Genomic DNA, 144,179 nt, shown 5'->3' on the forward strand with positions numbered 1-144,179 from the left:
ACTCACAAAGTGTTTGTGAAAAAGTGTTTCCTCATAGAAACATAGAAATTAGGTGCAGAAGTAGGTCATTCGGCCCTTCGAGCCTGCACCGCCATTCAATATGATCATGGCTGATCATCCAACTCAGTATCCCGTACCTGCCTTCTCTCCATACCCCCTGATCCCCTTAGCCACAAGAGCCACATCTAACTCCCTCTTAAATATAGCCAATGAACTGGCCTCGACTACCCTCTGTGGCAGAGAGTTCCAGAGATTCACCACTCTCTGTGTGAAAAAAGTTCTTCTCATCTTGGTTTTAAAGGATTTCCCCCTTATCCTTAAGCTGTGACCCCTTGTCCTGGACTTCCACAACATCGGGAGCAATCTTCCTGCATCTAGCCTGTCCAACCCCTTAAAAATCTTGTAAGTTTCTATAAGATCCCCTCTCAATCTCCTAAATTCTAGAGAGTATAAACCAAGTCTATCCAGTCTTTCTTCACAAGACAGTCCTGACATCCCAGGAACCAGTCTGGTGAACCTTCTCTGCACTCCCTCTATGGCAATAATGTCCTTCCTCAGATTTCGCGACCAAAACTGTACGCAATACTCCAGGTGTGGTCTCACCAAGACCCCTGCAGTACAGTACAACTGCAGTAGAACCTCCCTGCTCCTATACTCAAATCCTTTTGCTATGAAAGCTAACATACCATTCGCTTTCTTCACTGCCTGCTGCACCTGCATGCCTACTTTCAATTACTGTTGTACCATGACACCCAGGTCTCGCTGCATCTCCCCTTTTCCTAGTCGGCCACCATTGAGATAATAGTCTGCTTTCCTGTTTTTGCCACCAAAATGGATAACCTCACATTTATCCACATTATACTGCATCTGCCATACATTTGCCCACTCACCCAGCCTATCCAAGTCACCTTGCAGTCTCCTAGCACCCTCCTCACAACTAACACTGCCCCCCAGCTTAGTGTCATCCGCAAACTTGGAGATATTGCCTTCAATTCCCTCATCCAGATCATTAATATATATTGTAAATAGCTGGGGTCCCAGCACTGAGCCTTGCGGTACCCCACTAGTCACTGCCTGCCATTGTGAAAAGGACCCGTTTACTCTTACCCTTTGCTTCCTGTTTGCCAGCCAGTTCTCTATCGACATCAATACTGAACCCCCAATGCCGTGTGCTTTAAGTTTGTATACTAATCTCTTATGTGGGACCTTGTCGAAAGCCTTCTGGAAGTCCAGATACACCACATCCACTGGTTCTCCCCTATCCACGCTACTAGTTACATCCTCGAAAAATTCTATAAGATTCGTCAGACATGATTTACCTTTTGTAAATCCATGCTGACTTTGTCCAATGATTTCACCACTTTCCAAATGTGCTGCTATCCCATCTTTAATAACCGACTCTAGCAGTTTCCCCACTACCGATGTTAGACTAACTTGTCTGTAATACCCCGTTTTCTCTCTCCCTCCCTTCTTAAAAAGTGGGGTTACATTTGCTACCCGCCAATCCTCAGGAACAAAAGAGTTTTGAAAGATTATTACTAATGCATCCACTATTTCTGGAGCTACTTCCTTAAGTACTCTGGGATGCAGCCTATCTGGCCCTGGGGATTTATCGGCCTTTAATCCATTCAATTTACCCAACACCACTTCCTGGCTAACCTGGATTTCACTCAATTCCTCCAACTCCTTTGACCCGCGGTCCCCTGCTATTTCCGGCAGGTTATTTATGTCTTCCTTAGTGAAGACGGAACCAAAGTAGTTATTCAATTGGTCCGCCATATCCTTGTTCCCCATGATCAACTCACCTGTTTCTGACTGCAAGGGACCTACATTTGTTTTAACTAATCTCTTTCTTTTCACATTCGTTCTAAATGGCTTACCCCTTGTTCTGAAACTGTGGCCCTTGTTTCTGGCCTCTCTAAACATTGGGAACATGTTTCTTGCCTCTAGCATGTCCAAACCCTTTATAATTTTATATGTTTCAATAGGATCCCCTCTTATCCTAAATTCCAGAGTATACAAGCCCAGCCATTCCATTCTCAGAGCATATGACAGTCCCGTCATCCCGGGAATTAACCTTGTAAACCTACGCTGCACTCCCTCAATAGCAAGAATGTCCTTCCACAAATTAAGGGACCAAAACTGCACACAATACTCCAGGTGTGGTCTCATTAGAGCCCTGTACAATTGCAGAAAGAGTTTGCTCCGATACTCAACTCCTCTCGTTATGAAGGCCAACATGCCATTTGCTTTCTTGACTGCCTGTTGTACCTACATGCTTACTTCCATTGACTGATGAACAAGGACCCCCAGATCCTGTACTTCCCCTTTTCCCAACTTGACACCATTTAGATAATAATCTGCCTTCTTGTTTTTGCAACCAAAGTGGATAACCTCACATTTATTCACATTAAACTGCATCTGCCATGCATCTGCCCACTCACCCAACCTGTCCAAGTCACCCTGCATTTTCCTAGCATCCTCCTCACAGTTCACACTGCCACCCAGCTTTGTGTCATCTGCAAGTTTGTTAATGTTACTTTGAATCCCTTCATCTAAATCATTGATGTATATTGTGAATATCTGCAGTCCCAGCACCGAGCCTTGTGGTACCCCACTAGTCTCTGCCTGCCATTCTAAATGGGACTTGTTAATCCCTACTCTTTGTTTACTGTCTGCCAACCAATTTTCTATCCATGTGCCAATACCATGTGATCTAATTTTGCCTGCTAATCTCCTATGTGGGACCTTATCAAATGCTTTCTGAAAGTCCAGGTACATTACATCCACTGGCTCTCCCTTGTCCATTTTCCTAGTTACATCCTCAAAAAATTCCGGAAGATTAGTCAACCATGATTTCTCCTTCATAAATCCATGCTGACTCAGACCGATCCTGTTACTGCTATCCAAATGTGCCGCTATTTCATCTTTTATGATTGACTCCAGCATCCTCCCCACCACTGATGTCAGGCTAACTTGTCTATAATTCCCTGTTTTCTCTCTTCCGGCTTTCTTAAAAAGTGGGAAAACATCAGCTACCCTCCAATCCACAGGAATTGATCCTGAATCTATAGAACATTGGAAAATGATCACCAATGCATGCTCGATTTCTAGAGCCACTTCCTTAAGTACCCTGGGATGCAGACCACCAGGCCCTGGGGATTTATCAGCCTTCAGTCCCATCAGTCTACCCAACACCATTTCCTGCCGAATGTGGATTTCCTTCAGTTCCTCCATCACCCCAGATCCTCTGGCCATTAGTACATCAGGAAGATTGTTTGTGTCCTCCTTAATGAAGATGGATCCAAAGTAAGTAAGGTTATTGGCCAAGTATTCACATACAAGGAATTTGCCATGGTGCTCCGCCCACAAGTAACAACATGACATAGTGACAGTTACAAATGACTCAGAAAACACTAAACATTAATAACAATAAAACATTAATGTTGAAAAACACCATTGATCAAGCACATGAACCAACAAAATACCAGATCAAAGGGAGGCTACCTGTTCAACTCATCTGTCATTTCCTTGTTCCCCATTATAATTCACCCTTTTCAGTCTTCAAGGGTCCAACTTTGGTCTTAACTAATTATTCCTCTTCACATACATAAAGAAGCTTTCACTATCCTCCTTTATATTCTTGGCTAGCTTACCTTCGTACCTCATCTTTTCTCCCCGTATTTCCTTTTTAGTTATCTTCTGTTGCTCTTTAAACATTACTCAATCCTTTTACTTCCCTCTCATCTTTGCTACATTGTACTTCTCTTTTATTTTTATACTGCCCCTGACGTCCCTTGTCAGCCACGGTCGCCCCTTACTCCCCTTGGAATCTTTCTACCTCTTTGGAATGAACTGATCCTGCACCTGCTGTATTATTCCTGGAAATACCTGCCATTGTTGTTCCACTGTCATCCCTGCCAGGTTATCTTTCCAGTCAACTTTGGCCAGCTCCTCCCTCATGGCTCCATCGTACCCTTTGGTCAACTGTAACACTGACATTTCCGATTTACCCTTCTCCCTCAATTGTAGATTAAAACATACCATATTATGGTCACTACCTCCTAATGGCTCCTTAACCTCAAGTTCCCTTATCAAATCCGGTTCATTACACAACACTAAATCCAGAATTGCTTTCTCCCTATACAAGCTGCTCTAAGAATCCAACACGGAGGCACTCCACAAACTCCCTTTCTTGGGTTCCAGTACCAACCTGATTTTCCCAGTCTACCTGCATGTTGAAATCTCCCATAACCGTAGCATTACCTTTACAACATGCCAATTTTAACTCCTGATTCAACTTGCATCCTATATCCAGGCTACTGTTTGGATCAAATCATAAGTAGTATTAATATTTTTGTTTCAGGTAAAGTGGGAGCAAATTAGAAATGAAGGAGGAATATTTTGAAATGTTTTACTATTGCTCCCTCTTCTGACATTGCATCATTTAACATGTAATTCTCCTGGGTGCAATTTCCCATACATTTGAGGCCAAAGATATGTGCTTTCTGGCTATAAAGCAATGAAGCATGAGCAAACTCAGGTTGACGAATGTTATGAACACAAATGAGCTGCACTCAAATTTCTTTGCTGCCGCACATTTATATGTCATTTCTTGCAACAGAACACATTGTGGCTCATCATTATTACTCTGGTCCATCATTTATGTTCAAATGGGAACAAGTCCAAGACTTCCGTGCTTATGTATTCACTTGTGAAAATCCCAAACTTACTGGCAGGTTTAGAACGTTGAATTTCTATTACTGAACTCCTTGTGTAAAATCTGAGTTTGGCTCTTACACAGGAGTGTCAGGTCTCAGATCTTCCACCAGGTTAGACCAAGTGTAGGATTCTTGAACTCATCAATTTGAATAGAAATTATAGGGCTACTGATAATAAAGCAAGGGGAAGGTATATTCCTCTTTTGAATTGTTATAGTCATAAGGCACAGAACTAGATGCATCAGCCCATCAAGAATCCCTTCGCAATAATCTTATGTGCTCCCATTTTATTATCCCCACATTCTCATTAATTGCCTAGATTCTAGTCTTGGGGCAATTTATGATTGCCTATTAACAGACTAACCCACACATCTGGGATGTGGGAGGAAACCAGAACAGTTGAAGAAAACCCGTGTGGTCACAGGGAGAACATGTACACACCACAGAGACAATGCAGAGGTTAGTATTTAATCTGGGTCACTACTGCTGTGAGGCAGCAGCTGTACTGGCTGCATCCTTGTGTAATGTTCTTATTTATTTATGTGGTTTGGTTATTTACTTATTTTGTTGGAGCCATTCATAATCAGGCTAGTTACTGTTGGCATATTATATTATTGTGTCTAGATATTTCTAGTAGTATTATTTTGAACACTTGGGGGCGGGTATTTGATACACAGATGGGCGTTACATATATCAGAGTTGGACAGGGAGGAGCCAGATCAGACCAGGAACAGGAGTTGGAGAGAACACTGTTCTCACCAGATAGTAAGAACGGAAAGCTACAATTTGTATAAGAATAAAGAGGATCTGGAATGTTCATCTTTTTGTCTGTACAATTACTTCAATAAAGAAGCAATTGTTGGAAATAACGACTGGAAGATCCGTTCTTTTCATCTGTGTAAGATCACTCCCACTTACCCGTGTAGTAATGGCAACGGAAAGTTGGACATTGGAAAAGGTTGAAATATCCATTACATTTAAGTGAGAACTTGTCTCTGTGAGTGAAACCGGAGCTTGTGAAATGTGGGAAAAAAAGGATTGTTTCATTTCACAAGCCTGACGCAGTAATGCTCGATCAATTGGACAAGGTCGTCACCTGCGCTAAGCTGAATAATGAAGATTAGAAACTTCAAAGCCAACACAGGGAATCGTAAGTACTGTATTGGGCTTTATTGGAAAAGCTAAAAGTACAGTTGAACGTACTGCATTAAGCTGTATTGGAAAACGGCTGCTAAAATTGAGAATTAATAAGTGACCTTGAGAATCACAGCGTCTGAAGAAGGGTCTCGACCTGAAACGTCGCCTATTTCCTTCGCTCCATGGATGCTGACTCACCCGCTGAGTTTCTCCAGCATTTTTGTCTACCTTTGAGAATCACAGCGATAATTTTTGTTTTGAAATACCAATCAGTTGATTTGAATTCCAACCACAGGCATACGGCTTTACGTCTATACGTCTTAAAGGGATAGTGAGCCTGTATGTCTAACACCTACACTATGCCTTATACTTCAGTGGAGGAAAATGTTGATTTCCACATCAGACTATGTTGAAGATTGTACAGGTCTTATTGTACCCAATCAATGGTTTAATTTTCTAAACAGACGTGCATGGAATTGAACATTATACTATCATCCAATATCTCCACATCTGACCCCATAATGGAAGATCACTGGGCCTAGTATATTACTCAAATGAACTACTGTAGTGATAAATGACTCCTGACAAGGGTAGGTGGTTGGACACTCTCCTATTGGAAATGGTCATTGTATCTTTGTATGGTAGTTTGTATCACAGATGTTACTTGCTGTTTATCAGCTAATTCCTGAATGTTGCCTAACAAAATATGTAATATGTAGCAGTTTAATAAACTACACACTATATGGGGGATTTTAAAAGTTAAGTGTCATACATATAAGATTTTTATAAGTAAATCTAATAAGGTGGAAAAATCCTTGATGGAAATTAAATAATGATGCAGATTGATTTAGAGGGATTTAGATAAGTACACAAGGGGGAAAGGAGTCAAATGATGTACAGGTACACTGAAAGCCAGGACTCCCATGGAGAATATGACATTTACCTTTTGTCCAAAAAGCTTATTCATGCATGTTCTAAATAATCACTGATGAGACAAGCTGCTCCTCGCAATCGCTAATGCCCACATGCCACATTTGGTGGCTGTTTTTAATATTGCATTATCCGTAGTTACAAAACACGTGACCCGTCAGTTAAACACAAGCTTTAAGCCCTCCGGCTGAGAAACAGGCCTTTCAGAAGCACTTGATTTTTTTTAAAACAACAGTTTATTGAATAAAATCAATGCACAGTTGTTCTTTAAAACATTTTCCTTCCTCATTGCACTGTCCTAAGCACATCAAAGTCCAGAAAGAGGAATGACTTTTCTTTAAGCTTTCTTTAGCTATTTTGCTTTTAATGAAATATTTTCTTTCCTTTTCGTTTTGAAATGAATTCATGTGATCCTCCAGTTCTCACCCACTTGTTTGATCGCGCTCTTGTGTAGCATCTTGGAATGTTTTATCACCTTAAAGGCTCTAGTTATTGTCATTCAGACCATGTGCTATGCCATCTACATCAGTAGGCTGGAAAATAAGCTACCCGGCCATCAATTTTAGTGCAAAACCTGTAAGATTTATATTTTCAATACAATATGGAAATAAAGCTGCTAACACCCATGCACATGTTATTATTCACATATTTCACAAAATATGTTGTCTCCCATTCACTTCTATTCTGACTAGCTTTCTTCATTCTTCAGAAGATATTGGTGTCAACATAAGTTGACTATAAGATAAATTATTATAAATAATAATTGGCCACATAAACTGATGGGCTCAGAATCTCATGCACATGGAGCAAAGGTGGGCAATGGTATGGAAGTGTAGATCAAGTCAAGTTCAAGTGAACTTGATTAGTGGAATAGATTAAAGGGGCTGAATCACTCATTCCTCTTTCTGTGTTTTATTTTACCCAACTCCTGCCCTTACCAATACATCCAGCATCTTTACTTACTGCTTTTGACAAAAAAAAAGGAGCCATTCAGCCCATGCCAGCTCCCAGTGGATAAAATGCCAGTAGACCCATTCCCTATTGATTGCAATTTATTCTCTCTAGCAACTTCCCCTTATTATCATTGTGCCATTTACTAACACCAAGGAATAATATACAGTAGTCTATTGATCTACCACCATGTTTTTTGGACATGAGAGGAAATTAGAGTACCTGGAAGAAACCCACACTTGGAGAATGCAAACTCTGGAACCTACTGCACCACTGTGCATCCCAAATAACTCCCACCCATTACATGCTGGTGAGAAAAGGAAGAGTGGTCAACTTTGTTTGCTGTATACCATGTTCACAAGGCCAATTATAGCATATTCTAACAATGTGTTAAAATATCACAATGTCATATTCTCCCATTTGCCTTCAGCAAAGTCTCTAAATTCAGCGCCTTATTCTGATCTTCCAATCCACCAATAGATGCGAGTCGCAGAAAAAAAATGTCGAGGTTAGTAGATTTAATGTTAACATTGATAATCCACTTTAGCAGTCTAATCATTAAAACTAACCATGGAGAATTATTTGAACATTCTGATTAATATGAAAAAGGTAATAAGAAATAATTTTAAAACAGGTTACGCTTTTGTATGCTTTAGCACTTCCAAGCCTCTACTTTGTTTAACATTTATATTCTATAAGGTACTCAGGATAGATTTGGTGCTTCTCAAATATGACGAATATGGAAGGGTTGGAGACATTGTCAACACAACTATTATAGAAGTTGTTTTTTGTTCCATCTCTTAAGGGTGGTCGAAGATAAGATGAGCTTCCTCTCACAAACTCCCCCACCAAAACGCGAGCAACAAACATGGTCATGATGGTTTTCCCAGTTTGGCAGTAATTATGGGAATATGATGAATCCCTGGCAAAGTAACTCCCTAAAGAGAAAAAGAAAGACCTTGCATTTAATAAGCCAAATTACAGTGTAGCCAATAGTACATTTTAAATATGTTTAAGTTGGAGTTACAGCATGGAACCAGGCACTGTGTGCATCGAGTCCACGCCAACCATCAATCATCCATTCACACCAGTTATGTATCCCACTTTTTCATCAACTTGCTAAACATTCCAGAGGCTAATTAACCTATAAACCCGCACATCTTTGGGATGTGGGAGGACCCGGAGGAAACCCACGTGGTCACAGGGAGAACACTGACAGCATCCGAGGTCAGGATCATACCCGTGACATTTTTTACTAGTGTAGAAAATGGAGTAACCAATTTGGACACAGAATGGTCTTACATACATAATTGAGATAAACAGAAGATATGTTTTTGTGAAATGAACTGATGGATAAATATTGGTCAGGATATGAGCGAGTAACACTTCTCCCTTTTCATCTATTTCTTTCAAGGTTCTTGATGGGATTATTTATGTAGAACTCCTTCAGTAGTTACTCTGCTAAAGTGTCAGATTTTTGTTCTCATTCTCTTGAGTAGAAATTGAACTTCATAACCTACTACACCCGAGATGTGAATGCTATGTACTGAACTACAGGTACCTCGCTGTGATAGTTCATTCAAATCGGAATACCAAAAGGTGCAAAAATAGCTATTCAGGAAATATACTTATACCTTTTCCGTAAGAAGTTCCATGAGTTCCACAGATCCTCCAATCAAAGTTCTGTTGGCAGATTGCATCAATAATTGAGGGGTTTGTGCCGTGGAAAAGCTGTTTCTCAACCACATCTTTGCCATTATTGTTCTTTTTCATCTGATCCATCTGCCTGTTTCGGAAATACAAGCACAATGATTGTGGCTTTGCTGCATTGACAATGCATCCAGAAATGTACACAAATTCCAACTGTGCTTCACAGACCACTTATTTATAGGTACTGACCAGGGACTAACCCTACTGAACGGTTTTCCTTCCATTATTTATTATGTAAAAGAATATGTGTGTTATGATTGTGTTTTTAGTTTGTTTGGTTGTTTGGTTGTTTGTCTTTGGCACAAAAGTCCGCGAGCATTGCCACTTTCATTTCACTGCACATCTCGTATGTGTATGTGACAAATAAACTTGACTTGACTTGAAGCCCTTACACAAAAACAGAAAATGCTGGAAACACTGCAGGTCAGGCAGTACATGTGGAAACAAAACCAGATTAGATGTTTTAGGGCAAAGATATTTTGTCAGGACTGGGAAACAGAAAAGTAAAATGATGTTGGCTGGTTGATCAATTAATGGGAGTAGTCACAGAAAAGCTTTCTGCTTCAGGTAACTTGCTTTCACTTTTTTGTATCAAAATTGTCTAGTTCGGCTTTAGGTTATTTCTGTAATATTCAGTTTATGTCTCTACATGCCTGGCTTAATCTGCTCAGCATTTCCACAGCTCTGTACGCTCCCTTTGTCCTACCTATGCTTTCTCCTGCCCTTAATCCCTCTCCAACTTTCTATTCCAGATCTGACGAGTTGCCCTCAACTTGAAATGTTAACACTTTTTCCACATCTGCTGAGTTTTTGCAGCATTTTCTGTTTCTATTTTAGATTTCCAGCATCAGCATTTTATTGACTGGAGGACAATACAGATGTTCAGCAGCTGTGGAAGATTCTTCAGGAGGGTGAACCCTTGGAAAACATCTGGACCTGATGGTGTACCTGGTCTCATTCTCAACATCTGTGTAGAAAATTGGCTGGAGTTTTTTGTGGACATCGGCAACCTCTCAGTACTGAGGTTTGAGGTTCCCACCTACTTTAAAAGGACATCAATAATACCGGTGCTCAAAAAGAGTAAGGTGACATGTCTCAATGACAATTGACCAGTGGCACTATCGTCTATGATGATAAGTGCTTTAAGAAGTTGGTTATGGCTCATATGATGGAAACGTATGCGTGGAGTTAACAGAAAAGAAAGTGCAGGAAAGGTCACGGGTGTCTCCAGAAATAACAGGACAGAAAGTTTAAAAAGGGAGAAGAGAGTCAGGTCGGGTAAAATTGGGATGGTTGAGAGGGGAGGTCAACACCGAATTGAAGATATTATATTTGAATGCACGTAGCATTAGGAACAAAGTTGATGAGCTTGTAGCACAGTTGGAAATTGGCAGGTATGATGTAGGCATTGGGTAGATGTGGCTGCAAGAGATCAGAGCTGGGAGCCGAATATTCAGGGTTATACGTTCTATCGGAAAGACAGAAAGGTGGACAGCTCTGGTGTGGTTAGGAATGAATTTCAGTCTTTAGGAGAGGTGACATAGGATCAGAAGATGTAGAGTCATTGTGGATAGAGCTGAGAAATTATAAGGGTAAAAAGACACTAATGAGAGTTAGTTACAGGCCCCAAACAGCAGCCAGGATATATGGTACAAGTTACATCAGTAGATAAAATTGTCATGTAAAAAAGGCAATGTTACAGTGGTCATGGGAGATTTCAATATGCAGGTAGACTTGGAAAATCAGGTTGATACTGGACCCCAAGAAAGGGAATTTGTAGTTGGTGTGGGCGCTTCGAGACGGCTGCCCTGCCAGCAGCGTGTTAGTCATTTTCTACTTTTGTGGGTTTTTTAGTATGTCCAAATGTGTGTTTTAATGTCTCTCGGTGTGTCTTGTGTGGGGGGGTGGTGAGAGGGGGTACGGGGGAAACCGCTTTCGGTCACCTCCTCCACAGAAAGGTGACTTTTTCCATGTCGCCTCCCTCGCGGTCTAACACAAGGATCGGTGCGGCCTTTCCCAAAGACGGGCCCAGCGTGGACTTTTTCATCGCGGAGCGGGCGAGCTTCCAGCTGGCGCGGCATCCGGAGCCTGTGATCCCTCATTGGGGACCCCTGAGGAGAAGAGCTCCGACCGCCGGCCTACATCAGCTTGAAGCCACGGTCTGCGGTGCTTCTAACCACAGGCGCAGTGGGGACTTACCATCCAGAGCGAGATCCCTGGAGAAGAGCTCTGACCACCGGCCCACAGCCTACAACATCTTTTGACGCCGCAGTATGCGGTGCTACTAACCGCAGCGCGGACTTCGACCACCAGCCTACACCATCTTGAAGCCGCGGTCTCCAGTAGGGAAGCACCGATTCGGGACTTACCTTGCCTGCACATCTGGCCGCCCGCAGCGGTGACTGCGGAGGTTTGTGGTCCCGACCACGGGGGAAAATGGAGGAGGACTGACTAAACATTGTGCCTTCCACCAAAGTGATGAATGCTGTGGTGGATGTTTGTGTTAAATATTTATTGTGTATTGTGTGTTCTTTTTTATGGTACCGCTGTTGGCAAGTTTATTTCACTTCATTTTATTGTGTATGTGACGAATGAATCTGACTATTGACTATTGTAGAGTGGATTCTTAGAGTAGCTTGTACAGGTGCACAACCTTTTATCCGAAGTTCCAAATAACGAAAAGCTCTGAATACCGGACATTTTTTCGGTCCTTGAAAAAAGGTCCTTGAAAAAACGTTCACCGAGGGCGGCCCGCAGAGGTGACAGCGGAACCTCCGGTCGGTCCTCGAAGAAAGGGGAACTAAATCCCCATTCATAAAAGAGAAGGTGAGGGTATATTGCGCGGGAGGGTTAATAATTGACAATCTGCTGCTGCCTGCCCGTTGAGTTAAAAAAAGTTCCCACGGTAGACACGATACACAGTGTATCGTGAGTCTTGCGTGGGACCTTTTTAACTCAGCGGGCAGGTAGCAGCAAATTGTCGCTCCCTTCAGTTTCACCCCACCTACACCCCTCTGCTTCCCGGCCATGTGTGTGACCCCTTCCCTCCTCTCTCCAGCTCCCCGCCCATTGCACCGGCGCGGGGGCTTTGCACTGTCTTCACGTCGCAGCCAGTGCCAGTCACCGGAGACGTCAGGACCAACGGTACACCGGCCCCCAGGCCCACTGCAAGCACGGAGATCCCAGAGACCCACAGCCAGCAGCAGCCCAGCCCCGTTCCAACTATAGAGGAACACGCTCCCCGTAGGGACCGAAGCTGATGGTGTGAAAGGTGCGTCTTGGTCTTGAGGTTGTGGATGAGGGGGCGCAGCTCGGGCTGTGACGTCTCCGGCCACCCCCCTGTACAGGAGCTGAGACTGGGAACTGTGGGGTTGTTTGCAGTTGCAGAGGGAGGGGGTAAGGGCGGTACAGTTCCCAGTCTCAGCTCCATTCTAGGGGGTGACCGGAGACGTCAGGACCAACGGGACACCGACTGCAAGCACGGAGATCCAAGAGACTCACAGCCAGCAGCAACTCTAGCCCAGCCCCGCTCCAACTCCAGAGGAACCCGGGTTGCGGATGAGGGGGGCGCAGCTCGAGTTGTGGGCGAACTGCCACTTGTCGCTGTAGCGGCGCATCGGGGAGCGGGTTCTTGTTGGTCCTGACGTCTCCGGCCGTCCCCCTGGACAGGAGCTGAGAGACGTCAGGACCACCAGAAGCCGCTCCCCGATGGGCCGCTACGGTGACAAGTGGCAGTTCGCCCACAGCCCGAGCTGCGCCCCCTCATCGGGACACCGACCCCCAGGCCCACTGCAAGCACGGAGATCCCAGAGACTCACAGCCAGCAACAACTCTAGCCCAGCCCCGCTCCAACTCCAGAGGAACCCGGGTTGCGGATGAGGGGCCGCAGCTCGGGCTGTGGGCGAACTACCACTTGTCGCCGTAACGGCCCATCGGGGAGCGGGTTCCTCTGGAGTTGGAGGGGGAGAGGGGTATTGTGCTGTTTGATCGCCCCCTGCTATCCCAGGGACAGGGAGACACAGCGGCTTTTGAGAATGGTGGGCAATCACTTCCAAAGTTCTGCCCACACAGTCAGTACACCTCTCCCACACTTGTCTCCCGCACTAAGATCATCTCGCAGAGAATGATCCCAGCCTAACCCTCCCTATTCTCTCCTATTCTGCAAGAAAAAACTCCATTGAAGATTCAAACTCGCGATTGAGTAACTGCCGGGATCGAGGCGCAAACTCGCGACCTTGGATATACGGATATGAGCCGAGCACTCTACCACTACGTTAAAAATCTTCCATTCCGAAAGCCGAAAAATTCTGAATTACGAAAAGTGTCTGGTCCCAAGGCTTTCGGATAAAAGGTTGTGCACCTGTAGTGGAATCTACCTGGGAAAAAGGCAATTCTGGATTTATTTTTATGTAATGAACCGGATTTGATAAAGGAACTCAAGGTAAAGGAACCATTAGGAGGTAGCAACCACAACATAAGTATTAATCTGCAATTTGAGAGGTAGAAAGTCAAATTGGATGTGTCAGTATTGCCACTGAGCAAAGGGGACTACAGAGGGAGGAGCTGGCCAAAGTTGACTGGAAAGGGTCACTAGCAGGGGTGACGGTGGAAATGGCAGGAATTCCTGGCAATAATCCAGAAGATGCAGGATATTTTCATTCCAAAGAGGAAGAAAGATTCCAGGGGGAGAAAGAGGCAAGGGAAGTCAAGGACAGTATAAAATTAAAGAGATGGTGTATAACATAGCAAAGATTAGAGGGAAACCAGAGGATTGAGAAGCTTTCAAAGAACAACAGAAGGTAACTAAAAATGGAGAATGGGGTTAGGAGGGAGATAGGTCAGCCATGATTGAATGGTGGAGGAGACTTGATTGGCCGAATGGCCCAATTTTATTCTTATCACTTATGACCTTATATCAACTTCCACCTCGCAAAAACCTGGACCCACTACAATTTGTCTACCGCCACAATAGATTAACGGGAATGCGATCTAACTAGCTCCATAAAACTCATATATCAGGCTGTTGTTCCTAGACTACAGCTTGGCGTATAACACTATCATCCCTTCAAAAATTGTTACCAAGCTCAGGAACTGGATCTCTGCGCATCCCTTTGCAATTGGAGACTTAACTTCCTCATCAACAGAACACAATGAGTATGAATTGGCAACAACACTTTCTTCTCGATAAACATCAGCACTGGAGGACATCAAGGCTGTGTGCTCAACCCTCCTGCTCCACTCACTCTTTACCCATCACTTTGTAGCTGGACACAGTTGCAACTCCATCTTTAAATTCGTTGAGGACACCACTGTTGTTGGACGAATTACAAATAATGATGTGCGAGTATAAGAGGAAGATCATCATCTGATTGAATGGTACCAGAACAACAAACTTGCTCTCAATATCAGTAAAACCAAGGAACTGTTTGTTGACTTTTGTAGAGGAAGGCCGAGGATCCACAAACCTGTCTTCATCAACAGGTCAGTGGTGGAGAGAGTCAACAATTTCAAGGCCTTGGGTGTACATATCTCTAAAGATCTGTCCTGGACACAGAACATTGATGCAATCATAAAGAAACTCCATCAATGCCTCTACTTCCTCAGAAGAATGAGGAGATTCGGTATGTGAATGAATATTCTTTTGAACGTACAGGTAGAGAGCGCATTGAGTGGTTGCTTCACAGCCTGGTTTAACAACTCGAATGCCCAGGTATGAATGAGATTACGAAGGAACTCAGTTTAATCCCGAGCACTCTCCAGGGTCCTGGCGTTTTCTGGCAGGCAGGTGCTATCTGGCAGACAGGTCTTGCACAACCCCAGCCACAATCTCATTTCATTCCTGCCACTGCAAAAGTAGAGGAGTCTGAAAACTTCCAGGTTCAGCAACAGCATCTTCACAACAACCAACAGGTTATTGAGCACCACAAACTTCAATTAAACTCTGAACAACAAACTGCCTAGGGTTGCACTAGCATATCCGGCTTTGTTTTGTTTTTGCATTATATTGATTTTCTTAATTACTTTTGAACATTTTTTCTATTATCATTTGAACACTGTGATGACACATCCTCCCTAAATCCAATTCCGATCGCTGTTAATGGCAGACAGGCCAGGAGGAGCTGAAGACCTGCACCACGGATAGCGCCTCCCTGTCAGAAAACATCAGCACCTTGGACAACATTCCAGACTGAGCTGAAGCCACAGCCAGAGGAGCAACAGCTGCACCCAATTAGTCAGGATTGGCTTAACTCACCTGCACTTCATCAACCCTAGTCCTTAGAGTCATAGAATCATACAGTGTGGAAACAGGTCCTTCGGCCCAACTTGCCCATGCCGACCAATATGCCTACCCTACACTAGTCCCACCTGCCGACGTTTGGCCCATATCCTTCTAAACGCATCCTGTCCAAGTACCTGTCCAAATGTGTCTTAAACGTTGTGATAATACCTGCCTCAACTACCTTCTCTGGCAGCTGGTTCCATATACCTACTATACTTTATGTATAAAAGTTGCCCCTCAGGTTCCTAATAAATCTTCTCCCCTCACCTAAAACCTATGTCTTCTGGTTCGTGATTCCCCTACTCTGGGAAAAGACTGCATTTACCCCTTCTATTCCTCATGATGAATAGGAGAATGAGGAATTATAAGATCATCTCTCATCCTCCTGCGCTTCAAGGAATAAAGTCCTGGCCTGTTCAACCTCTCCCTATAGCTCAGGCCCTCGAGTCCTGGCAATACCCTCATAAATCTTCTCTGACCCTTTCCAGCTTAACAACATCTTTCCTATAACAGTGTGACCAAAACTGAACAAAATACTTCAAATGTAGCCTAAACAATGTCATGTACAACTGTCACATAACCCCCTAACATTTATACTTGATACCCTGACTAATGAAGGCCAATGTGCTGAAAGCCATCTTGACCATCCTATCTACCAGTGATGCCACTTTCACAGAACTATGTACCTGCATTCCTATATCACTCTGCTCTACAACACTACCCAGAGCGCTGCCATTTACTGTGTAGGTCCTGCCCTGGTTAAACTTCCCAACGTGCAACATCTCACACTTATCTGTATTAAGCTCCATGAATCATTCCTCAGCCCACCTGCCTAACCAATAAAAATCTTGTTGCAATTTTTGACAACCATCTTCGCTATCTACAATACCATCCATTTTAGTGTCATCTGCAACCTTGTTCCTTCTCATCCTTATCATTGATACTTTAAAACCAAGGCAGTTGCAGCCAGCAGGAAGAGAAAGTGGAGAGAGAAAGTGGGACACCACCCTACTAGCTGTGCTTCCCTTTGCAGATGTAAGGCAAGACTAAGCCAATGGGACCAGCCTGGGACTGCCAGCGCTTCCTCTTGGAGCAAGACTGAGGTGCCAAGACAAGCCCAAAACCAGCAGCATCTGCTTTTCAAGGACAAGACTGAGCCACTGAGAAAAACCCGAAGCCACCAGTGCCCCTCACGTGCCCATAGATTATGAGAGGCTGCATTGGTATTGGCGGCGCGACTATTGGCGGCGCGACTCACCCGTTGCAGCGGCCCCTACAGCCTGTCTGTGTTTTTTTAAATTTCTTGTCTAGTTAAATGTAGTGTTTGGTGTTTTTTAATAGTGTTTTTAAATGTGGATATGTGGGGGGCGGGGGGGGGGCAGGGGGAAACTATTTAAAATCTCTTCCCTGTCTGGGGCCTAGCACCGTGGAGCGGCCTCCAACCTGAATGACCTGGGGGCTCGGGAGACTGCGGAGCTGCGGACTACTCACCATCGTGGGGCTGGCCGGCCCCGGAGCGTGGGGAGCGGTGGTGACTCGCTGCTGCGACTCGACTCCTGGGGCTCGGAGGCTCCAGCAATGCAGCCGCGGGTCCGGTGGACTGGGACAGGGAGAGACCGCTTCCCGGAGCTCCCGCAACGCGACTTCTCCAGCCCGTGTCGCGGGGTTGGAACGACCCGGACCGGGACCGTACATCACCTGGCGCGGCTTCATGGCCGTGGGACTCACCATCGCCCGTGGGGGCTCCAACCTTGTACTTTCAGACTGGGAGCGAGGCCGTAAATCGCCCCGCACGGCCTAAAATGGCCGTGGGACTTATCATCGCCCGCTTGGGGCTTGGACATCGAAATTTCGTTTGAGTCTCACTGGGGCTTTCGTTTGAGTCTCACTGGGGCTCAAATGACAATAAATTTGTATTGTATTGTGTATTGTATTGTATGTCCTGCATGGAATGCAAGACAGCCGCTGGGAACAGCTAGAGACCACCAGTGCTTTCTCATCAAGGTGAGGATGCGTCGCCTGGACAAGCCCAAATTCGCCTGTGCCTTCTCTTTGAGACCAGGACAAGCTGGAGACCACCAGTGCCCCCTCAAGGCGAAAACTGAGCCACAGGGACATGCACAACACCGGCAGTGCCTACTCTTCGAGGCTAAGATTGAACCACCAGAACAAGCCCAAGAATGTCAGTGCTTCACCTGCCCACAGATGTCAAGGGACTGCTCCACCCACACATGCCCAGACCTTTCACATGAGTTTGCCCTGCCATCAGTGTGTCGGTGTAGCCTTTGCTGATGATTACATGCTGCTTGTCTCAAAGATTGCTTAAATAAGTAAAGCAGAAAGGGAAGGAATTGGATCATCACAGTAATAACAAGAATAATGGTCTGTTCTACCAAATGTCAAGGTGAGACATGCATCCAAGAAATCATAACTATCTACATTAGCAAGCAATCCGCAGAAAAGAAAAATCCCTTCTATATACCTGGGCATATAATTAAAACAGATAATTAAAAAATAAATGTTCATCTTGCATACCATTCATAGACTTCCCAAAGGGCTGGGTTTTGAATTCGTTCAATTTTCCGAATCACACTTTTCTTCATCGTCCGCTGAAATAGGGATTGCACTTGTTTATATTCATCTGAAGACTCAAGCACTTGAACCAGCTGTAAAATAAACAGTTATCAGTCAAAATCACAGAGCATCTGATAAATCTAACATCTTAATTCATCCAGATTCGTACAGTGCCAGGAACTAACTAGGTTCTTTCCATTACAACCTGGTCCGAGGTAAATATTTAGCCATTGATGGAATCGTGGTGTTGGCCTGCTCAGATGCTCATGCTGTAGAATTAAAGTAACTACACTGTACGCAAAATAAAGAACTTCCTTATTCAGCATAAAGTATATATCAGTACTCCTGTTTGTTCTGGAAGCCAGCTCTGGGAAATTTCCAAATTATCCAGAACTCCACCAGGGCTTTACTTCAAGATTTTTGCACTTTTGTAGCTCAGACATTGGAACACTTTTGCTAAACCTCTTAAACTCCTCCAAAACAAATCACTACAGACTTGTATGGATGAACTTCTCAGGATATTTTCAACAGAAAATGTGGAATATAAAAATTGAAAAATGTTGGCATTCAGAAGGACCTAGATGTCCTTGTATATGTATCAATGACTTTCTACATGTTCAACAAACATCTAGAAAGGAAAGTGTAATGTTATCCTTGATTTCAAGATGATTTGAGTACAACAAAAGAAGCATTTTACTGCCATTATATAGTGCCGAGACCTCATCTGAAAGATTGTGCATTGGTCCGGTATACTAAAGAACTACATACTTGTGATAAATGGAGTGCATTGAAAGTTCAGAAGGTTGATTCCTGAAATTGGGAGGTTTGCTCTATTACTTACTTACTTACTGCCTATTATGCCTCCTGGCATGTAGGGCAGCAACAAAGTTCTTCCACTCAGTAGTGTTGATTCCTTCAGTTGCTGTTTCCGTAGCATATTTGTTTTACGAGACAGGGTTGTTAGCCCTGTGCTCAACCTCCAACCTGGAGGACCAGTGGATCGCTCTTCATCTCGCCAATACCCTTCGACCTGTCCAGCATGGGAGACCCTAACAGGAGACGAATCTCCCGCTGGCTTTGTTCTAGCGGTCATTGAGGCACACAAGCTCCCCGACCACGACAAGGTTGCAATCCAACGGGGAGGGTTTGCTCTATTTTAGGGGGAGGGGGGGGGGGGATAAATTAAGTAGGTTGGGCACTTGCTGATTTTCTATCTTTTCCTCATGCTGATGAAAAGTCACTGAAACATTAATTCTCTGCACATTGTTTGAATGGGTGAGTATTTCCAGCATTATTATTGTGGCCCAACATGCTCTTGAGTTTAGAAGGAAAATAAGTGACTTCACCGAAACTTGTAAAATTCCAACAGGATAGGTATTCCCTGGATATTTCCCTGGCTGGGATTTAAAAAAACCCCAAAAAAACAGGGATCAGTCTAAAAATAAGAAGTTGGCAGCTCAGGAATGTTACGAGACAGAATACCTCCATTCAAAAGATTGTGAATTCTTGAAATTCTTTACCCAAGGAGCCTTAGTTGTTGAGTATATTCAAGGCTAAGATTGCTAGTTTTTTGAATATTAAGGAATAAAGTGATATGCGGTTAGTTGCAGATAGTGGCACCGAAATATAAGATCAGCCATTGTCTTATAGAATGGTGGAGCAAGCACAAGGGCCCCAATGACCTCCTGCTTTTATTTCTTAAGTTCCTAGTTATGATGATCATCAAACACTGGTAAACAGCTGCCATTTAGATTTTATTTACCAGAAGCCTCATTTGCTCCCTTGGGTGCTTTCAAAACTCCAATGCAGCATGTCATAGGACAAGAATTTCCTCTTTAGTCTGATGACTAAACATTGCTGTTACTTATAGAATGCTGTAAATTTCTGCTCGCAACAGTAGTCAAGAATAGTTAGTTGATTAAGATATCCCGAGTTATTTACTGACATCATAAAATTAACTGGTTTCATTGTTGGGAAATTGAGAATATGATATGTTCTTGTTATGTCTGGGAGTTTTGGCCTATCTTGACAGATACTGTAAATTGCGTGTCTCAGTATTTTCTGCACCAGGTAATCTTATAACTTACATTGATAAGTCTATTTCAGATATGCTGTCTTAATAAACAAAAGGACACAAATCCTGAAGTAACTCAGTGGGTCAGGAAGTATCTCTGGAGTACATGGATAGGTGACGTGTTGGGTCAGGACCCTTCTTCAGACTGATTGTAGGGGGGGGGGGGGGGGGGGGGGGGGGGGGGGAAGGAAGAATGCTGGAAGAGAGGAAGGGCAGAACCAATCCTGACTGATAATCAAAGTGATGGGAGATTTTGATGGGGAGATGGTTGGACATAGGCTAGAGCTGACAAAAACAGAAGGTGTGATGCAAAGGGATAGAAGAGTTGTGAATTGTAATTGGAAATATGTGCAAGTCGAGGTGGGGAACAGGGGCGATAGGGAGCCGAGGAAGGAGAACACGGCAAGTTTATAATGACCTAAAATCGGGGAATTCCGATTTCATTCCAATGGGTTGTAGGCTTGTCGTGAACTCTGAGGTGCTGTTCCTCCAAATTGCATGTGGCCTTCCCCAGGACAGAAAGGTCGGTATGGGAAGCGGATTCAAAATGGTTAGCAACCAAAAATGTTTAGATCCTTTTCAGTTTTTTATTTGTAAAAAAATTTGAAAACCATGTATCATTTTCCTTCCACTTCAAAATGATGCACCACTTTGTGTTGGTCTATCACATAAAATCCCAATAAAATACATTTACGTTTGTGGTTGTAACGTGACAAAATGTGGAAAAGTTTAAGGGGTATGAATACTTTTGCAAGCCACTGTATATCTCCATAGTTGCAGTGTAAAGTACCTGGGGAAGGTGTGGTTTGGGTGGAAGGGATAGATAAACCAAGGAATGGCAGAGGGAATGTCTCTGGAAGAAATGGGTGGGTATGGGAAGATGTGACTGGTGGTGGGATCATGTTGGAGGTGATGGAAATGTTTGAGGATGATATTGGATGTCAAGGCTGATGGGCTGAAAGGCAAGGACTAGGGGAACTCTATCCTTGTTCCGTCTGCTGGGAGGGAAAGCAAGAGCAGACTATAGAACACATAGTTGAGTGTTCCATCTATGACCCCCCCCCCGACCTGTATCCTGCGATTACCCTACCCGACACATAACCTATGTTCCCCAGAGGTGCTGCCTAAACTGCACTAGTTACTGAGCACTTTATGCATTTATTTGTAAACCAGCAGCTAGTTCCTTGAATCTACTACTTCATTAGGATGAGCAATGAAGAAGTATGAGAAGATACTGAGAAGTTTCATTGAAGAGCAGCCTATTCATTCCAACAACTTTCACAGATTTTTAAAAAGATCAAGAAAGGCTCTGCTGCTGATGTAATCATCTGAAATTATCAGCAACACTTTCAGAGGGAACAGCTCAGTTACGTTAAGCAGGTACTTCCATCAAAGTAGATCCTTGAAGAATTCGACATAAGTCGAGTTTCAGAATACAACTTTTTTTTTTTTTTTAATATTTTTATTAGAAGTAGTGTACAATAATATAAGACATGAATAACATATTACATTTTGTGTACAACTTCTTATTTTAAATTTAATAGTAAAACAAAAGAGTAAGAAAAGCAAGAAATAGAAAGAAAGAGAATGTTATATAAAGTAGTGATATTATTAATTCGAGAAGAAATAGAAAAGAAAGAGCCCATGGGGCTGTATAGCCTGAAGGAGAAAACAAAGAAGTGAAGTGAGATAAGGAAAAAAAAGAGAAAAAAGAGAAAAAAAACGAGAAATTGAAAGGGATATACCTACTTCGTATCTTTACCCACCCCTCAGCATACCTTTAGCTACACATAATTCTCTCAAGACATCACTGCTTGCTGAATGATTTTACCTTATAGCTCACTTCTGGCAGTGCTGATTTATCCCAGTGTGCTGGAAGAGATTTTCCTTGAGTGATGCCCAAACTTTCATGTCCTGCTTTTCCTTGGCTGTCAAAAGAGAGTCATTATGTATCTACATCACAGTCAGTAATAAAATGGCATATGGAGTGGCATTCAGTTCCTCCCATTGTTCCTTCACTACCAAATCCCCAACCAGTTTTCAAATTATATTTATTTTGTTGTTCAACTTTTTCTTCTACCCCAAATGATGCAAATGTCATCAATAGATGTGAGCAATCCAGACATAAATCTGGGCCAAATCACTCCATTGCGATAGTAAGTAAAAGCTGCAAGTTTGGAGATGTTAAACTAAGGCTTGAGTGTCCAAAGAGGAGCACAGAATGGCCACTGGGCAATATCTTGAGCAAGGGATTCTCCTTAGGTAATTGCCCAATATTTATTCTTCAATCCACTTTAATAGAAAACAGATTACCCAGCCTTCAGCACATTCCTGCTTGTGCTACTGTACATAATTTACAGTAACCAAGTGGTTATTATTGCTGGTATTACTGTGTCCATGATATGTTTGCTCAAAGAGACAGCACCACATGTTACTATGTCGCCATATGCCAGACAGGTGTTTGGCTTATGACAGATGCAGTGATGTCAAACATATGCTAACTTCTACAAGATTCATAAGAACAACAAGATGGGTGTTTTGAGTCCTAGTTCAGCATTAGAATTTCATGCTATCTGTGCCAGTGACAAAGGTTGGTACCTTATTTAACTTTGCATTATTAATTATCACCCCCCACACCCCATAAATGCCCCCAGATCATCTGCCCAACAACATCCACCCACCCCCCAGTCTCTATCATCTGCCCAACTATCCAAATCATCTGATGTATGTCCCTCCAGTCATTTTACAAACCTCACACTAAATCGGCAGTCAAGGGACCAGAGTTTTATTGTCATATGTCCTGAAACAGGTCAATTAAAATCTTACTTTCATAAGGTCTGCTGCTTTCTGACCATTTTATCATCCATCCAAAGCTCTCCATCTCCCAGTGCTTTCACTCTAACATCATAACCCCAACCCCCACCCCCCCCCTCGATATTCCCACATTAATTCTCCAATCACTCCAGAGATCCTCTTCCCCAACTCACTTTATATGTGATCTTCGATCTCAGTAATGATGGAGGAATGTGAAGGTAAGACCTACTCTATTGTACACAATACCATAGGACTCATTAACCATGACTCATTAGAAACCCAAGGTCAGTCCAAAATAAAAGTTGCTGCTGCACATGCTGAATACAAACCTGAATACAGAGGTTTGAGAGCAGTGGTGGGACCTCTGTTATTTGTGTGATGTGTATAGATGACTTGGACAAAAATGTAGATGGGTGACAAAATCAAAATTGGAATTGCAAGCAGTGAAGATGGCCGTCAAATGATACAGCAGGATATAGATCAATTACAGATATGGGCAAGAAATGGCAGATGGAGATTGCAAGCAAGTGCAAGGTGTTGTACTTCAAATATAAGGGAAGGACATATAGAGGCAGGACCCTTAACAGCATTGACATACAGGGGAATCTTGGAGTCCAAGTCCATAGAAACCTGAAAGTAGCAACATATGCTTGCGTTCATCAGTCAGGACAATCAGCATAAAAATCACAGTCATGCTGCAGCATTATAAAAGTCTGGTTAGGCCACATTTGGTGTATTGTCTGCGGTTCTGATCACCCCATTACTGGATGAATGTGGAGGCTTTGAAGAGAGTATAGAAGAAGTTTACCAAATTGCTGACTGAATTCGAGGGAGTCGTTGGAAAAACTTGAATTGTTTTCTCTGAAACATTAAAGGTTGAGGGGAGGCTTGATAGAAATGTATAAAATTATGAAAGGCACAGAATGGGTGGACAGTCAGAATCTTTTTCCCCATGGATGAAATGTCAAATACTAGAGGGCATAGTTTTAAGGAGAGAGGAGGATATTTATAGGAAACTAAACCAAGTGCAGACCCGTTGGGTCTGCTCCCCCAATGGTGTGATTCCCCCAACCCAATATTCCACCATGCACCCGTCTCCTCCAATGGAACTGAAGCCGTTGCCAAATATAAGTTTCCAGCACTCCCCTGCCTCCCTCAATTGCACCTCCCCTGCCTGCTGCAGCAGTGAAAAGTTCAGTTGCCTGGGACACGTTGCCTGGAGTGATGGTGGAAGCAGATACAATTGGCGTTTAAGAGGCTTTTAAATAAGTAGATGAATGTGCAGGGAATAGATCAGACAGAAGTGATTAGTTTAATTTGGCATCATGTTCAGCACAAACATCGTGAGCCGCAGTCTTATGCTTGTACAGTGCTGTTCTCGGTTCTATTTATGTTCTCTCCGTGACACACACTGGCTCATTCTTCTGTTCCTATTAACTAATCCCCTTTTCATGGCATTTCCTTATGCAACCATGGGGGATGCAATATTTTACCTTCTTGTTTCCCATCATCCAGGGACATTAAACAGTGATTTACTTGCACTCCTTCCAATTTTGTGTACTGCATTCAGTGCTCAGTATGGAGGAACCAAGCATAAACTGGTTAACAACTTGTAGAACATCTCTATTCACTCAGAGGGAGTCCTGAGCTTCCAGTCTTGGCACTCTTACTCTCTGCCTCAGTTCTATTCTTCAGCCTTCTACATTTCTGCAAAGGTGTCTAATCAAAGCTGAAGGAATAGTAGCTCATATTCCACCTAGGTATGTTGAAGCTCTCAGGAATTACCATATATACCTCCCCTTCTGTCTGTCTCTCTCGCTCTCTCTCACACACACACACTGTCTCCCTCTGTGGCTGTACCTGTTTTTTTTAATTAATTTTTTTTCTGTTGCCAACTCAAAAATATTACTCAAAAAATTACTTTTAAAAATGATTGTTATCTTGGCAACACAGGCCTGCACCCTATGACCATTATTTGCTCCGTTTACTTCAACTCTTCCTCACGCTGAAATTTATCATAGTTGCATTTTTTTTTTAATTTACCCAGTTGAGATGAAGGGTCCTTAACCCTAGACATGGATTCTGATCCACTCTCCATTGATACTACTTGACCTACTTCGGATACCTAGCATTTGTAGTTTTCTTCTCCAATCAGGGAGAATGATCCTGCTCCAAATCAAATTGTTATTGGATCTTTTCTATTCACAGTGGTGCCTCAGATAATGGTGTAAAAATGTGAAAGTCGGTATCAATCCCTGAACCCAGGGTGAAGACCTAGGCTATTCCAAGCAAATGAGGCCTTATGGGTTTAGATAAAGCGCCAATGCACTAATCAGTGCAGAAAATATATTATCAGAAGTTGTGTTTCAACAACTGTTTAAAATTAAGAACCTATTCCTCGACAAGTCCTACAGTACGATTGTTACACCTAAGGCACTGGAAGAGAGAAGGTGGGAAACAGTGAGAAAGGGAGGGAAGCATGGAATGACAACGTCCCCGGGTTGTGTACCTCTTGTGAACAGGTTCACCCGCTTAGAAGCTGTTGGGACAGAAGACGTGTTTACACTGAGCGGCAGACTGGCTTGCGATGCGAATAGGGCTGTTGAGCCAAAACCAAAAAGGCCTAAGGCAGTCAACGCCATTGTAGTGGGAGACTCCATTGTCAGAGGTACGGACAGGGGTTTCTGTGGCAACAGACGGGAAGCGAGGATGGTGTGCTGCCCTCCTGGTGCCAGGATCCAGGATGTCACGGACAGAGTACAGAAAATCCTCAAGGGCGAAGGTGAAAATCCAGAAGTGGTAGTGCATGTCGGCACAAACGATGTCGGAAAGAAGGGGATGAATATTCTGCAGCGTGACTTTAGAGAGCTCGGAAAAATGATGAAAAGCAGGACCTCCAGGGTTGTTATCTCCGGTTTCCTTCCAGTTCCTCCTGCTGGCGAGAGCAGGAACAGGGAGATACGGGACCTGAACGTGTGGCTGAGGAACTGGTGCACGGGCCAGGGATTTAGATTCTTAGATCAATGGGATCTGTTTTGGGGTAAGGGGGAACTGTACAAAAGGGATGGATTGCATCTTAACAGGTGTGGGACCAGCATTCTGGCAGGCAGGTTTGCCACTGCTACACGGGTGGTTTTAAACTGAATAAGGGGGGTGGGGTGTCGAATGGGATAGTGGAGGATGGAGTTAAAGGGAAAGGGTTTCTTAAATGTGTGAGCGTAGAGACAGAGGGGTGTAAAATGAGGGTAGAAGCAATAGGTAGCAAGGTGAAAAGTAAAAGTGGCAGGCAGACAAAACCAGGGCAAAAATCAAAAAGGGCCACTTTTCAACATAATAGTATAAGGGGTAAGAGTGTTGTAAAAACAAGCCTGAAGGCTTTGTGTCTCAATGCAAGGAGCATTCGTAATAAGGTGGATGAGTTGAATGTGCAGATAGCTATTAATGACTATGATATAGTTGGGATCACAGAGACATGGCTCCAGGGTGACCAAAGGCTGGGAGCTGAACATCCAGGGATATTCAATATTCAGGAGGGATAGAGAGAAAGGAAAAGGAGGTGGGGTAGCGTTGCTGATTAGAGAGGAGATTAACGCAATGGAAAGGAAGGACATTAGTTTGGAGGATGTGGAATCGGTATGGGTAGAGCTGCGAAACACTAAGGGGCAGAAAACGCTGGTGGGTGTTGTGTACAGGCCACCTAAGTAGTAGTGGAGATGGTATCAAACAGGAAATTAGAAATGCGTGCGACAAAGGCAAAACAGTTATAATGGGTGACTTCAATCTACATATAGATTGGGTGAATCAAATTGGCAGGGGTGCTGAGGAAGAGGATTTCTTGGAATGTATGCGGGATAGTTATCTAAATCAACATGTAGAGGAACCAACGAGAGAGCAGGCTATTTTAGACTGGGTATTGAGTAATGAGGAAGGGTTAGTTAGCAGTCTTGTTGTACGTGCCCCCTTGGGCAAGAGTGACCATAATATGGTTGAGTTCTTCATTAGGATGGAGAGTGACATTGTTAATTCAGAAACAATGGTTCTGAACTTAAAGAAAGGTAACTTTGAGGGTATGAGATGTGAATTGGCCAAGATTGACTGGCAATTAATTCTAAAAGGGTTGACGGTAGATATGCAATGGAAGACATTTAAAGACTGCATGGATGAACTACAAAAATTGTTCATCCCAGTTTGGCAAAAGAATAAATCAGGGAAGGTAGTACATCCATGGATAACAAGGGAAACAGGGATAGTATCAAAGCGAAGGATGATGCGTACAAATTAGCCAGAAAAAGCAGCGGAGGACTGGGAGAAATTCAGAGACCAGCAGAGGAGGACAAAGGGCTTAATTAGGAAAGAAAAAATAGATTATGAAAGAAAACTGGCAGGGAACATAAAAACTGACTGCAAAAGTTTTTATAGATATGTGAAAAGAAAGAGATTAGTTAAAACAAATGTAGGTCAGAAGTCAGAAACAGGTGAGTTGATCATGGGGAACAAGGATATGGCGGACCAATTGAATAACTACTTTGGTTCCGTCTTCACTAAGGAAGACATAAATAATTTGCCGGAAATAGCAGGGGACCACGGGTCAAAGGAGTTGGAGGAATTGAGTGAAATCCAGGTTAGCCGGGAAGTGGTGTTGGGTAAATTGAATGGATTAAAGGCCGATAAATCCCCAGGGCCAGATAGGCTGCATCCCAGAGTACTTAAGGAAGTCGCTCCAGAAATAATGGATGCATTAATAATCTTTCAAAACTCTTTAGATTCTGGAGTAGTTCCTGAGGATTGGCGGGTAGCAAACGTAACCCCACTTTTTAAGAAGGGAGGGAGGGAGAAAACGGGGAATTACAGACCAGTTAGTCTAACATCGGTAGTGGGGAAACTGCTAGAGTCAGTTATTAAAGATGGGATAGCAGCACATTTGGAAAGTGGTGAAATCATTGGACAAAGCATGGATTTACGAAAGGTAAATCATGTCTGACGAATCTTATAGAATTTTTCGAGGATGTAACTAGTAGCGTGGATAGGGGAGAACCAGTGGATGTGGTGTATCTGGACTTCCAGAAGGCTTTCGACAAGGTCCCACATAAGAGATTAGTATACAAACTTAAAGCACACGGCATTGAGGGTTCAGTATTGATGTGGATAGAGCACTGGCTGGCAAACAGGAAGCAAAGAGTAGGAGTAAACGGGTCCTTTTCACAATGGCAGGCAGTGACTAGTGGGGTATCGCAAGGCTCAGTGCTGGGACCCCAGCTATTTACAATATATATATATTAATGATCTGGATGAGGGAATTGAAGGCAATATCTCCAAGTTTGCGGATGACACTAAGCTGGGGGGCAGTGTTAGCTGCGAGGAGGATGCTAGGAGACTGCAAGGTGACTTGGATAGGCTGGGTGAGTGGGCAAATATTTGGCAGATGCAGTATAATGTGGATAAATGTGAGGTTATCCATTTTGGTGGCAAAAACAGGAAAGCAGACTATTATCTGAATGGTGGCCGACTGGGAAAAGGGGAGATGCAGCGAGACATGGGTGTCATGGTACACCAGTCATTGAAAGTAGGCATGCAGGTGCAGCAGGCAGTGAAGAAAGCGAATGGTATGTTAGCTTTCATAGCAAATGGATTTGAGTATAGGAGCAGGGAGGTTCTACTGCAGTTGTACAGGGTCTTGGTAAGACCACACCTGGAGTATTGCGTACAGTTTTAGTCTCCAAATCTGAGGAAGGACATTATTGCCATAGAGGGAGTGCAGAGAAGGTTCACCAGACTGGTTCCTGGGATGTCAGGACTGTCTTATGAAGAAAGACTGGATAGACTTGGTTTATACTCTCTAGAATTTAGGAGATTGAGAGGGGATCTTATAGAAACTTACAAAATTCTTAAGGGGTTGGACAGGCTAGATGCAGGAAGATTGCTCCCGAAGTTGGGGAAGTCCAGGACAAGGGGTCACAGCTTAAGGATAAGGGGGAAATCCTTTAAAACCGAGATGAGAAGAACTTTTTTCACACAGAGAGTGGTGAATCTCTGGAACTCTCTGCCACAGAGGGTAGTCGAGGCCAGTTCATTGGCTATATTTAAGAGGGAGTTAGATGTGGCCCTTGTGGCTAAGGGGATCAGAGGGTATGGAGAGAAGGCATGTACGGGATACTGAGTTGGTTGATCAGCCATGATCATATTGAATGGTGGTGCAGGCTCGAAGGGCCGAATGGCCTACTCCTGCACCTAATTTCTATGTATCTATCAGTTCCCACAAATCAACTATAGTGTCTGATCAATGTTTAGAATCAATTCATACCTGCCTCCATAGAACCAATCAGATACCATATGTGTTTTTAGATCTACACTCTACACCTCCATCCCCCACCAGGATGGCCTCAAAGTCCTCCGGTTCTATCTCGACCAGAGGAGCAACCTATACCCAGCCACTGACACTCTCCTCCGCCTAGCGGAATTGGTCCTCACCCTCAACAAATTTACATTTGACTCCTCCCATTTCCTCCAAACACAAGGCGTAGCTATGGGCACACGCATAGGCCCCAGCTACGCCTGCCTCTTTGTCGGGTATGTTGAACAATCCTTGTTCAATGCGTACCAGGGCCCCATCCCCGACCTCTACCTCCGTTACATTGACAACTGCTTTGGGGCCACCTCCTGCACCTACACACAACTGACTGACTTCATACACTTCACCACCAACTTCCATCCGGCACTCCAATACACCTGGACCATTTCCCACACTTCCCTACCATTCCTTGACCTCACCATCTCCATCGCAGGGGACAGACTTCTGACCGACATACACTACAAACCAACTGACTCACATGGCTATCTGGATTACACGTCTTCCCACCCTGCCCCCTGTAAAGACTCCATCCCCTACTCCCAATTCCTCCGTTTAATCCGCATCTGTTCCCAGGATGAGACATTCCATACCAGGGCATCGGAAATGTCCTCGTTCTTCAGGGAACGGGGATTCCCCTCCGCCACCATAAATGAGGCTCGCACCACGGTCTCATCCATACCCCGCAACACTGCTCTCTCTCCCCATCCCCGCACTCGCAACAAGGGCAGAGTCCCACTGGTCCTCACCTTTCACCCCACCAGCCAGCAAATACAACACATAAATTCCGCCATTTCCGCCACCTCCAACGTGACCCCACCACTCGCCACATCTTCCCATCTCCCTCCATGTCTGCCTTCCGCAAAGACCGCTCCCTCCGCAACTCCCTTGTCAATTCTTCTCTTCCCTCCCGTACCACCCCCTCCCCGGGCACTTTCCATTGCAACCGCAAGAAATGCAACACCTGTCCCTTCACCTCCCCCCTCGACTCCATTCAAGGTCCCAAGCAGTCGTTCCAGGTGCGACAAAGGTTCACCTGTATCTCCTCCAACCTCATCTACTGCATCCGCTGCTCTAGATATCAGCTGATTTACATCGGGGAGACTAAGCAGCGGTTGAGCGATCGTTTCGCCGAACACCTCCGCTCAGTCCGCAATAACCTACCTGAACTCCCGGTGGCTCAGCACTTCAACTCCCCCTCCCATTCCCAATTCGACCTCTGTCCAGGGTCTCCTCCATTGCCAGAGTGAGCAACACCGGAAATTGGAGGAACAGCACATCATATTCCGCCTGGGCAGCTTGCATCCTGATGGCATGAATGTTGAATTCTCCCAATTTTGCTAGCCCTTGCTGTCTCCTCCCCTTCCTTAACCCTCGAGCTGTCTCCTCCCATCCCCCCGCCCTCGGGCTCCTCCTCCTCCCCTTTTTCCTTCCTTCTCCCCTCCCACCCCCCATCAGTCTGAAGAAGGGTTTCGGCCCGAAACGTTGCCTATTTTCTTCGCTCCATAGATGCTGCTGCACCCGCTGAGTTTCTCCAGCAATTTTGTGTACCTTGTGTTTTTAGATTGATGCCCAACCGCCTTTCTCTGCATATATTCTATGTAATCTTTTACTAAAAAGGGCTCCTTCAGGAATATTATAGATGAGAATTACATACTTTTGTATCTGGCTCTTCGTGTCCTGTTCGGAGATGAACTTGGGCCTCCTCCGGACTTCTCTGTGAGAGCCAATGTGTGTATTTGTTTGTTGCATGGCTGAATGGAAGGAACAAGGGGGGGGGGGGGGGGGGAGAAAATGGATTCAGATCATGATCAATTTTTACTCGAAGAAATTCTCACTACAGTTTTCATATTTCATTAAGGAATGTTTTCCATTCAACAGATAATTGAAATCCATTATTTTATAGTGACGGCACCTTTAAAATTCAGCTGGTATTTGTGTTTTCCTGCAGTGAACTCCACCTTCCCATTGTCTGCCAAAAATGCCTTCTCCAGCTCTGTGGATGTTATGTTAGCAGCAGAGTGCCCCTCTTCCTGTTTTACAAAAACAAGCACAACGTATTAACCGAGTGGGTGCATCATTTCAAATGGCAGTTGGAGTGAACGACAGAGACAAGCAGATTGTATTAACTGAATGGGGGTGGGGGGGGGGGGGGGGGGGGGGGGGAGAAAGAGAGAGAGAGAGATGTATTTATTTATATTTCTGGATTGCTTCCAGCGCCTCGTGCTAGTGAGGTGCAGGCAGCAAGGATCTAGCTTCTGGGTCACCTGTACAATAGGGACAGGTTACACCTTAACTGGAAGAGGACCAACATTCTGGCAGGCAGGTTTGCTAGTGCTACACATGTGGCTTTAAACTAAATACTGGGGGGAGGGATTGATAAATTGGGAGTATAAAGATGGAGTTAAAGGGAAAGCGAGTACAGGAAAAGTTACAAAAGACTCCCGAAGTAATGGGAAGGAGAGTTCGAGAAGGGATAAGAGAGTACGGTCATGGCCAATACTGATCGATGCGAGAGGGGAGCTGAATACCGAGGTCAAAGTGTTGTATATGAATGCACGAAGTATAAGAAATAAAGTGGACGAGCTTGAGGCTCAGTTAGAAATTGGCAAGTATGATGTTGTGGGAATTACAAAGACATGGCTGCAAGAGGACCAGGGCTGGGAACTGAATATTCAAGGGTATACGTCCAATCGAAAGGACAGGCAGGTGGGAAGAGAGGGTGTGGTAGCGCTGTTGGTGAGGAATGAAATTCAGTCCCTTGAGAGGGGTGACAGAATCAGGAGATGCAGAGTAAGTATGGATAGAACTGAGGAATTGTAAGGGTAAAACAACCCGAATGGGACTTATTTACAGGCCCCCAAACAGCAGCCTGGATATAGGGTGCAAATTGAATTAAGAGTTAAAATTGACATGTCGTAAAGGTGATACTACGGTTGTCATGGGGGATTTCAACACGCAGGTAGACTGGGAAAATCAGGTTGGTACTGGACCCCAACAAAGGGAGTTTGTGGAGTGCCTCCGTGATGGATTCTTAGAGCAGCTTGTATTGGAGCCTACCAGGGAGAAGGCAACTCTAGATTTAGTGTTGTGTAATGAACTGGATTTGATAAGGGAACTTGAGGTTAAGGAGCCATTAGGAGGTAGTGACCATAATATGGTAAGTGTCAGTGTTACAGTTGAATAAAGGGTACGATGGAGCCATGAGGGAGGAGCTGGCCAAAGTTGACTGGAAATATACCCTAACCGGAATGACAGTGGAACAACAATGGCAGGTATTTCTGGGAATAATACTGAGGGTGCAGAATCAGTTTATTCCAAAGAGGAAGAAAGATTCCAAGGGGCGACCGTGGCTGATAAGGGAAGTCAGGGACAGTATAAAAATAAAAGAACAGTATAACATAGCAAAGATGAGCGTGAAACCAGAGGATTGGGTAACGTTTAAAGAGCAACAGAAGATAACTAAAGCAATACAGAGAGAAAAGATGAGGTACGAAGGCAAGCTAGCCAAGAATATAAAGGAGGATAGTAAAAGCTTTTTTAGGTATGTGAAGAGGAACAAATTATTTAAAACCAAAGTTGGACCCTTGAAGACTGAAAAGGGTGAATTTATTATGGGGAACAAGGAAATGGCAGATTTGAACAGGTACTTTGGATCGGTCTTCACTAAGGAAGTCACAAACAATCTTCCTGATGTACTAGTGGCCAGAAGATCTGGGGTGACTGAGGAACTGAAGGAAATCCACATTAGGCAGGAAATGGTGTTGGGTAGACTGATGGGACTGAAGGCTGATAAATCCCCAGGGCCTGATGATCTGCATCCCAGGGTACTTAAGGAAGTGGCTCTAGAGATCGTAGGCGCATTGGTGATCATTTTCCAATGTTCTATAGAATCAGAATCAGTTTCTGTGGATTGGAGGGTAGCTAATGTTATCCCACTTTTTAAGAAAGGTAGGAGAGAGAAAACGGGGAATGATAGACCAGTTAGCCTGACATCGGTGGTGGGGAAGATGCTGGAGTCAATCTTAAAAGATGAAATAGCGACACATTTGGATAGCAGTAACAGGATTGGCCCGAGTCAGCATGGATTTACGAAGGAGAAATCATGGTTGACTAATCTTCTGGAATTTTTTGAGGATGTAACTAGGAAAATGGACAAGGGAGAGCCAGTGGATGTAGGGTTCAGAAAGCATTTGATAAGGTCCCACATAAGAGATTAGTGGGCAAAATGAGGGCACATTGTCTTGGGGGTAGAGTGCTGACATGGACAGAAAATTGGTTGTCAGACAAGAAACAAAGAGTAGGGATTAATCGGTCCCTTTCAGAATAGCAGGCAGTGACTAGTAGGGTACCGCAAGGCTCGGTGCTGGGACCGCAACTATTTACAATATATATTAATGATTTAGATGAAGGGATTACAAGTAACATTAGCAAATTTGCAGATGACCCAAAGCTGGGTGCCTGTGTGAACTGTGAGGAGGATGTAGGGTGACTTGGACAGGTTGGGGTGAGTGGGCAGATGCAGTGTCATGTGGATACATGTGAGGTTATCCACGTTGGTTGCAAAAACAGGAAGGAAGATTATTATCTAAATGGTGTCAAATTGGGAAAAGGGGAAGTACAACGGGATCTGGGGTGTCTTTGTTCATCAGTCAATGAAAGTAAGCATGCAGGTACAGCAGGCAGTGAAGAAAACGAATGGCATGTTGGCCTTTATAACACGAGGAGTTGGGTATAGGAGCAAAGAGGTCCTTCTGCAGTTGTACAGGGCCCTAGTGAGACCACACCTGGTGTATTGTGTGCAGGTTTGGTCTCCAGATTTGAGGAAAGACATTCTTGCTATTGAGGGAGTGTAGCGTAGGTTAACAAGATTAATTCCCGGGATGGCGGGACTGTCATATGCTGAGAGAATGGAGCGGCTGGGCTTGTATACTCTGGAATTTAGAAGGATGAGAGGATATCTTATTGAAACATATGATTATTAAGGGTTTGGACACGCTAGAGGCAGGAAACATGTTCCTGATGTTAGGGGAGTCCAGAACCAGGTGTCCCAGTTTAACAATAAGGGGTAAGCCATTTAGAACGGAGATGAGGAAACACGTTTTCACACCGAGAATTGTGAGTGTGGAATTCTCTGCCTCAGAGGGCGGTGAAGGTAGTTCTCTGGATACTTTCAAGAGAGAGCTAGATAGGGCTCTTAAAGATCGCCTAGTCAGGAGATATGGGGAGTAGGCAGGAATGGGGTACTGATTGTGGATGATCAGCCATGATCACAATGAATGGCGATGCTGGCTCGAAGGGCCGCATGGCCTACTTCTGCATCTGTTGTCTATTGACCTGCCGACCCATCCACAGTTCCCATCGTCTTTCAAGCTGTGTAGAGCTGCGCATTTAAACCATACTCCTGACTTGCAAAGTACACTAGCGAGCCTTTCTTCGGTGACACGGCTATTGGTGATTATCATGTTGTAGCCTCAAGGACATTGCTTTCTTCAGGCAGTCGTCACCACAGGAAGAACGCGCTTGGTCACCATGGGGCTCCCTTCCCTCTCACTGCTGCTGTTTTTTGCTGTCGGCAGTGGCTTTGACTGTTCGACTGCCACCGGCCCGATTCCCCCCCCCTTTCTCTTCTCCACCTCTCGCCACCACCACCTCCTCCTCCTCTTCCCCCAAAGTCGCCAACCAACTCCACCTTGGAAGCAACAGCGGGTAAGGGGAGGGAGCCCCACGGTGACCGAGCATATCCTATCAGTGGTAGCTCCCGGTAGAAAGTGCATCCTGTTGCGGGCTATATGTGAGCCGCAACAACAGTCATGTGAAGTGGTGAAGACGTGCTCGCTGGTGCAGACCAGCGGCATCGGCTCCTAATTTTAAAATGAAACACAAACTGCTGGAGTAACTCAGTTGACAGTCATTATTCCAATCGCTGCTTCTGTCTCTGTCAGGGGAAGATACAAAAACTTGAAAGCACATACTATCAGATTCTGGAACAGCTTGTTACCCTTTGTTATCAGACAACTAAATGCTTCTCCCATAAGCCAAGGTGTACTTTCAATCTCCCAATCTATCTCATTGCAAACCTTGCACTTTTTTAAAATTTGCACTTTCGCTGTACCTTGAACGTTATAACTCTGTAATAACAAACTTGGCATTTTTCTCTGTGCACTACCTCTGGTACTTGTGTATGGCTTGATTCTACACAAGTATGGTATGATTCGACTGGATGGCATGCAAGTAAAGACATACAGGGTTGTAGGCTAATTGGTTCGGTAAAATTGTAAATTGGCCCTAGCGTGTGTAGATAGTGTTAATATGCAGGGATCGCTGGTCGGCGCGGACTCGGTGGGCTGAAAGGTTTGTTTCCACACTGTATCTCTAAACTAAACTAAAGGAGCCAGTGTAAGCTTGGATGTCAAAAGGCACAATTAATCTAGAGTATACTTCCTAATGGTCCTGATCTTCCAGAATACCTCAGCTCTCTTTGAGGTTATTATACTTATTCTAAACTCTGCTTCCAATCAAGATGTTTTCTCACTATCAGCTTTTTCAAACTCTTTGCATCTTAAATACCTTATTTTCATCACTTTCACCACTTAATTTTCTATACTCAAAGGAATAAAAGCCTCATCTATGCAAATTGTTGTGATTAATTTCGGCAGAGTATTATTCTGGTGAACCCGTGTCTCATTTCCTCCCCCTTGTGGTGCAGAAATGAACACAACACTCTTGGTGGAGCCTCAATAGAGTTTTACACAACTACGATGCATCTTCCAAACTATTGTGACCCACCTGATTGGAAGTTCTGTTTGAAAAAAGCACTAGGAAGAGACTCACCTGCATTCCATATTCAATCCACTTTCCAAACTCATCCTTCCAGAACCACAGCCATGTGGTGGTGAGGATGTAATGTGGGGGTTTTTTTACGGAGGAGGCTGTGGAAAGGCGCCGGACTGGACTCAAACCGCACATCATGGATTCAAAATTAACATTCAGAGATCTGTGATAAGAACATATCAAAATATGGGAATACATTTATATTGTGGCTGGAATATAAATGTTTTCATCATGGATAGTCAAGTCAAACAATACAGCCCGCCCAACAACCATCACCCTAGCCAATTATTACCACAATGCATATGTCGCAGTGGTTAATCACAAAAAATAGGGGAACAGCGAAAGCAGGAAAAGGAAGGAACCAGAGGCATAAGTGAGAGACCTAAATCGGAGCCAGTAGGTTGACTCCATTTTCCACCATGTGTTTCACAGATCAAGACTGCATGATGATAACTTCATTATTTTTATACATACCGGTTCTTGGAATGTTGCCTCAGCCTCATTACTTCAAGGTGGCAATGGTTGTGGGAATCTTCTCTGAACCCTCAGTCCCTGGTTGTGATGGCAATCCCCTGCAGAAACTAAATCACGGAGGAGTCCCAGTATATTTTACTTAATCTCCAGGGATTGGGGGAAATACTCTGGTTTTGTAGGTTCTGAGGTGGCACACGATGCCAGTCAGAAGGCCTGATAGAGCATGTGGGTGGTTAGTTTATAAGATGCTGCACTCTTGCAGTTTATGCAGGGCTTCTGTGTGCTCCAAATCTATGTTCTCGATATCCTGAATGTACCTTCTGCACTTTGAATGGTCGAGGGCCAGAGGCATTCAGGCCCTAGACCCGAGGAGGCAAATCATTCAGACCCAGATCATTCATGAGGTAAATTGTCACTGCAAAGGCCAAACTAACTCAACCAGAAGTTCTATTATAATATGCACCTAGCCTTACCCAACCGTTGCTGGATTCAGACCATGGACCACAGCACTATTCCACATCCATGGAATTCCTTGGCTAAGAAACATTCTAGTAGTTTATATATCTTGGGTATGCATCAAAAGTGTAGCAGGGCTTTTACTCAACAATTTAAAGTACTTTCCCAACATGAAACACCCCTGGGATAAAACTAGCTGTACCTGGTCTTGTTTGGATCGCAGTAGTCCTTTTCAATCTGCTCCATATTTGGGAGATCTCTCCATAGTTCGTCGCAAATCTGCCATTGATAAGGAAGCTTGCAGTGAACTCTCATACACTTATCTGTACGATGCAGAATCAACAAGAAGAGATTAGTTTAAATACATCACATTTGATGCTTTGGTCGAAATAACTTTTTCCTCTTCAGCGTGCTTCACATTCACCCAAACATTCAACATTTTTCAAAGAGAACTGTTTCTCAGAGGATAAAGACTAGCTTCAGTCAAAATTAAATCAGTATTCCAGTTTCCACTGTGCCTCAAGCGTTATATTTTTTCAAGACACAAGAGTGCAAGTTTTAAGAGACTGAAACAATAGAGGAGAAATGACCAGAATAAAGAGGTGAAGTAGGATGAGTAGGACAAGAGCTGGCAAGCTATAAGTGGATCCAGGTGAGGAGGGAATAGTTGGCAAATGGATAGTTGGCAAATAGTTGGCAGGTGGGAGGAAAGGGGGAAAATAACAGAGATTTTGTTTTCAGCTTTAAGAAAAAAAACAGAAAATTCTGGATTGCTCATAAAGGAACGACAACAAATACAGACCACGGAATTCTTGAACAATGTATTTGGGATGTTATATAAATTAAAGCACTCTCACCGGGGAATGGGGCAAAGTTACCCAGATGGACCTTGAGAAATCCAAAATGTTAGAAAACGACGGAAGAGAAGATAACCGAGGTTTATTTATTTGGCTGGGCAGACATGGTACAAGAAGGCTTGTTTAAACTTCAAGGACAAGAGAAAGTTCCGATTGCTAGAGAAGTTCACCTTTATGGAAGACAAGGATATTAGTTGTAACTCCTCAACACTTTGTTTGGACCATTATACAGACTCTCAATTTCAGGCTCTGTTAATCTTCAGAATTATTGGTATAGGTCATTTCTTTCGGATCACAGTGGCGCAGGAAGTAGAGCCGCTACCTCACAGTGCCAGGCTCAATCCCGACCTTGGATGCTACCTGGATGGAGTTTATATGTTATCCCTATGACTGCATGGGTTTCTCCTGGGAACTCTGGTTTCCTTCCATCTTCCAAAGACATGCGTGTTGGTAGGTTAATTGCCAGCTGTAAATTGCCCCCAGCATGTGGGCGAGGAATAGAGGGGAGTTGATGAGAATGTGGGTAGAATAAAAGTTTAGGATTGGTATAGATGGGTGGTGATAGTCGGCAGGGACTCAGTGAACCAACGGGCCTGTTTCCTTGCTGTATGACACTAAAGGCCCTGTCCCACTGTACAAGGTAATTCAAGAGCTTTCCAGAGTTTTTCAATAATCAAACTCGTGGTAAGTACATAGAATGTACGTAGTAGCTACGTCGGAGCTTGTTGATGTCTCGTAGCGGCTCGTAATGCTAACGGCAGATACTCGGGAAACGCGGTAACTTGTGAAGTTTTTTCAGCACTGTGAAAAATGTCCACGAGAGCCCCGAGTACCTACGAACGGCCATTACCGTAATTCTCCGAGTTCAAATCAGGGGAAACTCGGGAGAACTCTTGAATGACCTCGTACAGTGGGTCAGGCCCTTTACTCCAACACTAGTATTAAGACACGTTTGTGATTTGTTTTCCTTTTTGGTTTGACTTAAAGTACATAAACACCATGACTAAATTCTGCAAATTCAATACAAGATTTGAGATACAAGGGCTGGGTACATCGAAAATATGTGCAAAACAATTTTATAACATCTATTTAATATACCCAGGAATTGTTAAGGCAGCAGTAATAATTCTTCATGCAGGGAACCAAGATAACTGACTGACCAACGATGAAAGCATCAAGGCTCAGCTCATCAGAAGAGGAACAGTTGCCTTGGTCTTAAACAGATTAATAGCACAAGTAAAACAAATCAAAAGACAAAGTACAAGGTCACAGGAGGGTACATCAAGGGTCCACTTTTAAATGATTGCAAAAAAGTTGCTCCTTTCCACTGCTCAGTGTATCTCAGATGAACAGGAACACCAGATTGTGAAATATGCTGCATCTAAAACCAACAACTTTAACCAAAAGGTAAAGGGTACAGTAGTTTGCAGATTGCAACAGGCTGCCAGTTTCTGGATGTCCTTCAGAGTTACTAAACAATGTTCTGCCTCTGTAATAAAACACGATGCCAGTCGTCTGATACCTGATCTCAGAAATCAAGCTTTGCCTTGACCACTAATACTACATGCTTGGGGGAGCATCAGCTTCCCTCACACATTTAGTTCCTTTGTTGGACATGAACCTATGAAGTAAAGTGCCGGCTAATACTCTCACATGCTTTTAGTGTTAGCATTCAAAGACAAATTTCTCCCCTGCTCGACAGTTTAAAACTCATTCAATGCTAATAAATGCCGCTACGAGACACGCAAGTGCGACAGGGGCTTTACTCCAACAACATAACCAGCCTCTGACTTGCTTTGCTATTTATCAAACTACTCTTGATAACTTTCTAAACAAGAGTAAACCACAGAATATTGATGGTAGGTACCTGATCATGGTAATGACATTAACTTTCTTCATAATGCTAACTTGTAAGAGGCTTGCTTCTTACACTTCTTCCCACCCTGCCTCCTATGAGGACTCTATCCCCTACTACCAATTCCTCTGTCTACGCCGCATCTGCACCCAGGATGAGGTGTTCCAAACCAGGGCATCAAAGATGTTTCATTCTTTAGGGAACGGGGGTTCCCTCTTCGACTATAGATGAGGTTCTCACCAGGGTCTCCTCTATATCCTGTAGCTCCGCTCTCACTCCCCATCCCCACCCATTCATAACAAGTACAGAGTCCCCCTTGTCCTCACCTTCCATCCCACCAGCCGTCACGTACAACAGATAATCCTTGGACATCTTCGCCACTTCCAATGGGATCCCACCACTGGCCACATCTTCCCATCTCCTCCCCTTTCGGCTTTCTGCAGAGACCATTCCCTCCGTAACTCCCTGGTCAATTCGTCCCTTCCCACCCAAACCGCCCCCTCCCCTAGTACTTTCCCTTGCAACTGCAGAAAATGTTACACTTCTCGCTTTACCTCCCCCCTTGACTCCATCCAAAGACCCAAGCAGTCTTTCCAGGTGAGGCAGAGGTTCACCTGCACCTCCTCCAACCTCATCTATTGCATCTGCTGCTCTAGGTGTCAGCTGCTCTACATCGGTGAGACCAAGCGTAAGCTTGCCGATCACTTCGCCCAACACCTCCGCTCGGTTCGCACGAACCAACCTGATCTCTCGGTGGCTCAGCACTCAACTACCCCTCCCATTCCGAATCATTTGCTAAGGAATTAGATAGAATTGTTCAAAGTGCAATAATCTGTTAACATTCCCACGTGACCCTTAAATGAAAGAAATATTATTGATGAAGCTGCTAAAGATGACACTGCCCTGATGATCTCCTGTAGGGATGTCCCAAGACTGGGATGATAGTCCTCCAACCACAACAGCCACTCTACTGTTGAGACAAGATTCCAACTTTTGAGCCAATTAACATTAGTCCGGTGTAAAAAGAACACCAGTCCATGGGGAATTGAAGTGTGTCTGAAAGCATGAGAAGGACTTTAGGGCAACTGAATATTGAAGGAGAAGCTTACTAATCATCAGAATGCATCATTTATATAAGCTGTATGATTTCACATGATCCCTTACATTTCACAGGTTATGATTGCAACATCAGCACAAGAAAAGTCTTGGTGACCTATCCTGACACAAATAGGAATACAGCGGAACTCAGTATTGCCAATTTGAGATGACTTCAGAAGCCTTTATCCGTTTCAAGTGTGGCTGTTGCTCTCTTGTATTGCAGGAATTGAGTTACATGTCTCCACCGTATTCCCCATCCAATTATATTCACTCTAACAGAACCTATTGTTGAAGCCAGTTTAACAGGGCTGTGAAAATTCAATTTCTATACCCTATCCCTCAAGTATATTTCTGTGATCTTTTGACATTTACCTGAGATAATGCTAGATCCAACCCTAAAGCCAATTTATATTAAGTGGGGAGAGATTTTAAACTTTACTTTAAACTTTAGAGATACAGGGCAGAAACAGGCCCTTTGGGAGGAGGGCCTACCGGGAGGAGGTGGCTGATCTAGCACTCTGGTGCCAGGAGAACAGCCTCCTCTTGAACATCAAAAAAACGAAGGAGCTGATCATGGACTTTAGGAGGGCACATCATCCGAGGACGTACACTCCATTGAGTATAAATGGGGATCCTGTGGATAGGGTGAACTGTTTTAAATATCTGGGAGTCCACATCTCTGAGGATATGACATGGTCATCACACGCCTCAGCACTGGTGAGTAAGGCAAGGCAGCGCCTTTACCACCTCAGGCAATTGAGGAAATTCAGAGTGTCTCCGAGGATCCTCCAGTGCTTCTACGCAGCGGTGGTGGAAAGCATCTTGTCCGGGAACATTACCATCTGGTTCGGGAATTGCTCTGCCAAGGACAAGAAGGCTCTGCAGAGAGTAGTGCGTTCGGCCGAACGCACTATGGGAACTTCACTCACCCCCCCTGCAGGAACTATACAACAGGAGGTGCAACTCCAGAGCAAACAAAATCATGAGAGACCTCTTCCACCCCTGCAACAGACTGTTCCAGCCGCTACGGTCAGGCAAACGCCTCCGTTGCCATGCAGTGAGAACGGAGAGGTTGAGAAGGAGTTTCTTCCCAGAGGCAATTCGGACTGTAAACGCCTTTCTCACCAGGGACTAACTGTACAGAACGTTTTTCCTTCTATTATTTATTATGTAAAATAATATGTGTGTTATGATTGTGTTTATAATTTGTTTGGTTGTTTTGTTGTTCCGCGAGCATTGCCACTTTCATTTCACTGCACATCTCGTATGTGTATGTGACAAATAAACTTGACTTGACTTGACTTGACTTGACTTGACTTTGTCTCACCTGGTCCATGCTGACCCCGTACACTAAAACTATCCTAAACACTAGAGGCAATTTACAGAACCCAATTAACCTACAAACCTGCACATCTTTGGAGTGTGGGAGGAAACCAGAGTACCCGGTGAAAATCCACGCAGTCACAGGGAGAATGTACAAACTCTGTACATACAGCACCCAGAGTCAGGATTGAATCCGGATCTCTGGTGCTGCAAGGCAAAAGCTTAACTGCTGCGCCACCCAATGGTTAGATTTGGATTAGGTTGAATAGGATTATCATATGCAGTTAAACTTTCTTTTAAAAATCTAACTTCATGTCTCACTTAGTGAAATATTTTTCTAGAAAATTGAAAGAACAAGTGTAGATTTGGGATGGGACCATCCACACAAATGTAAAGTGTCCCTTCAACTAGATTAGCAAGTTTGCAGATGATACAGTAGTGGGTGGTATTGCAGATCGTGAAGATGGGTGTGAAAAATTGCAGCAGGATCTTGATCAGTTGGCCATGTGGGTTGAGGAATGGTTGATGGAATTTAATACAGAGAAATGAGGTGTTGCATTTTAGAAAGTCTAACATGTGCAGGACCTACACATGAATGGTAGGGCTGTCGAGCAGAGGGATCTAGGAGTACAGACACATAGTTCCTTGAAGGTGGAGTCACAGGTAGATTGGGTGGTCAAAAAGGCTTTTGGCACATTGGATTTCATTAGTCAAAGTATTCAGTATAGAAGTTGGGAGGTCATGTTGCAGTTATACAAGACGTTGGTGAGGTCAAGGTTAGAGTATTGTATTCAGTTCTGGGTACAATGTTATAGGAAAGATGTTGCCAATCTGGAAAGGATACAGGGCAGATTTATGAGGATGTTGACAGAACTCGTGGGTCTGAGCTATAGGGAGAGGTTGAGTAGGCTGGGACTCTATTCCTTGGAGTGTAGGAGGATGAGGGGTGATCTTATAGAGGTGTATACAATTATGAGAGGAAGAGATCGGGTAGATGCACAGTCTCTTACCCAGAATTGGGGTCTTGAGGACTAGAGGACACAAGTTTAAGGCGAAGGGGAAATGATTTCATAGGAATCTTAGAGGTAACTTTTTCCTGCAAAAGGTGGTGGGTGTATGGAACAAGCTGCCACAGGAGGTAGTTGAGGTCGGGACTATCGCAACGTTTAAGAAACAATTAGACAAGGTTAGATAGAACAGGTTTGGAGGGATATGGGCCAAAAGCAGGCAGGTGGGACTAGTGTAGCTGGGACATATTGGCTGGTGTGGGCAAGTTGGGTCCAAGGGCCTGTTTCCACAGTGTATGACTGGCTATAACTGGCTTCCTTTGGAAAAACACCGTTTTTATGCAGTGGGCAGAATTAATTTTCCTGCTTCGGAGATCGATCCTGTTCGGACTTTAGTACCTTTAAAACTACAATTCTTCCAGACAAAATAGAGGCAAATCTCCTCACTGGCCGCATCATCACTCGAGTTGCTTGAAGAGAGTCGGGATTGAGATCTCCTCCCTGTGGGTGATAAATCATAAAGAGTCAACCTCAAACATTCAGCTGAACTGCTGATCTACAATTATTCTAAAAATGGAGAGCGATTCCTGAGCAGCCCTTTCACCAAAGTTAATTCAGACCATTTAACAGAACCCCAAGCTCAGAAGAAAGCCATTAAACTGTGCTTATGCCAGAAGAAAGCCATTAACTGTGCCTGTTATCTGAAAGAGCTCACCACTTGAGTCTCAACATCCTGCATTTCCCCAAAGTCCTACATATTTAGTATTTATATAATTATTTTTCAGAAGTTATTATTGAATCTGCATATGTAGACAATGCATTTCAGATCACAATAAAAATAATTTTGCCCATCTCTTCTCCGATGTTAATTTGCTAAGGACTATAAATCTTTAGGAGTTAACCGTCCTGCTGTTATAACCACTGTCAAATACTGCTCCCAACTGTCAAACTAGACTAAGTGCAGGCTCCCCCAACACAATATTCCACCACTCACCCGTTCCCCCAATGCAACCCATTCCCCAATGCAATATTCTACCACTCACGCATAGCCCCCAACTTCACAGGCATGGCTCATTTCTCCTCATCCCCCAGCACTTCCTCCCCCTCCTCTTCGCCCTCCCTCTTCTTTCCCTTCTCCTCCCCCAATCCCTCCTTCACCCCCCTTTCCTCTACCCTCAGTCACACCCTCCCTCCATAACTCTTCTCCCTACCCCCCGCCAATCCCCACTCCCATCTTCCCCTATCCCCCACCATTCTCCCTCCTCACCTCCCCAGGATCTATGCACTCTCACCCTCCCCTAATTCCTCCCTCACCTCTCCCTCTCTTCCTCTCACGTGGCCCTGCACTCCGGCAACAGTGACCATCCCCTTCGGCCGCTGCTGACCGAGGCGCCGGGCAACTGAGGCTAGGCGGGTGCCGCCGGTGACTGATAGCAGACGCGGCCAATCAGTGTGGCGTTGGTGCAGGAAGGGTCGTCGCCGTCCCGGCCATGGTGGTGACTGCCAGGAGGGACCAATCTGTGCATGCGCGGTTTTTAAGAATTTTAAACCTAAGTAACTTTTAAAATATACCATCAATTGGAACAAAACTCATTGCACTTGCAGCACAGGAGAATAGTGAGTAAGGTGGCGAAAAATCATAGCGCTATCTTGTTTTTACGCAAATAGAAAAACAATGTAAACCAGAAGATAACAAGATCAGAGTTTTAGTTTATATATATTTATAATATATATATATATATACATATATGGAACAATAACATTCTTGTGCAGCAGCACACAGATATGTACTGTCAACGTAGCACTACCTATCTATCCAGAGTGCTATGTTGACAGTACATATCTGTGCGCTGCTGCTCAAGAATGTCATTGTTCCATTTCAGGACGTGACAATAAAACATTCTTGACTCTCTCTTCTACTCTCTTGAATATAGTAGGGAACTGAAAGCAAATCCTTGCACAAAGTCAATATTGAAAATTATTGTAGAGGAGATGTTGTCATCTATCCGCATTATGGATCTACCCTATTTCCTTCGCTCTATAGATGCTGCTGCACCCGCTGAGTTTCTCCAGCTTTTTTGTGTAACCATGGATCTATCCTTATTGGTCTGTGGGTAAGGAAGTCATAGATCCAGTGGCAGAGTGGGTACTAATTCCTAGGTCCGGGAGTTCGAAATGAGTTTAGATGGGATTATGATGTTGAATAGATACTATAACAACATTTTTATGGTTATATGAATAGGAATGGTTTTGAGGGATCTGGCACTAACGTGGGCAAATTGGCCTCACTTAGATGGGTATCTTGGTTTATTATGGACGAGTCAGGCTGAGGGTTTGTTTCCATGTTACAATTTAGACTCTATGACTCTAAATTGTTGTCTGCATCACTGAAATGATCCCATCATTGAATTTTTTTTTTCTGATCCCTAAAGTCCCACTACACTGCAGTGCACATGTGAGACCATTCATAAACGTCTAGTTTCACCATTCCATTAGACCCAACTGCAACCCTATTTACCTCAGGTAAATATCTTAAACCCCTCAATACTCTTCACACACATCACCCAATCAGGATTCAAATGTTCTTCAGCCTCAGTTGGAATTGAGTATAATGTTTCTGATTTCTGGTATGGAGAGTTACTTTCTCGCTGCTCCCAGCAGCCCATTTCCTGAACAGATATCCATTTCCACAGGACTTCCCAGCAAAATAAATATATGCAATAGAAGAAAACATCCAAATCACCAGAAATAACTCATTTAGCTCATCCCTTAATCTTTTACACTAAAGGAAATAAGAGCCAAATACCAACAATCTTCCCATGAATTTAACAGACCTTTGATATCATGCTGAACTTATCCAATCCTCGTCTCCTTATGATTGAATTTCCTTTATTGTCATTCAGACCTTACGGTCTGAACGAAATTTCGTGCCTGCAGTCATACATACAATGATACAATAATAACAACAATAAACACAAATTAACTTCCACCACAGTGAGTCCTCCAAACACCTCCTCACTGTGGTGGAGGCAAAAATCTTAGGGTTGCAGTCTCTCCCTCTGCGCTGAGGCGATTCCCCACCGGGCGATGGTACAAACAGTCCCGCAGCTCACCGAACCCCGCGAACGGGCCGGTTCAAACACTGCGGCCCGGGGTGGTCGAAGCCGCCGCACCTCCAGTCCAGCACACGCAGCCGCCGGCCCGCGGCTGAACCCAGGACTCTGGACACCGCCGCCAGAACGTCGTCCCAGCCACCGGAGCACCGTCCCAGCCCCCGGACCGGATCGCCCTCACGTGAGTACCGTTCCTCCCTCGGGCTGGGCCACTCCGACGGGAGTGCCGTTCCTCCCTCGGGCTGGGCCACTCCAGCGGGAGTGCCGTTCCTCCCTCGGGCTGGGCCACTCCAGCGGGAGTGCCGTTCCTCCCTCGGGCTGGGCCACTCCAGCGGGAGTGCCGTTCCTCCCTCGGGCTGGGCCACTCCGACGGGAGTGCCGTTCCTCCCTCGGGCTGGGCCACTCCAGCCCCTCACCATGCCGCTCTCACGGGAGCACCGTTCCATCCCGGGCTGGGCCGGGAGCCAGCCCAGGACGAGTCCTGTCAGCTGCCTCCAGAGTCCCGAGAGGTCGCCGGCTCCCGCTAGGCCTCAGTGTAGACGGAGGCAAAGAAGGGGGGATACGACAAAAAGGTCGTATTCCCCCGAAGGGAGTGACAGCAGCCCCCGTTTCACCCCCCACCCCCCTCCCCACATAAACACAGCCTAAAAACCAAAAACATAACTAGACAAAAACGAAAAAAAAACAATACAAAAAAGTAATGATGTACTTTACCCAACACCAAAGACAGGTTTCCTATTTGATGTGAGTGGACATCAAGCAGCATAACTTCTGTCCCTGTTTAATTCCAATGAAATCAATCAATATTCTCTTTGCCGACCCAATTATTTGATACTTCCTTCCTATTTTTAGTGATGTCTAGTGTTTGCACAGACCTGCCAGAGCTGCAGTCATGGAGTGTTGGCTTTTCTCACTTGCTTCACCTTTGCTGGCCTTGTAATTTTTGATGTTGTACAGGTTTTGATAGATTTGAGGCATGCATTTGATCAGCTCCATGCTCAGATTATCCAGAATAGATGATGTGCTATTATCCTGGAAATAATGAGAGCGTTTGCAATGTGCCCCAAACTTGCAGGTGCCCTGGACAAAATGGAGGCAGACATGAAGCCTGGTGCACTGATCCTTGAAGGTACAGCTGCCAAACTGTCCACGGCCCTTGTTGTAGAACACACAAATCTGCAAAAGATAATTGACAAACGAGAGTCTGAAATATGCACATATGTCACAGAAACATAGATAGAAACATGTCCAACCAACACATTACAGAACATTAATACACTGAACATGTAACAGCAGCCCCCCACTGAAGGCTGCAGAGAAGGGGACATATGTCTGCCTGGGTGCACTTTACCTGTGCTCGCTAGCTGTTTTGGTCAGCTGAAATAAAACATGGCTTTGAGATTGTCCCTTCTCAGATGGTATTATCCTGAAGATGGGATGTTCAATTTCTCGGGTAGAATCCACTGTCAAGAGCAGGTGGTGAGTTCTCATTGGCATTCAAACTGATATTTATCCTTCAACCAAAATCAATATAGCACATTGCCTGTACATTATCTAGATACCAGTTGTGGTAGTGGGCTCCGTGCATTGTTACATTATTGGGAGAGATAATACAGAGAGAAGCAAGGTTGTATACAAGAAGCCAACATGGGCTAGATAGGTTGAACTATTACTGCTGTGCAGTAATAGTTCCACTATTCTATGTTTACATTGGAGGCTTCATTTATGGGCCTGTCCCAGTTAAGCGTTTTTTTGGGCGACTACCGCAAAATTTTCACCATGTTGAAACGTTTTCGGTGACAGTGGCGACAATTTTTGCTGCCGTAGGTTGACGCAGGTGTTGTCGTATGTGCTGTCGCCTAACGAGTTGCCCAAGTTGGACAGGCCCATTACAAATTACTTAATTGGTTCTTCTGGGACATCCTGGGGTTGTTAAGGTTGAGTCTTCATTGCAACCGATGGGAAAATAAACCAATGACTACCTCTGTCAGGCATTTTAAAGACAATGTAATGGTTTAAGGAATGTGCAACATAAATGGCATCGTCATGGAGAAGTGGTGGAGAGTGTCTCCCCATTGGTCTAAGAAAAGATTGGTCAAAGAAAACATTCCTCAAGGTGCAGCACTCCTAACAAGAGTCAGCCTGGCTCTAATAAAGGAATCCACAGCCTTATGGTTTAGGAGATAAGTGCGATCCTACTAAATCCCCGTATTACAGATCCAAACCTGGGGAAATCCCTGTCGATATTTCAAGGCATTAATCTATACGGAGATGGTTAAATAACAAAATAGGAAAATTATATACAAAATCCAAATGTAAAACAGAAAATGGTGGAAGTGCACAGCAGGTGAGGCATTTATTGTCACGTGTACCGAGGTACAACAAAAAACATTTGTTTTAGGTCAGTAACTTTCATCCTTAGTTAATCTGCTGAGGATTTCGAACACTTTCTGTTTTACTTCAAGTTTCAACCATGCAGTTATTCTGCATTAATACTTGCATCATTCAATATGTCATTTACAAAACATAAAGGAATTTAGAAAGTATTAACAAACAGCATTGACTCCTAAAAGTAGCTCCATAGCAACCAAAAATGATTAACATTCTTCCTCCAATCAACAGCTCAAGTACATAGGCATGTTTAATCTATCCTTAGTTGATTGCATGATACACAGTCAATTACATAAAGAAAAGTTTAAGCCCATCTATCAGGACTTGCTTAGTTGAACTGATTATTAGGTCAACTAAAATAGGCCTTTTATTAGTATCAAAACTGTACAAGTATCTAAAGGTGGTGATGCTAATGCAACAGTTAGATTACTAATTGAATAATTAGGTCACCTGAACCCAGAGCTGTGTTCAAATCCCATCATGGAGTATTAATTCATTTACTAAACAGAAATTTGGAAAACAACCATGTTTTAATAATGATGACTAGAAAGAGTAGAATGATGACTGCCATCGCCCTCAACACCTCCCATGCTGCCTTAAGGTTAATTGTTAAATGCCCTCTGAAATGTTCAAGCAAGCCACACAGTTGTACAATGGAATATGATCTGCCTGCCTGCAACTCCAAGAATACTAAAGAAGCTCAAGTCATTGCCACATTGGTGGGGCTGCTGCCTCACAGGCCAGTGACCCTGGTTTAATCCTGACTGGCACTGTTTGTACGTTCTCCCTGTGACTGCCTATGCTCTCAGTGGTGCTCCGATATCCTCCCACATTCCAAATATAAGCGAGATAGAAAGCTATAACTGGCCACAGTAAATCTCACTCACGTGATTGGTAAAATCTGGGGGAAGATGAAGGAATATGTTTACAATGGGATGAGTGGAGGATGAGTGTAAAATGGGTGCGTGATGGTCAGCGCAGACTCAGTGGAGGTCTGTGCCACATGACTCTATGAATTATCCAGGAACAAAGCAGTCCACTTCACCTCACACCTCAGAACCCAAAACATTAATTCCCCCCACTACTGCAGAATGCACTCCAATTATCAGAGCTGCCAAGTTTTGTCAGAGCATTTCAGTATTCTTGTACTTGAAAATCAGTATTTTGCTGAGGAAATCAGTATTTTTGCAGGGTGCCATTTTGCTAAAACAAGTGTTATTTTATTTATGTGCGGTCATACCCATGTTAAGGGCCTGTCCCACGAGCATGCGACCTGCATGCGGCAAGCTCGACCAAAAGGGCCTGTCCCACGAGCATGCGACCTGCATGCGGCAAGCACGACCAAAAGGGCCGGTCCCACCAGCATGCGCCTGCATGTGGCAAGCACGACCTAACCAGAAGCGGGAGCCGCGCGGAGGTAGAGCGAGTGACACGGCGTTGAGGCGGCTGCGTATGCCCGTCAAGGCGGTGCGTATGGCATCGAGGCGGCTGCGGGCCGGCAGGCCATTGCCGCGCGGAATTTTTAAACATAGTCCATTTTTCGGAGCCCCGCGCGATGTCGGGACCGGCTCCGCACAACTCCATACGGCTCCGGCGATCGAAGTGGGAACGGCCCCGCGAGGCCGTACGGCTCAATCGACCACGTTAGGTCGTGCTTGCCGCATGCAGGCGCATGCTGGTGGGACCGGCCCTTTAGGTCGCGCTTGCCAAATGGAGTCGCATGCTCGTGGGACAGGCCCTTAAGAGTACAAGAATGCACAACTATGCTACCAATTGACAGTGCATTCATTGCCATCTCTTTGTAAACTGCTGTTTGAACGGCTGCTTCCTGCTTTTAGCACCAGATGATGATGTAGAAGCCATTTTGGAAGCCTCCCTCGTTCTCTCTCCCTCCCTATCCTTCCTTTTTTTCCCCCTCCCACTTACAAGGATATTCTAGTTCCTCCAGCTTGGATAGCTGAAGTTAAAGGACAAAAATAAAGAATGAACAAGGAGCCAAACTGGAGGAGTGTAGAGATCTGAGATTTATCGGTCTGGATGAAGGGGGGATCTGAGTACAGTATGGAAATATACAAGCGAAACACCTGGGGCTGAATTAGGATCAAGCCAAGCCTTTCAATATTAATTATATCACATGTCACTATATCTCTCTCTAGCCCCCATGCAGGAATTGACAGGACTTTGCAGCAGCGACCATTATAGATCAATTCAAGCGAGCAGTAACAAAACCTCATACCTCAGGTAAGAGGGATGCATCATTCTGCAGCAGAATCTGGCGCAATTGCATCACATTCAGGTGTTGAAGATTGTTCGAACGCAGGATAGGAAAGTTGTGGGGAGAATGGATATCATGTGAGGAATTGCAGGTAATTCTGAAAAGGAACACATAGAAAAGGCTGAATATTTTTTCAAAGTCGGTAGTGCCTTATGTCTTTCTTTATTCTTAAGCTGTTCTCCAGGGATAAAAGATTAAATGATTCAATTATACTTTATTGTCACAGGCACTGAGGTATTGTGAAATTAGTTGTTTGTGCATATAATACAAAGTACATAAAGAGTCGCCACGAAGTACTCGTTAGATAGGGCTCGAAATGAACGGGTGCCAATGGCCACCTACAGTCCAGCCGGACAACCTAAAAGCCGTACCATTTTGCCCGGCTTGGCAAGCACACGGGACACCTATCGTTCAACTCTGAGCAGGTCCTCCTCTCTATCTCTCTCTCTCTCTCTGTCACTCTCCGTCTCCGCCCGCCATCCGCATCTCCGCCTCCTCCTTATCCGCCGGCATGGCTGGCTGCCTTGCACATGCGCACTGCCACGGCCTGCACACCCTCCACCTGCGTGTTAAACTGAGTTATTTTGTCTTTCCAATTCAAGAAAATTTGATTCAAACTCTTGCTGTTGAAATAGATTCTTTATTCTGACAGCGCTGAATAATTCTTTAAACCTTCCAACACAGAGCTGGAGACTCTGGGGCAGATCGAAAGAGCTACTGACATTGGTACAAACGCAACACATTATATAGGTATTAGACAATTATGGTACAGAAGGAGTGGCAAACTATTAACCAATCATTATGGTTTACCATATATTTAGCTTATTTGTATTAACCAATCAACTAAATCCTTTCCAGTGATTGACAACACTTATAGTCACATAATTTTCCCCTTTCTGGCCTCTTTACAACCCTTGCTCCCTCTGTGGTTTTCTTTAATCTCTTTGCTCAAAATCATTTTATTTCAATGAAGTAAAACCACTGAAATATAAAATTAATTCTCAGAGACCACCTCTCAGAATATAAAATACACATCATACAGCAATCACACACTACATATATTTTTACTTTTGGAAAATAAAGTTATTTCTAAAACCTCATATTTCAACAAAGTCTAATACTTACAATCCTAATTAAAACACAATACACTTCACAAATAATTTCCCTACAACTACATAATTAAAATACAGTTACTTATGGATTAAATACGAGTTTTGCCCCATTCTCACAAAGTGGTAAGGACTTAAGTTATTTCTACAATTCTCAGCCCCAGCTACACGAAGGCAACCTCCCACTTCTATCTAATTAATAGCATTCCACACAGCAAATGGAAGATTATCAAAACAGAGTTACTTTCTCAGTTTTCTATAAACATAAGAAATCACCCTTATACAAAAGTCACACAACCATCACCTATGGCTTATTTCCTGTCTCAACATAAATACATTTAAACAGCACAAACCAGATCACAGACTATTATCTAGCCTTTCTGCCTAAGACCCAACATAAACATCCATAAATCCCCTTTATGACACACCCGAGCTCAAAGATGTGTCACAAAGAAAGGGCAAACGATGCCCATGTCCTGAGAAGAAACCTCATCAATAACCTATATTCTCAACACCAAACTAAACCAAATACAACATCTGACAGCGTTATAGCAGCTTCAAAGCAAACAAAGCTATGCCTTTTCAGATCAACTTTTCTATGTTATGATAAGCCATCTATTCTCCTGTGTGTGTTCTTTGCAATTTATTTCTTTGAGGAGACATGTATTTCTGAAAACCCCAGCTCCCAAGTCCTTCTCTTGCAACTTAACATAAGTTCCTCACACAAAAGTTACCATCTGAGCAATTCTATTGTATAACTAGACCAAGTGCAGACCCGTTGGGTCTGCTCCCCCAACGCAGCCGTTCCCTACCCGTAGCCCCCAGACGTGGTCCTCCAACTCAAGCGGCTCAGGAATCAGCAGTGCGGCTGTTTTTAAATTGCGTCTTTGAGGCGAGATGCGGGCGCCAGCAGCCGTTATGGTCGCTGGCCAGCAGGAAGTAACAAAATGAGTGAGTGGGGGGGGGGGGGGGGGAAGAAGAATTTTATAATAAAAAAGTGTACATAAACACGACAAAATTTAATGAGTGGATACTTGGAATGAAAAGTGAAATCTCTACCGAAATGGAAAAAAACTCGGCGTTTCTGGGTCTCACGTTGGCTTAGCAACGAATCAAAGGCTGGCAGCCACAAGTCAGGCAGAAACACACACAGCCAGCCGGCAGCAAGCCAGCAGCCACACAGTTTTAATATTATATGGAAGATATTTCCTCATGGGCACAATCACGGCAAGCACATCATCGGCCGCCCTGCACATGCGCACTGCCATGGCAACTGGTTGGCGCCGGGCACTTTCTTCCTCCGTTTGCATTTTGGGAGATCTTGCGGCCATTGCTGTCCGGTCGCCGCGAACGATGAAAACCAACGCAGAATCACTCCCTGAAGCTGGAGTAACTCTTGCAACTTGGTTTCCTGGTCCTCCAAAAATATTCCAAATGGAATTTAAATTAGAGTGGACCCACCACCACCAAACTGAAAAATAACAGTCTATTGCACTTAGAAGGTAGACAAAAATGCTGGAGAAACTCAGCGGAGCGAAGGAAATAGGCAACGTTTCGGGTCGAGACCCTTCTTCTTCTTCTGAAGGGTCTTGATCCGAAACGTTGCCTATTTCCTTCGCTCCATAGATGCTGCCTCACCCGCTGAGTTTAACCATATAACCATATAACAATTACAGCACGGAAACAGGCCATCTCGGCGCTACAAGTCCATGCCGAACAATTTTTTTTTCCCCTTAGTCCCACCTGCCTGCACTCATACCATAACCCTCCATTCCCTTCTCATCTATATGCCTATCCAATTTATTTTTAAATGATACCAATGAACCTGCCTCCACCACTTCCACTGGGAGCTCATTCCACACCGCCACCACTCTCTGCGTAAAGAAGTTCCCCCTCATATTACCCCTAAACTTCTGTCCCTTAATTCTGAAGTCATGTCCTCTTGTTTGAATCTTCCCTATTCCCAAAAGGAAAAGCTTGTCCACATCAACTCTGTCTATCCCTCTCATCATTTTAAAGACCTCTACCAGGTCCCCCCTTAACCTTCTGCGCTCCAGAGAATAAAGACCTCCAGTTTCTCCAGCATTTTTGTCTACCTTCGATTTTCCAGCATCTGTAGTTCCTTCTTAAGCCTATTGCACTTTATCTGTTTATTTACTGTGTATATATATGGTCTATGGTATATAGACACACTGAACATTTATCTCCTGTTCTGTATTACATTTACATATTCTGTTGCACTGCAGCAAGCAAGAATTTTATTGTCCTATCTGGGGCACATGACAATAAAACTCTTGACTTGACTTGGACAAGCAAAAAAGGGTTCTTGGGGGAAAAAAAGAGCTACTTTAAATTTAGTTGCATCTGGTTGGGTAACTATGGTAGGGTGAAGACTATTCCATGCTTTAATTATGCGGGGGAACTCCATGGAACAGCCAGCATCTCTGGATAGAAGAAATTGGGTGATGTTTCTGGTAGAGACCCTTCTTTATATTTCCTCTGGTTTTAGTGTTTTTAGTTTAATTTAAAGATACAGCGTGGAAACAGGCCCATCGAGTCCACGCCGACCACCCGTACACTAGTTCTATTCCACACATTAGCGACGCAAGTCAAGACTCAAGAGTGTTTTATTCTCTCATGTCCCAGTAAGAACAATGAAATCCTTACTTGCAGCAACACAACAGAAACATAGTACTCTGTAATCAATGTTATAAATGAGAAAGCAAAACAGTGTATATTTATATATGACTATATTAGTGTGTGTGTGTGTGTGTGTGTGTGTGTGTGTGTGTGTGTGTGTGTGTGTGTGTGTGTGTGTGTGTGTGTGTGTGTGTCTCCCCGAAGGTACTGTAGATGCTGGTTTGAACTGAAGATAGACACAAACAGCTGGAGTAACTCAACAAGTCAGACACAATCTCTGGACAAAAGGAAAATATTACGTTTCGGGTTAGGTCTGAAAAAGGTTCCTGCACACCTTTGGAATGTGGAAGGAAACAAGAGCACCCAGAGAAAACCCATGCGATCAAAGGGAAAAGGAGCAAACTCCATTCAGCCAGCACCCATATTCAGGATCAATTCCGGGTCTCTGGCACTTTTAGGCAGCAACTTTATGGCCAATGTACTGCCCCATAGTTTTGAACTGAATTAAAACATACAGTAGCTGTAAAGGGGGACATAGAGTCACTTAGAGATTTAAGACTGAAAATGGATAGTTTCATTTTTTTTTAGTAACCAAACTTATCAACGTATAATTTTTTGTCTGTTGGAAAACAAAATATAGTGGACAGCTGGTGAACTTGCTGCCTCACACGCCAGAGATCTGTATTCAATCCTGTCCTCGGGCACTGTCTGTGTTGAATTTGCACATTCTCCCTGCAAGCATGTGGATTTCCTCCCACATCCCAAAGACGCATTGGCTTTGTAGGTTAACTGGTCTCTGTAAAATTGCCCCTAATGTGTAGGGAGTGGGTGAAGTAAGTGGGATAACAGAACTTGTGTGAATGGGTAGACAAAAATACTGGGGAAACTCAGCGGGTGAGGCAGCATCTATGGAGCGAAGGAAATTGGCGACGTTTCGGGTCGAGACCCTTCTTCAGACTGATGTGAGGGTGGGGGGGCAAGAAGAAGAAAGGAAGAGGCGGCGACAGTGGGCTGAGGGGGAGGTAGGAAGGGGAGGAGAAAGCAGGGACTACCTAAAATTGGAGAAGTCAATGTTCATACCGCTGGGGTGTAAACTGCCCATCGAAATGCGAGGTGCTGCTTCTCCAATTTACGGTGGGCCTCACTCCGGCCATGGAGGAGGCCCAGGCCAGAAAGGTCAGATTCGGAATGGGAGGAGTTGAAGAGCTGAGCCACCAGGAGATCAGGTTGGTTATTGCGAACCGAGCGGAGGTGTTGGGCGAAGCGATCGCCAAGCCTATGCTTGGTCTCACCGATGTAGAGCAGCTGACATCTAGAGCAGCGTATGCAATAGATGAGGTTGGAGGAGGTGCAGGTGAACCTCTGCCGCACCTGGAAAGACTGCTTGGGTCCTTGAATGGTGTCAAGGGGGGAGGTAAAGCAACAAGTCTAGCATTTCCTGAAGTTGCAAGGGAATGTGCCAGGAAAGGGGGTATCTTGGGTGGGAAGGGGCAAATTGACCACGGAGTTACGGAGGGAGCTGTCTCTGCGGAAAGCCAACAGGGGAGGAGATGGGATGATGTGGCCAGTGGTGGGAACCCGTTAGTAGACAAAAAATCTGGAGAAAATCAGCGGGTGAGGCAGCATCTATGGAGCGATGGAATAGGCGACGTTTCGGGTCGATACTCTTTTCAGACTGATGTCGGGGGGGGGGAGAATGGGAAAAAGAAAGGAAGATGCGGAGCGGAGACAGTAGGCTGTGGGAGAGCTGGGAATGGGAGGAGAGGGAGAAAGCACCTGAAATTGGAGAATTCAATGTTCATACCGCTGGGGTGTAAACTGCCCAAGCGAAATATGAGGTGCTGCTCCTCCAATTTATGGTGGGCCTCACTCTGGCCATGGATGAGGCCCAGGAGAGAAAGGTTGGATTCGGAATGGGAGGGGGAGTTGAAGTGCTGAGCCACCGGGAGATCAGGTTGGTTATTGCGAACAGAGTGGAGGTGTTGTGCGAAGCGATCGCCAAGCCTGCACTTGGTCTCACCAAGGTTGATCATACGCTGAATAATCCAATCACATTTTTGTTTGGAAGTGGAAAGAAATAATAGAAATTGCATTCATTGCAACGTGTAAAAAGAGTTGAGATACTGTATTATAATTTTGCTGCATGTCATTGCGGTATATCATGTCTTGATTGGTGAATATGTTTAGTTTGTGACTTCATTTGAAGCAGAACTAATATGTGAATGCTCCATTGAGCATAATTCCAACTGGTAACTATGCACTTTGTCCGAGCACAATATGGCACGCGTCATGCAAACCGTCTTAAATGACCACCTAAACTGTCATTTGACAACCTACAAAGCTGCCTAGGTTGCCCGGCTGGAAACAGAGAAAAAAAAGTGAAGTGAGAGCCATGTTAGAGTCCCGATGGTCCCTTTTTTATTGTCAGCACCTTCTTCCCTCACCCTATCCTCGCCCCCCAACCCCTCCAGGTCCCTCTTTATTCTCGCAGTGTGACCGCCTCACCTCAGTTTGTCTTCAGCCCGACCGCCTATGCTCCGCAAATAGTTCACCAGCGAACTGTCCCTCTCCTCTCTGGTCCCTGGGAAAGCTACTGCCGCCCTTGTGAACATATCTACTTCTCAAAGGGAACTTCCTCAATTGAGCAGCCAATTTTTCATTTGAGGGCATGGACCTTGCAAACAACTCAACAATAGTGTATGTAGTAAATGTCCATCACCTCCAATATGATCCCACCACTAATCACATCTTCTCATCTCCATCCCTTCCCACCTTCCACAGAGACCACTCCCTTCACAATTCCTTGGTTCACTCATCCTGCTCTGGGAGGAAATCAAAGTACCCTGAGGAAACTCACGTGATCACAGGGAGTTTCACAGGCAAATTCCATACAGACAGCACCCGAGGTCATGATCGAACCCGGAGTGCTGCACCATTGCGCCTCCCTAACTGTACATAATCCAGTGTCTTTTGGAAGTCCAATAGATGACTTTCTATTCATTCAGCAATAATCTCTGGAAACTTTAACTGGATTAGTCATGAGTTGGTTGTATGATATGCATATGACACACCATTAAGTCATCCTTACTGCCTCTCTCCCACCGGTTTATTCTTGCCCAACTGCTTCATCAAACTCTCTGTAATATATTTCATTAACTTCCCTGTAACTAGCATCAAACTGTCAAGACTGGTTACCTTTCCTCTCTGTTTTTCAATAGTCACAAACAACAGAAATAGGCCCTTCAGCTCAACTTGTCCATGCCTACCAAGATGCCTTTCTATTCTAGTACTATCTGTGCACATTTGGCCCATATCACTCCTATCGATGGACTTGTCCAAATGTTTTGTTAATGTCGTTATAATACCTGCCTCAGCTACCTGAAACTCCAAGGGTAAAAAGACCCGACAGGGGTTATTTACAGACCCCCAAACAGTAACCTGGCTAAAGGGCACAAATGACATCTGGAGGCTTCGTTCCCAAGTTTGCAGATGATACGTGTAGGGATAGAGAGGTAGGTGGTGAAGAGAAAGCAGGAACTCTGCAGAAGGACTTGGACGGGTTGAGAGAGTGGTCTGAGAAGTGGGAGATGGAATACCGCATAGCAAAGTGTCAAGTCATGCATTTTGGTAGTAGGAACAAAGACTATTTTCACAACTATTTTCTAAATGGGGAGAGACTTCAGAAATTGTTGGTACAAAGGTCCAAAGAGTGCTGGTACAGGTTTTCCAAAAAGTTAATTTGCAAGTTGAATTGGTAGTAAGGAAGGCAAATGCAATGCTAGCATTTATTTTGAGAAGACTAGGATATAAATCAGACCGCATTTAGATTATTGTAAGCAGTTTTCCCCAAATCTGAGGAAGGATGTGCTGGCGTTGGAGAGGGCCCAGAGGTGGTTTACGAGAATGATCACAGGAATGATTGGTTTAACAGATGAGCATTTGACGGCACTGGGCCTATACTCGCTGAAGTTTAGGAGGATGAGGGGCCCCCTCATTGAAACTTACTGAATAGTGAAAGGCCTGGATAGAGTTGATGTGAAGAGGATATTTCCACTAGTGGGAGAGTCTAGAATCAGAGGTCATAGCATCTGAATAAAAGGATTTATCTTTAGAAAGGAGATGGAGGAATTTCTTTAGTCAGAGGGTGGCAAATCTGTGAAATTCATTGCCACAGAAGGATGCGGAGGCCAAGCCAATTAATATATTTTTTAAGGCAGAGTGACAGATTATTGATTAGTACTAGTATCAGGGGTTATGTGAAGAGGGCATGAGAATGGGGCTGAGAAGGAAAGATCAATCAGCCGTAATTGAATGGCAGAGTAAACTTAATGGTCCAAATGGCCTAATTCTGCTCCGGTAACTAATGAACATAAACTAACTTCTCTGGCAGCCCATTCCATATACTCACCACTCACTGTGTGAAAATGTCCCCCCTCAGGTTCCTATTAAATCTTTCTCCTCTCACTTTAAACCGATGTCCTCTAGTTCTTGAATTCCCTACTCTGGTAAAAGTACATCTCATTGTATACACCTCTATAAGATAATCCCTCAAGCCTCTTGCTGTCCAAGGAATAAAGTACTAGATAACTCAACTTCTCTCTATATCTCAGGCCATCAATTCCTGGCAAAATCTTCTCTGCACTCATTCCTTATAACCATATAACAATTACAGCACGGAAACAGGCCATCTCGGCCCTACAAGTCCGTGCTGAACAACTTTTTTCCCCTTAGTCCCACCTACCTGCACTCATACCATAACCCTCCATTCCCTTCTCATCCATATGCCTATCCAATTTATTTTTAAATGATACCAATGAACCTGCCTCCACCACTTCCACTGGAAGCTCATTCCACACCACTACCACTCTCTGAGTAAAGAGGTTCCCCCTCATATTACCCCTAAACTTCTGTCCCTTAATTCTGAAGTCATGTCCTCTTGTTTGAATCTTCCCTATTCTCAAAAGGAAAAGCTTGTCCACATCAACTCTGTCTATCCCTCTCATCATTTTAAAGACCTCTATCAGGTCCCCCCTTAACCTTCTGCGCTCCAGAGAATAAAGACCTAACTTATTCAACCTATCTCTGTAACTTAGTTGTTGAAACCCAGGCAACATTCTAGTAAATCTCCTCTGTACTCTCTCTATTCTGTTGACATCCTTCCTATAATTGGGCGACCAAAATTGTACACCAGATTTGGTCTCACCAATGCCTTGTACAATTTTAACATTACATCCCAGCTTCTATACTCAAAGCTCTGATTTATAAAGGCTAGCATACCAAAAGCTTTCTTTACCACCCTATCTATACGAGATTACACCTTCAAGGAACTATGCACGGTTATACCCAGATCCCTCTGTTCAACTGTATTCTTCAATTCCCTACCATTTACCAATTCTTCAATTCTTCAATTCCCTACCATTCAAGCTTAATGACATTCTTCTTGTACCAGGGTGACCAAAACTGAACACAAGACTGCAAATGGATGAATGAATGAATACATAGGTTTATTGACCAAGTATATTACCATACAAGGAATTTGCCTCGGTGCTCTACCTGCAAGTAACAACACAACATAGTGACAACTAGGAATGACACATAAAACATCAAAAACATTGATAAGAAAACATTATCAATTAAACATGTGAATTAAATGAAATACCAGAGCAAAAGGAGGCTACAGATTTTTGGTTTTTGAGTAGAGCTACTACTCGTGGAAAAAAAACTGTTTTTATGTCTGGCTGTGGCAGCTTTGACAGTCTGGAGTCACCTTCCAGAGGGAAGTGATTCAAAGAGTTTGGGGCCAGGGTGAGAGGGGTGAGATGCAGCCTCACCAACATCTGGTAAACTATAACATCACATCCCAACATACTCAATCCCTGAATGCCAATGTACCACATTTTCTTTACCACCCTATCTACCTTCAGTATCATTTTCAGGGAACCATTACCTGTACTCCTAGTTTTCTCTGCTCTACACTTCTCAGGACCCTATCGTTCACTGCCCAGGATCCTGCCCGGGTTTGACTTCCCAAAGAGCAATACCTCACATTTATCTTTATTAAACAACATTAGCCATTCCTCAGCAGACTTGCCCAGTTAATCAAGATCCTCCTATAATTTTTGAACACCATCTTCATTATTGACGATACCTTCATACCACCCACTTTAGCGTCATCTCCAAACTTACTAATCATGTCTTGATGCACAATCTCATCCAAATTGTTGATATAAACCACAAACAGCAATGGACCAAGCAACAATCCCCAAGGCACCAGTCTGATAAACAACCTTCCACCATCATCCTTCCATTAAGCCAATTATCTATCCATTCAGCTAGCTCTCCCTGGATCCCATGTGATCTAGCCTTCCAAAGCAGCCAACCATGCACAACCTTAAGGGCTTTGCTGATGTCTCTGTAGACAATGTCTATGAATTTGCACTTGGAAACAATTTTGATTATAAAAATTTCAACCAGATTTATAAGTCACAATCCCCCATGTGCATTATTGGGACACAGCTACCAGCCTTGGAGGGCATTTACCACACACGGTGCCTCAGGAAGGCCGTCAGACCCCTGTAATGGACTGTTCGAAATACTTCCCTCCGGCAGATGTTACAACGTCTTCTACGCCCGAACCTCCAGACTCAGGAACAGCTTCATTCCCAGAGCTATAGCGGCTCTGAACCGGCCCTGCTGAGTGCTCCCCACCCCCCATGGACTCCCTCGGATGGTCACGTCACACAGACACATCTGCACTTCAGTAATGTCCTTTTACAAACCATGTTCTCGGGGTATCGAAATCTAAATTTTATTAGTTATTTAAGTTATGACATTGGATGGAAGCTGCATACCAAATCTCGTTGCACTTATGTGCAATGACAATAAAATATATTATTATTATTACAGTGCACCGGATTGCACGATGTAGCAGGGAGAGCTGGACTGCCTCCCAGTTCCATCCCTCCTCCTGCCCAACCAGACTCCATATGCCTGTCAAATGTCATTGCTCCAGATTACAGCATCTGCAGTCCCTCTGGCTCATCTGCTTTTTTAAGCTTTTGTTTTGGTTTTGTTTTTGAAAAGTTTTGTTGAATTTAAATTAAAATGTTGCAACCACTGCGGTTGACTCAGGAGGATGACTCACCTTTCCTGTTGCCAATGGCACAATCCGATGCAGGATATTGGCAACAGGGGATTTAAAGGTTATAAAGGTAAACACACTATTGTCTGAAGAAGGGTTTCGGCCCGAAACGTTGCCTATTTCCTTCGCTCCATAGATGCTGCTGCACCCGCTGAGTTTCTCCAGCATTTTTGTGTACCACACACTATTGTTTAACTTTATGTCAGGGGTAGTGTTGTAACCTTAGCCTGCTCCTGAAGAAGGGTCTCGACCCGAAATGTCACCTATTCATGTTCTCCGGAGATGCTGCCTGACTTGCTAATTTACTCCAGCACTTTGTCCTTTTCTACTCTTTACCCTGCTGCCCGACAAGAACAACACTACCTCAGTGTTCCCAAGTTAACACCCCTTCGCTGCGTTGCTTCTCAGTAAACTCTTCGGCTCCGCGGGAGTGCGAGTTCCGCTTTCTCTCAGCCCTGGCCTCCGCTCTCGTTTCATGTATCACAAGACCGGTTCACAATCATCCCCGTCCCCCAACCCTCTTCCCTCCTTTAACACACCTCCCCTCCGACCAGGTTTTTGAACACATGTTCTGCTCTCACTTTACATGACCCCCTGTTAATCCTGCCTTTCTCATTTACCTTCCCTTGGCGAACTTGCAATTGTCGTAGAGGAAGAACTTGCAGAGGTGGAGCTGGTCGCAGGCACCGCTGCTACAGTCCTTCTTAAGGAAGTCCTTGCACAGCCTGGCCGGAGTGGTGGCGATCAGCAGCGTGCCGTCGCTGAGCTGCAGCCTCTCATCATCGGGCGGCACTTTGGTGAACAACTGCCCGTCGGCCAGCACCCTCCTCAGCTCCCCATCCGGCACCTTGAAATAGCCGAAGACCTCCCTGCGCAAACTGTAGTAGTCCAGCGAGCCGCGGTGGGAGCACAGGGTCTGAGTGCAGTAATCCCGGACGCGGTCTAGAGACATTGTCTTTGCCTTCTCAATCCCTGATAGAACTACTCTCCCCCCATCTCTCTCTCTCCCTTTCATTCCTCCTTCCTTAATCGAGACAAACAAATAACTGGAAACGAAACCGAAACTGCGATTCTGCCCATCTCGGTCCCGATAGGCTGCTCCCACTCAATAGGAAAACGTTTTCCTCTGGTGTGGTACATGAGAGATGCTACACAATGACAGAGAGAGATACAGAGACGGCGAAAGGAAGAGTGCGAGAGCCGAGAGAGGAGAAACGGAATAGTTGTGGTTTTTGCGTGAATGCAGGAGACGCTCCAGCTCCAGCTAACACAAAGTGTGGGGAAGCTCGATGCAGAACGGGAGACAGGCGAGAGGGGAGAGGCAATTTGCAAACTGGTCAGAAAGAGTTTCGGCAAATACATTTGAGAACTCTGCTTAATTCTCTCAAATTCTTTTTTTCTCGCCCTCTAATCGTCCCCACCTCATTGTTTTTGTTCTGTTTGTAACCCATCGAGTAGGTGACCTCAAGAGAGTTTGATTGTCATACGCATCGAAAACGAAACAAAAACATTTGGAAAAAAGGATCCTCGACCTCAAAACGTCGTCAACCCATTCCCTCCATCCGCTGAGCATCTCAGATACAGTACAAGTGTATAATAGCAGTGCACTGATTTACCATACAGAGCCGCCACATTTGGTGCCATTTTCAAATCCCAGTTATAGATTTAGAGTTTTTAAACCAGACCGCGAAAGCTCGTTGTCCTGACAGGATTGGCATCGGGAATATAGTCAGGTCTGATCATCAAAAGCATTCCACACAGAAGTCCATGTTACAATTAAAACACAAAGTACGTGCTATAACTCCAGAATAAGCGCACAACTAAGAAAACCAAAGCATTATCTAACTAATAGTAGCAATGTTACAACATTTTGAGATTTAAAAAATCAAGTCTGTAATTTATCCCATCAGACAAAGCATAAAAAGAAGTTTAATTTGGCACCTAATTCACTTTCATATCTCAAGTATTTAAAATGTTATGGCCATTTTCATACTCGGAAATTAGCATCTTGTTCCCTATTGATTTTCTATGGACATAACAAAAAAGCTGTGATCGTGAACAGTCAAAAGCCCATAACCTTCTTAAAAATTAAGAGAACTGAATGAAATTTTCAGTTATCATAGATTGAACCATTCTGAAACAAATATAAAATAATCTTACTCGGATGACCTGAAATTAAAGCATATAATTAGTTAGTTACCCACTTGTAGCTAATTTCAAACTTCAATTACTAGATCTAAACATCTATCCATTTCTTAATAAATGATTAACATTTTTAAATAGCCTGTGTCCAAATAATATTCACAAATAATTCACAATAAAACGTGATTTTTAAATCTCATTTACATTAATTTATAGGCCAAATGGAAGGAATTTAGTGTTCAATTGCTGTGAATTAAAGTCCATTTTAAATCAGCTTTCTAGTGGGATCCTGTGAACGCGCTGGTTTAGAACGTTCACATTGCGGTAGATTTGTGCCCTCAAATGACCAGAAAAATACTGCGGGATATAATGGGCCCAAAATTAGCTACTCGCAATATTAAACTTTGTATAGAGTGATCTTAAGAAGCCCTTTTTAATGTAAAAATATACTGCTACCCTTCAGATTTCTGCTCTTATAGACCCAGCTGGTTGCGAGCCGTCGGGGTTTAGAGGTTAATTTTTAAACTACTATAGCACTTAGGAAAAACTCGTAAAACTAATAATAGCTCACGTGAGGGAACCTACCAGCGAATTTTCGTTAATAATTAACTAGGCTGAAAAAACTCGATTTGAACAGCCTAGAGAAAATCACGTTTTAAACCAGCCCCCCTCTAAACCGGCGCCAAAATCGAGCACACGGGCTGGGGCAGATTTTCAGCGACGCTTCAGGTACGCTTTGCAACATACCTACTAATAGCAAAGGACTAATAGCTAACCAACAATAAATTACTCCCTTTGCAATAAACAAGTACCTTCATGTTAACTAGTTCATTAAAATAACTGATCATATAGATGCAAGTATAGAGTCAAGAGTCAATTTAATTGTCATTTGGACCCCTTGAGGTCCAAACGAAATGCCGTTTCTGCAGCCATACATTACAAACAAATAGACCCCAGACACAACATAATTTACATTTTACATAAACATCCATCACATTGCTGTGATGGAAGGCCAAAAAAACTTATCTCTCCACTGCACTCTCCCCCCCCCCCCCCCCCCCCCCCCCCCCCCCCCCGAGGTCAGAGTCAAAGTCAAAGCCCCCGGCTGGCGATGGCGATTGTCCCGCGGCCATTAAAGCCACGCCGGGTGGTGCAAGGTCGCACACCAGGTTCTTGATGTTGGAGCCCCCGGCGGGAGCTCGCAGAGTCCCGCGGCCATTCCAAGCCGCGTGGGGCGGTGATGTCAGGCCCCGCTCCAGGAGCTCTTCGACCCCGCAACTCGGGCGGGAGAAGTCGCCGTTGCAGGAGCCCTGAAAAGCGGTCTCCCTCCAGGGACCCGCGGGCTCCCGTTGCCGCCATCCGCAGACCCGCAGTAGCAGCCTCCAAATCTCCAGAGGTCAGGCCGCAGCAGCAGCTGCACTCCACCACCGCTCCACCCGCTCCGGACTCGGCCAGCTCCGCGACGGTGACGGTGAGTCGTCAGCACCAGAGTCCCCGGTCTTCTCCTGTTGGAGGCCGCTCCTCGTTGCAGCCCCAACGACAACGGAGACCCGACAAGAAAAGGTCGGGTCTCCCGTGCAGGGAGAGATTTAAAAGTTACCCCACCCCCACCGCCCCCCACACACACACCCCAACAAAAAGTAACAAAAACTACTTAGAAACATAGACAAAAAATAATAAAAACGCGGACGGGCTGCAGAGGCCGCTGCTGACGAGAGTCGCGCCACCTACCGGATATGCAAGGGGGGGAGGGTTGCACGCAAGGTCATCGGGTCAAAAGGCGTGACGCACGGAGCAGCTCAACCCTAGATGACCCGGCAACTTCCAGCATACACAGTTAACACATGAAACGCGTACTTTCTTACCTGTTTAAAAACTGCCAAAATGGTCGATTTTTGCACTGTAAATAATTGTGGATGGTGACTGAGCGCTCTGAACCAAATGCTCTAGTATCTTTGCTCTAAACCCGAGCGACAATGTGTAAGCGGCCGAAGGAGCCGATCCCTCGGGACAGCCCCCACTCTCCCCCTGGGGTCAGCGCTGTCCTGCCACGGCCGCCCTCCACCCCGTCTCCCCGTGTGGTCCGCACTGTGACGGGCTGTGGCTCGGCTGCGCCCACACATGAGGCCGGGTGGAGTGGGGCCGCGGCTCCGGGCAGCGGACACATGGGGACGAAACCTGGCAACGTCCTCGTCAGCTGCAGCAGAGTTGGGGACAGTCTGGTCCCTCCACCCACCCAGAGTCACTGACTGCGCAGCACCCCCCCTACCCCCACTGCCCCACCGACCTCTGCCCACCACCCCACGACCACAAGTGTATCAGAGTCACTGACCACGCTGCAGCGGCACCCCCTCCAGCCACGGGGACAGACGGCCCCGGGTCCGCAAGTGTGGAACCAGTCAGCGTGGAGTCTAGATACTGGGACAGAAAACAGGCCCGCTGTACTGGCAGCTTGTACTCCAGAAGGCATTACGTGGCAAAAGTATGAGTCACGGGTCGTGACCTCGATTGCCGTGCAACCTCCCTATTAAGCGGGCACCTCCCTTCACTGGTGTTTTGTTGAGTTAGTCACACAACAGGTCAGGCCAGTTTAACAGTTAGTTCTGGCGTCACAGAACAAACCCCCTCAATACCTGCACTTACACCAATGCTACTAAATAAAGCAAGTTGCAGCCAAGTAACTAACTCTAACAATAGCTAAACACCTGCATCCTATCTTCCACTAATCCCAGCCCATCATTAAACTTGTAACACCGCAAATATCACCCTTGCATAAAACCGGGATACAATTACACAGACTATAATTACAAAGAAATACACATACCGTATGTCATACATTTTCTTTCTGTCCCCAACTGACTATTTCTTCTCCACCAAATCTACCTACTGCCTTGCCCGGCAGCCTCTGACATCTGCTTTACAGCCTGACCCAAACTCAGGCCACAAATTCCAAGTTCTCCAAATAGCAACGTAGTCGATCTCACTATGAAACCTCTACAACCCAACTACCACACGTACTCTTGTTCTACACCTCGCTGCTCAACGGCTGCTGCTCTTCACTAAGGAAGACACAAACAATCTCCCAGATGTACTGGAGGACATAGGTTCTAAGGGGGTAGAGGAACTGAAAGAAATTTTCATTAGGCGAAAAATAGTATTGGGTAGGCTAATGGGAATGAAGGATGATTAATCCCCTGAGCCTGATGGCCTGCATGCCAGGGTCCTCAGGGTGGTGGCTATAGAAATAGTGGATGCATTGGTGATCATTTTCCAATGTTCAATAGATTCAGGATCAGTTCCTGTCAATTGGAGGGTAGCTAACGTTATCCCACTTTTCAAGAAAGGAGTGAGAGAGAAACGGGGGAATTACAGACCAGTTAGCCTGACTTCGGTGGTGGGAAAGATGCTGGAGTCAATTATTAAAGAGGTAATAATGGGGCATTTGGATAGCAGTAAAAGGATTAGTCCGAATCAACATGTATTTATGAAAGGGAAATCATGCTTGACTAATCTTGTGGAATTTTTTGAGGATGTGACAAGTAAAATGGATCAAGTCAAGTTAAGTCAAGTCAAGTCAAGTTTATTTGTCACATACACATACGAGATGTGCAGTGAAATGAAAGTGGCAATGCTCGCGGACTTTTGTGCAAAAGACAAACAACAAAACAACCAAACAAATTATAAACACAATCATAACACACATATTCTTTTACATAATAAATAGTGGAAGGAAAAACGTTCTGTAGAGTTAGTCCCTGGTGAGATAGGCGTTTACAGTCCGAATTGCCTCTGGGAAGAAACTCCTTCTCAACCTCTCTGTTCTCACCGCATGGCAACGGAGGCGTTTGCCTGACCGTAGCAGCTGGAACAGTCCGTTACAGGGGTGGAAGGGGTCTCCCATGATTTTGTTTGCTCTGGAATTGCACCTCCTGTTGTATAGTTCCTGCAGGGGGGTGAGTGAAGTTCCCATAGTGCGTTCGGCCGAACGCACTACTTTCTGCAGAGCTTTCTTGTCCTTGGCAGAGCAATTCCCAAACCAGATGGTACTGTTCCCGGACAAGATGCTTTCCACCGCCGCTGCGTAGAAGCACTGGAGGATCCTCGGAGACACTCTGAATTTCCTCAATTGCCTGAGGTGTTAAAGGCGCTGCCTTGCCTTACTCACGAGTGCTGAGGCGTGTGATGCCCATGTCATATCCTCAGAGATGTGGACTCCCAGATATTTAAAACAGTTCACCCTATCCACAGGATCCCCATTTATCCTCAATGGAGTGTATGTCCTCGGATCATGTGCCCTCCTAAAGTCCATGATCAGCTCCTTCGTTTTTTTTGATGTTCAAGAGGAGGCTGTTATCCTGGCACCAGAGTGCTAGATCAGCCACCTCCTCCCAGTAGGCCTTCTCATTGTTGTCTGAGATCAGGCCCACCACCACAGTGTCATCAGCAAACTTAATTATTGAATTGGAGCTGAACCTAGCCACACAGTCATGTGTGTACAGGGAGTACAATAGGGGGCTGAGGACGCAACCCTGGGGCGATCCTGTGCTCAGGGTGAGGGACTCCGATGTATTCCCTCCCATCTTGACTACCTGGGGCCTGGCGGTGAGAAGGTCCAGGACCCAGGCACACAGGGAGGTGTTGAGCCCCAATTCCATTAGCTTCCCGGCTAGTCTGGTGGGGACTATCGTGTTGAAGGCTGAACTGTAGTCTATGAACAGCATCCTCACGTAGCCCCCCTTCTGGCTGTCCAGATGGGAGAGAACGGTGTGCAAGACCTGGGAGACCGCATCGTCCGTGGACCTGTTCGGACGGTATGCGAACTGCAATGGGTCCATGTTCCGAGGGAGGAAGGCGCAGATATGATTCCTCACCAGCCTCTCAAAGCATTTCATGACTACCGAGGTAAGGGCCACCGGACGGTAGTCATTCAGACAGGCTGGGGAGGCCAGCCTCCTCCTGAACATCAAAAAAACGATGAAGGGGTGCCAGTGGATGTAGTGTATCTAGACTTTCAGAAAGCCTTTGATAAGGTCCCGCACGGGAGACTGATGACTAAAATTAGAGCACATGGTATTGGGGGTAGGGTGTTGACATGGATAGAAAATTGGTTGGAAGACCGGAAGCAAATAGTAGGAGTGAACGGGTCCTTTTCAGAATGGCAGGCAGTGGCGAGTGGAGTGCCGCAAGGCTCGGTATTGGGGCCGCAACTGTTTACCATATATATTAATGATTTGGAAGAGGGAATTAGGAGCAACACGTTTGCAGATGACACAAAGCTGGGTGGCAGTGTGAACTGTGAAGAGGATGTTAGGAGGTTGCAGTGTGACCTGGACATGTTGAGTGAGTGGGCAGATGCGTGGCAGATGCAGTATAATATAGACAAATGTGCGGTTATCCACTTTTCGGCAAAAAAAAGGGGCCAGATTATTATCTCAATGGGGTTAGGTTAGGTGAGGGGGAGGTGCAGCAAGACCTGGGCGTCCTTGTACACCGATCACTGAGAGTTGGCTTACAGGTACAGCAGGCAGTGAAGAAAGCTAATGGAATGTCGGCCTTCATAAAAAGAGGATTTCAGTATAGGAGTAAAGTGTTCTTCTGCAGTTGTATAGGGCTCTGGTGAGACCATATCTGGAGTATTGTGTGCAGTTTTGGTCTCCTAATTTGAGGAAGGACATCCTTGTGATTGAGGCAGTGCAGCGTAGGTTCACGAGATTGATCCCTGGGATGGCGGGACTGTCATATGAGGAAAGATTGAAAAGTCTAGGCTTGTATTCACTGGAGTTTAGAAGGATGAGGGGGAGAAGGTGTGTCTTAAAGAAACATATAAAATTATAAAAAGACTGGACAAGCTAGATGCAGGAAAAATGTTCCCAATGTTGGACGAGTCCTGAGCCAGGGGCCACAGTCTTAGAATAAAGGGGAGGTCATTTAAGACTGAGGTGAGAAAAAAACATTTCACCCAGAGAGTTGTGAATTTATGGAATTCCCTGCCACAGAGGGCAGTGGAGGTCAAGTCACTGGATGGATTTAAGAGAGAGTTAGATAGAGCTCTAGGGGCTAGTGGAATCAAGGGTAATGGGGAGAAGGCAGGCACGGGTTATTGATAGGGGATGATCAGCTATGATCACAATGAATGGCGGTGCTGGCTCGAAAGGCTGAATGGCCTCCTCCTGCACCTATTTTCTTTGTTTCTATCTCTACATATGTAGGCTTTTTCCTTTCATAAGGCTCATCCACTAAGTTCTCCCAAGGCACCGTCAGTTTTATTAAATACTAGACGAAGTCACACGGGAGGCCTGGTCCCCCAACGCAATGTTCCACCACTCACCCATAGCCCTCAACTGCGCAGACGCGGCTCATTTCCCCTCATCCCCCAGCACTCCCTCCCCCTCCTCTTCACCCTCCCTATTCTTTCCCTTCTTCACCCCCCCTCCCCAATCCCTCATGTCTCCCTCCCTCTCCTTTCCCCGACCTTCAGTCACTCCCTTCTTCCCTACATAACTCTTCCCTCCCTACCCCCCTCATATTCCTCTATTCTCCACCTCACCTCCCCCTATCCCCCCACTATCCATCCTCACCTCCCCACTGCCCTCCTCTCCCTCTAGTTCCCACTCCCAACCTCCCCTACCCCCTCTTCTCCCTCTATTCCCCCTCCTCTCCACTCTCTCCCTCTATTCCCCCTCCTCCCCCCTCCCTCTTCGTTCTCCTCTCCTCCCCTCCCCTCCACCAATCCCTCCCTCACCTATCCCCTACCTTCAGTCACTCCCTCCATAACTCCTCTCCCCTCCCTACCATCGTCCTTTCCCTCTATTCCCCTCCTCCCCCACACTTCCTCCTTACCTCCCCCACTTTCCCCTCCCTACCACCTCCTCTTCCTCAATCCCCAGTCTCCCTTATCACCTCCCCCATTGCCCTCCTCTCGCTCTATTCCCCACTCCCCTACCTCCCCACCTCTCCTTCTATTCCCCCTCCTCCCCACTCTCCCTCCCCCTCCTTCTTTTCCCCTCTCCTCCTACCCCCCAATCCCTTCCTCACCTCTCCTTTCCCCTACCCTGTCACTCCCTCCCTCCCTCCCTCACTACTCTCCCCTCCCTACCCCGTTTCTCTCCCTCTAACCCTCCTACTCCCCCACTATCCCTCCTCACCTCTTCCACTACTATCCCTCCTCATCTCCTCCACTTTCTCCTCCCTCTCCCTCTACCCTCCTCCTTCCACACTCTCCCTCCTCACCTACCCCACTTTCCCCCTCTCCCTCCCTACCCCCTCCTCTCCCTCGATTCGCCCACTCCCTCCTTACCTCCCCAGGATCTCGAGGTTGCCGCTCTTCTGACCAGAGGTTTCCTTGACCAGAGGTTGACCGCGCCGACCAGAAACCGTGCCAGGCAACGACGGGCAGAGATGGGTGCCGACAGTGACTGACAGCAGGCGCGGCCAATCAGAACGGCGATGGTGCAGGAAGGGGCGTTGCCGTCCTGGCAGCGACTGACAGGAGAGGAGACCAATCTGCGCATGCACAGCCTTTAAGATTTTTAGACCTTAATAAATTTTAAAATATGCCACCGATCGGAACAAAACTTGTTGCACTTGTAGCACAGGAGAATGGTGAGTAGGCTGGCGAAAAATCGTAGCGCTATCATGTACCGTTTTTGCACAAATGTAAAAATAACGCAAAGCAGAAAATAACAAGATGAGAGTTTTAGTTATGTACTAGACCAAGTGCAGGTTGGGTCTGCAAGCTTGCACCATTCACCCGTTCCCCCAATGCAATATTGCACCAGTCACACCTAACCCCCAACTGCGCAGGCGCCGCTCATTTCTCCTCACCCCCCAGCACACCCTCCTCTTCAATCCCCAGAGAGGGAGGGGGGTAGAGAGAGGGGGGCAGTAGAGAGGAAGGGGCGGTAGAGAGGGATGGGTGGTAGAGAGGGAGGTGGGGTAGAGAAGGAGGGGGAGGTTGGTAGAGATGGAGGGGGGGGGGGGGGGGGGTAGAGAGGAAGAGGGAGGGGAATAGAGAGGGAGAGGGGCAGAGAGGGAGGGGGGTAGAGAGAGAGATAGAGGGAGTGGGAGGGGTAGATTGGGGGGGAGGAGGGGGGATAGCGAGTAGGAGGGTAGAGAGGGAGGGGGTGGGAGTGAGGGTAGATAGGGAGGGGGCATCTCCCTCCTCCACCACTCCCCATCTCCCTCCTCCACATCCCACCCATCTCTCTCTACCACCCCACTCCCCACCCCATTTCCCTGCTCCTCATTTCCATCATCTTCCTCCCTTCCCTCCCATTCCCTGCTCCAGGAACTACCCAGGTCATAGAGGAGGGCCTGGAACTCGGCCTGGTTCTCGTACTCGGCCCATCCCTGGCTATAGACTCCAACTGTCCACTTAGCCGCCGCCTGGGCAGCAGTCCAGACCCTGACTTCATCTCTGGGCGAGTCCCTAACACCAGACCCAGGCTCGTCCTTGGTTCCAGTGGCGGCTTCTTTCTCAGCCCCAGTCACGACCCCATCCCAAGCCCCGGGTTCGGCCCACACTCCAGTTCGAGCACCAGGCTCGGCTCCAGCCAGCGCCCGTGGCACCACACTCGCCATCGGGCATCAGCAGCCGTCGCGACGCGAGCGCTCGAGGCCCCCTCCCTCCCGGTGTCCAGTCCTGCTTTGCGATTGCATTGTGACGTCACAGGTTTTTGTTTCCGAAAATGGTGAGTTTTTGGGCTGTTTTTAAAACTTTAAATGATTAAAAATCAGAAATATTGGTGGGGATGCGACGGGAAGGTGTTTATCGCCTCAACGGGACAAAATGTGAGTAGAATGTGTGACAATGGGAAGGCTGTGGCCTAGCGTTTGGAAGAAAATAGGAATTCACCACACACACACACACACAAAGAAGACAAAGAGTTTTTGTATTATAGAGATAGTAGAGTAAGTGGGACCTGTTGGATCCCTGTCACACTGGAGGCCTGGTCCCCCAACGCAATCCATTCCCCAACGCAATATCAGGGCTCTCACTTAACTTTTTTTCGCTGTTGCCAGCCGGGAAACCTAGGCAAATGACAGTTTAGGTGGTCATTTAAGACGGCTTGCATGACTCGTGCGATAATATGCTCGGATGAAGTGCGCAGTTACCAGTCGGAACAGTCCATTGCAGGAGTGGTGGGGGTCCTTCATGATCTTGCTGGCTCTGGATCTGCACCTCCTGGTGTATAGGTCCTGCAGAGGGGGGGGGGGGGAAGAGTGTAGTTCCCATGGTGCGTTCAGCCGAACGCACTACTCTCTGCAGAGCCTTCCTCTCCTGGGCAGAGCTGTTGCCAAACCAGATTGAAATGTTACTGGACAGGATACTTTCTACAGCATCAGAGTAGAAGGATTGAAGGATCCTCAGAGAGACATCAGTCAATGAAAGTAAGGATGCAGGTACAGCAGGCAGTGAAGAAAGCGAATGGCATGTTGGCCTTCAAAACAAGAGGAGTTGAGTATAGGAACAAAGAGGTCCTCCTGCAGTTGTACAGGGCCCTAGTGAGACCACACCTGAAATATTGTGTGCAGTTTTGGTCTCCAAATTTGAGGAAGGACATTCTTGCTGTTGAGGGAGTGCAGCGTAGGTTCACAAGGTTAATTCCCGGGATAACGGGACTGTCAAATGCTGAGAAAATGGAGCGGCTGGGCTTGTGTACTCTGGAATTTAGAAGGATGAGAGGGCATTTTATTGAAACATATGAGATTATAAAGGGTTTGGACACGCTAGAGGCAGGAAACATGTTCCCGATGTTGGTGGAGTCCAGAACCAGGGGCCACAGTTTAAGAATAAGGTGTAAGCCATTTAGAACGGAGATGAGATGCACCTTCAAGGGAGATGCTAAATGCATTTCGTTGTCTCTGTACTGTACACTGACAATGACAATTAAAATTGAATCTGAATCTGAATCTGATGAGGAAACACATTTTCACACAGAGAGTTGCGAGTCTGTGGAATTCTCTGCCTCAGAGGCTGGTGGAATGAGAGCTTGTCTGGTGAAATGCCTCATCGCCAGAACTCACCAACAAGCACCGAGACTGGCGGTGAGGGGAGCCCTCCTAGTCAGATCCTTCCTGCGCCGTCGGAACGTCACTACCAGCGCACGCTGCCTTCGGGACGGCTGCTACGACGAACAGGCTGTTGCCCACCTCTTTGCAGAGTGTGGTTTTCTTTTGCAAAGAAAGTCTGGCGAGGTTTGAGAGGGTCAGTGTCAAGATTTATTCAGAACAGCTCCGTCACAGAGGACTCTGATTTATGGACTGTTCCCAGGGACGCATTCAGAGACTAATATCTAGTGCTCATGGAAGTTCATCAACTCGGTGAAAGATGCTCTTTGGTCTGTCCGAGCTTTGTTGATGTCCGTCGGGGAATGTTGCCGACTGGCCCACTGCAGACGTACGTGTTGAGGGATGCACTGAAGCTTGGTGCAGCCAACGCTAAGGCTAAGGTCTAAACCACAGTCTAAGGTCCTTCTGCTGCTGAACATGGGGCGCAGGGTGTGGTGGAGGCGCCCCTGAAAATAAGGGAAGGGATTCGATGTCAGTTGGCCACATGAGTGGCAAGGGTGGGGGAGAAATTTGTGAAATTTGAGTATTGTATACAGTATCGAATGCTTGTATAGCCTCCGAAAATGTCAGATGAATTTTTTGCACGGTTCATGTATTGTATATATTTATTACTTGAATAAAGTCTATTTTGAAATTAAAAAAAAAAATCTTGTTTCTTAGTTGCTGGATATCCTATTTATTATCTTGCCTGGCCAGGGTGGCACTGAGATTTGCTTCCACATTTCCTAACTGCGACTCTGCCTTCGATCATATACCACTGAAGCCCCCATCCCCTGTTTTGTTAGACTTGACAATCATAGAACTGGTTTTATTCTTAACCTTGAGGTTATCTAAACCTCTGCTGCCCATGTCATATGAAGAAAGGTCTCGACCCAAAACCTCACCCATTCTCTCTCTCTAGAAATGCTGCCTGTCCTGCTGAGCATTTTGTGTCTACCTCACAATTCCAATAATCCTGTTCACCTGTCAATGCAGACCATGAATGGATCCCACTTAATTTTAAAACTGGTAATTATCCTATCCTTTTGTGGTCTTGGCTTACCTTATGTGACCGCCTGCAGCCCTAAACAAAAAGATTTCTCTAATTCTGGTCCGTTGATTTTTGAGACTTTTTTGGTTCTGGCTATTTGCCTGAATGCACACAGTTTCAAATTTTGTTGATGTGATGTGCCTCAAGATGGACTGCTACTTTAAAACAGAGGCTTTGCTGGTATCGATTTAACAGATTTTCTTAATAGTTTGTATATAGTTCCTATTAATACCCAATACTTTAAATTCACTTTTTTAATATGTTACACAGTAAATTAATAATTTGTCCAGTGCACTGAATGTTACTACAGAGAAACACAGTCCCAGTGAATTTAAAAGCATTGCTGAAAACAGAACCCAGTGATTTTAAAGGGTGTGGGAAAGGGAGCTCTGGTGAGCCAGAGACCAAGCCATTGCGACTTCTTAACAATCTGCAGTTTAGCAGAGTTTTACTGTATATAAATAGTTAGTTGTCACTCTGACCCTGTCCTGGAACATAAATTATCATGCTTCTCCAAAATACCTTCAAGGATATTCAGTAATACCAAAGCAGGTGTTTGTCACTCAAAAGCATATATTTTTCAGCAGCAGCTGATGGAAGACAAGTTAGACAACATTTGAATTTCATCACATATCTGGTCATGTACCTTCCTTTATTACCTCCAGATAGAATTAAATAATTTGATTACATCACGTTTTTTTTTCATAAAAAGGTTGCAATCGTTACCAGTAATTACTAAACTAAAAGGTATACAGAAGAGTCTGCAAATACATTTTTGCAAGCAATTGTTAATTTAAGTTAATGTTGAAACAAAAAACATACGTTAAAACATGAAGCAATGGGGAAGTTGAGTTTAGTTAGGAGGACTTAATTTGGAAAAGAACTCCAGAATAATTCCTTAAAATTTAACGTTCTAACTATTTTCTATGAGGCAGAACTGTAATATACAAATTTTACAAACAGAGTGGAAGCAGGTTGCTTGTGGTTTTCGCAGGTGGGCAACATGACATGGTTAGCAGAGGAAGCTGCGTAAACAATTAAAGAGGGCCCATTCCGGAAACTTCAGATGTTAACCTAGAAGAGAGATACAATAAAAGTTCTAAGCAAACAGAAAATAAATTGACATATGTCAGGCTTATACTCTTCGCAACTTTGTTCCCATTCTCCATCAGCAGCATTTAACCTCATCAGTTTTTCTTACTTTTACATATAAATGCAATTCCTTGGTAATTTATCATCGAAGTAGGCAAACTACATTGCCTACTTCGATGATAAATGACTCCACTACCTATGTTGAAAAGAATTCAAGCCACAGCATTTTATTTCCAAACATTTATCTGCCTTTATAGTAAAGCTATGGACTAATTCAGGAATATTGATAGATCCCATATCTTTCGGACAACTCACTTTGCCTTTTGTTTAGAAAATATCCACTCATGTAACCTTCGGAATACATCTTGCACATACTGTTGCAAAGTGAACTCAGGAAACCCGTGTCTAATTGTTTGCTGTATAATAGCTCTGGAGTGAATTGCCCTAATAGCTCCTAACCGCCCCTGCCTCCCCTCCCCGTCATCATCCACCATGTCCCTGCTAAAGTAACCAATGCTAAACCTTGGTTCAGAGTCTATTGTTCGACACGTCAATTGATGCGCTATACAGGTAGCAGCATCCCTGGATGGGCACACTAGAGTTGTCAATTTCTGTGGTCACACCATGCCTGAATCACAGATGTGCTGAAGAGAACAGAGATTATAGAGGAAGTAAAAGTGGTTAAAGACAAAGTAAATTATCCAGGGGTGTGGGCCAACTCTGCACATCAGCCTTGAGGGGTGTTCAGCATACTTCCTGCAAATTGGCTCAGAGGAATTGGGCGGGAACTTATCGGGGATGACGATCACTAAGGATTTGAAAGAGCATCCATACGCCTCCTGCACCAGAACCGACAGACCCTTACCATGGTCACCTCCCAACCTCCTTGAATAGGATCTATAAACTGTACAAAAATAGACAAGTGTTCAGACTGGGAACAGGAGTACAGGTACCTTGTGATTTACGTGGGAGTTAAGGGCTTGAAAAAGAGCAAACAAATCAAAAAGTACGCTCCTCTATAAATTTGCGGTACCTCTTTTTTCTCTCTTTCTTTTCACCTTAAGGGGTTGGACAGGCTAGATGCAGGAAGATTGTTCCCGATGTTGGGGAAGTCCAGGACAAGGGGTCAGTTTAAGGATAAAGGTGAAATCCTTTAGGACCGAGATGAGAAAAACATTTTTCACACAGTGGTGAATCTCTGGAACTCTCTGCCACTGAAGGTAGTTGAGGCCAGTTCATTGGCTATATTTAAGAGGGAGTTAGATGTGGCCTTGTGGCTAAAGGGATCAGGGGGTATGGAGAGAAGGCAGGTACAGGATACTGTTGGATGATCAGTCATGATCATATTGAATGGTGGTGCAGGCTCGAAGGGCACTGCACCACCACTGCACTACTCCTGCACCTATTTTCTATGTTTCTATGTTTTAAAAGATCCATATATTTTTTTTAATTGTTTCTTTCCTTTGAACTTGATTAGAGGGAGACCCAGATTCCACACTGGCCACTTGGAATCCAGTTAAGGTGTTAGAAATGTGAATGTCTTTATTCCGGATACGAGATGTCCTAATTCAGAAATAAATTGGCATTGGAGAAATTGGTGATCAGGGTTAAATTGGGAATTTGAAATTGGTATTTTAAGACATTGGAACAATCCTAAAAGTTGTTTTTGCTAACAAGAATGTTTTATTTTCCAGAAACTTAAAATCATCACTTCAAAAATCTTGTGCAAAATGTTGAGTTTTAGTGTTCCTTTGAAAAGATTATTTTGATGTAATCATACTGTTATCATACTTTCCTTGCAGACAATCATAATTACACAAGAGTGTCATGCGTGGAACAGCAAATGACCCCTAAGGACCATTTTGCCAAAACAAAATTGAGGAGGCTCCAGGGCAAACAACTATGTGATACAGGGAATAGCGAATAGACAAACTGCTAATGAAACCACAGATATCACGAAAAATGTTTGTTGATGGATCTTCTAGGATGGTCGATGGAATTTGGAAAATAGAATGTGGAATTTTGTAGAAAACTATCAAGGCACACTGCTAGCAGACATAGCTTAGAATCTGCCAGCTAAAATGTTTGCTCAAAATGCTTAGCGAGCAGCAGTAACATATATGGTCAGCCACCATGACAAGTTTCCTTACCAGTCCACATATACTTCTTATAGAGAGTCAGAGGTGCGTCAATTAAGGTGACAAATGCTGGAACCAACTCAGCCGATAAGGGCAGAAGGTCCTGCTGTGACAGTACATGGGATAAGGAGACAGAGTTAAGGGCAACGGTCCTTGGGATTATTGTTTGAATTACATGCATGGGTTTCCATTTCAAGACAATGTGGCCTAGAGATGTGAGAAAAATAGCTTTATTAGCAATAGACACAAAGAACTGTAGATGGTAGTTTCCAAAAAAGTGTTGAACTTAGCAGGTATGTAGCATTACTGAAGGATGTGGATAGGTGACATTTTGGTTAATGACCCTTCTGCAGACTTAATAAGCGAGTTCGGTATTTCAACTGCGCATGCCCAGGTCATAGGTCATTCGCGATAAATATTCCCACCAGTTTAGCTGCCGCGTGTATACAGACCTGCGTTTCATCGTATTTTCCAGTTTTGCTTCTTTTGCGAGGTAAGAAAATACTGCTTTCAAAACTATTAACTAGGTGTATTTATGGTTCATTTGTACAAAACTACGATGATTTTGTTGGTTTTATGGCTTTATGCTTCGGTGTTTTATTGCTTTATGCTTCTGAGTGTATAATTGTTATACCATTGTCTCAAACTAACTGCTATCTTGCTTAAAGCAATAATATGTCTACTGAACATAGCAGTTAGTTTGAGACACTGGTATATCAGTTATACGCTCATTGCAGTGATTGGTGTGCCTGCTAAGAACTTTGGCAAACAAACGTTTACAGTTTTCTGTGATATATTTGGATTTGTTCACTCCTTGCAGTATAGTAATGTAACTTATCAATGGCAGTATGTAGGATATCGGCAGTAAGTGCGGTGATCATTCAGACCACTTTGTGTTTTATTTTTTAACAGCTGAAAATAAACAAACTGTTGAAACAGACTCTCGCTCTTGCTACAGCTTTTGCAGTATCAACCCTTACGGTCCATCATTTGCATGCGCTGGAAATTAAATCTCGCTCCACACTCCTCCACTCGCTCTCTCTCTCTCTCTCTCACACTCCTCACGACCAGCCACCCGCTACAATAGATGGAATGGTCCTTTCTTTCGTTAATCCTGCCTGCAGTCTCTCATGGGGCTGGTTTTACAGACTTAACCGTGACCGGCCGCATTTAACCAGGGCTCTGGGAACTCGGCATCTGATGGGGATGAGGAGGGTTCCAGAGGGAAAGCAGGGACAACTTTGAAACTGGCAGCAGAATGGCTCTATTAATGAATTCATTCCACAATGTGTTCAGTTTGGAAAGAACACTTGCCGGTAGATCCACGGCCACTGGTTTAGGAGATCAATCCAATTATTGACCAACAGGTGGTGGAATCCGTCTGTAATAGACTCCACAGTGAGATGTGTCCATAGGAGTGGGTGTTCACTCTGATTAATAACTCAGGCACTGTGAACTTCACAATGTAAAACCATCCTAGTCAAAATCGTCCTGGAGAGCTGCCTTGCCTTGCCTGAACACTGTGACAACTCTGGGCAAGGTCCCACTGAAGGCAAGAACAACATTCTGGTCATTAAAAAAATATGCCTGCAGGCCAGATGATTTCGGGTTTCGTGGACCGTAGGTTGTCGACCCCTGCCTTAACGGTGTGTTCACATCGCCTGTGGGTAAAGCATCAGCCCACATCACACTGATACAGTTGCTGCCTGCCTCAGATTAAATATATTTTTACACATAAATTATGAATAATGATAAGAAAATGTTTCAAACACAAGTAATATTTTCTTATTCCTGTAGCAAACACATTAAGGATTAAATGAAAATAAATTCTTTAACTTTTTGAATATATTATAATTGCAGATTAATGAACTGAACTAAAACTGGGGCTGTGCAAGTAGTGTGTGAACAGCAGAACAGGAATCAATGCTATTGAGTTAATAGAATTCTAGATTAATTCATTGGTAGAATAGTTAACAATTTATACACAGTTTATACAGCGCTGGGTTTGTTTCTTTTCTCTCGAATTCTTTCTTTGACAAATCCCATGATTCCTTTATTGGAATACCGAACTCGCTTATTAACAGGACAGATTACACTTGAATTTAGTGGAATCAGTATCCCGCAGAAAGGGTAAAACAAAGGTGGCTAAGATTTAAAGTTGTTTATGGGGGAAAGGGCCTACTTGTTTAAGTAAGAAGAGTATACAAGAATAAAGAAATAAAATACAAATGATCTGGGAAAAGCAAAGCAAAAGATTACAGATGCCAAAAATCCAGAAATAAAATGCTGAAAATACTCAGCAGATTAGGCAACATCTGTGGAAAGAGAAACGGAGTTGATATTTTAGGTCTATTACCTTTCTGCGGAATTGGGAAAAGTTAAAGAATAAAGGGTTTAAAAATGCAGAGAAAGCAGGCTTGAAAGCAAAGAAAACAAGCCAATATTTGCAGAAGGGCAGAAGATTAAACAAAGTATGGTAATACAGTGTAAAAAATACAGAATAATGTTAAAAGTATAATGAAGATCATTTATTAAAATAATTAAATTATATTTACAGCAATGCAAAAGAGGAGGAATGAAGAGAACTAGATATAGTTAAAATGACTATTGTAAAATCAATGATGGGATATGAAGATTGGAAAGGATAATATTTAAAAGAAATGGGATGGGATATCAAGATATATTGTAGATGCAATAAAAAGTTGCAGATGCTATGCTGGTTCATACCAAAGATAGTAGTGGTGGTGGGGAGGAGAGGAGAAGAACTAAAAGCGAGAAAAGAGCAGGATGGAAGATTGTTGAGGTGGGACACTGGAATGGACAAGTCAAATGGTTTGCTTCTGTCCTATATTTTCTGTGCATTCAGCTCAATCAAATCATCAATCGCTCAAAATCTGTGATTATTCAGAAGCAGCTATCTGACAGGAGGTTGTTCAAAAAGATTAGCTGTATAATTCAAGCACAAATAAACTAGCAATCTCCTTCAGTTCTCACACTGCTCTCCTTCTGCATTCCTTAAAAACTGTGCCTATTCTCTATTTTGAGAAGGATTTATCAGCCAGACACAAGCCCATCTTTTCTCGCAACAGATGCTGCCCAACATGTTAGTAATTCCCGCAGTTTGTTTTTTTTTGCAATTTCCAAGTCTGAAGATTTACTTTCATGATACAATTATTGTGACAAAGTAATTTGCATTGGTTATATATGATGCTATCAGCTTTATCTTCAGGTTTCTCATTGAGAAAGGTTTTATATAAATGACTGGTCCAAAGTGCCATTCGGCAGGGGGAAAATTTTCACCTAGTCTCATCTGATTGCTCGCCTGTGATTAGGCTGACAATATTTGCACTGCCTACCCAAGATACAAAAAGCAACAAAACCATGATCAAAGGCAGTGAAAAAAGTGTCATATCTTTAAAAAGTCTGCAGAAAGATATTTATAATTTGCAGATACAATGCAGAGATCTTTTCCTTAATTTAGATGGAAGAGATTCTGGTGAAAGTACAAAATGTATTGGTTGTGTCTGAAAAGATCCAAGCATGAAATAAGTAATATACAACTGCAAATGACCACTTTGGTATGAAGCAAACTGAACCAAAATGGGCATTTTTCACAAAACTGCAGTTCCTTTGATCATCTGGACAGTTGATTGTTATTCATAACAGTTTAAGTTACTGGTAGGAAAGTACATTATGGACAGCTGAATGGATTTCGTGAAAGATCAAGAACACTATAATTTGTCTGAAGATCAATGCACACATTATAGTCAGAGAGTCACAGAGCGATACAGTGGAAACATGCCCTTCAGCCCAACTTGCCCACACCGGCCAACATGTCCCAGCTAAACTACTCCCACCTGCTTGCGCTTGGTCCATATCCCTCCAAACCTGTCCTATCCATGTATCTGTCTGTTTCTTAAATGTTGGGATAGCCCCAGCCTCAACTACCCAATCTATTCCTCTCATGATTTTATAAACCTCTATAAGATCACCCATCCTCCTGCGCTCTAGGGAATAGAGACCCAGCCTACTCAACCTCCCCCTATAGCTCAGACCCTCTAATCCTGACAACATCCTCTTAAAACGTTTCTGAACCCTTTCAAGCTTGTCAATATCTTTCCTATAACATGGTGCCCAGAACTGAACACAATATTCTAAATGTGGTCTCACCAACGTCTTATACAATTGCAAAATGACCGCCCAACTTCTATACTCAATACTCCGACTGATGAAGGCCAAAGTGCCAAAAGCCTTTTTGACCACCTTATCTACCTGCGACTCGACCTTCATGGAACCATGCACTTGTACTCCTAGATCCCTCTGGTCTACAACACTCCCCTGAGCCCTACCATTCACTGTGTAGGTCCTGCCCATGTTAGACTTCCCAAAAAGCAACACCTCATATTTCTCTGTATTAAATTCCATCAACCATTCCTCAGCCCACTTGGCCAATCGATCAAGATTCTGCTGCAATTTTTCACACCATCTTTATTATCTGCAAAACCACCTGCTTTTGTATCATCAGCAAACTTGCTAATCTTGCCATGTATGTTCTCATCCAAATCATTGATGTAGATGACAAACATTAACGGGCCCAGCACCAAACCCCAATGCACACCACTAATCACAGGCCTCGAGTCCGAGAAGCAACCTTCCACCATCACCCTCTGCTTCCTTCCATGAAGCCAATTTTCTATCCATTCAGCTATCTCTCCTTGGATCTCATGCGATTAAGATTTATGGGTTTCTGTACAAGCATTTAGTTGGTAGACACAAAATGCTGAAGTAACTCAGCGGGACAGGCAGCATCCCTGGAGAGAAGGAAGGATATGAAGACACAAGGAACTGCAGATGCTGGTCTATTAAAAAAAGACACCAAGTACAGGAGTAACTCAGTGGATCATGCAGCATCTCTGGATAACATGGATAGATTACATTTGGGTCGGGACTCTTCTTCAGACTGATTGCAGTAGGGGGAGAAAGCTGGAAGAGAGGGGGTCGGGACAAAGGGTGGCAAGTGATAGGTGGATATAGGTGGGGGGGGGGGTTAATTAACAGATGGTTGGACAAAGGCCAGAGATAAAAGGACAGAAAGTGCGAGACAATGACACGAGGATAGAAGAGGCGTGAAATGAATATAAATGGATGGGTTGGGCGAGTGGAGTTTGTGTACGTGGGTTAGTTGAAATTGGAGAGTTCCATGTTCATAATATTCTACACAAGCAGAATACGAGGCGCTGTTGCTCCAGTTTGGGTGTGGGCTAATTCTGGCAATGGAACGGCCCAGGACAGTAAAGTTAATATGGGAATTGGAAGAGGAGTTCAAATGAGTAGCAACCAGGAGATCCAGCAGGCCTTGGTGAACTGAGGTTGCCGAATCTAATCTTAGGCCAAGGCCTGCTGCTTTAACGGAGGAACAGCACTTCATATTCCGCTTGGAGTGCTTACAAATGAACAGTACAAACATTGAATCCTCCAATTTTAAGTAACTAACCAACAAGCACATCCCCTTCCCCAATCCACCCCCTCTTCCCTATGCTCCATCTGATGTGCACCCAATTCTCCCTTTCCCTTGCCCCCCCCCCCCCGATCCTATTCCACTTATATCCCTTCCTCTGACTTTACACTTCACATTCTCTATCATGTCCTTGTCTTTTCATCTTTGGTCAAATCTTTGCCAATCAACTGCCCCCCACCTTCACCTGTATCCACCTATCACTCACTAGGCTTTGTTCCACCACTATCTCTTTTCCAACTCTCTCCTCCCTCTCGCTCACTCCCCCCCCCCCCCTCCCTATAATCAGTTTGAAGAAGTGTCCTAACCTGAAACAATACCTATCTATGTTCTCCGGAGATGCTGCCTGACCCGCTGAATTGCTCCAGCATTTTCTGCGTTTAGCTAGTAGAGATGTTTGACTGGTTTTGGAAGCCAGCTTGGCGCAATCATTAAGGGGTTTATTTTCAGCTTGCTAAATACCCCGCAAGAATCAACCAAACATTAGCAAAATACACTTGCTTGCACTGGAATAGGGATCCTCTAGGAAGAAGCAGCTCTTCTATTAACTTTTACAAAAGGCCCTTTTCATGAGCAATCTGAATAAGAATGATAAGCCTTTTAAAACAGTGTGTGGTTGCCGCAAAGGATAGAGTTCAGGTCGTGACCTGGATTCTATGGTGGACTCAGGTCCATGTTTACTTTTGAGAGAAGGGCCATGTCCATTTAAGAATGGAAAAGATAACAGATTAAGTAGTGTATTCAGGACAGAAATTAGGAACAATGTTCAGTCTCAAAACACAATGTAAACAGAATAACCAGCCACTACAAAAGTGAAAAAAATGAAAGAGTATTTCAAATCAGACATCAAAGCAAACTGAAAAAGAAGGATGTTTTTTAATAACCACATTGGTAAAACAGATAGTCAATAAGACCACAGGGACAAGGAAATACTTGTTCTTGGAGAGAAAAGGAATCAAAATAATGAAAGATAAATCGTGGAGAATAAATAACAACAGACAGGATAGCTGCTATTTGGGCAATAGTGACCTGAAACATTAACTCTGTTTCTCTCTCCACATACAGCAGCTGAGTATTTCCAATAGTCTCTGTAAATTTTGCCATATTGGAAAATTGTGTTGAATATCTCTGGCTCTTTGGTGCCAGGTCTAAGATGCTTCACTGTGTGGCATTTGTAGGTGTATGGTATCAGCTTCCGATCTACGATGAACCAATTATTTTGTTTATGCAACTGTTATTGGATGGGAAACGCCCAAGTTACAGCTCAAGGTTCCATTAATCTAATGTGAAGGCAAATTTTCTAACTGTTAAGGTGAGCTGCATGGCCATACTCTTGGTAATCTACATTATCCTCAAGAGTCAGTGTCATACAGCATGGAAACAAGCCCCTCGGCTTGACTTGTCCATGCCGACCAATGTAAAGTTAAAGATACTTATGTTCGTGAGTGGTAATTTGCATTAACCTGTTGTTACCAGTGGTCCGGACAAATGTACAATGGCACAGGACTGTAAATCTGCACTCTATGTATTTAATAACATCAAATGTCCAAGCTCATGTAAAATCACTTGCCAGATACCTTTGTGAATGAAATCAATTTCTATTCCATATCCATGGTGTGCTGCATGCAAATGTGAAAAGGAGCAATTAAGCGATTCCGGAACCTCGTGAGTTCAATAACTCATTGTGACTCTTTCTATCTGTAGTGTTTTATTACCCAACACCGACACGCCCCTTATCCTCCAAGAAAGCCAGAAAAGATACAACCAATTTAACTGGGGCATGTCAGGGACACAAGGAAATTAGAGAAGTAATGTAGGTATGTTACAAAACCTACCTGAATCGTGGCTGAGCATCTGCCCCACCCCTTGTGTGTGATTTTGGAGCTGTTTGGAGGGGGCGGGTTTAAAACCCGATTTTTACTAGGCTGTTCCAATCGCAGATGTTCAGCCTAGTAAATCATTAACGGAGAATCACTGCAAGACCCGGTCCCAAAAGCTATTATTAGTTTTATAGGCCTCGAATAGTAGATATAATAATTTTAAAAGCTCTCGTTCAGTTCGCAACCTCTCGCAGCCCCAGGGTTTTATAAAGCAAACAATTAAAGGTATGTACCTTATTTTTACATTAAATGGGGCATGTATATAACCCTATAATTAAAATTTTCTATAGCGAGTAGCTCATTTTGGGCTTTTTATATCCCGCAGTATTTTTCTCGGCATTTGAGGGCACAAATCCAGCGCGATTTGAACGTTCTAAACCAGCGCGTTCACAGAAACCCACTAGAAAACCGATTTAAATGGGCATTTATTTACAGCAATTGAACACTAAATTCCTTCCATTTGGCCTATAAATTAATGTAAATTAGATATTAAAATCATGTTATATTGTGAATTATTTGTGAATAATCTTTGGACACTTAGGCTATTTAAAAATGTTAATCTTTCCTTAAGAAATGGATAGATGTTTATATCTAGTAATTGAATTTTGATTAAACATGATTTTCGTTTTTAGTATTTACTATTTGTTTTAGCGTTTAACTTTATAATCTCTACCTTTTTTTCTAAAACTGCAAATAATAACTTGTTTCTGTTAATGCTGTTCAGTGTTTTTGTTTTATTTGCATTGTAAACAGATGTCTCCAAAGAAGAAATGTAAAATTCTCAATCCAAAAGCCCAGCCAGGCATAGCTAGAGTTCAACTTGAAGTGAATTTCTCTGTCATGCCCAAGTCTATGAGGGATCTTAAAAATGGACACATCTTGTACTTGTTTACCTCATTTGGAAAAAGTCTGCCTGAAACAGAGAAAGTGCTGAATTCACATTTCTCTTTGTCGGATGCAGAAGGCTATTCATGTGCTGCTGTTAAGTTAAGAGTGCATGCTCTCGTTAAACGGACTTTGCTTAAGTTTAAAAAACTCACCAATCCCAAGGAATTTGGAGCATTTATGGAAATTTGTGATGAAACTTTTAAACTTCAAAAAGGCAGTCGACACATTTCTTTAGATGACATTCCACTGCCTGGTGCTCAAGATCCTGAATTCTTGACATCAGCTGAAAGCCAAGTGCCCATATTTCAAGAGACCGAGGACATGGGCGATGACAGTCATAGTCTGCATTCTCCACTGAATCCAGCAACGCCAACAACAGCTACTGCCTCACCTGAACCAATGCCATCGACATCTGGTGTTTCTACAAGATGTAGCAGAGAATTTCTAAGTCTTTCACCAAGGAAACAGAAATTGAAGAAAAGACTACAGTTTGTGTCCGAATCCAGGGCTGCTCTTTCAACAAAGTATCACACAAAGATCAGTGAACTTAGGGCACGGTTGAAAACTCCCAAACGTATAGTTAATCAAGCCTTAAAGAGAAAGGAAAAGCAAATAGATTTAAAGGACAGAAAGATTCAGGAACTCAAAACCAAATTACATGATAACACTTTGGCACGAGAGCTCTCTAACACCAAGGCAGAGTTTTTGAAACTTAAAAAAGCACACAGACAATTGCTGATGTTTCGTGGCAGTATGAAAAAGAGAAAAGTTGTTTCAATTCAACAGTTCAGAAAATGTCAAGAATATTTAAAGGACAGGAAAGAGGATGTGAGACGCCTCGAATTTGACATTCTTGTCCTCAAAGAAACAATCAAAAAACTCTGCAGGCTGCCAGTATTGTCAAGGCAAAGGTGGGCCAGAAAACTTACTCCTCAACAATAAGGATGCATGTGTTTGACTGTATTGTAAACAAAACTCCCACAGCAAACATTCCAATCCTGATAAGCCAGTTCTACAAGCGGAGTGGACTTCATCTGGATCATGTTCCACAACGCAGTGCAGTTGAAGTTATGGCCCGAGAATTGGGGGCTATTGCTGAGTTGCAAACAGCAGAGATGCTCCTTGCAACAAAGGGTTTGACTGTGGGTTTTGACGCAACCACCCAGGAAGAGATCCACATTAACAGCATTCATTTCACTACCACAAACAAATGTCTCTCTGCAGCAGTCGAGGAATTAGCTGGTGGGACTGCTGAGGACTATGCACAACATATTTGTGAAACAATTGACAATTTATGTAAAACCTACACTTATTTCAATCAGCAAGCAAATTATCAAGAAACCAGACAAAATATGATCGCCAACATTTCAAACACAATGAGTGACCGGTGTGCAGCAAATCATGCTGCTATTAGAATTGTGAGTAGTGAGTGGGGTAAATATTTGAACGAGCTCTACTGCCACTTGCATCCTCTTGACTCCATTGCTACATCAGTTCGCTCAGCCCTAAAAATGCAGAAACAATCTGGAGGACAATTCTTGTTTGGGAAAGACTGTCTAGCAGTAAATGCCATTCTGCAGATGAGCAAGCTTCGTTATAAAAACGGAAAAGGGGACCCAAAAGGATTTGTCGCATTTTTAGATGACAGGAACATCCCCCGAGGTGTCCTCCCACGATATCGTGGCAACAGATTGCACATACTGTTTCACATTAGTGGCAAGCTAATAGAACATTATGATGACTTTGTTGCCCTGCTGAATAGCGGAATATCCTGTGGGGGGTTGAAAAGCGCCATCCTCCATGACTTCACCCAGGCTGAAGCAAAAGTAGAACTTCAGATATTGGGCTTACTTGGCAAATATCTGACTGGGCCTTGGATGAAGCGCTTCTACACTTCAAGCCAGAATCAGATCAACCATGTTGATGGCATCAAAGTGGTTAAAGGGGTGATTGCTGCTCTAAAGGAAGCCACAGATGATCCAGAGGAATTGATATTGGCAAGGGAAGATTTCTTCGGTGAGGAGGTACATCTTGACGCCACATTGACAAAACTTCGGGAGCTACCAGTACATCCACAGTTCAGTTCAAAGATGAGGAGCTGTCTTCAAGCTGTCATCACTGTGTTGGAGAGGCAGTATAGTAAATACTTTGAACTTGATGTTACTGAGAAACTGAAGGAGGAGACTGCATCAGCAAGATCACACAACATCGATGCGGAGGAGATAATGGGGATGTTTAGTTCATCGAAACAGAAATCTCCCAATGCCACCTTGTGTTATTTGTCATGTAGGATGCGGGCCTGCAAGAATAGAACAGTCAACTTCCTTGATAATCTCGAGGAGCATCGTAGGGAGGAGGTGCTCTTTAAGGCAGTGACATGGGGGAGAGTGCAGAGGAACAGACGGAAGAAAAAACAGAAGGAATTGAGAGCAGGAATCATCAAGCGACAGAAAGGCAAGGAGCATGCTCGAGACACGAAAGCGAGGAAAAAACTAGGGAAAGAATTGAAAGAGACTGATTTAGACAACATTCGCAGAGATTATCCGAATTTGGACTATTCCAAATGTGATGATCTACACGACATTATTAGTGGGAAAGTAGTTGGCAGAAAGGCATGCCATGCGTGGTTTGAAGATCAAAAACTTGTAGTTTACAATGCCAAAATTGAAAAATTGAGGAAAAACAACGTGTACAGAGTTGCTTATTGGTTGCAGTCTGAGGAGTATGATGATGCTACTGATTATGATATGCCAATGTACCAGCTAGCAGCTGATCTTCTCCATAAAGACTTGGTCTTTTGCTAGAAATTGTAATTTATTTACCTATCCATAACTGACTTACAGCATATTATACAATAATATTAAAGTTCTGATCTTGAGAATATCACATTTTTGAATTTTCAAGGCAGTCTGGTTGTTTATTACCATTTCTGTCACATCGGTCAATTTTGTAATTAGCTACAATTAGGTAATTAGCTAATTATATGCTTTAATTTCATGTCATCCAAGTAAGATTGTTTTATATTTTTTCAGAATGCTTCAATCTATGATAAGTGAAAATTTCATTCAGTTCTCTTAATTCGTAAGAAAGTTACGGGCTTCTGACTATCCAAGATCACAGCTTTTTTGTAATGTCCATTGAAAATCAATAGGGAACAAGATGCTAATTTCCGAGTATGAAAATGGCCATAACTTTTTTAACACTTGAGATATGAAAGTGAATTTGGTGTCAAATTAAACTTGTTGTTATGCTTTATCTGATGGGCTAAATTGCAGACTTGATTTTTAAAATCTCAAAATTTTATAACATTGCTAAGTAATGCGGACAAGAAAAAGTTGGCCCATTGAGAATCACACTAAATATTTTGTGTGCATAGCTAATGCAAAACTTAAATTAACGCAATTTGGTCACTAACCAAGTAATATGTTCCTTTATGATTTTCTAACTATTTTCATGGTATTAGTATGACTGAATAACAAACTAGAATGATTGCCTGCTCATCCCCCACATGCCTACTTGGCTAAATTCTCTTACCTTGCATTAATGAGGTACTGTGCAAGGCTTATGTTGGCAGGGGATCCGGTAATTGTTATCTGACGTTCCGTTGAGCCTTCTGCTGCATTAGCTATTTTAATCTGCGCCCCAGACATCTGTCTGATCTCATTGATTTTGCTGCCTTGTCTGCCGATTATACATCCTATCAGCTGGAAACAAAATTCGGGAAAAAATTAATTTAAATAACCAATTTGTATCATGCAATGAACTCAGGCTGTTGAAACTTCCAGAATGTGAACACACAGAAGTAAATACATGCCAACAGATCCAATAGCCATACCTCTACTTGATAATGTATCTCATGTTTCTGTTGTGTGTTTACTTGAATACATGTCCATATTTTCCATTCAGCGCTTCAACTAGGCTGATGTTAATGCAAATGATAGTTATTCCAGAATTGGGATTGGGGGGGGGGGGGGGGGGGGGGGGAAAGTGGTGTCCATTTTTGCCATTAGTCCACGATAACCGAGTAAGGGGTTGCAGAGTAATTGAGAAACAAAAAATTGCAGATGCTAATTAATACCCAAAAGGACACAAAGTGCTGCAGTAACTCAGCAGGTCAGGCAGCATCTCTAGAGAACATAGATACAGTGCCCAACATAATGTTTGGGACAAATACACATAATTTATGTATTTGCCTTTGTACTACACAATTTGAGGTTTGTAATATTAAAAAAAATCACATGTGGTTAAAGTGCACATTGTCATATTTTAATAAAGGCCATTTTTATACATTTTGGTTTCACTATGTAGAAATTACAGCAGTGTTTATACATAGTCCCCCCATTTCAGGGCACCATAATGTTTGGGACACGGCAAATGTCATAGAAATGAAAGTAGTCATGTTTAGTATTTTGTTGCATAACCTTTGCATGCAATGACTGCTTGAAGTCTGCGATTCATGGACATCACCAGTTGCTGGTGTCTTCTCTGGTGATGCTGTGCTACGACTCCCGGATGCAGGTACTTCAGAGCCGCGTAACATGTCAAAAACCAGGTTCAAGTTCAAAAATAGTTTTAATTATTCAATGGAACACAAAACCCAAACCTGATTTAAACAACCCAGTCAGGGATAGGGATTGACTAACAAACAATTAAACAATGCTCCAGCCAGCCACGTAATGGACCGTCGAATCAGAGACTCTAAAACCTGCCTAAAGAGATATAACCCTGAAACAAAATACACAAAAACACTAAGGTCAGCCCTTATCCGTCCCAATTCAATATTTGTTACCAAGGAATGGTGAAAGTACACAAAGTTCTATGCCATGTGGCCAGTCCTCCCTCGGCTCACACCAGCAGTCTGCTCATCAGTCAGGGTCGATGAAGAATAGAGAGAATCCTGGGAAGCTCTGGTATTTAAGCTTCAGATGAGTCACCCGTCACCTGACGCAGCTTGGCCAATCGGGTACAGGAGCTTTTAACCCCTTGATTCCAGACTCACAGCCACGAGGCCTGTACTTGGGAGAGAAACAGAGAAAGGTAAGTACATAGCATTCACCAGGAGGGGGAAGCGCCTAACACTCTGCCTGGCCTGTATTGCATCCATCATTAGCTTATGCTCCTTTTATGAAGTGTATAGACACATCCTATCTGCTCAAGTTCAAACAAATGCCTCAAAACTCATTGGCGTTTTGTTCTACAGCAAGACAATGATCTCAAACTTACTGCTAAAGCAACAAAGGAGTTTTTCAAAGCTAAAAAATGGTCAATTCTTGAGTGGCCAAGTCAATCACCCGATCTGAACACAATTGAGCATGCCTTTTATATGCTGAAGAGAAAACTGACGTGGGTCTAGCCCCTAAAACAAGCATAAGCTAAAGATGGCTGCAATACAGACCTGGCAGCGCATCACCGGAGAAGACACCCAGCAACTGGTGATGTCCATGAATCACAGACAAGGGATATGCAATAAAATACTAAACATGATTACTTTCATTTACATGACATTGCTGTGACCCAAACATTATGGTGCCCTGAAATGGGGACTATGTATAAACAATGCTGTAATTTTTACATGGTGAAACCCAAATGTATAAAAATACCCTTTAATAAAATCTGACAATGTGCACTTTAAACACATGTGATTTTTTCTATTACAAATCTCAAATTGTGGAGTACAGAGGCAAATAAATAAACGATGGGTCTTTGGCCCAAAAATTATGGAGGGCACTGTTTCGGGTTGAGACCCTTCTTCAGATTCTTAGTTTGCAACTGGGCCTAGAATCCATGCGAGTTGGCAGCCTTGGCTTGCTGCCAGTCGGCGGTGGCAGGTGCGGTCTGGAAGTGGCTGAGGAGGCAGTGTGGGCCGGCGGTGGTGGCAGTAGGTCTGGCCTGGAAGCAGCTGGGGAGGCAGCGGGGGTTGAAGCTGGTGTTGGCAGCCCAGCCTGGCAGTGAAGATCGGTAGAACTGGAAGCGGCTGGGGTGGTAGCGGTTGGCAGCAGCTTCGGTGATGCTGGCCTCAGAGGGAACAGGGAGGCAGTGAACATTGGCGCTGCATCTTCTGGCGACACTGTGGGTCTCGGCCCCAGAGCAGTCAGGTGCGTTGTGCAATCCAGCAGTAGATCTTGACCCGAAACATCATCCATCCATCCACTCCAGACTAGCTGCCGAATTACTCCGGCACTTTATGTCCGGCACGTGTTGCACGATGCAATTGTTTGTCAATTTTAATTACCTCCACAGTGTAACTAGCAGTATGTGTTCTGAGAGACAGTGGTGTCCGATGTGGGAACAATCCTTCTGCCATAACCAAAATGGTAGTATAACGGTAGTGGGGAAAATAGTAGAGTCGGTTATTAAAGATGGGATAAAAGCACATTTGGACTGACGAATCTTGTAGAATTTTTCGAGGATGTAACCAGTAGAGTGGATAAGGGAGAACCAGTGGATGGGTTATATCTGGACTTTCAGAAGGCTTTCGACAAGGTCACACATAAGAGATTAGTATGCAAACTTAAAGCACACGGTATTGGGGGTTCAGTATTGATGTGGATAGAGAACTGGCTGACAGACAGGAAGCAAAGAGTAGGAGTAAACGGGTCCTTTTCACAATGGCAGGATAGATGACTAGTGGGGTAGGCCAGCAAGGCCGATCAGTGCTGGGACCCCAGCCATTTGCAATATATATTAATGGTTTGGATGAGGGAATTGAATGCAACATCTCCAAGTTTGCGGATGACATGAAGCTGGGGGGCAGTGTTAGCTGTGAGGAGGATGCTTGGAGGCTGCAAGGTGACTTGGATAGGCTGGGTGAGTGGGCAAATGCATGGCAGATACAGTATAATGTGGATAAATGTGAGGTTATTCACTTTGGTGGCAAGAACAGGAAAGTAGACTATTATCTGAATGGTGGCCGAATAGAAAAAGGGGAGATTCAACGAGGCCTGGGTGTCATGGTACACCAGTCATTGAAAGTAGGCATGCAGGTGCAGCAGGCAGTGAAGAAAGCGAATGGTATGTTAGCATTCATAGTGAAAGGATTTGATTATAGGAGCAGGGAGGTTCTGCTGGAGTTGTACAGGGCCTTGGTGAGACCACACCTGGAGTATTGTGGGAGTACAGAGAAGGTTCACCAGACTGATTCCTGGGATGGCAGGACTTTCATATGAAGAAAGACTGGATACACTCGGCTAGTACTCGCTAGAATTTAGAAGATTGAAGGGGGATCTTATAGAAACTTACAAAATTCTTAAGGGGTTGGACAGGCTAGATGCAGGAAGATTGTTCCCGATGTTGGGGAAGTCCAGAACACGGGGTCACAGTTTAAGAATAAGGGGGAAGTCTTTTAGGACCGAGATGAGAAAAACATTTTTCACACAGAGAGTGGTGAATCTGTGGAATTCTCTGCCACAGAAGGTAGTTGAGGCCAGTTCATTGGCTATATTTAAGAGGGAGTTAGATGTGGCCCTTGTGGCTAAAGGGATCAGGGGGTATGGAGAGAAGGCAGGTACAGGATACTGAGCAATATTCTGCATTGCTCTATGAACTGTGCGTAGCAGCCTTAACAATTTGAAAATCAAAAGCTGTCCGTTAAACAGAATTTTACAAATGCAAGAAAGTTGGGGCGCAGAAATCATATGATAATTAAAAAAAAACAATAATTGTAACCCAAAATTTAAAATCAAGCCAATTTCATTGCACATAATATACTGTAGGGATAATGGAAGTACAATTAATAATGTTTTTCATATTAAATATACTTCAGCAACATCCTTACTCAAGTGGTGGAGTGGCTATGGAACACCAAAGAGCAGAACCAAAGATGCATGAAACTAGGTAGTACATGGTGTGAAATTAAATCAAGTAGAGGGTAACAGTCGTTCATGAACATCAGCAATGATGAGAAAGCTAAATGACCCTGCTGTAAATTATACATAATATGGACTTTTATGAACAGGTATGTAAAAATATACTGCATAGATTAGATGTTTATCATTGCAGTAAACACTACTGAATCTTGTCGAAGTTCACAAGTAATAATTCAAAGCAAATAAATGCAGTATAGGTCCCTCAAGATAATGCTCACTGGTTGCATCGTGGCTTGGCTCGGCAACTTGAGCGTCCAGGAGCGGAAAAGGATGCAGAAAGTTGTGACCACTGTGATCATCGACTCTGACCTCCCCACCATCAAAGGGATCTATTGCAGTCGCTGCCTCAAAAAGGCTGCCAACATCATCAAGGACCTACACCATCCTGGCCATACACTCATCTCTCCGCTGCCATCAGGTAGAAGGTACAGGAGCCTGAAATCTGGTACATCCAGGTTCAGGAACAGCTTCTTCCCCACAGCCATCAAGCTATTAAACTCGCCATCAAACAAACCCTGAACTATAACAGCCTATTGCACTTTATCTGTTTATTTATGTGTATATATATGGTCTATACTATATAGACACACTGAACTGTTCTGTATTTATGCTTACAATACCCTGTTGTGCTGCAGCAAGCAAGAATATCATTGTCCTATCTGGGCACATGACAATAAACTCCCTTGACTTTGACTGAAGAATTAGCTATGAAAGGTTAGCCAGAACAAGTGTAAACAGAAAATGCTCAAAATGTTTGGCAGATCATTAAGCAATTATGGAGAGAGGCACAGAGTTTAAATGTTTCAGACTGATAACTATATCAGATCTGTATAAAGGTGGAGAAGTAACAAGTATTTAGCAAGCAGAAGGAATGGAATGGAGAAGGAAGCGAGGGGAGTTTCATCTCCGTCCAGTAGATAGAAAAAAATAAGTAACAAGAGGATGATTGAGCAAAGCAAAAGGGCTGTAATGGAACATGGAGCAAAGGGTGATAGTTAAAGGTAGCATGAACAAAATCAAAACACACCAATGAATATGGAAGAATCAAATGCACAATTAAGATACAAAAAGTTCGAGACCTCCGTACTATAAACTGTGGATACTAAATTAAAAGTGGTACATTTAACTCCTTTGACTGAACCTTAAAAAGGATAGAACAGAGATTAAACAGCAGTTACTGGTCCTCTGTACTTGTACAGAGAGAGAAAGGAGGGCATGGACTGACAAATGGACCAAGACATCATGGAAGGAGGTATCACTCTATAAAAATGAAAGGGGATGGGTACTGTAGACGCATTTGCTGGTGGCAATTTGGTCAAGCTGATAGAAATGTTGAGTGTTAGTATCTTGACAGGAAATGCTGCTTGAGTGGACGTTGAGGGACAAAGAGAGCCCTACCGGAATCCTGGGAGGAATGAACATAGTCAAGGGCTCTCTCAACAACAATGAAAGGGGAATTCTCCATTGAAGAAAATTCTTGACTGGGAAGAAAGAAAAACATATCTGAAACATTGATATTACTAGTGACAGTCTCAAGGCAGATAAGTACACAGATGGCATAGAGTTCTTATAGGAAGCAAGCTGGAAGGATGTATCGGTAAGGTAGTTCAGAAAATCAGAAGAATTAAAGTGGATATTGATTTGTAACTTCTCTCCACAAACAGAATTAAAATCGTCGAGGAAGTAAGACTGCATTCAGAGACAGACCACAGGAAAGTACGGGTGGAAATTGAAAACAAAATTAATAACCTTTTCAAGCTCAGTTGAGAGCAGCAATGCAGTCATCAACATAATGGAAATAAAGGGTATCAAATTGTTTAGAAAAGAAGAATGTTCTGTATATTCCATACAAAGGTGGCCATAGCTAACAGCTGCACATTCCAACTTATTTGAAGATAGCAAGTGGAATCAAAAGGACGTTATTCAATGTGGAAAGAAATTTGGCCATCTTGAGTGCAATATGGACTGACATGGTTACTCGTTAAGACAATACCTATACACCATCTTCCTGGGGGAATAGCAGTGCAATGAGATAGGATTTCCAAGGTGTAACAGAAATATAGGGTAAGAAAACAGAGACTATTAAAGTAGTGAAAAACAGTTCCTTTAACAGTGATTGAATACTAGTAATGTGCCGTATGTACATGTCAACAGACAAAAGAATTGTTAAATATTAAACTGGAGATGTTCCATTTAGCAACTCAGTAATTCTGACAAGAAATATAACATCTTTATTTATTTAAAAAAAACTAAACACAGTAAAAAAAAAAAAAAGTAAGAAAAAATGAGATATCTTGATCTACAAGTTCAGAGATCGCTGAAGGAAGCAAACAGGATTATTGCCAATACAAAAAGCACAACCAGAAAAGTCATGCTAAATCCATGCAAGCGAGTTAGGCTAGAGCTTGGGTATTGTGTATGAGTGTTACTTACACTGCAGGCAAAATGGAATAAGCACAAGAGGGACATTTAAGCATTTTGCCAGGGCTGGGGAATTATTGTTGCAATAAGAGAATAACAAGATTAGAATGTTTTCTTTCGAAGGGATGTGAGAAAAGATTGATGTGCACACAATTCAAAGACCTCGAGGGGATGAATAGGAAAGGTTACTTCCTGTGGCACTGAGGTCAATAATTAGGGGTCACAGATTATGTTAATTTGTGGAAAGCAAAACAGTGTCAAGGACAAAATAAATGAGTTGCATGGGTTTGGAATTCACCATCTTTTAAAAAAAGCGTTAAATGACATATAAAAATATATCTAAGCAAGGGAAAAGTTGCAACCTTCAACTAAATTATGAATATTTGGGGCTACTTCCTCTTCCCATTTAGTTTAATTTTAGGTGGTTTGATTAGCCAGACAGAGGGCATAAATCGCCGACAAAAACCTCATGGGCCATCCTGTTATATCAGAAGAGCAGTATTTGGAAGTCTTCAGTCACTGAGCAGGTTTGGAATGAATGCATTTTGGGACAGGATCCGAGTGAAACCAGCAGTTCCTAGAGTCATTACAGCTGATATCAGCAAGACACTCAAGGAGTTTCGGACTCGTGCCTTTCCCAATGGAAGTCACTTACATCATTGGGAATGGCGAGTTCATGAGTACTGGCTGGGGAATTGGCATCCATACCTATGAAAATACAAGGAAGTGGTTAGGAATACACTACAGATGTGAAATATCAACAATACAATCTTCTCATCTCCAATATATGAACTAAATCTACACAGCCAGATGTGTTCTTTATCACACACACATGGTCAGATTGATCATTGACCAGTTTTCTCTCTAGTTGTAAACAAAATTTGTATTTCATGATTTTCACAGAAGTGTTTTCAAATAAAAAAAACAAATCCATAAAGCTGTTTTTCAGTATGAAATGGTTATCTCAACTGTACATGCAGACACGTTTTTTTTAGTTCAATCATTGCCTGTACTTTGTACATCTTGCGTAAATTAATTTATTTGTGTCTTATTGCTAAAAAATACAAGCATGATAATTTTAACACAAATTCAAATCTTAGTATGCATATGGTCTAAGCTGGCCATGACTTTGTCCATTTGAAGTTTGGTATAATTTATAAATGCCTTTTTATTTTAGATGGGCATTTAGTGACACTTGCACTTCCAGAGTGAGATCATAGGGTGGGAGAAGGCAGTATAACAAAGCAGCTTGACAGTTGATGCCTCTCTTGACTGCACATAAAGGCTTCCAAATGCAAGATTGGTTATCTTTCCTTCTTTCATAGATGCAGCTCTCTTCTATTCCAAAATATTTCTGAAATGTCCTTGCTAAGAATTGAAGAAAGTAAGTGCTTCAGTACCATCAAATCAATGAAGTTAAATGCAGTGCATTGGAAACCAGTCCACACATTTTTACCAATAAACACACACCAACATGTGATTTGTCTCGTTACAAAAATTCAAATCCATCAATTAAAAGTGCATTGAGCCAAAAATGTTGGACTTTTCCATCCCCAACACAAGCCCATCCCAAAATGAATGTTGTTGTTGCAGTCTCCATTACAATTTTTTCCCTTTTGGCTACGTGAAAGTAAAATATTACAAACAGAAATCTGACGTCCGCTGAAACAATCAATTTGAAACATTAACTGTTTCTCTCGTAACAGATACTGTCTGACCTGTTGAGCGTTTCCAGCATTTTCTGTTTTCATCGCTGTCTAGAAAGCATAATTTACCTTCCAAATGGAAGCTCAGAATTGCTTACATTACTTCCAGATTGAATCTCCCCAGGACCAATATAAACATATTTGAATTATATATGACCAACCAAAATGCTTGTCTCACAAGGAAGGCAGCTGCATCAAAATTAACACCACTGACCCAAAGCTGAACACACAGCTGCTGTCACTGATTCAATGCTCCTGCATTGTTTTGCTACCTTCTCTGCTGTGACCAAGAGAAACAAATTGAATTGCCAAATATTCATATTTATCAACTTATTTCCATACAAAATATCTCGAGAATCTACAGCATTATTGCTGGAAGACTAAGTAACAAAATACTTGGCCATTATTACTGTGTATTTGGGAGACTAATCACAATTAAATGTTTTAATAATTGTTTTAAAGGATTTTAAAACATTTAAAAATCACCACTTTCACATGACTACATGCATTTTCCATTTTTTAATTAGCATCTATAAAATGCGAAAAATGTTTAAAAAAAAGACAGATATCACCATCTTTCTTTGATTTCTGTGATGTAATCTCAACGCCAGTTGCTTTGATATATCAGGGATCTCTTTAGATTGATAACAACTCGTAATGGAAAAGTCATTGCAATCTTTTTGAATGTTGACTGCATTTGCTGTTACTTGGCTATTGAATGCAAGATCCTTTCAAATTGTACGGAAGAATCTAATTATGGGGAATTGTCAAAGTACATTTAAATAAACCATGATATCTTTTTGTTGCGACAAAACCTATCAAACAGTTCCTACTTTGGGATTGCCCCACTCAGCGAGTCTGACTCAGTTTGTCATTCTAGTACCTATTTTTTCCATTTTTAAGACCGTAAATATGCATCAGTCAGAATTTAAAAAGACCTTTGTGAAAATCATTGGAAACAACTACCGTTGCTTTGGATTATAAATTACCATCAGGTCACACACAGATCTACAATGGCCATTCATTTTTGTTTGTATATTCAAAAATTAAACCCTCTGCAGAAGCAGCACTTTCTTCCTTTAAAATTACTTGTTTAAGCAACACCAGTCTTTACATTTTCTGCAACTTAATACATAGCAATTATTTTAATTAAAATGTACTGTATAGATGTGAAGAAGAGTTGCTGCTGGATTAATAACTTCACAAATACCATGATAAACTGATCCACATCCAAACTACTCATTCGCCTCCATTCAGTCAAAAGCAGGTTAAAAACAGAAGAATGCGAAAAATTAATTTTGCTTTACAAATGTTAATTAACTTTAGATTAAATCCTGAAGCAATGAGCATATATCCATTCCACATTTATAAACAGAAACAATAGAGAGAAAAGAGAAAAACAGAGGTGCCAAGAAAAGGAGCTGAATAGGGCACTGTGGGTACGTACCAGGGAAACCAGGGGTGGTCTGCCCAAGGGGAGTAAAGGGGGTATGCTGCATAGCCAACTGATGAAGCTTGGTCAACTGCTGAGGGTAGGAGGGGAAATTAGAACTAACTGATTACTTAACAATAACACAAACACTACTCTTAGAAACAAAAAAATAAAGTCAGTCAATGAACCATGCTGTAACATGGCAAACACTCAATTTGATGGAAAATAAGGATACTTTTTCTTCAAAATTATATTTTCTGTGCGTGGGATCTCATCTTTCCTTAATGTCTCCCATTATTAAAAAGGATCAGAAAAACTGTCGTAAGCCTGTAGCAATCAAGAGGAAGGAAAGATTTGGTCTCAGCACTGAGAGCCAGCAAGAGTTGCTTAGCTCCCTCTGGAAATAGATGTGGCAAATAGATGTTGCCCATCTGAGACCCACTGATACCTATGCGACAAGGGACAAGAGATTTAGCCTCTTTTGGGACTCAAACGTACCCCAGCTTCCTGAATCTTCATTACAGTTTTTTAATTCCATTTTTTCTCTCAAGGACTCTGGTCTCCATGCAGATTCCTTCAGCTGGGAGGATGGGTGAGCAAGCTGCGGACCTCTCCACAATGTTGATGCCAACGCCGATTTATAGTCAGCCGACAAGAGGCAAGCATCCTGTGGAGCAAGATGGCCAGTGTCAGAGTTGAAATGCTCCCATAGCATGAGACCCTGCCTTGCTGTTTGACTGAGAAATGGAAGAAACCCATTGCAAGTCTGTGTGGAAGATTAGAGCTCTGACACTGTTGGCATCAAACAACTGTTGATATATTGTGGCAGAAATTGTATTTTAGGCAGCAGTGCAAATCAAACCCATAATGCATGGAGTAATTTTAACCTTAAGGATACCTTTATTTTACATTGCAATCAGAATCTAATTAAAAGGCTAGGCTTGTTGATGCGTGCCCCACAGCCACTCCTCAACAAAAACAATAGGGTTGGTAGCCAAGTCACATTGCTACCAAGAACCACAAGAGAAAGGAATGGATTCCACATTGAGATATATCAACTGACACTGACCATCCAGTAACAGATCTTGCAGCTTCTGTAATATGCTGAGGCAATTGTTAAAGAATAATAGGTTTAGGTGCCTACTGAATTTTGCAATATATCAATTGCCTGAGTGGTTTAAAGTGCGTTTCTGTGCCTCAATGCTGAAGACATTTGACACAAGTATATTTGGCTGGTAGGAAGATATAGGGGGTTTGATGAAAAAACATTAATGGCTATAATTCTAATTTGCTTTCATTTTCGAAGGAAATCTGAAGAATGGCATCATTTGAATTTCCTATCAATATCAGCACCTTGTAATTTACCAGATATTTACTTTTTTGAGAAAAATATAAACTCCCCAGATGTATATATTCCATTTTACTCACAAATTAGTAAAAGTGGTAAAAATTCTTACTGTCTCTGCTGGAAACATGCAAAAAATGGCAATAGCACAGGTGTGAACATTTGAAGGACATGTACGGTTTGATTTTCATCCTTTAAATGATGCTTCATTATTCTGATACCAAAGATAAGAAGAACGAGAGGTGATCTCATTGAAATATTTTTATTTTGTTACACACAGCCTGACAGGGTGGATGTAGAGATGATGTTTCCCTTGAATTGGATGACCAGAATGAGGGCGACAGAGTCTCAAGATAACAGGCTAGTCAATTGGAATAGCAATGAAAAGAAATGTCTTCGGCCATGTGTAGTGAATCTTTGGCCTTCTCTATATAATGAGACTGTGGGGGTTTAGTCACTGTGCATATTCACTATTGATTTTTAGATAATAAGAAAATTAAGAGATAAGAGAATAATATAGGGAAGTTATGGATATATTTGGAAAACAACCAAGATATTATCAAATGACATGGGGTCAAATAGCCTATTTCAGATCTATTTATTATGTAATGTTAAGGTTGTGGACTGAGATATCTTTGAGAAAATGGAGAAATCATATGAACATTAAACATTAACTCCACAAAACATTGAGGTTTTGCATTTATGTATTCTATTTAATATCAGCAAAAGATATTTTGAATTCTAAGATTTTTTTTTGAAATATTGCAACATTTCTTCACACAGGTGGGGCAACAGAGAACCAATATTCTGTTCCCATGGCACAAATGCCAAGTGCATAAGGATGCAACATTTCAACCCAAGATGTAGAAGAACAATTCTCACTGGGCTCAAATATAGATATAATAATGCACTCTGCTGCTGGTAATGTATGTTTAAAATGTGCAAGTGCAGTTGGCAAAATGTTAGTAATTATGATGTGACTTGAGAGAATGCCTTTCAGTGGCATTTCTGATCACACAGAAGACGATTCTAAACAGCTACACGATCAATAAAGCCAAGTTAAAATTTTGAGGAAGTAACTTGTCATGACTTGCAAAATTTAACATGAGTCTGTTAACTAAAATTCCATTTGCCAAATTGAAAATAAGCAAAAAAAATCAGGTCTGATCAGTGATATATGCAAGGTCATCCATTCTGGACCAAATGGAGATAAATCTAGGTAATAGTGTAAAGTTATGAGCAGAATCATAATAAATTTAAGGGGCTGTCTGCATTGTTGGGAAATTTTTCCAAATTATAGAACAAAATCCAAAGGCTGAAGGTTAGCAGTGCATTCATTATAAGGATAGGGTTAGAATATTAGGTGAGGAATATTTGGTAAGTCTTCACAAAATCCTGGCCATCACATGTTTACTTCTGAGCAGCACATCATAGAAATAATTAGATTTGGAGAGGCTGAACAGAAATTAACCAAGCCCAAGTGTTCCATTATAGAGGAGCAATTACATAGCTGGACATACAACCTGCAGAATACAAATGGAAGATGATTTGAGTCAGGTAATTAAAAAATATTGAAGGGAATTGAGAGGTAAATTTCTTACACTGACGGGGCAAATCTAAAACAAAGGGAAATCAGATCAAAGTCCCTGAGGAAAATATTTAAGAGCCATTGCTAAAACTTAATGAGGGGTAAGATTGAAACCAATGACATTATGTAGGTGCCAGCTCAATGAATAATTTTAATTGGGAGTAATAGAATTTGTTTACCAGAAAGAAATGGACGTGAAGAAGGAACAGTTTCAAATAAAATCAGCTTTAAATGTTTACAAGTTTGTGTAACCAATGGAAAATGGTTGCAAAACTGTTCAAAATACTTTATCATTATGTGTATGGAACAGTACACATCAAGCATCAGATTGTGTGACTTCATTATTAATCTGATCTAGCCATGAGGACTGTGAAAGTGAGGCACTTATTTTCCATCAAATATATTTGTGGTAAACATTAAAATTTAACAAAGTGGTCAGTTAAAAACAATTACCAGAGAGCACAAATACATTGGTAACCAAACAAGTAAAATCATAATAGAATATCTTATTAATATTCATTAATAATAATATACATAATCATGCATTTTATTTTCCATAGCTCATAATTAGGGTAAGAAAGGGGGAAAAACTCACATCTGGGTGTGGAATGGCATACTGTCCCTGAATTGTATAGGCCTGAAAAAATGAAAGAAAACAATCCTACTTTGAAGCTCAAAATAAATCTCTTCCCAAAAAAATCATCCACAATTAACACCCCTGCAAGCACCTGACCTGCATCAAATTTTTGTACACCAGAATGCATGTTATCCCAGCAAAGATGTTGTCTAATAATACAAAGGAAACAATGAAAAAAAACTATAGGAATTTTACGAAATGGGATTTGGAGGTTTTAAAAGACAAAGTGAAGATGAAATGACATCTGCAAATATATTTAATTATCAAGCACCAGGTTTAATTTAGAATACAATGTTTTAGCTTTAATTCACAATGTAGCATTTGAGGAATATTTGAAAATTAGCTAATTGGACATCAGTATTTGCCATGAGTATTTATTGGTTAAGTTTTAATATGTTAACAGAAGTTTATTGCACTTATTGGGGCTACATCTTGCAAATATCTGTTCAGTCCAAAGGCATCACATTAGTTTAACAACAAATGTGACTTTGTAGTACAATAAAACGTTAATAATAATACATAAAAAGCACGGGTTGACATAAAAAGACTGCCCGTAATATAGAGATTATGTTGCTGCTCCAAATGTATTTTTAGTGTGATGTAGCAATCTGTTGATATGGTGTTTTCTGCTGCTTTCTTTGTTATTTGCTGCAATAATAAGCATTATGTGTTAATGCTAATTCAGTTTATATGATAATGTCCAAACTAATAACAAATGGATACGCAAATGTATTTAAAAGTTTGATAACAATCCCCAGGAAGAGATATTAAGATAAGCTTCAAGGAATATTTTAAATCAGGAGAACTGCAACAACCAACCAAAGCCCCACCACCTAGTAATTAATCCAAGAGCTACAAGGTAATAAGCAAAAAAATACCACAGAACCCTGATTCCCTAACGTGTTATAATGAGTCAAATTTTCAATGCTACACAAATTTAGGATTTTAAATGTATAAATGGATTAACACACAAAATTGAAAGTTTTAACTGACACTGGCCAGAGTGAAAATATTTACTATTATATTAACATTTTCCTCCATACAGGGTAAAATATTGCTTTGGTTTGTTGCTCCAGTTCTCGAGATGATTGTTTAGGTGGTTTTATTAAAATGTGATGCTATACGAATGTCTGATGCAACATCGGCCAAACAAAATTGGAAAAAGGTTTTATTTTGTTTTAGTATTAATTTTAAGTGCTGAATACTGGAAAATCTCAAAATTGGATCATCCAGTTATGCAGTGATAAATCATGCCTCTCGACTTATCTTGAAACAGTGCTTTGAAACCACTGTACTAAAAGTTCATTTAAAAAAATTCAAAAATGGACTGAAAGATTTCAGGCTAAGCACGTGACACGTTGTTACAATGTAGACAAAATCGTTGCTGAGACAAAGTGCATATTTAAGATGACCTAGAGTTACTCAATATTGTCACATATCAATGTATATGCACTCGTGGAAGGGAAAGTAGTCACACGCACGTAAACATACATATTTATATATTTACCTCCCATTCCCACACGCACACACTCATGTACATACACACACATGCACGCACGCACACACTCACTCACATACATCATACTCACACACTCTTCTAAGCAGCATCTGACATAGCTCAGTGACCATTAGGAAACAACATGCAAGTGAAGATGAGAAACCTGAATGCACTAACAGGCAGTGGCTGGTGCTGCAGTAAGAGGCTGAGGTTGGCTGCGGAGGCCGAGAGGGGATCTGCTCTTACCTGGCCACCTGCAAAAATGACGGGGGCAGAGGCGGGCTTTGGGCGGTAGGGAATGGTGGCACCTTTCGGTGGGGACTAGGAGGGACAGGGAAAGCATGTTAGAAACAGCGTTAGAACAGGTTCAACTCTGGAAGAAAAAAAAGGCAAATTCAATCATAAAACAGAGGAAAACAAACATTTTTACAACTGACACGTCATTAACCTGGAATTCATTTATTCAAGACAATTGCATCAGAAATTCATACTATCAATAAAAACAAGGAAAAAATTCAATAAGCAGATATTATTCATTGTTTTTTGATATCATCCTGCTGTTGTTCCCACATATATGCATCAAAGTAATTCTAAATTGTCTATTGCATATCACCTCCTCAATTACTTTGATTCAGCTATGAATGGTTTAACCAGTAATCTGCATTCTACATGTGCTTTCAGAGAAACAAAAACAACCATTTGGCATCAACTTGCATGCTTGGAGAGGATGTAATGATAAGCGGTGTGAGAACAAGAGGAAAATATATTGCAAGAGTAACAGATGCTCTTCCAACAGTGAGGCGTGCAGAAGCATTACTCTGGACCATATTTATTATAATGTTTCTCACACAATATCTTGATCTTGCAGTGGATACACAAGCAGCAGTGAATCCAATTCATTCGCCAGTGGGACTTCATCTTCAAATCAAGAGTTCAAGAAAATTCACCAGGATATTGCTTGGACTTACCTTAGGGAGAGGTTGAATAGCGTGCGACTTGAATGCAAGAGCTGAGGGGTGACCTTAATGAGTTGTGCAAGATCAGGAGAGATATGGTTAAAGTGATTATTCAAACTTTTTCCCCCATGGTAGAGGATTCTAAAACTAGAGAGTATTGGCTTAAGGCCAGAGGGGAAAGATTTAAGGGCGATTTCAGGGCACCTTTTACATTCAGTGGGTGGCCTGTATCTGGAATGAACTGCGAGAAGCTATAGAAGCAGAATTAATTACAACTTTCAAAAGATATTTGGACAGATTTTTGGTTGGAACATTGAACAGCACAGGAACAAGCCCTTCAACCCAAAATGTTGAACATGAACACACCTAGATGAACTAATCTCTTGTGCCTGCACATGTTCCATATGCCTCCACTCCCTGCAACATCTATGTGCATATACAAAAAACACTTTAACATCAGTATTGTATATGCCTCCACCACCACCCTTGGCAGGACATTCCAGGTACTACCACCCTCTGTATAAAACACTTGCCACACGCAACTCCTTTAAACCTTTCCCCTCTTACTTTAGAGCCAGGCCCTTTAGTGTTTGAATTTACCATTCTGGGAAAAGGGTTCTGACCGTCTACCCTATCAGTACTTCTCAATCTTATATACTTCTATTGGATCCCTCCTCAATCTCAGATGATCCAGAGAAAACAATTCAAATTGATCAAACTTCTCCTTGTACATTCTACACTCTAATCTGGCCAGTTTACGGGTAAACCTCTTCTGCACCCTCTCCAAAACCGCCAGATCTTTCCTGTAAAGGGGTGGCCACAATGAAACATAATACTCTGAATATAGACTAACAAAGTCCTATAGAGCTGTAATATGATTTCCTGACTCTTATAATGCCTTGACCTAAGACACAAGCATACCCTATGCCTTTATTGCCACTCTATCAATTTGCATTGCCACTTTCAGGGAGCTATGGACTTGGACCCTAAGATCCTTCTTTACATCAATGCTGGTAAGGATCTTTCCATTTACTGTACATATTCCACTTACATTCAATAGAAAGGGTTTTAAAAGGATATGCAGGCAGATGAGATTAGTCAAGAATGCCAACTTGGCCAGCACGGACATGGTGGGCCGAATGGCCAAATAGTTTTATGATTCGAAAAAAAACATACCTGATTCATTATGATAATGCCCCTGCAACTAAAGGTATGGCAGTTTATGTAAACACATCCACTAAGAATTTAATTAAGGCGGAGTCTACTTTACTTTATGTAGGAATTTTGCTTTAAGAAAGGAGACAATAGTATGCTTCAATTTGCAAATTAGAAAATTGAACATTTTTCACTTTGATCCTTGTGAGACGAGGTAGGTGAGTAAACCAGCATCTGCAATTCCTTGCGTCTCTTGGTCAGTTATAAAAATCAAACATTATCCAGTCACCATTACTGAGAACTGCTTTATCGATTATGTTCAAGACTCTATCAATAAATCCTTGGTTGTGTTACTATCTATGTAATTGAAAACTTCCAATTTGTAAGGCAATGGTTAAAAAATTCAGAAAAATGAATTTATTTGAAGGCTTCTAGATTTTAATCTACAAAATCTTACCTCTCCAGCCACCTTTAGAAGATTCATTTCACATTTGCTGTTCTTTACTCCAATTACTTAGTGGAATAATGGCAGAGGCATTTCAATAAGTTCTAGTTTTAAAAGAAATCCCCACCTTGAAATACTGTTCCAATCCCACATTAGAGTAAAGCAGTTAATATTAGCATCCATGATTCTTGCTTTTCAAAATTAATAACAAGAACTATTTACTTAAAACAGACGCAGCTGTTATCAGCTCTATCTTCAAGTAACACCTGGATTAGAAGGACCCTCATTCAGGACACTGAGAGCTGAAAGGCAAGGTAAAAGGGAAACAAATCCCATCGTCCCAACTTTCTGGTCATAATCATTTTACCGAGAGAAAGATTTCTCACTTTTCACTCATCTTAGAAACACAACAAAGTCAAGTTAATTTAATGCAACTAATGATGCCATGAGTCAAGATGCATATTCAGCACCTGAAGTTCCTTGTGTCGGAGGACTTTTAACTTCTATGGGGATAATCTAATAAATAAATAACATGATTTTCTGTTGTGATATCACTTATTTAAGTGTAAGTACTTGGGTGTAACGATGACAGTAACATTTGTTCAGGTTAGACCAAATACCCAACGATGGTTGTGTTTGCAGTTTCAAAAAAGAGCTCAGGATGGAGAATACCACAATGAAATATTAATATATCAAGGCAAAAACTAATTCTTACAATAAGCACAACCAAATTGCCACATACCATCTTTGCATTTGGGGGAATATTGGAATTTTTCTTCTTAGACACTGTCTGCAAACACTTCACTGATTAAAAAAAACAAATGCTGCAAATTCCTTAAGTCTGATATCTTATGGGTCAGCTACCATGGAACTTTATCAAGTGTCTCAGAAGAATCCGTGTAGGCATCATCCACCAACCTACCATCATCAATCGTCTTCCTCACTTCCTCCAAAACCTCAATCGCATTAGTACGATTTGGCCTGACTCAGACAAGGCCATGCTGACTGCCCCTGAAGAGCCCATTCTCTTCCAAAATTTTAATTGGATGAAAATCATGAAAAATCATCAACATAAAATGTTCGGCCAGATTTCACTGTTGGCTCGATTGTGGTTTTGCAAATGATTAGTTGCATTGCATTTGTGTTAACGGCATCCTGACTTCTGCCTCTGTGCTGTCAAGGTGTTGAAGTCATTGGGAGCGGAATTACAGCAAAAACTAAGAACAAAGGGTTGAGGACAATCTGGTCAAAACTCTTGCTTTTTCCATGCCTGATGAGAATTTCCAGCAGTTGCCTTTTTTATTACTTGATAAAGTTATCTGGTTTGTTATGGGGATGTTAGAAATATTTCTGTAAGTTGCTTGTTTGCACATTTCCTAAGTGTTTAGTTTACAACATAACTTTACATGACTTTCATAAGGATTTTGTTTCAGCTTAAAAAATATACAAGTAATAACTGACTAGTTTAGTGGTCAGTTGATCACTCGTGTTTAAAATAATACTTATGCAGCCACTACAGAATATTCTCAGTTTGGCAGCAACATATTCTAGAACAATTTTGTGACTGCCATCATGTTACTACATTAAAATGCTGAATTATTTATTCAATTAATTACTTCATATTCAATTTGAATGAAAGGTTTATATGGGGATTCACATTTTATGAAATGCTCATGTGCATCTATTATATTTTGTAGATTTTGAAAAGAAGCACAATCAAATTATGTCCATCTTTCCACAGGACAGCTAGAAGCTAACAAAACTATGAATCTCTGTGTCCCTAAGAAAATGTAAGTGCATTTCAGTGGTTGTTCCACTAAAAAAATTCTCCAATCTGGGCTCTTGGTCATAACTGTAAATGCAACATGACGTGGATAAATCCAGTAGGAATTTGAATGATGAATAATGTCAAGTAAAATACAGAGAGTCTGTGGAATTCTCTGCCTCAGAGGGCGGTGGAGGCCAATTCTCTGGATACTTCCAAGTGAGAGCTAGATAGGGCTCTTAACGATAGCGGAGTCAGGGGATATGGGGAGAAGGCAGAAACGGGGTACTGATTGGGGATGATCAGCCATGATCATATTGAATGGCAGTGCTGGATCGAAGGGCCGAATGGCCTACTCCTGCACCTATTGTCTATTGTCTTTTGTCTATAAAAGACATGTCTACTTAATCTCTCTGGAACCTTGACCTGTAAATACCACCAAACACAAATATGTTTTCACAATGATTATTTGTGAAAATTTGAGATAATTTCTATTGATAATGTAATTAGTGTTATGCAACATTGATTAAACATATTAATGTTAGAGTTTTGTTGTGCACTTTTAATTATCTATGTGGAATTTGAATGGGTAGATAGGTGAAAACTATAATCAGAATTTAAATATGGAAATGGAACAAAGAGCTGACACTGCATCTGTTGCAAGATATTGGCAGACTGGCTAGCTCAGTTTGTAGAATTGTGGGTCTGAGCTTCACGTTGGGCGTGTCTTCATTTCTAGTTAAACAAAGAGAACCAAAAAGATATGAATCTAACAAAAACAATTGATGCTACACTTCAAATCTGAATAACCACCTATGATCTTAAATATTTGCTCTAGCATTTACTCATGTTACAAAATTAATTTAACTTTATCTCATAAGGTACAACCATCCATTTTGTCAAATCCAAAAGTTAAATAACAAAGTTGCCATCACTTCCTCAATAAAGCTTTCTATTCTTGATGCTCGCCTTATACTCTACCTCCAGCATCACCACACATATTTGCTTCACACATTGGATGATTGCATCAGGCATCCCGGAGATTGTAACAGCTCGCTCAGTGGAATTAGGCAGCATATCCCCTGCCACTTGGACTTGAGCCCCTGTCGACTGGAAAAGAACAACAACAAAAAATCACATCTGTGCAGAACCGATATGTTGGCTACTAGGGGTAAAAACTCCCAGGTGTGGTTCTAAAGGCTAGAAAATGTTTATGTGGTACAATGAATGAATAGATCCTCTGACTGTTTAATGAGACCTGGCCACATTATTAATAGATAATATATTTCAATTAATATGCAAACCTAAATATGCACATGTAAAATAAAAATAAGGCAAGAACAGCATAATAGGTTATAATCTTATTTAACATTGAAGTATATCGTAAACATATTAACTATTAGATTAGTGAACATTCAATAAAATGGTATTACGGTCGAGGTGGTGCTGGACGTCTTAAGGCATATGAAGGTAGATAAATCACCCGGGCCTGATCAGATATATCCAAGGACACTGTGGGAAGCTGGAGCAGAAATTGCAGGTGCCCTGGCTGAGATATACGCATCGCCATTAGACACGGGCGAGGTGACGAAAGACTGGAGGGTGGCTTATGTTGTGCCTCTGTTCAAGAAGGGCTGCAAGGAAAAGTCTGGGAACTATAGACCAGTGAGCCCAACATCTGTGGTAGGCAAGTTACTGGAGGGTATTTTGGGGGATAAGGTATATTATATATAGATATATATATAATGGGAGATCGTGTTTTAATAAATCTGATTGAGTTTTTTGAAGATGTAATCTAGAAGGTTGATACAGGCAAAGCCATAGATGTTATGGACTTCATATGGACTTCCACAAAACATTTGCTTTGCAGGTTGCTCTGGTAGGTTAGATTGTATATGATCCAGGGAGATCTAGCCGACTGGATCGAGAATGGAAGGAAGCGGAGGGTGATGGTGGAAGGTTGCTTTTAATCCGCACCGGAGCCCTGTGACTAGTTGTGTCCCTAAAGGAAAGGTGCTGGGCATATTGCTGTTTGTGACATATCAACGATTTGGATGAGAATGTAGTAGGCATGCTTACTAAGTTTGCAGATGACCTAAAAGTTGGTGGTATCGTAAATAGCGGGGATGATTGGCATATGGAATGAGCTACCAGAGGAGGTTGTTGAGGCACGTACAATAGCAACATTTAAAAGGATAGGTACATGATTAGGAAAGTTTTTGAGGGACATGGGCCAAACACGAGCAGGTGGGACTAGTGGGGCATCTTGGTTAGCATGGGGAAGTTGGGCCGAGAGGCCCATTTCCATGCTGTGTGACTTTATTTCATTACAGTAGTAAAGCAATTTTTACGTTCAGTTAAAAATATATACATTATGCTTTATTTCAAACCAAAACACCAGCAGAAAACCAACTTCACTGCCACCACCCATACATCAAATCAGAGGCTGGGGCAACTCAGATGAGCAATAATGACCATTGTTCTGGAAATTGGTACCTGTACTCCATTGCGAGTGTTGCACACCAACAAATAACATGTTATTTTGGGTTGGGCATTCACATCAAAAAATGCGCTCTAACAAAGATCAACTATAGTCTAGAGGACTACCAAATGAAGTGAAAAGACAACCTCACGAATTTCTTTGATTTTGGAGCCTCCTTTTCCAATCAGAGATCCACACTGGCTGGCTGGTACAACGAGCCGCAAGGTCACGGGTGGTTTACTGGTGGCTGTACTGTTGGTCATTGAATTATCAATGTCCTGAAATTAGAAACAAATTCTCAACTAAACATTAGCTTATGTCATTGTTTAATTGTTTAATCATTTTTATTTTATTTTCAACATAATGTGGTAATTAATAACCCAGTCATACTTAGTCTGAAAAATTGGTGGTTTGCTGCCTTCATAAACCAGAGCAGATGGTACTTAGAAGGTATGCTTCAAGGCCAGTTCGCAGATTTTTATAACATGATTCCTTATTTGTAGGCCGGGATAGTATGAACCTTGGAGGGACATAGAAACATAGAAAATAGGTGGAGTAGGCCATTCGGCCATTCAAGCTATTCAATATGATCATGGCTGATCATGCAAAATCAGTACCCTGTTCCGGCAGGAAGTGGCAATCTCCTGCTATTTTTCATCCTTTCTGGACAATTAATTCTGGACAGCCTTGGTGGACTGGAAGAGTACTTTCTGCATGTGTACGTACACGCTGGGGTCAAGGCACTTTGGTAATGGAGCAATTAAATGACCTGTCAAGTGAGTGATTTTTTTCCTTTGACAGCATATAACTGCTTCAGGAGCTGTACTCATCCAGGAAGTTGGAGAATATCTCATCACATTTTTGTTTTGCGGATGTTAAAAAAAAACTGAGGGGGCGGGGGGGAGGGAGAGAGAGTAAGAGAAGGCACTGCAGAATATTCAGTTCTGGCCTGCTCGTGTAGCCAGAGTACAAATTCAACCAAGTTTATAGTCAACAGCAACCTTCAGTCACTGTTAGCAATAATTTGAAAGCTAGAAATATAGTTCAATACCAATGGGCTGTGATTTCGCTCTTTTTTAGTTGCTTGGCACTTAGTGGCATGTAATATTCACACAACACATTAACTAATGCTTGAATTTTGTTTATATCCTGCTGAATTTAAGCATTACAGTTGCAAAGAAAAATAAATGCTTCAATCACATCTCCAATTCTGAACATACAATGGGTGGAAAGAAGCTGGAATTGGTTGGTCATAGGTCACTGCCCTGAGGGAATCTTGCAACGAGAGTGGTGCTGCTGATCAACTCATGATCATGGATATTTAAACTGGATACATGGATATTTAAACATGGATATTTAATACCTACAATATTTCTCACAATTTGTATCCAATGTGGAGAAGTGCTACTTCGTTAGCTAAGTGATGATGTTCAATAGAAATCAAAAGGATAATTTCTTTCAGGGTTTTTGATAGGCATGGTGGACAAATGCTGAAAAGATAGTAGGCGTGAAACAAAAGGATCAAACAGTTACGAATTGTGAGATTGGAGGCAAGAATGTAGATGGAAAGAAATGGGAGGGGAACAATAGGTACGAGTCCAGGTGTGGCACAGGGGGGGGGGGTTATGTATTTACCTAAAATTAGAGAATTAATTGTTCATACCATTGTGTTGTTACCCAAGTTACCCAAGCAAAGTATCAGGTGTTGTTCCTCCAGTTTGCATGTGACCTAATTCTGGCAATGAAAGAAAGATCAGTATGGTAAAGGAATAAAAGTTATGGTTAGTGGAAATCCCATAGGCTTCGGCAGAGCGGGTGCGGTGTTCGGCGAAACAGTTGCTGAGTCTACACTTGGTCTCACCCATGTACAGGCCACATTGGAGCATTGGATGGAGTAGATGAGGTGCACGTGAATCGCTTTCTCATCTGGAAAGACCGTCCCTATAGCTCATCCTAAAGAAACCACATTTTACTAAAGAGCAAAGATATCTCAGATGTCCTAGAATTAATATTCTATAACCTCATCTTGGGAGCAGATCACAATCACAATCAATCACAATAATACTTTATTAGCCAAGTATGTTTTGCAACATATGAGGAATTTCATTTGCCAAGTCAGTCATCATACAAATAAAAAGCAACTGAACACACAAAACACATTTTAACATAAACATCCATCGCAGTGACTCCACATTCTTCATGGTGATGAAAGGTGAAAAAAAGTTAAATCTCTTCCCTTTGTTCTCCTGCGGTCGGGGGCCTCGAGCGTGTTGACGGGATGATCTTGACTCCCGTAGCCGGCGGCGGGCCCTCCACCACGAGGCGATCAGCTCCTTCATCGGGGGGATGGCACCTCCCCTGCCCCGGTCGATCGAACCCCGTGTCGGGGCTGGTCGAACCTTCTGCGACATTGGAGCTCCCGACACCACGGCCTCTCCCGAGACTGCGAGCTCTCGATGTAAAGTCCGCAGGCCACGGTTGGTGCGATCCCAGTCAAGGGATCGACTCCAATGTAAGTCCCCACCCCACGGTAGGGCCCAAGGTCAGTCCGAGGAGGCCTCCAACTCGATCGATGGTAGGCCACAGAGCGACCGGAGAATGCGACCCGAAAATTAATCGCATCTCTGGCAAAGTAAGAAAATGAAAAATCCCCGACCCCTAACCCCACATAAAACAAACCCGGGAAAATTTACACAAACTTTTAACACACACTAAAAATTAAAAAAAGACGAAAAAACAAACAGACTGTTGACAGGACTGCCAATCGTGCAGCGCCCCTGATGGTAAAGAAATTGAGAGTAGGGGATAGCGTCTTTGCAAGAGGCAGGATGGGGCAGAAGTGTAGTTTAGATAACAGTGGGAGTTGGTAGGTTTGTAGAAGATGTCAGTTGATAGTCTGTCCCCTGTGATGGTGTCAGAGATCAGGAAATGAGAGAGAGGTGTGACAGATAGTCTAAGTGAATTTGTGAGGATGGTGGAAGGTAGTTGTTAAAATACCTAGGTTTAGAAACTGGAGTATTTATGTTTAATGCCTTATTTTGTGTTGGAAACATAGAAAATAGGTGCAGGAGTAGGCCATTCGGCCCTTCGAGCCTGCACCGCCATTCAATATGATCATGGCTGATCATCCAACTCAGTATCCTGTTCCTGCCTTCTCTCCATACCCCCTGAGCCCTTTAGCCACAAGGGCCACATCTAACTCCCTCTTAAAGATAGCCAATGAACTGGCCTCAATTACCCTCTGCGGCAGAGAATTCCAGAGATTGACCACTCTCTGTGTGAAAAAAGTTTTCATCATCTCGGTCCTAAAAGATTTCACCCTTATCCTTAAAACTATGACCTCTTGTTCTGGACTTCCCCAACATCGGGAACAATCTTCCTGCATCTAGCCTATCCAACCTCTTAAGAATTTTGTAAGTTTCTATAAGATCCCCCCTCAATCTTCTAAATTCTAGCGAGTACAAACCGAGTCTATCCAGTCTTTCTTCATATGAAAGTCCTGACATCCCAGGAATCAGACTGGTGAACCTTCTCTGTACTCCCTCTATGGCAAGAACGTCTTTCCTCAGATTAGGAGACCAAAACTGTACGCAATACTCCAGGTGTGGTCACACCAAGACCCTGTACAACTGCAGTAGAACCTCCCTGCTCCTATACTCAAATCCTTTTGCTATGAATGCTAACATACCATTCGCTTTCTTCATTGCCTGCTGCACCTGCATGCCTACTTTTAATGACTGGTGTACCATGACACCCAGGTCTCGTTGCATCTCCCCCTTTCCTAATTGGGCACCATTCAGATAATAATCTACTTTCCTGTTTTTGCCACCAAAGTGGATAACCTCACATTTATCCACATTATACTGCATCTGCCATGCATTTGCCCACTCACCCAGCCTATCCGTCACCTTGCAGCCTCCTAGCATCCTCCTCACAGCTAACACTGCTTTGTGTCTTCCGCAAACTTGGAGATGTTGCGTTCAATTCCCTCGTCCAAATCATTTATATCGTAAAACGCCATCATTAAGTTTGCCGACGACACCACGGTGGTAGGACTGATCAGTGACAACGACGAGTCAGCCTACAGGGATGAGGTCCAGCACCTGACAACCTGGTGTGCCAACAATAACCTCGTCCTCAACTCCAAGAAGACAAAGGAAATTTTTGTTGACTTCAGGAAGGTCAGAGGGGGCAGACATACCCCCATTCAAATCATTTGCTATGTCGCTCTTCCAGGGAGATGCTAAATGCATTTCGTTGTCTCTGTACTGTACACTGATAATGACAATTAAAATTGAATCTGAATCTGAATCCATATAAACGGGACTGAGGTGGAGCGCGTCTCCAACTACAAATTCCTCGGGGTACACATCTCGGAGGATCTGTCCTGGTCCCTCAACACCTCCAAGCTGATCAAAAAGGCGCAGCAGCTTTCTTGAGCCTCCTCCTGAGGAGGCTCAAGAAAGCTCACCTGTCCCCCCAGATCCTGACCAACTTTTACCGCTGTACCATCGAAAGCATCCTGACCACCTGCTTCACGGTATGGTACAGCAGTTGCACCGTAGCGGACAGGAAGGAACTACAACGGGTGGTGAAAAACGCGCAGTACATCATCGGTGCCCCGCTCCCTGCCATGGATGCCCTCCACTAAAAACGGTGTCTGAGACGGGCCGGGAAGATCATTAAAGACCCCTCCCACCCCAACCATGGACTGTTTGCCCTCCTCCCATCAGGGAGGCGGTACAGGAGCCTCAGGTCTCGTACCAGTAGGATGAGGAACAGCTTCTACAATAATACCATCACATTGCTGAACTCGGAGTCCCGCCGATAGACTTCTCCAGTCTCTCCATCCACATTGTTCGATTATTGTTTGATTATTCTGTATTTTTATTTTTATTTCTATATTGCACTATACTATGGACTGACACTAAACTGCGTTTCGTTGTACCCATACTCGTATTTGTGCAATGACATTAAAGTTGAATTGAATTGAATTGAATTGAAATAGCTGGGGTCCCAGAACTGAGCCTTGCGGTACCCCACTAGTCACTGCCTGCCATTGTGAAAAGGACCCGTTCACTCCTACTCTTTGCTTCCTGTCTGCCAACCAGTTCTCTATCCACATCAATACTGAACTCCCAATACCGTGTGCTTTAAGTTTGTATACTAATCTTTTATGTGGGACCTTGTCGAATGCCTTCTGAAAGTCCAGATATAACACATCCACTGGTTTTCCCTTATCCACTCTACTAGTTACATCCTCGAAAAATTCTATAAGATTCGTCAGACATGATTTACCTTTCATAAATCCATGCTGACTTTGTCCAATGATTTCACCACTTTCAAAATGTGCTGCTATCCCAACTTTAATAACTGATTCTAGCAGTTTCCCCACTACCGACGTTAGACTAACTGGTCTGTAATTCCCCGTTTTCTCTCTCCCTCCCTTTTTAAAAAGCGGGGTTACATTAGCTACCCTCTAATCCTCAGGAACTACTCCAGAATCTTAAGAGTTTTGAAAAATTATCACTAATGCATCCACTATTTCTGGGGCTACTTCCTTAAGTACTCTGGGATACAGCCTATCTGGCCCTGGGGATTTATCGGCCTTTAATCCATTCAATTTACCTAACACCACTTCCCGGCTAACCTGGATTTCACTCAGTTCCCCCATTTCATTTGACCCCCGGTCCCCTGCTATTTCCGGCAGATTATTTATGTCTTCCTTAGTGAAGACAGAACCAAAGTAGTTATTCAATTGGTCTGCCATGTCCTTGTTCCCCATGATCAATTCACCTGTTTCTGACTGCAAGGGACCTACATTTGTTTTAACTAATGTTTTTCTCTTCACATATCTTTAAAGTTTTTGCAGTCAGTTTTTATGTTCCCTGCCAGTTTTCTTTCATAATCTATTTTCCCTTTCCTAATTAAGCCCTTTGTCCTCCTCTGCTGGTCTCTGAATTTCTCCCAGTCCTCTGGTAGGCTGCTTTTTCTGGCTAATTTGTACACTACATCTTTTGTTTTGATACTATCCGTGATTTCCCTTGTTATCCACGGATGCACTACCTTTCCTGATTTATTTTTTTGCCAAACTGGGATGAACAATTGTTGTAGTTCATCCATGCAGTCTTTAAATGCCTTCCATTGCATATCCACCGTCAACCCATTAAGAATCAATCGCCAGTCTATCTTGGCCAAATCACGTCTCATACCCTCAAAGTTACCTTTCTTTAAGTTCAGGACCCTTGTTTCTGAATTAACTATGTCACTCTCCATCCTAATGAAGAACTCAACCATATTATGGTCACTCTTGCCCAAGGGGCCTCGCACAACAAGACTGCTAACTAACCCTTCCTCATTACTCAATACCCAGTCTAGAATAGCCTGCTCTCTCGTTGGTTCCTCTACATGTTGGTTTAGAAAACTATCCCGCATACATTCCAAGAAATCCTCTTCCTCACCACCCTTGCCAATTTGATTCACCCAATCTATATGTAGATTGAAGTCACCCATTATAACTGTTTTACCTTTGTTGCACGCATTTCTAATTTCCTGTTTGATGCCATCCCCAACTCCACTACTACTGTTAGGTGGCCTGTACACAACTCCCACTAGCGTTTTCTGCCCCTTAATGTTTCGCAGCTCTACCCATATCGATACCACATCCTCAAAGCTAATGTCCTTCCTTTCTATTGCGTTAATCTGCTCTCTAACCAGCAACGCTACCCCACCTCCTTTCCCTTTCTGTCTATCCTTCCTGAATATTGAATATCCCTGGATGTTGAGCTCCCAGCCTTGGTCACCCTGGAGCCATGTCTCCGTGATCCCAACTATATCATAGTCATTAATAGCTATCTGCACATTCAACTCTTCCACCTTATTACGAATGCTCCTTGCATTGAGACACAAAGCCTTCAGGCTTGTTTTTACAACACTGTTACCCCTTATACTATTATGCTGAAAAGTGGCCCTTTTTGATTTTTGCCCTGGATTTGCCGGCCTGCCACTTTTACTTTTCACCTTGCTACCTATTGCTTCTACCCTCATTTCACACCCCTCTGTCTATACGCTCACACATTTAAGAAACCCATTCCCTTTAACTGCATCCTCCACTATCCCATTCAACATATTTAGGAAGGTTTAACAGGGATACAGCAATTTGAATCACCAGTACAATATAGATTGCTGTTTAAATCACCTGTCAGTACACCTCTGTTTTGACTCAGTGTTTCATACAATCACTGTGAATCAGATTGGCAAAAACACTTAATTTTGGTATGGGCAGTAGCGCAGCTTCAGTTTCTGCAATATGATGTATTAGCAACATGTCTTATGCCCCACTGATAAATTATAGCAGAACACGACAGAAAGGAAAGAAACACACATAAGCCATCTTGCCTTTCAATTAATGCTCATCTTTTACAGAAGAGATCACACTATTTTTCATGAAAAGAGAAAACTTCTTACCTCCTCAAATTTAAAGGCAATCATTGCAAATGCCTTGAATATTGCATCAGTTGGGCCTGTGATAGTTACAATTCTCTCAGGACAATTTCCTTCAGAAATGTTAATGCGTGCACCACTCTGAAAGTTCGAAAATGGCAGAATTATACTGCAAGAAATAAATCACAATGCATATACGGAAATTCAAGCATAATGTAGGGAACAACTATTAACAATTCACCTACCTCTTCACGCATCTTTTTCACAGTCTCACCTTTCTGAAAAAAAATAGAAACATACGAAACAGGTACTGCACCATTGCAAATTTTGTACACGTAGTTTATGCTTGATAATGTTATATGGATGCAATAGCACTGGGTACAGAGTAGTGTGCAATCAACATTATGGCACTGAATAAACATCTCTGGATTGAAAAATGTAAATGAATTTGTAAAGATACTTGTCAATGGAAATAGCAACTTGTGTTCTGTGCAGGTAGACAAAAGTGCTGGAGGAACTCGGCGGGTGAGGCAGTGTTCTGGGCATTTGACAGGACAGATCATCCACTGCCCCAAAATCCTTGATCTGCTGCACTCCGAATGATGCAGGGCACTGTTCCAGAGAACATTGGGAGGCTGTACATTGGTGTCCATAATCACAAATTGGTGACACTTGGGAGCTGGAACTCACTCAGTTATGTTGTCAGCTATGGTTAGGAAATAGCCTCAACAGCCGAGAGATCCCACTTGCAGACACACTAATCCCTGCCTATCTGCAACATATTCCAACTGTTTAAGCATTTTTCATTCAAAATCATTCGGACATATCAATAAATTAAAATTAAAATCTTTATAGGTAAAAGCACACACAAATATAATTAAACTGTTTAAATTAATTAAAATCAATTAATAGTTTTACATTTCTTAGTAGAAGATTTGCTCGTAAATTTAAATTACATTAATTCATTAGATTCTTCGGAAATCACAAAGAAAAGTTACAAACATGATTCTTTCCTGGAAAAGATTCAAACGGCGCGTCTTACCGAGGACATTAATTATGACGGTTTTACAACATAACATGAAAGCTTCTATTTATGAAGTCCTTATGACTGGTAGATCAACATATTAAATAGGCATCTAAAAGTTCACTATGTTAATGATATGAAGATGTATGTTCAATCTTAATTAGCAACATGCACAAAGTAAAATATTAATGCAGACCTTTCCAATGATGCTTCCAACTTCCTGCAAGAATTAAAGAAAGATATTTACCAATGTTTATCTGGAATATTGTCAGCAATTTCAAATTCCTCTACAGCACACTCTTTAGCTCATTCACTTAATTTTCACTCTAGCTCATTCTTGTGGCATATCCCAATAGTCCTAATTATATTTTACATGACTAGATTAACCACTATATTAGTAACAAATCGCTCTAAAATATGTACTGTCACAAGAAATACATCAATTCCGAAGAAGAGAAGATACACTAACTTTCCTTGATTTAAAAAAAGATCAATGTTAGCACACATGCAGTGTTTTGCACAGCATGGGGAAGAAGCAAGTGGGAGAGAATATAGCTCAGGAGGAAGAAACAGCAACAAAAAGTTGTAAAAATAAATATATAAAGTGCACACTCCACAGTGTGTACAAGACAATACAACAATACAATACGGTTTTATTCGTCACAGGAGGTACGTTGATATGAAACATAAGACACATACGCAAGAGGATTCACTGCAGGCCACATTTCCTTAAGTCTGTGCAGCTAAGCCACGAGGAACAATGGTAGAAATAATTTTGCTTGCATAATGAATTGGGCTTAATTCTGTAGTTCTAAATTAGGGCAATTAATTTTAAATAAAAATTTTCCAAGATGTAACCGATTGTTGTAAGTGACCTAGCAGCGATCACTTAAACAGTTGATGAGGAAAACATGAGGAAAGCATGGCAGTTCCTTGTCCTTATTTGGAAATTTCAGCTTAAATCACCCTCAAAAATGACAGACTGGAAAGTGCAAGTGCCCTACCCTATTTGATGCTGGGAGTTACTAGCAAGACAAACTATATCATCCCCGGCAGGTAGTGTCAAAGTGTCTCACTCTGAAGGGAGAAAAGGGGGTGTCTGTTTCATGGTCAACTCTGCGTGGTGCTCAGACGTGGCAGTCCTTTCCAACTCCTGCTCTCCCCACCTGGAACATCTGGCGGTGAAGTGCCGTCCCTTCTACCTCCCAAGGGAATTCACCTCCATCATCCTGACCGCGGTCTACATCCCACCCCAGGCAGACGTCCGTCTGGCACTGGAGGAGCTGTACGCCGTGGTCAACAAACACCAGACGTCTTACCCCGAGGCATTTACCACCATTGCTGGGGACTTCAATAAGGCAAACCTCAAGAAATCACTCCCTAACTTCCACCAACATGTCTCCTGCTGCACCAGAGGACCAAACACCCTCGACCATTGCTACACCACTATCAAGAATGCCTATCGCTCTATCCCTCGCCCTCACTTCGGTAAATCTGACCATACTTCTGCTTCTTCCTGCCTACAGGCAGCAATTAAAGAGCATACCTCCAGAGGTGAGGATAGTACAGAGCTGGTCGGGGGGGGGGGGGGGGGGGGGGGGGGGGGGGGGGGGGGGGGGGGGGGGGGGGGGGGGGGCAGGAAACAACTCCAGGACTTTTTGGAGTCTGGGAAATAGACTCGGCAGACAATACGCCACAGCGTTCAGACTTCATGATGATACAGTGGTGCTACAAAAACCTTGCGAGTCCAATCAGAAACCTTGGATAGGTCCCCACTCTTCTGACCAGACACCGGGCATTCATGTCATGATACAGTGGTCTAAAGAAGTCCAGAACGACCTTGGTAAGGGACCAAAAAGGGCCAAAGGGACTTCTCCTCAAAACTGGAGGATGAGACAGATGTTCGGCAGCTGTGGCGGGGCCTGAATGCAAATCACCTACTCCAAGGCGAAACCAGGAGGCAGCACGAATGTCGGCGAAACATCACTCCCTGACGAGCTCAATGCGTTTTACGCACGCTTTGATAGGGAGAATACTGATGTGCCTTCTCGAGCCCCCATTCGCTGTGATGGTATTTCAGTCTCAGTCACACAGGCCGACATCAGGAAATCCTTCAGAGGGGTGATCCCTCGAAAAGCGACTGGACCTGATGGTATACCCGGTCATGTTCTAAAAACCTGTGCGGACCAACTGGCTGGAGTTTTTAAGGACATTTTCAACCTCTCACTTCTGATGTGTGAGGTCTCCACCTGCTTTAAAAGGGCATCAATTATACCAGTGCCCAAGAAGAGTAAGGTGACGTGCCTCACGTAAACACTGCCCAGTTCATCATCGGCTCTGACCTCCCTTCCATCGAGGGGATCTATCGCAGTTCGCTGCCTCAAAAAGGCTGGTAGCATCATCAAGGACCCACACCATCCTTGCCACACACTCATCTCCCCGCTACCTTCAGGTAGAAGGTACAGGAGCCTGAAGACTGCAACGACCAGGTTCAGGAATAGCTACTTCCCCACAGCCATCAGGTTATTAAACTTGGCCCGGACAAAACTCTGAACATTAATAGCCCATTATCTGTTATTTGTACTTGATCAGTTTATTTATTCATGTGTGTATATATTTATATAATGGTATATGGACACACTGATCTGTTCTGTACTCATGCCTACTATGTTCTGTTGTGCTGAAGCAAAGCAAGAATTTCATTGTCCTATCAGGGACACATGACAATAAACTCTCTTGAATCTTGAATCTTGAATCTTGAAATCTTGATTTGCAACTGCTTCGTTAATGTTGCTTGAATGAAAGCAACAGTTGAAATGGCGTACATCAAAGATCCTCATTGATGATTGAGTAAACATAATTATAAATTAAAAAGACCTTCAAAACATTTCTGCAAACTTCTAAGAATCAAGCGTGAAGAAAAATGTATCATAAACTCAAGCATACCATAACGGTAAAAGTTGAACATTTGCATTGTGGATTTACTATCTTTGAATGTTCTACTTCATTTGTTCATTTAAACATCAAATTTCCCATTATGTATGCGACTCCTGCACACAGGGTTGGAATGATAACAGCAAGAGAAGATGTTTTGGCAAGTAGAGACTGCGAGTTAATTCAATTAACTTTATTACGAACGGTAAAACAATGTATAAACGCGAGTCGATAAGACAGCCAACAAAATTATGTTGCATCCACAAGTGTGGTGCTAGATTGAATGAACTCGACAAAAGCGCGAAAATCGCTCCCTTCGTCCACGTGACTGGAGTGCCGCTACAGGCCCCCCCCCCCCCCCCCCCCCCCGGAACACGTGGTACGGAACCGAGCTGAGACCCGGAAACAACGACCAGAACGCGTCGTCAGCGGAGGCGGGCAGGAGTTACAAGGGGAACAGGAGACCGTAAGGGGGCAGGCATGACAAGAAGGACTGGTCGAACAGGACCAGGAAACCGCAATGGGGTGGAAAGAATGGGTACGACCGGGTCAGGGGAAACAGGTACAACTGGTGCAGCTACGTCGGGTTAGAGCGACCAAACCAGGCGGACTTGAGACGACCGATGGAGACGAACTCCTCCCAGCCACCCACGTCCACGGTGAAGGTGGCAACACCCGGAATGGCCCCTCGTAGACCTGCTGCAAGGGGGATCAGTGAGCGTCCCGGCGAACGAAAACATAGGTACAATTCTGCAGAACCGACAGCACATGCACTGCCGGCAAACCATGCCGTGAAGTGGGAACGGGAGCTAGCCCGCTCACCTGCTTCTGGAGGCTCGCCAGCAACGCCGGGGCAGAATCAACCCGCCGCGGACAGCAGGGAGAAAGTCCCCAGGCACCCGCAGGGCCGAGCCATACACCAGCTCGGCGGAGGAAGCGGCCAAGTCCTCTTTGGGGACAGTGCAGATACCGAGGAGCACCCACAGTAATTGGTCCACCCAGTCTGGCCCCGTGAGCCGAGCCTTCAATGCCGACTTAAGGTGGTGGTGAAAACGTTCAACGAGCTCGTTGGCCTCTGGGTGGTAGGCGGTGGTATGATGTAATCATGCCTCGTAGAGCTTAGCTAGGGAAGACCATGAAGCAGAAGTGAATTGGGCCCCCCAGATGGTGGAGATATCCGACGGGACCCCGAACAGGGCAATCCAGTTGGCCGCCAGGGCCCCAACACAGGCCGCGGCGGAGATGTCCGAGAGCGGGATAGCCTCTGGCCACCTCGTGAAACGGTCCACGATGGTAAGTAGATGCGGGGTGCCGTGGGATGTCGGCAACTGGTCCACCAGGTCAACGTGGACATGCAGGAAACGGCCTGCGGGGAAGTCAAAATCCTGCACCGGAGGCCGCACATGCCTCTGAACCTTGGAGGCATGACAGGGAATGCAGGCACGGTCCCAGGTCGCCACCTGCTTGCGGAGCCCGTGCCAAACAAACTTGGCCGCCACCAGCGCAGGGGTGGATGGGTGGGCCAGACCGTGGATGGAATCAAAAACACGCGACTGGTGGGGACGATGGGGCGAGGCCGGCCTATGGAGACATCGCAAAGGACCACAGTGCCTGAGGCTCCACACGGAACATCGGCCAACTGGAGGCCAGAAACAGAGGTGCGGTAGTCCGCCATCCTGGCGTCCGAATGCTGTGCCGCAGTCAGCTCATCGTAGTCCACACCACGGTCCACGGCCGAAATGGAGGGGAGGGCAGGGCGGGACAAGGCGTCAGCAACGGTGTTGAACTTGCCCGCGACGTGCTGAACGTCCGTGGTAAACTCCGATATGTAAACGAGGTGTCGCTGCTGTCGGGCGGAGCACGGGTCGGACGCCTTACCCAAGGCAAAGGTAAGGGGTTTGTGGTCCGTAAAGGCAGTGAATGTGCGACCTTTGAGGCTCTTTGTCGAAGGCGCTGTAGTTGCGCTCGGGAGCTCGCAGTTGACGGCTAAAAAAGGCCAGCAGCCGTCAACGAGCTGCTCCTGGACGCCGCCCACAGCCGAGTCCAAGGTGTGTTGGCACCCTCGTCTGCCTCCGAGGACCATTCGAGCTCCCGAGGCTTGTCCGCGAGGTACTGGAACAGGGGGCGCATGATTTTGGCAGCTGCCGGCACGAAACGGTGATAAAAATTCACCATGCCGACAAATTCCTGCAACCCCTGTACCGTGCGCGGCCGGGGGAACTGCCAAATGGCCTCGACCTATGAGGGTAGAGGGGCGGCGCCTGAAATGTGACACTGTGCCCCAGAAGGGAGATGGAACGGAGGCCGAACTGGCACTTGGCAGTGTTGATTACGAGGCCGTGGTCGAGGAAGCGCTGGAAAAGGGTACGCAGGTGCACGATGTGCTCATCCTGGGTGTGGCTTGCTACCAGGGCGTCATCGAGGTAAATGAACACAAACGGCAGACCCCTCCCAACCCTGTCCATAAGCCTTTGGAATGTCTGCGCGGCATTCTTTAATCCAAAAGGCATACGCAGCCACTCAAACAGCGGTTTTGGGAACATCGTTCGGGTGAACAGGAATCTGATTATAGCTCAGGGCAAGGTCAACTTGGGGCAGGGCATCGCCATCGTCTCGCCGAGGCGAATGGCGCGCTGGCGTGGAAACCTGGTTGATGGAGGTGCCATCATGCTGTTTTGCCAGCCAGAGTTCGTCGGCCCTCTCGGCGAGCTATATGGTGTCGGCGAAATCGGCGCCGGCGAGCATGAGGCGGACGTCGTCAGGCATCTGCTCCAAGAAGGCCTGTTCAAAGAGTGGACACGGGCGGTGGCCGTCCATCATCAAGCAATTCCGTCATCAGCACGGACGGCTTGCGATTGCCCAACCCGTCCATGTGTAGGAGGCGGGCGGTGCGGTCTCTGCTGCTGAGCCCGAACGTGCGAAGGAGGGCTTTGAGACCTTCGTATTTAGCGAGTGCCGGCGGGTCTTGCAGGAAAGGCAATAACCACGAAGCTGTCTCCTGTGTGAGCGCTCCGACGACATGGAAGTACTTTGTGTTGTTCACCACGATGTTACGGAGGTGGAATTGTGCTTCCACGTGGGCGAACCAAACCTTGAGGCCGACGGCATTCTGCTGAGCGTCGGGAACGGCGGCGGCTTGCATTCTCGGCGTCCAATAAACGATTGGGGTCACCAGTTTGGCGAGTCAAGACTGTGAGTTAATTCAATGAACTTTATTACGAACGGTAAAACAATGAATAAACGCGATTCGATAAGGCAGCCAACAAAATGATGTTGCATCCACAAGTGTGGAACTCGACAAAAGTGCGCGAAAATTGCTCCCTGCGCCCACGTGACTGGAGCAGCCAATCCGAGGGTTTGGCTACCCCAAGGCCGCTACAATGTAATTCAGAAAAATCAGTTCAGACAGGTTGAATGCCAGTGTCAAATGTGAAATTACATAATCAATCTCCAAACAGTTTAATGAAACAATGTTTCATCTAAGGAAGGGAAATTAATTTATGATGAATGGCATCTTATTTTAAATTATTCATAACCTGGGTGGTTCATGCTGTTGCCAAGTTTAATATTCAAAGATGTTCATTCTAGTATTCTGCTGCTCACGAAAGCAGAGCTAGATAATTCATCAGAACAAATCAATCACAGCAATCAACTGTCAGCAAAACATTGTATTAAATTAGAACAAAGCTCCTGCAATTTAGATAGTGCTACAACTTCTGCTTTCATTATTGAGACCACTACTTGAGAGTCTTGCAGTGTCAGAATCATACTGTAGGCACAAGGAACTGCACCTTGATTAACACACAACCTGCTGGAGTAACTCAGCATATCAGGCAACATCTCTTGAGAACGTGGATAGGCAATGTTTTGGGTTGCGACCCTTCATGAGAATCATATTGCAGAGTCTACACTCATCTCATTTTTTATTCTCCCCACATTCCCATCAGAAAACCAGCAAAGTCACAGGAAAAAATACAAGCACAACACAGACAGCACCATAGTGCACATTTTAACCCAGGCCACCGTTCTGTTTGCCCCCTTCAATGACAAAAACCAATGCAGATTCTATATCATCAAATTCAAAATCTTCTAAACCAAGCTATGGCCTCATTAGAGACCAGTAACTAAAAGTCACAAGGCACTTCAGCCCTTTTCAACTGTACTCAAAACAATTACCTTTCCATGCATGAGCAGTCGGATGGTAAGAGTAACATTCAGACCGCCCTCGTTGACCTTTGGCTCCATTGTGATGGCAGTATTACAATTTCGGGATTTCTTGGGAAAGGTGTAAACACGTGATGCACCTGCTTGACACAAAGAAGTGTTGCATACATTTAAAGATAAAACACTTTCCAGTAATTAATGTTCTCAAGTAAAAGATGGCTGTTTCAACTTAAATATCCATGAAGCTAAAATTATTATTTTTTAAATCATGGTAACCAAAAATTCTGAATGAATGGAACAAATGTAGCATCAGTACCTACCCTCACCACCCAAACCTGTTCTTTTTACAAACTAAATATTCAGGAAATAGATTTTAATATAATCTATTTGTCCCTGTATGTACATCACGTTTGCATTCATAAATATCTGCTCATTACACTTAAGTCTGCATGTTCCTCAAGTTTTCTTTGCAAATGTTCTCTCTCTCTCTCTCTCTCTCTCTCTCTCTCTCTCTCTCTCTCTCTCTCTCTCTCTCTCTCTCTCTCTCTCTCTCTCTCTCTCTCTCTCTCTCTCTCTCTCTCTCTCTCTCTCTCTCTCTCTCTCTCTCTCTCTCTCTCTCTCTCTCTCTCTCTCTCTCTCTCTCTCTCTCTCCCTCCCTCTATTTCTCTCTCTCCCTCCCGCTATCCATCTCTCTCTCCCTCCCTCCCTCCCTCCCTCCCTCCCCTCCCTCTCTTCTTGTTTGACTGTCTATGAGTTCAAGGAACTATGCCTAAACGGTACACAATAGCACAAAAATCTTTGCAGAATCTTACTAAGCTTTTTCCCGTGGTCATTAGTATCAAGTTTCTTCACATTTGATGTTATATTTCACGTTATTGATATTTAAAGTTAAAAAAAAAAACAACATTGAAAATAATAACTGCCTGTGACAGTGAGACTTTTATAGCGGATTCCAGTGATGATGTCACAATGCCACCTCACAGTCGTCCAATCACAATGGAATCTCATTTAGCCAAGCTGCCATGAAGATTCCGAAAACCGAAAGTGACATCAAAATTGGATCTCAGGCACACGCTGCAGTGAATATTCCAAAAACCGAAAATGACATCACAATGTGATCTCTGCTGCTCTGCTGCTGATCTCTGTGGCAAGGAGAGGGACGTAGTGGGGGAGATTTAAAAGTTTTAAAGTGACATTTAAAAGTTGGATTTCTTCAAATCTGCACTGGCAGTTTGGCAGTTAGGCAGTTATGGTGTCATAATGCCCTACCGGCTACAATGTTTCTATCCCAGAACACTGAGTCCTTCATAGCAAATGTCCTTCAGTGAAAGAATCTGACAGCCTAACCGAGCACAACAAAGTTTAATAATTAGATTTGCATAACAAAGGAGAAGAATCTGCCAGCTTAACCCAGCACAGCAAAGTTTAATGATTAGATTTGGATAACAAAAGATGGCCTTGTCGGTGGCACCAACATCACATTAAATTTTAGTGTAATTGCAGGTCTCCGTTGAGGGCTATGGGTGAGTGGTGGATTATTGCGTTGGGGGAACAGGTTACTTTGGGGGAACGGATGAGTGGTGGAAACTGGTTTTGTTTGGGAAACGGGTAAGTGGAGGATTATTGCGTTGGTGATGGGGCCCAGCGGGTCCCACTTGGTCTGGTCTAGTCTGTGTGTCTGTCTTGGTCTAGTATCTATTAAAACTCTGTGTCTGTGTGTGTGTGTGTGTGTGTGTGCGCACCATTTTGCATTTGAAACGTGTCTCCTCGAAAACCAGATGCAAAAACGCGGAGATTTTTACAATTTCAGTAGAGATTTAACTTATGATTTCAGAAATCCACTCCTCTCAAGATTTGTTCAATTATTTCCCCAGATTTTGAATAAAATTGTTCACAAAACATCAAAAAAATTTAAATCAAACTGCTGCATGAGTCACAGTGTCACCTCACAGATGTCCAACCACAATGGATCTCATTTACATATATTACATCACAATGGGGCAGGGGTGGGAGATTGGAACCTTCACATGGTCCCACTAAAATCAAACTGCTGCATGAGTCACAGTGCCATCTCACAGATGTACAATCACAATGGATCTCATTTACATATGATATCACAATGGGACAGGGGTGGGAGATCTCTCCCTCCCTCCCTTTCACCCCCGTGCCTTTCCCTCACTCCCCCTTCTCTCTCTCCCCCCTTCTCTCTCCCCCTTCCTCTCTCCCTCCCCTCTCTCTCTCTCTCCCTCCCAACTCTCTCCCCTTCCCCTCCACTCTTTCCCTCTCTCTCTCTCGCCCCCTCCACTTTCTTCATCTCTCCCCTCCCTCCCCCCCTTCTCCCCCACCCCTCTCCTCTCCCCTTCCCTTCCCCCACCCCCCTCTCTACCCCCTCACCACCCTTCACCCTTTCCTCCTCTACCACCTCTTTCCCTACCCGTCTCCCCCTTCACCCTCCCCGCTCTCCTCCCTTCGCCCTCCCCTCTCCACCCCCTCCCCATCCCCCCTCCCCACTCTCCCCCCCCCATCTCCCCCTCCCCATCTCCCTCTCCCCTCCTCACCCACCCATCCTCTCCTCCTCCTCTCCACCCCTTCTCCCTCTGTCTCTTGCCCTTCTGTCTCTGCTCCTCTCTCTCTGTCTCTCCTCATTCTCTCTCTGCCCTCACCCACTCCCCCCCCCCCCCCCCTAGACGCGCATGCGAGTTGGGGGCAGTGCGTCAGTGGATAGGGCGGTTATGGGGTAAAAGGTGCAAATTAATAATATTAATATAATATCAAGGGGGGTAGTTAGCGTGTGTGTGGGGTGGTAGTTAGTGTGTGTGATGCCACATGCCGCCCCCCTCCCCCCCCCGCAACCGCACGTTGGGGGAACAGACCCAACGGGTCTACACTTGGCCTAGTACATAATTAAAACTCTGATCTTTGTGCTTTCCGATTTGCGTGATTTTCCCATTTGTGCAAAAACGGTACACGATAGCTCTACGATTTTTCGCCACCTTACTCACCATTCTCCCGTACAGCAAGTGCAACAAGTTTTGTTCCGATCAATGGTATATTTTATAAGCCATTAAGGTTTAAAAATCTTTAAAAATGGGCATGTGCAGATTGGTCCCTTCTCCTGTCAATCAGCGCTACACAGATCGGTCTCCTCTACTGTCAGTCAACGCCAAGGCCGGGATGGCGATGCCCTTTCCTGCACACACACACAAATTTGTCCAATCGTCAAGTCAACGGGATCTAAACCGCAGCTAACACCCACACAGGTCCCAGGGAGAACGTACAAACTCCGTACAGACAGCAGCCGTAGCCGGATCGAACCCGGGTCTCCAGCGCTGCAAGCGCTGTAAGGCAGCAACTCTACCGCTGTGCCACCGTACCACCCTCGTATCAGTAAAAGAGTACACACAAATATTTAGATCCAAAAGGCTTTCAATACAGTTCACTATTATAATGAACATGTGGAACTCGCTGAAAGTTAGAACGTAGCGAGTATGTATAAGGTAGCAATGTTACAAAAATTTGAGATTTAAAAAATCAAGTCTGCAATTTATCCCATCAGATAAAGCATAACAATAAGTTTAATTTGACACCTAATTCACTTTCATATCTCAAGTAATAAAAAAGTTATGGCCATTTTCATACTCGGAAATTAGCATCTTGTTCCCTAGTGATTTTCTATGGACATAACAAAAAAGCTGTGATCGTGGACAGTCAAAAGCACATAACCTTCTTAAAAATTAAGAGAACTGAATGAAATTTTCAGTTATCATAGATTGAACCATTCTGAAACAAATATAAAATAATCTAACTTGGATGACCTGAAATTAAAGCATATAATTAGTTAGTTACCCAATTGTAGCTAATTTCAAACTTCAATTTACTAGATCTAAACATCTATCCATTTCTTAATAAATGATTAACATTTTTAAATAGCCCAAGTGTCCAAATAATATTCACAAATAATTCACAATAAAACACGATTTTTAAATCTCATTTACATCAATTTATAGGCCAAATGGAAGGAATTTAGTGTTCAATTGCTGTAAATTAAAGTCAATTTAAATCGGCTTTCTAGTGGGTTCATGTGGAACGCGCTGGTTTAGAACGTTCACATTGCGCTAGATTTATGCCCTCAAATGCCCAGAAAAATACTGCGGGATATAAAGAGCCCAAAATGAGCTACTCGCTATAGAAAACTTTATACACAGGGTTATATACATGCCCCATTTAATGTAAAAATAAGGTACATACCTTTAATTGTTTGCTTTATAAAACCCTGGGGCTGCGAGAGGTTGCGAGTTTAGAGAGTGATTTTTAAATTACTCTAACTATTTTACAAGGCCATAAAAACTTAATAATACCTTTTGCGACGGGGTCTTTCAGCGATTTTCCGTTAATGATTTACTAGGCTGAACATTTTCGATTGCAACAGCCTAGTAAAAATCGCGTTTTAAACCCGCCCCCTCTAAACAGCGCCAAAATCACACACAAGGGGTGGGGCAGATGCTCAGCCACGATTCAGGTACGTTTTGTAACATACCTATATAAGGAGCACAGCATTGCAGCCACTGCCGCACAGCACCGTCGACCGGGATTCTATTCAGATCTCGGGTGCTAGCTGTGTAGAGTTTGCATGTTCTCCATGACAGCGCTGGGTTACCCCTGGATGCTCCGGTTTCCTTTCTCATTACTGACATGCACATTTATAGGTTAACTAGACCAAGGGGGTCCTGTTGGGTCCTGTCCCCTCAACGTGTGGTTACGGGGGGGGGGGGGAGGAGGGGGGCAGCCTTTGGCATCACACACACTAACCACCCCCACACACGGGGAGGGCTGGTTCCCGAACACAATACTCCACCGCTCACCCATAGGTCCCAATATTCACCAATCCCTAGAGAGAGGGGGGGCGGGGGGGCAGAGAGGGAGGAAGGGGCAGAGAGGGAGAGGCAGAGAGGAAAGGGGGGTCAGAGAGGGAGGGGGCAGAGAGGGGGGGGCAGAGGGGGACGACCCCCGTCCCCCCTCTCCTCCCTCCCCCTCTCCTCCTCCCTCTCCCCCATTCCCCCCCCTCTCCTCCCCCCCTCTCTCTCTTTCTCTGCCCCGGGGAGGGGGTAGAGAGGGAGGGGGTAGCGGCAGCACCTACCCAGGTCGTAGAGCAGGTCTCCCCACCAGGCGCCAGCCAGAGCTAGGCTGCAGCCGGCGTGGATCAGAGCGAGGACCGGAGCGATCTGAGGACAGTGAAAACCAGCAGAAAGCAGGCTGATCGTGGCTTCTGCGAGGGTAAGCACACCCGCCAGCATGACAGTCGATCGGGCGGGGGAGACGGAGACGTCATCCCCTGTGACGGCCGCCATGGCCACTTTTCCACTGTGCTTGTCCGCGCCCGTGCTGCAATAACAACCGCCGCCGCCATCTTGTGGAAATTAAAGGAGCCCAGCGGAGCGCGCTGCACGACTTGATCACGTGTTCAACGGCTTCAATCCAGAGCCCTGGGGGTGGGGGGGGGAGGGCGGCTGGGCCGCGTAACTCGCAGCTCGTGGCTGCGCGTTGAAAACTATGCGCATCTTGCCGCGAGGAGCATAGGGATTGTGACGTCATCCAGCTCTCTTCAGCACGTTAGATTTTAAAAATATGTCAGATTGGTGAACAATTTTAGTAAAAAACTCGTGAAATAATTAATCAAATTTTCAGATGAGGGGATTTTTGAAATCATGAAGTAAATCTCTACCGGAATATGTAAAAAATTGAGCGTTACTGCGTTGGGTTTTTGAGGAGATGTGAATCACATATGAAAAAACACACACACACAAATACATCCACATCCAAGATAGTTTTAATAGTTATATGATTGTCATCTATAAGTTGTACCCAGTGTGTAGGGAATGAATATTAAAGAGGGATAACACAAAACTAGTGTGAATGGGTGATCGATGGTCAGCGTGAACTCGTTCCGAGATGGTCAGTGTGAACTCGATCCGAGTGTGCTGTCTCCCTAAAGGCCCAAATTCCCTGCTGTATCTTTTTTTCTAAATGGTGTAGGGAGTGGATGAAAAAGTGAGATATCATGGAACTAGTGTGAACGGGAGATCGATGGTCAGTGTGGACTTGGTGGGCCAAAGGCCTGTTTCTGCTGTATCTCTAAACTAAAGATCAGACCTGTGTGAACTTGAATTCAAGCAAAACAACAATTCAACAGTCTGCAATGACAGATTATATCGTTCAAGGAATCTTTCCTCTAGCCACTATGATTGAAGACAGGGGAAAGGAGATATTTTCGATACGCATGCGAGCTCTCCACGAGACATTCAAAGCCATCCAAAGATAAATCTTCAAAACACAGTCTCTTGATTAATAGTTTCTTTATTGTCGTAGTAAAAACAGTAAGATATTCATCCAAATTTCTTCTTGTTTAAGTACATTTTGATCTTACTCGTAGTCTTACTCGTGCATGGTCGAATGCAGTGCCTTCCCCAGACTTCTTCAAAACTAAAACTAAAAACTACTAGCGCGTCTGCGTGAGAATCCCAGCTTCAAACACGCCTCAGACTACGTAATAAATCCCACCCACATAATTACAGGCAGATAAAATTTAAAGGTAACTGGTTATAGTTATAACATACTGAGTTGAGCTAAATGGCTGCTTCACAGTCTGATGGAGCCCTTTAAGATAGAGTAACTTCAGTTAACCTGGGTAAATTCCCATGAAAGTAATGGACAGGGAAATTAACGCCAGAGCTTTCTTGATGTCCAAAGAGAGTAAAAAGCAGGGTAGAAAAAAAACACACCGGCCATATTGTTGATAGATGGAAGAATCGGGCCGATGGCAGAAAGCTCAAAGAGAAGCAATAAAATGAGAAGCAAAAGAACTGAGAAAAACTAGCAGCTAATGAAAAGGAAACCTAAAATTATTGTACAGGTAGGTAAAACATATAAACTTATCAAGAGGAGGCGGACAAATAGAAGATCAATTTAGAAATATTCCCATGAAGACAGAGTACAGGGCTGAATATGAAATGAGAGTTTTATATCAATTGTCACCAAGAATGATGATACTCATGGAGTCCCAGTAAAGGAAGATGCGGCTGAGATTTTGGATGGTTGATAAAGGGCAGCATTTGAAAAGTTGGCTGTAAAACAAATAAATTACCTGGTACAAAAAAATGCTGGAAAAACTCAGCGGGTGCAGCAGCATCTGTGGAGCGAAGGAAATAGGTAACGTTTCGGGCCAAAACCCTTCTTCAGACTGGTCAGGGAGGTCAGAGCTGATGATGGACTGGGCAGCGTTTACTACTTTTTGTAGTCTTTTTTGCTCATGGGCACTCAAGTTGCCGAACCAAGCCACAATGCAACCAGTCAGCATGCTCTCTACTGTGCACCTGTAGAAGTTAGAGAGGGTCCTCCTTGACATACTGACTGTCCGTAATCTTCTCAGGAAGTAGAGGCGCTGATGTGCTTTCTTTATAATAGCATCAGTGTTCTCGGACCAGGAGAGATCTTCAGAGATGTGCACGCCCAGGAATTTGAAGCTCTTGTCCCTTTCCACCATCGACCCGTTGATATAAACGGGAGTGTGGGTCCCCATCCTATCCTTTCCACAATCAGTCCACAATCAGTTCCTTGGTTTTGCTGGTGTTGAGGACCAGGTTATTGTGCTGGCACCATTTGGTCAGTCGGTCGATCTCACTTCTATACTCTAACTCGTCCCCATCAGTGATACGTCCCACAACAGTGGTGTCGTCAGCGAACTTGATGATGGAGTTCGCACTATGACCGGCTACGCAGTCATGAGTATATAGTGAGTACAGCAGGGGGCTGAGCACGCAGCCTTGAGGTGCTCCCGTGCTGATTGTTATCGAGGCTGACACTTTTCCACCAATTCGAACAGTCTGTGGTCTGTGAATGAGGAAGTCGAGGATCCAATTGCAGAGGGATGCGCAGCGACCCAGTTCTGAGAGCTTGGTAACCACCTTGGAGGGGATGATTGTATTAAATGCCGAGTTGTAATCAATGCATAACAGTCTGACATATGTTGTACAAGTGGTCCAGAGCGCAGTGGAGAGCCAGCGAGATCGTATCCACCGTTGATCTGTTGTGGCGGAAAACGAACAGTAGTGTGTCCAGGATTTTCTCGAGGTAGGAGTTGATTTGCGCCATGATTAACCTCTCGAAGCACTTCATCACCACCGACGTTAGTGCCACTGGTCGATAGTTATTGAGGCACTTCACCTGGCTCTTCTTGGGACCGGTATTATTGATGCCCTTTTAAAGCAGGTGAGAACCTCGGACCTCAGAATTGAGAAGTTGAAAATATCCGTAAAAACTCCAGCCAGATGGTCCACACAGGTTTTTAGTACACGACTGGGTATACCATCAGGACCAGGCGCTATTCGAGGGTTCACCCCTCTGAAGGATTTTCTGACGCCGGCCTCTGTGACTGTGACTGAAATACCATCACAGCGAATGGGGGCTCGAGAAGGCACATCAGTGTTCTCCCTATCAAAGCGTGAGTAAAAAGCATTGAGCTCGTCAGGGAGTGATGCTATGCCGACATTCGAGCTACCTCCTGATTTTGCCTTGTAGGAGGTGATTGGAATAGATGCTGGTGACCTTTAATGCTGAGAAATGCAGTGTTACACTTTGTACAGTAAAGGTGCTTTAGCTGGATAAATTTAATTGCGGCAGAAAGCACATGGATAGGCACCTATCACACAAATCAGAAAGATCGCATGTAGGGTAAAGTATTAATGACTGCAGAAGGAATATTGACTATGATATAGTTGGGATCACTGAGACATGGCTCCAGGGTGACCAAGGCTGGGAGCTGAACATCCAGGGATATTCAATATTCAGGAGGGATAGACAGAAAGGGAAAGGAGGTGGGGTAGCATTGCTGGTTAGAGAGCAGATTAACACAATAGAAAGGAAGGACATTAGCTTGGAGGATGTGGAATTGATATGGGTAGAGCTGCGAAACACTAAGGGGCAGAAAACGCTAGTGGGAGTTGTGTACAGGCCACCTAACAGTAATAGTGGAGTTGGGGGATGGCATCAAACAGGAAATTAGAAATGCGTGCAACAAAAGTAAAACAGTTATAATGGGTGATTTTACTTCGGAGTCACGTGAGTGACTTCGTGAAGAAGCCCGCCCCAGGACGCATTGCGGCATTACGTTTCAGCATGCAAAGCGGCAGCCGGGAGTCAGGGCTCCCGAAGAAACGAGAAGAAATCTAAGTTTAGGTAAGTACTTACCTTTACTGTTACAGCCCCTTTGCGTCTGCTTATTTCCCGCAGGGCGTGCAAGCGGCCCCCTTGGACTCCGGGAGGAGTTTTTCCGTTCGAGGGAGGGGAGGAAAGACGCTACTAGGGAGAGAGAGCGCCGGCGGACCATGAATGGGAGCTGTGCCGGTGCCGGTAAACTCTCCACAGGGGCGACATTGAGAGCGCAGGAAGACGGCGCTAGCACTGCGTTGGGGTCCCCTCAGTCCTCGCTCGCTCGCGAGTACTGTCCAGGTGAGGCAGGCAGGCGGGCGGGAGGAGGCTTCCGACATTTGCGGAGCCGTTAGGGGGACCCACTGTGCAGTGCTGGCGTGGAGTGCGCTGCAGCCCGAGTGCAGGTGAGCAGCAGCCCGAGTGCAGAGAGAAAGAGAGCGAGGACCGCTAATCAGCGCCCCGCTCCCGACTCTGCATCAAGCCGTCAGCATCAGCTGCGGGCTTGGGGGGGAAATGCTGCACCTGCCCGCTCGACGAAAGGACGTCGTTGGGCAGCAAACAGGGGTGGACCGCTTAGCGGGCGGTCCGCAAACCCGACACCGGGACCGAGCCAGCCCGCTAGCACCTGAGCAGCGGGCTGGATGTGTGTAAAACCCGACGGTGGAGCTGACATCGGACTGGGACGTCTCTCCACCCAGGAGGGGGAGAGAGCCGCCTGAGCTGCAGGAGCGGCTCTTGGGCATTGGAAAGGTGAGTTTGCAGTTGTGTTTTATTACAGATTTCAGGAACTCAACGCAAAAAACTCGCAAAGAGAAACTGCCCCGCTCCAACTCTACCAGCGGGGCAGCAACCGGCGGCAGCGTCGCTCGCAGAGCATTTTCGCTATCCCTGAGACCGAGCCAAGCCAGTCTCGCCAGAGCCTACACGGCGGACTGGGAAAGCGGCCAGGAAGCCAAACGGCCGGTCGTCTCCGATTCGTCAGAGGGGGACATGTCTCTACCAAAGCAGAGAGAGACAGCCGCCTGAGCTGCACTTAGCAGCTCCTGGAGGAGAAGGTCCACCGGGAACAGCAGCGCTCCCGGCGAGACAGGACAGGCACCTCCTCCATAGTGTCGTTCAGGCACTGCCCTTTGCTACCCTCATACCACGGGTTGGAGCAGGAGGCTAGCATTGGTGACCAGGGCAGGGCTGGTCTGCAAATGGGGCAGGCGGACAAAATCGGGAGTATGCATGAGGTGCAGGATCAGGAACAGCTGTTGGGTGTCGTGGACCGCTTCGTAGCAACCCCACGGGCTGGAGCACTGCCGGAGCCAAAACAATGGCAGCCAGCAAGAATATACAGCACCAGAGAACTATGAGGCCCTTAAGGGGAATAAGCCTAAAACAGCAAAATCTGGAAGTTGTGGGGGCCCTTATGCGGGCATAAAAACTCAAGCTACAGCGGATCCGAAGGCTCCTGATGTCAGCTATCACAGCCTATGCTTGTTCTGTGGAGATAACGAGATCAACACGATTCGAACTAAATAATCTCTGAAGGGAAATACAACACCTGCCCTCAATCTCAAAGATGCAGGCTTGAGCAAAGCCCAGCAGCGGAGGCAGACTCACTGCTATTTGGGAGAGATCTGAACAAAAAGCTGAAGGAGATCGAAGAGGTATCAAAAACCTTCGGCATCATGAGGGCAGGCCAAGGGACGAGCAAACCACGACTTTCGATACCCTAACAGCAGCACCTCACGGCATCCACCAGTCTATGTCTAGAATATGGGACTGGTGAAAGCTTGGGGCCGCACTATCCCCAAAGATCTTTTAGATCAGGGCCCGCCGCGGACCCCCTGGAAAATGCGCCCCCCCCCAACGTCGCCAGCACATCCTCAGAACAAAAGCACTCAGAAAACAGAAAACACAAAACCGCCAATAACCATGGGTCTGGTTCCTACCAGCATATAGAGCGCTTTCTTGGACTATCTTGGCTTTCATATTAATTCAGTCCACGTAACTATAAGGATGCCAAGAGACAACATAGTTGAATTGGCACAAACAAGCACAAAGTAATGGTCAAACTACCAACTACTCGACAAATAACAGAGTAATTGGGAAAAAAATGGTACCATTTCTGTCTACATCATTCAGATGTTAGTATCAAAAACAACATATAGGTTGTCATTGAGCATCTCATGAAGTTACCCACTGAAGTAATATCAGAAAGACAGTGGTGGGGTTACCACTTATACTGGGCATTAATTATCTAAAAAATGTTCGGGTGAATTTTATGAGTTTTAAAGCACTTGCATGTATGGGTATAAATAGACTACACTATGGAGGTGGCCTATATTAACCATATGGCAGCATAAAGTCGGTATCATATGAGAAGTTGGTCAAACCAATTTGGCAATGGTATATCCATAGATGTATTTGACTATCAACAACTTACCTGGGCGGTAAGAAAAATACAGTGACAGACACCAGGTCACATAATATTAAGGACTACATCAATTAGATGTTTTCATATAAAGTTAACAAAACTATTAAGCTATATGATGCAACAGATATTAATGCATTTCATTGTCGCTGTACTGTACACTGACAATGACAATTAAAATGGAATGTGAAACTGATATCGATTATTTGCATTAACGCTATATCACCAGGTGTTCGGGGATGTCCTATGTATGTCGCGGGGGGAAACCAGACCCTGGGCCAGTGGAATCCTCATTTAAAAAAAAAAAAAAAAAAAAAAAAAAAAAAAATTTCTCTGGGACAGATAGTTCCAGCAGAAAGATCGTCAGCTATATATATTAACTTTTCTGACCTATAGGTCATGTTGTCATTCAAGAATGTATTTATAATATTGATAGACAAATGCGTTCACGCTGCATTGGTGAAATTAATTCTATGTATTTTTCCCTTCTGCCTCACCAATCGAGAACAACGCACAGTACAAAAGGATTCTGCTTCAGGTATTTGATAGTACCTGACGGACTTACGCAGCCCTTGTTTCACTTCACGCCATGACATGGCTGTTGAAACTTGGATGGTGTTTTTCCAGTACCCAGAATTATTAATATCGGAGGCGGGCACAAATCAACTGTGCCATGAGAAATAAGCTCCTGAGCTGCAGATTCTGCGCAAGCCTCTGGGACTGGGATTGTTATACTGAATAATCGACACCATGTCAGCATCCTTTTGAACATCCACTGGACTACAACACTTGTCCAGCATCAAGAGAAGTACTGCAAGGATAAAGGGGAAAACCTACTCATCCGATACAGGTACTACGAACTGGAATTCCTGGAGAACCTTCATCATGATGAAGGATTCGGCTACAGTGCCATCAACACAGCTAGAATTGCCCTGCCTGTTCTTTTTCAAAACAGCTACAGGACAACAGGCCATGGGGTCACTGGCTGGTGGTAATTTGAAGGGTATTAAAACTCTAAACCACTAGACTAGGTACACCTATATATGGGATGTCACAGTGGTTAACCACACTTCAGGGGATCCCACCAGCCAGAGTCCTAAACCTGAACCTTCTATGCACTAAAAACATATGTTAAAGGCACATGGAGCAGCACAGAGTGTCCAGTCACTACTCCTATTTTCAACTAGACACCATGCTCACAGCTTCAGACCAGATCTCTATCATTTGTTCAGGGAATGGTCAAACCAGACCAGGAACACCTTATCCAGTCATAAAAAACGGGCTACCCGCCAGAAAACACGGTATGTGCCAAGACCCTATTACCTTACATAGACACAACCTAATTATGCGAGGGAGATGAAAAGCCTTGTGGGTTGGTCACAAAACACCTTGTGGTCGGGTAACAAGCCTTTTTTGAAATGGCTCAAGCAGGTTAAAGCTCCTGGGATAAAACTAACATGTATAAAGTTGTCATCCCACAGGAGAAGCTTCCACGTCAATGGCAAAAGAATGGACGTGCCTGTAAACCACATCCTGGCTACAGCAGAATAGTGGGGGTAAAACGTTCAGAGAAATAAATTATTATAAACTGTTGACAAAACCTGTTTTTATTTGCAGGAAGATTCCAATCTGCAAATATTCAAATTAGCCAAGGGGAGCATTTAAAATTCTTCAGTGTTATTGTAAAAATACCATTGGTTTTTTTCTATAAACAGAATCATTGGTTGATTATGATAACACGCTTCCTCCCTCAAAGGCTTCGGCAGCGAGTGATATAAGCTGTTACACGGTTTGAAATCACAGAGCTTTGAAATCTTCACGAAGTCAATCACGTGACTCCGAAGTAAAATAGTAAGATTAAACGATAACTTACCAGTTTGAAGTTTGATCTGTATTTTATGAGGAGTTACGATGAGGGATTACGTGCCCTCCGCTCCCACCCTCATTACATGGATCAAACTGATAATTGATGTCTCTTTATTCTTTACTATGTTACTTCAAATACGTGTCTGTCTGTGATTCCACACCGCTGCTTTGAAGTTATGCCGCAATGCGTCCTGGGGCGGGCTTCTTCACGTAATCCCTCATCGTAACTCCTCATAAAATACAGATCAAACTTCAAACTGGTAAGTTCTCGTTTAATCTTACTATTTCAATCTACATATAGATTGTGTGAATCAAATTGGCAAGGGTGCAGAGGAAGAGGATTTCTTGGAATGTATGCGGGATAGTTTTCTAAACCAATATGTAGAGGAACCAACGAGAGAGCAGGCTATTCTAGATTGAGTATTGAGTAATGAGGAAGGGTTAGTTAGCAGTCTTGTTGTGCGTGGCCCCTTGGGTAAGAGTGACCATAATATGGTTGAATTCTTCATTAGGATGGAGAGTGACATTGATAATTCAGAAACAAGGGTCCTGAACTTAAAGAAAGGTAACTTTGAGGGTGTGAGACATGAATTGGCCAAGGTAGACTGGCAATTGATTCTTAATGGGTTGACGGTAGATATGCAATGGAAGGCATTTAAAACTGCATGGATGAACAACAACAATTGTTCATCCCAGTTTGGCAAAAAAATAAATCAGGGAAGGTAGTGCATCCGTGGATAACAAGGGAAATCAGGGATAGTATCAAAAACAAAAGATGAAGCGTACAAATTAGCCAGATAAAGCAACCTACCAGAGGACTGGGAGAAATTCAGAGTCCAGCAGAGGAGGACAAAGGGCTTAATTAGGAAAGGGAAAATAGATTATGAAAGAAAACTGGCAGGGAACATAAAAACTGACTGCAAAATCTTTAAAGATATGTGAAGAGAAAAACATTAGTTAAAACAAATGTAGGTCCCTTGCAGTCAGAAACAGGTGAATTGATCATGGGGAACAAAGACATGACAGACCAATTGAATAACTACTTTGGTTCTGTCTTCACTAAGGAAGACATAAATAATCTTCCGGAAATAGCAGGGGACCGGGGGTCAAATGAGATGGAGGAACTGAGTGAAATCCAGGTTAGCCGGGAAGTGGTGTTAGGTAAATTGAATGGATTAAAGGCCGATAAATCCCCAGGGCCAGATAGGCTGCATCCCAGAGTACTTAAGGAAGTAGCCCCAGAAATAGTGGATGCATTAGTGATTTTTCAAAACTCTTTAGATTCTGGAGTAGTTCCTGAGGATTGGAGGGTAGCTAATGTAAACCTACTTTTTAAAAAGGGAGGGAGAGAGAAAACGGGGAATTACGGACCACTTGGTCTAACGTCAGTAGTGGGGAAACTGCTAGAATCAGTTATTAAAGATGGGATAGCAGCACATTTGGAAAGTGGTGAAATAATTGGACAAAGTCAGCATGGATTTATGAAAGGTAAATCATGTCTGACGAATCTTATAGAATTTTTCGAGGATGTAACTAAGTGGATAAGAGAGAACCAGTGGATGTGTTACACAAAATTGCTGGAGAAACTCAGCGGGTGCAGTAGCATCTATGGAGCGAAGGAAATAGGCGACATTTAGGGCCGAAACCCTTCTTCAGACTGATGGGGGGTGGGGGGGAGAAAGAAGGAAAAAGGGAGGAGGAGGAGCCCGAGGGCGGGGGGATGGGAGGATACAGCTCGAGGGTTAAGGAAGGGGAGGAGACAGCAAGGGCTAGCAAAATTAGTGGATGTGTTAGCAGTGGATGTGCTATATCTGGACTTTCAGAAGGCTTTCGACAAGGTCCCACATAAGAGATTAGTATACAAACTTAAAGCACACGTTATTGGGGGTTCAGTATTGATGTGGATAGAGAACTGGCTGGCAGACAGGAAGCAAAGAGTAGGAATAAACGGGTCCTTTTCACAATGGCAGGCAGAGACTAGTGGGGTACCGCAAGGCTCAGTGCTGGGGCCCCAGCTATTTACGATATATATTAATGATTTGGACGAGGGAATTGAATGCAACATCTCCAAGTTTGCGGATGACACGAAGCTGGGGGGCAGTGTTAGCTGTGAGGAGGATGCTTGGAGGCTGCAAGGTGACTTGGATAGGCTGGGTGAGTGGGCAAATGCATGGCAGATGCAGTATAATGTGGATAAATGTGAGGTTATCCACTTTGGTGGCAAAAACAGGAAAGCAGACTATTATCTGAATGGTGGCCGATTAGGAAAAGGGGAGATGCAACGAGACCTGGGTGTCATGGTACACCAGTCATTAAAAGTAGGCATGCAGGTGCAGCAGGCAGTGAAGAAGGCGAATGGTATGTTAGCATTCATAGCAAAAGGATTTGAGTATAGGAGCAGGGAGGTTCTACTGCAGTTGTACAGGGTCTTGGTGAGGCCACACCTGGAGTATTGCGTACAGTTTTGGTCTCCTAATCTGAGGAAAGACATTCTTGCCATAGAGGGAGTACAGAGAAGGTTCCTGGGATGTCAGGACTTTCATATGAAGAAAGACTGGATAGACTCGGCTTGTACTCGCTAGAATTTAGAAGATTGAGGGGGGATCTTATAGAAACTTACAAAATTCTTAAGGGGTTGGACAGGCTAGATGCAGGAAGATTGTTTCCGATGTTGGGGAAGTCCAGAACAAGGGGTCACAGTTTTTAAGGATAAGGGGGAAATCTTTTAGGACCGAGATAAGGAAAACATTTTTCACACAGAGAGTGGTGAATTTCTGGAATTCTCTGCCACAGAAGGTAGTTGAGGCCACTTCATTGGCTATATTTAAGAGGGAGTTAGATGTGGCCCTTGTGGCTAAAGGGATCAGGGGGTATGGAGAAAAGGCAGGTACAGGATACTGAGTTGGATGATCAGCCATGATCATATTGAATGGCGGTGCAGGCTCGAAGGGGCGAATGGCC

At 43.8% G+C, this 144,179-nt stretch overlaps 3 protein-coding genes and 1 long non-coding RNA gene across 32 annotated transcripts in view; 1 reads left to right on the plus strand and 3 right to left on the minus strand.

Annotated features, from left to right (window-relative positions):
* nbeal1 (neurobeachin-like 1) overlaps positions 1-608 on the minus strand; it is a 237,135-nt gene extending 236,527 nt beyond the window's left edge. For all 6 annotated transcript variants that reach the window (XM_055638377.1, XM_055638374.1, XM_055638378.1 and 3 more), the window contains exon 1: positions 1-608. This exon is cut by the window's left edge and continues 767 nt beyond it. The gene's annotated coding sequence lies outside the window, so the exon portion shown is untranslated.
* A 3,963-nt stretch (positions 609-4,571) lies between these two features.
* Positions 4,572-11,077, plus strand: LOC129698927 (uncharacterized). Its single transcript, XR_008723748.1, has 3 exons — positions 4,572-5,871; positions 8,170-8,247; positions 10,287-11,077. It is a non-coding gene; the product is annotated as an uncharacterized LOC129698927 (long non-coding RNA).
* On the minus strand, positions 7,655-63,884 carry LOC129698926 (protein mono-ADP-ribosyltransferase PARP12-like). Its single transcript, XM_055638379.1, has 12 exons — positions 62,731-63,884; positions 51,182-51,317; positions 47,430-47,730; positions 43,841-43,942; positions 37,504-37,624; positions 36,372-36,534; positions 31,453-31,570; positions 31,195-31,291; positions 22,209-22,305; positions 18,265-18,395; positions 9,374-9,525; positions 7,655-8,677 (listed from the first exon to the last, which is right to left on the minus strand). The coding sequence occupies exons 1-12, from the start codon at positions 63,123-63,125 to the stop codon at positions 8,418-8,420; spliced, it is 2,073 nt and encodes a 690-aa protein (XP_055494354.1). The 5' UTR covers positions 63,126-63,884; the 3' UTR covers positions 7,655-8,417.
* A 12,084-nt stretch (positions 63,885-75,968) lies between these two features.
* LOC129698928 (poly(rC)-binding protein 3-like) overlaps positions 75,969-144,179 on the minus strand; it is a 215,186-nt gene continuing 146,975 nt past the window's right edge. For 5 of the 24 annotated variants that reach the window (XM_055638399.1, XM_055638395.1, XM_055638398.1 and 2 more), the window contains 12 exons: positions 127,739-127,866; positions 120,825-120,848; positions 119,850-119,882; positions 119,629-119,745; positions 112,308-112,439; positions 110,649-110,789; positions 105,536-105,679; positions 103,819-103,860; positions 100,789-100,957; positions 97,808-97,860; positions 90,401-90,570; positions 75,969-76,427 (listed from right to left, as the gene is read on the minus strand). In XM_055638399.1, coding sequence (XP_055494374.1) covers positions 76,391-76,427; positions 90,401-90,570; positions 97,808-97,860; positions 100,789-100,957; positions 103,819-103,860; positions 105,536-105,679; positions 110,649-110,789; positions 112,308-112,439; positions 119,629-119,745; positions 119,850-119,882; positions 120,825-120,848; positions 127,739-127,807 — 1,131 coding nt within the window. In that variant the 5' untranslated portion in view covers positions 127,808-127,866 and the 3' untranslated portion in view covers positions 75,969-76,390. Of the gene's footprint in view, positions 76,428-90,400; positions 90,571-97,803; positions 97,861-100,305; positions 100,385-100,788; positions 100,958-103,818; positions 103,861-105,535; positions 105,680-110,648; positions 110,790-112,307; positions 112,440-119,628; positions 119,746-119,849; positions 119,883-120,824; positions 120,849-127,738; positions 127,870-132,863; positions 133,107-144,179 lie in introns of those variants that run through there. The other 19 variants (XM_055638404.1, XM_055638397.1, XM_055638402.1 and 16 more) reach the window with 16 other exon arrangements.

Source organism: Leucoraja erinacea, chromosome 7, assembly GCF_028641065.1.
Source record: "Leucoraja erinacea ecotype New England chromosome 7, Leri_hhj_1, whole genome shotgun sequence".
In the NCBI taxonomy this organism is placed as follows: Eukaryota; Metazoa; Chordata; class Chondrichthyes; order Rajiformes; family Rajidae; genus Leucoraja; species Leucoraja erinaceus.

Coding starts and splice junctions, on each gene's coding strand:
- LOC129698926 (XM_055638379.1), bottom strand. CDS start 63,125: ATGAAAGGGAGAGAGAGAGATGGGGGGAGAGTAGTTCTATCAGGGATT. Junction 51,318..62,730: donor TGCAAGTTCGCCAAGGGAAG/GTAAATGAGAAA, acceptor GTTCCTTTTCAG/AATTACCTGCAATTCCTCAC. Junction 22,306..31,194: donor ACGAAGAGCCAGATACAAAA/GTATGTAATTCT, acceptor CTCTTTTGACAG/CCAAGGAAAAGCAGGACATG.